We start from the raw sequence: 121,896 nt of genomic DNA on the forward strand, positions 1-121,896 counted from the left end.
GATTATTTTTAAGTTTGTTGCCATGGAAATCAAGTCCATGTCATAATGTAGTGAAGGATTAGATGGTGATGTCAGACATCTGTGTCAAATCCCTCTCCAGCTCATTTCAGCCGTTTGTCATGTTCTTGGATGACAGATGACAGGCTGACACTTGCAGAGGAAGTCAGCACGCTGCAGCTTTATAATGAGTTTCAAACTCCTGTTTATACCCCCTCTTACCCCTATCTTGGCGTCATAGCCTCCTATCCCTTCACCCTGAGGTAATGTGGCCTTTGAGGTAAATACCATTTGTTTTGTGGATTTTCTTATGATGGCTGAATAATGGCTTGAAGTAGGAGGCTAAATGAAAGTCTGAGGCCGGGGATGGGAGTAATCTCGCCTTTCTTTCTGAGCGCTGACACAGGCCAATAGAGATTAATGAGAGTGCCATGGTCTTAACACTTTCACGGCTATAAGACAAACAACATCTGCTTTGTGTTGGTTAGACTTTTACACTCACCACACTCACATTGGCCAGCTCCACATAGTTGCACTATTTTAGCATTAAAACAAAGTTTTGATTAAAAAACCCACCTTATCTAAGATACAAATCAGCTCTTCAACTCTTTATTAAACATTATCTGGTCGTTGGCTAGCACTGAATGCTAAATCTTCAAGAGTAAAATGAATGTGGGGAACTGACAAGTCATTTATTTGCTGTTGGCCTTAAATGTAATGCATTTAAACGCCTGTCTCCTGTTCTTAAAAGCAGTGAAAAAAATAAAGGACATGATCTCATTATTCAAAGTGCATTAAGCTGTTTATGCTACATTGTATTAAAACTGGGTTTTTCTGAAGAGATTTAAGCATCTTATTGCAGTCAAACATATTTTATTGACGTACTTTTTAATTATGTCATCATTTGTGACCTTTTTAAACCAGCCTCTGCTTACAGGTGACAGCACGAGCCGCATCATTTGCGAGCAGCTTCATTCAGCTAATTTGATTTTTATGCACTGCTCATAAAATTAAGGGAACACTCAGTCATCACAGTATAATACAAAGTCAGCTGAGGCTGTGCTGGGAGGCACACAGCAAATTTTCTTGCAACAGCATGTGCGGAAGAGCCGTCCTGGAGGAGCTGGACCACCTGTGAATGTGCTGCAGGTATCGTGTCATGCTACCAGCAGGGTCTCTGAGCTAAAAAGCAAAACTGGAGAAGAATCAGTCAGGAGGCATAAGGTGGGGTAATGGTCTGTGGCTACCACCTGCTAAACCATTTTGGGAGGTTGTCTTGTTGCCTCTCTGGTGCACCTGTTGACACTTTCACTTGTAGGAAAAATGGATTTGAAGTGGTTCATGGGAGGCATGAAGCGGTCTTTGTGGTATGCTGTGGTGATCCAGTGTTCCCTTAATTTCTTTCAGCAGCGTTCTCTTAGTTAAGCTGCTATAGGTCTAGGCTGTTGGGGACTTTCAATGATGCACTGAGGATTTCTTCTTCAGTCACCTCTTTTCACTCTCTGTGTGTTTATACACCTTTCTGCATGTAATTGCTAGCTTTCATTCATCTCTAGGTCTCTTCCACAGTGTGTCTTTTCTCCTTTCTCCCTCCCATCACCCCCAACTGATCGCAGCAGGTGGCTGCCCCTCCCTGAGCCTGGTCATGCTGGAAGTTTCTTCCTGTTAAAAGGGAGTTCTTCTTCTCACTGTCACCAAGTGACATTGTTGGGGTTTTCTGTGTTATTGTATGGTCTTTACTTTACAATATAAAGCACCTTGCTATATAAATAAACCTGAATTTCAATGAATTGAATTGAAAGAACTAAATGGGCAGATTATGAAAGAAAAACATTTGCTAACATACTGATGTAATGCTAAGAGATCACGAGTTCATTTAGTTAATTATTACTTTGTAAATAAAACAGTTTGAAATAATGATATGTTTACTAGTTAACGGTGCAGGATGAGAAGTTAGCCTTTTACTAAAGTTAGAAAACCATTATTTTATTTTTATGTGGACCTTTCAGCTAAATCTACAATTGTTACCCTCCACATCTGTGAATCATCTCTGAATTTCCCCCTCCTGTGCCTCCTGACTTCAGTGGTTCCAACTTTTTCAGCGTTTCCAGCAATTATGGAATCCTGGCACAAGCTTTTTGGCACAGACACTCCATAGGCTGCATTAAAATGCATGAAAACAATTCTAGTTGGCACCAGGCACTGGTGAAAAAGATATATAGTAGAAGTCAGCGAAGTTTTTAGGATGTATTCACTGCAAAAGTTAGAAGTTAGAAGTTAATTGTTTCCACATCAAACGCCGAGAGCTTGGCTAAAAAGTAGCTTGCTTTATTGTTGCTTCATTGAAATAAAAAAAGAGAAGGCTTTCTATCCCACTGGTGTTTTTTGTTGAGATAGGCACTGCACAGAATTGCATTGCAATTATTGCACTGTTATCTGACCCCAGAAGCTGAGTGCTTTAGTGTAGGCCTTCAGTGAAAATATGTGCACAATGTACTAATGTTTTCAGGTCTGGCATGTTTTTAAGCAATCTGTGTGGATATGCTTAGTCCACTGCTGATAATCGCAGAGCAATGGTACCGGGTCAACTGATGTGGATGCAACATGCCCACCATCTGTGTGCAATGTTTAATCTCTGGAAGGATTAATCTGGTACTCCATGGGTGATATGAGCGCTTCCTTACATGCACGACGCACTCAGCTTTGGGAAAATAGTGCCTAATACCCATAAAAACACATCCCGCAGACCTGCGTTGGTTGAGTTAAATATCTCTCCAGAGAAAAGAATTTGATTTAATGAGTGTAGCTGGGAAATGAATGCATTTGGCATTAATATGTGGCTTCCGTTTTGTGGTGCTGCACCTCCCCATCCTTCAAAAACAGATTACCACTGAAAATAGATTGGATTATATTCAAAGAACGCGGCATAGTGAGGATGAATCTTCCTCGCCGTCCATTCTGGATGCCATATGATAGTTACCTCCCAGCTGTGATTTGATCTGATATGAAACTCAGTTTTTTTAATTGCATATATTTGTGAAGATACGCGCCAACAATATTTATTTTTTGTCCCATCAGTTAGACGTCACATGAAGGATTTGTTTGAATTGAACTTGAACCTGCTCCATCGCCTTGGAGTCAAATTGAATTCTCCAACTTAATACTCAGATTATTTCGCTATACACTACCAGCTTTGTAATGTATTCAGAGAAGGGCTTCTCCCTGGGCCCTTGTTAAAAGGCATGAAAGAAATTAACAGCCAACAAAGTCTTTATCGCGCTCGTACACTGAAAAGGGTTACACAGATGGAAAAGTGCTCGGAAGCTATTTGAGGATGTTTTAAAGAGCGACAACACCTCAAGGTATGGTTAGGGCATGAAATTCTAATTGCACATCACTGGGAAAATGTTGGGAGGAATTAAGACAAAGTTTGCCTACTGATTATTTAATAGGCCGACACATTAGCTGAGTGCAGCATATTTTAAGGTACAAAATCAGGTTTAAGGGGACTGTGAAATCTTCCCTTGTGTTTCATAACATCTTGACAAAAGACGAACTCTCTCTCTCTCCCTCCCTCTCTCTCTCTCTCTCTCTCGCTCTCTCTCTCTCTCTCTATATATGTATATATATGTAAAGATATAGATATAGATATATATAAGCGGAGTAAGTCCTTGTCTATTCTCTCATAGCTTCATAACTGTTTACCTGTCCTGCTGTATTCATTCTCTGATATCAAACCTCACAGACAATCAGTGATTATTTTCCAGATTTATGATACGGTGTCCTACAGTATTTTATCCCCTGCAATATTCTCTGCTCTCTTCCTTTGATTTATAATACCCTGTGCTCTGCGGCACACATCATAGCGTGCTGCTTTATGCTGTGGCACAGCAGCGCTGATCAGTAGCCCTTGGAGGTGATTTATGAGCAATGAGATTTCCGGTCAGAACAGCTTAATTGAGCCTGTATATGCTAGCAGAGCAGTCCTTGAGGAAGGGATAAGGTAATGAGGTGGAAAATGACGAGTGGGAGACACTTTGGCTGTAAATCAGCCTCCTTACATCTGCCAAGAGGAAACGTTTTAAAAAAAACAAAACAAAGCATATACACCTGTGCTGATGCTGTGGAGCTTCAAGTTCACTTGACTGACCTTAGAACAATGCAGTGGGGTGGCTTCTTGAATGCACCCTCATTTTTCCTCTCTTTCATCACCCACTTATGTCTCGGATGGATCCCTGGTGAGCCTCTGTATGTAGTTAGCGGGCTCGCTCTTTGCACTTTTACTCTTACTCTGGACCTCTGGATATTATGCATTATTAGGAGCGTTGCACCTGGATTTAAAAACTTGATTTTGTGCAGTGGGAGAGGCAGGAGGGATCCCACAGGGGGTTGGAGGAATATCCAAGAATGTAGCTGAGCACATAATCCAGACACAAGCTGCAATGCTGACAATGGTCGTCTGAGGTGGGCGGGAGGGTGGGGGTAAATTTGTCGAACCTCACTACTGGCGCCAGAGGGGAGAGCTGAGGGAGGAGATAGGGTGCCGAAGAAGTGCAAAAGAAGACTCGCATTGGACTCAGTGACTGCTGAAGTCAGCGGTATTGACTGACACCTGTCTTTGCAGTATTCATTGTGTGTCTATGTGTGTGTGTGCATTAGTGTGTTTGTACCTGCAGTAATGAGAAGAGATTGCAAGGGGATCTAGATCAAGCAGGCTCTTAAGGTTTTGTGCTAGTCAGCAGTAGAAATCTTGGACATGTTAAAACCTGGACACATAAAACTAAAAGTCAAAAATGACTCGGTAACATGGGGCACTTTACTGTGTGTCTTTGCATTTTCAAAATAAAGTGCTTCAAAGTCAAAGAGTGTGTGGGTGTGTATTGTTGTAGCTTGCACGGGGCGATCGTGGCTCAAGAGTTGGCAGTTCATCTTGTAATCGGAAGGTTTCCGGTTCGAGCCCCGGCTTGGACAGTCTCGGTCCTTGGGCAAGACACTTCACCCGTTGCCTACTGGTGGTAGTCAGAGGGCCCGGTAGTGCCAGTGTCCGGCAGCCTTGCCTCTGTCAGTGCGCAACAGGGCAGCTGTGGCTACAATGTAGCTGCCATCACCAGTGTGTGAATGACTGAATGTAGTTGAAGTGCTTTGGGGTCCTTAGGGACTAAGTAAAGCGCTATACAAATACAGGCCATTTAATAATCATTAGCTGTTGGCAATGGTGAAATTGAAGCGAGTTAAAGGAAATGGGAAGCATAAAGATCTAAGGTTTATGTTTGAACCACCGCATGACTTCTCACAGGGAAGTCCTGCCACTCAGGGTGTCACTCCCTTTTTTCTGCTGGGGCTATGGTGATGATATTTATTGTCATCCTGTCACTTTTCCCCCAGAATTCATTGGTAATCTGCTCCGTTGGTATTTCTACACATTGGACTTGGCAGAATCAGGCCAGTTTAAGACCCCAAAAATGCACTCAGAAGCTCTAAATTGGCTCCCATTTCTCCATAGCTACTTCCCCGCAGGCTCTCTATGCATGTGCGAGACAGTATGTAAGTTCAGTGTAATCACAGCTCGCAGCACAATGTGGCATGCAAGGGAAAATCGGCCCCATTTACAGCCATAAAAGACAGTGAAAACTTACATATATCTAGTAATATGACACTGAAGGGAAATCAGGGCTCCAGGGTGGTCTTTCCATTAAACCCCCCCCCAAAAAAACCCAGTATGAGCTGCAAGATTTTTTTTTTTCAGTGCACAATCATTTTATCAAAGGACACTGTGGCGCAATCCTGGGAATACCCTCCTCTGCCATAGCAATGAAGAAAGATGCAAATAAACAAAGATACGTACCTCAGGAGATAAATCCTAACTTGGAAACATTTCCATTCACTTCCTCATAAAACCCAGAGATGTCAGTCATCTAAAATTAGACAAATGAGCAGAAAAACATGTTGGATATTTATGGAAACACAGCGAGACCTCTCCCTTAAGAACTGTTTTTTGTCAGAAGAATGAAAAATTGCATAATTCATCTTTTTATGCCAAGCTTGTCAACAAAAGAGAGCATAGGCTTGTTTATTGTATAGCTGCATACATCTTTCTTGTTGCAACAATGACACCAGTTATCAGGTTGGATTTATAACATAAGGAAGAACAATACAGTCTCATCTAAATCTCACACAATGCAGAGCCTAATCCTCACAGTCCTTGTGTGAAAAAAAATATATGTAATCCCGTTTGCCTGGTTTTACATCATACGTCCATTATTTCTTTTGTGAATAACATCCTTTCTCTGGTCGCCTAATATCTGATAATCAGGGTAATTCTCCCACTCCTGAATCCTCACAGGCTGTGCTGTAATTTTCTAATACGAGGGCTGTAATCACGCTGTCAGACCTGCCTCGTGCTGAAGAAAGCCGCTGCGTGTAATGCAAGGCCTGCAGGCAGCCCTGGCAGATAATTGAGGGCAGTTAGCGGTGGCAGGGATGCTTTTTGAGTGAAGATTTAATGTTAGCTTGCATCCTTGAGGAGGATGTTGGTTATCGACTGTCTATAAAGACTAGAAAGGCCCGGGCCAGGATCTGAGGGTATTGATCTGTAAGGAAAGCAGAGCGATGCCGGCCGTGTTCAGGTGGTTCTGTGGGATATGTCAGCAAGGTCACCTGTGCAGGGCCAGGCTGGGCCGTGCTACACTGTGATGTTGTGCATATTTGATATGCAAAAACAGAATGATTGATTTTCTTTTTTCTTTTTTTTTCTTCCATTGAGGTATTAGGATTCAGATTGTGCGAGGCGAAATGTCATCCAAAGCGGATGTGGTTTTCAAAGTCGGGGAAAGGGACATTGAATTTCAAAGAGATTTCATGCTGCGGTGCTGTTGAATGACGGCTGAGAGGAAGAGATATCAGTGCAGGTGCAGAGTGCAGGAGAGGCGGAAGGACCATGATATCCATGACAAATTCATTATGTCGCCGTCACTGAGTTATTACGGATCTAATGCATATTTTTTTAGTGAGATTCAGAAAGCCCATTTACATCCTCACCCATATCACTTCTTAGTTACAGAGCAGTTAAAAGGACTTTAATAGAGGCTTACAGGCCTGAATTTTTCTCTAACATATGGGTGTAAGCTGATGGTTTTTTGCCCCAGGATTATAGGTTCCAGTTTGCATTTATGCCTTAGCTGACACTGATGGAAGCTCTTGAGAGGTATTCCCCTTCCTCACTTATAATCTGGTTATTATCAAATGCATTTCTGCACACAGAGCAAAAATCACCAAGCCCTATAACAAAGCTTTTTTCCTTGGAACTTGTGTTGGAGGACACTGGCTGCCTCAAGAGAGAAGCAGGTCTTCATCTATCATCGCAGGGGCTGTTTTTGGGTTGCAGTGATACGCTCCCTAAGCCTCGCTCCTTACGGATGCAGTAGGGAACACTGCAGAAATCTGTTTGCTAAAAATAGTGCTCTCTATGCTATGGTTTTCTTCGCCTTTCTTTAAGATCCTCTCGAGAGGATGAGGCAGACATTAAAATGTCAACAAGCAGGGATCTATTTCACTTCTTAAATGAAGCCAGTTTGTGTGGGATGAGCAGGTGATGCAGTGCATCTCAAGGGAGCATGGTTTTGTTTCCAGCGCAGACGAGCTTCTGTATGTGGAAAATCTATAAGGCAACTCTGTGTGGAGGAACACAGGACATGGAAGGCGTATTTACATACTTCATTTTCAGGTGTTGGTGTCAGAAGCAGACTTTGTAAGTGAAAACAACTGCAGACATGATACTGTGCTAAACGTCTGTATCTAAAACTATGTCAGCATCTGCCTTCGATGATCTGTAGTCGACCTATGAATAACAAACAGTACTGTTTATTGTAACAACCCTGATATGGCTGCTTAATAAATATACCTGGATAAGCAGAACAGAGATTACATTTAAAGAAAAATGTTTTCAAACCAGTTTGCAGAAATTTGTACAAAAGGAAACAAGTGTACTGTTTATACGCATCAAATACTAGTCTTATCCTTCTTTCTTCTGTTCCCTTTAGGGGTTGCCACAGCAGATTATCATCCATCTCACCCTGTCCGGATCCATGAGTCTTCCCTGTGGTTTTTGTCTTGTCCTCCAGCGTGACAGCTCCATATTCAGCATGTTTTGTTGAGTATGTCCACCATTCCCATTCTGCACATGTCCAGACCATCTCAGCCTTGCCTCTCTAACTTTGTCTCCAAACCACTCAACCTGAGCTGTGCCTCATTTCTAATCCTGTTCGTCTTCATCATTCTCAATGAAAATCTTAACTTCTTCAACTCTGCCACCTTGAGCTCTGCCTCCTTTCTTTTTGTCAGTGCCACTGTCTCCCATCCATACATCATAGCAGGTCTCACTACCATATTTTAAACTTTCTCTTCCACTTTTGCTCCTATTCTTCCATCACAAATCACCCCTGACACTTATCTCCACCCACTCCACCCTGTCTGCGATGTCTTCTTCACCTCTCTTATGCACTATTCATCACTTTGAATGGTTGACCCCGGGTATTTTAACTCCATCCATCTTCACTACCTGTACTCTTTGCATGTTCTGTCTCGCTTCTACTTTCATTCCTCTTCTCTCCAGAGAATACCTCCACCTCTCCAGGCTCTCTTCCACCTGGTCACTACTCTCAGTACAGATCACAATGTGTCCATCACCACTGGAAACTAATGCTAATAAACAGGAATAGGATTAATAAGTAAAACACAAACAGCTTTGTAAGGGAAATGAAAGCTATACTGAAACAGTGATGTTGCCGAAAAGATAAAAATTTCACACCGTAGTAAGAGTAGTCAAAACGACGATGTGATCATCCTGCCTCAGCAAAGTCTGTTACAGGCAGAGGTTTTATATAATTGTTTCCAGACGTGCTGTCTAACTCTTTCAGGTCTTCACGAGCACAAAGGCCTATGACTGAGTACTAGAAACACAGCGGTCAGCCAAGGACTGAACACAGCAGACATGACACAGGTTAAGCTGACTTTCAAAGCGGTGTCCAGTGCTGCCCATCAGCTCAAAATTGGGATTCTAAAAAATAGGTAGGTACTCTGGACTAATGAACCTTAAAAATATCCACATCTGACTGAAGGTTTTTCTTTGCAGAGGAGTTGGAAAGAAGAAATTTGCGGTGAAACAAGTTACAACCCGCAAATCCGGAGTTCAATTAGTGAAAATAGTCACAGATGTGATCAAATTTGTGGTCTCCAGCACAACAAGGACTCTAATCAAAACAATAAAAAGCTATTTTGCAAAAACAGCGATTAGCCCTACAACAGATGGTATGGATCCCATGAATTGTTGATCTCAACACCATGGCTTACATGAAAAAACTGAAACAGTCTAAGCTCAGCAAGCTGCTTGGAGCAACACACAACAAATGTCAACTAAATACTCAGATGTGGTGTTAATAGAGAAAACTGCCTCTTGTTTTTTAGTATAACATTTGGTTATTGACTAGATTATTGACAAACTGGGTTATTGTTGGCATTTTTTACTGATTCACAGAAATGGGAACAAATTGTTAAGTTTTAGCAACAAGCTGATAGTAGCAAAGATGGTAGTCTGGATGATCATGCAACATAAAAACGTTTTTGCCATCAGAGTCTTGGTGCTTTGAGACAGGACATGATGAGGGAGGAGCAGGTTTAATTGTAAAACTAAGTACACACACACACACCCTGGATAATCCTTCTTTCTGACTCTAATAACCACCATGAGTTACAAAATGAGCTGCTGGCCATTAGAAGGAATGCAGGTTAAAGGTACTGCTGCGTTGGCTTCTCAGACCCAGAAGCTATATCAATCTCTTAAAGCACTCTTAGAAACAAAATAGCGAGTGTAAGTACTGAAGTACACAATTTGAGTTCCAGCAACTCTGGTTAGGGGAGAAGGTCATCATTGGTTAAAAGTTTTAAAAGTTTTGAAGAAGGCTCATTATGAAGGAACAGAATTCTAACTCATTTATTTACTTTTTTTATGCACACATACAATCAAGGATTAGATCAGTATCCATTGGCATTATACACTCTACCTACACAACATCAGCTATCCAACACATAATGACGTCAATGGACAAAAAGTTTCACAAAGGCAAAACATATCTAGGCAGTGCTTTCCTTGGTGAAGTCGGCCTCGGTCCTGACACGCCACTTTTACCTGTCACACGAAACGGTGAATTTAAACTTTGCTTGATATTGCATAATTATGATAAGAGTGAAATGACATGCAGTGATGCTTTCAAATCGTACTATAAGTATATGTTGCGTCGGTGAAGTATAGTGATAATCCGTTGCTAACTCACAGCACCATCTGGGTACATCCATTTAGAAAACAGCTATTGTGGGCTATTGCACATACAGTATGTGGTGAGTTGATGAACTGAAATGATGTTGCCCCTGAGGTTGCTTTGTTGTCAGTGGTAGTGTTTCCTGCCTCTCAGCTCTGCGAAGCGAGAACAGGGTGTGTGTGTGTGTGTGTGATGTCAGCCCCAGCAGGAGAAACCTGATTTACACATGTGCATATCGTACACAACACTGTGCATACCTCACAAATAAATGACTCACACTGCCTCATACTGTGTGTGCTTGGCTAGTCATCCTGGCAGAAAAGTGGCCACAGTTTTGTTTTGTTTTTTTCTAGTACAGTATGTGTCTTAGAGGGTGCAGTGTATTGCCTATGCAGTTTAATGCTCTCCACTGATGGTTAAATGATACTACGGCACCATCTCTCACTCTCTCTTGCCTCTCCTCCACACTTATATTTAGAGATGGTACTTCCTCAGAAGCTCTGATTGCCACATGTACTTCCTTTCCGGAAAGTGATCGGGAATCCTAATGCGCTGGAAGTCTTGGATACATTTCTCCAGCTCCTGCTCGGGAGTCATCTTCTCCTTGTTCGCTTTCCTTTTCGCGGCCTCTCGCTCCCGCACTCCGAAGGTTCTCACGCGTAGCATGTCAGTCTTGCGGCGCATCTCTGCCTGCTGCAGCATGTGAACCGGTCCTTTAGGCACCGGCCGGTCCAGCGTCTGGATGTTGGAGTGCCGGCTCACGGGCCCGCAGATCACGGTTCCTTGAGGGGAACTGGCCTCTGACTGGGTCTCGGAGCAGGATGTGGAAAGGTCGTTGTAGGATGTGCCGCTCTCTCCCTCGCGCTCGCTTTTGTGGCTCTTGCAGCAGCAGTCACAGTGAGAGGACGACCACCGAGAAGGTCCGCCTACAAGACAATGCAAAAAGGTTCGTCAGTGGGGTCCGACCACATGCAGTTTGCAGAAAACCACCGCAAACAGTCTTTACGGAGACAAATCCCCACAGTAATCGACCGAAACAGTTGGAGTGAACAAGCAAATGCTGACAAATGCCTACACAGCAGTTTCGGTGTCCACACGAGTATCTTTCAATTATTCAAAGAAGGCCACAGCTGTAAGAACATGCGAGGTATTGACTTTGACATTTAATTGCTGAATTTCAAAGAGCTGGTGGGCTGTGCATATTGCATCCCCTGATAAGAAGAACCTCGGAGCTCAGTGCAGCTCAGTGCAACTCCCTTAAAGACCTTTTCCCAAGGCGAAGCTTGTCTCGGAGCCAAAGCAATCTGCTCTGCTGTTGCAGCTTCTTATTGGAGCTGTAACCCTGGCTGCCAAGGAGGTGGCGCATGATTTTTGTGTTTTCTGATCACTCAGTCAAATAAGTCTGGGATTATGTTTTACACCTCTGGGGGAGCCACCGGGCCAGAAAAATGTAGGCAAACAAAGCACAATTTATCTCAGCTGGTGTTAGAGTCAGGTCAGTGCATGTTGCAGGATGGGTGGATGTATGTAGACCTCTGATGTGCTGTAATCTCTTATCATGAATTTTGGGAACAGTGACTCACGCTCTGCAGTGAGCAGCAAACAGGTACAAACTAAAGATTTTTTTTTGTAGTCTTTTGTTTTTCTGCCCGTACCTTCTTCTTGTCTCATCTCACATCCTCCTACACGGCTAATTATGGACTGTACAGTACTGCCCGCTGGCTTGTGAAATGTTCAAGTAAAGGCAGCAAACACTGTAGCTGTCTTTCATTTCCAAAAATAGCCACAGTATGTCTCATTTAGGTTGAAATGCGTAAACACCAGCATATGAGGAATAAACTCATGGACACAGAAACATGTTAATGGCTTTCCCCCGCAATGTTATCATACAGACCCAATAGCAGTGATATCTCAGAGGGAGCAATAATTTGTCCATTACTCCCTCCAGTGCACGCGCCAATTTAAACTGAGCATAGTTCAAGGGGGATTTTAACCTCTCTGCGCAGACAGTAATAATGACCTTATCTGTAGCTCGATGATTGCATTGCGCTGATAGTGAGAGAGTCACTAACAGCTTTTTAATGGCTAATCCATGAGTAAAGAGGCCAATCAGCATGCCAATCCCACCCCTCCCCTTTCCACAAGATGAATCCCACTGAATCCGGCAGACAAACAGCACCAGGCAAATGGATGCAGGCTCTTTAGCAAGGAGGATCAAGAGGAGGAGGCTGAGCATTGTTTCGAAATGGATGGATGCTGTAGTCCAGAGGGGGAAACCCGTTTAGGAAACTAGCCAACACCCAATAATAGCAGCATGAAATTTCTGAGCCCATGCAGGGGAATGGATTGTATCAAAGCCACTGATGAGGTTGAGAAGCACCTGTTTTTGCCATTTTATTTTTGTTTTCCATAACAATTCGTGTTGCTGGAGCATGGATACGGAAATGGTCTGTTGCCACGCGGCCAGTAACACAAAGACAAATCTGAGCGTTTGGGGAGAAGTTGTGAGGTTCTTATTTCTGCCATCAGAGCCTAGTCAGTAAACAACTAAGAGACTTTCAGGAAACACAGGTGCATTTAAGCAACTGGGTGGGTGTGATATACTCTGGTATCTTTTCAGGGAAGCCATTGATTGTAATGTGTTTTTTTTTCTCAGATCTATACACCCCGTCTAAGAGCTCATATTCCAACCACATTAACTGACTAGGGCTGGTCCACTGGACTTGGGCTGTGCCTGCACTTCTCATAAATAACACAGAGAGAGGGAGTCGAGCTCTGCACAGAGCACGGGGCGCGAGCAGGACTGTCACACCGGGTATCCTCTCCACATCTGAGGAGAGTGGGAACGCTTGTCCCCCGTGCCTGAAGAGGCCAGGTTTACACGGTTCCAGCGAACTGTGCATTCGCTTATAGGTGTTTAAAGGTTTTAAATGGCAGAAAAGTAGGACATGACTGAAGGCACAGCGATCTGACAAACTCAAATGCAAAATGTCAGAGGAATTCTTGCCAGACACTGGGGGGAGGAGGAGAGGTTGGTTTTAACTGTGCTCCCAAACTGAGTCATCAGAGGTGTCTGATGATGGCAGCTTTAAAGGCAGAGCAGCGGCGTGCTCCAGTCATGCAATCTGAAAGAGACTCTGCAGAATCATGTGGTGAAAGTTGAGAGGCAAAATAATTTTTTTTTAAAAAAGGCAACAAGAAAGAGTCATCGCTCAGCAGTTTCACATTGTTATAGTACAAATCCACAAGGCCAGAATGCAATTTATGTCCCGCTCAGATGTGAGTGACCCAGATCTGCTTTTTAAATGTGAATATGGTGTGAACTGTGCCCTCAATCTACACGGATGAAAGTTTGGAACACACACACACAAAAAGCATTTCGCATCAAAGCTGTTGGAGTCAGGCACAAAGATACGTTAAAAATTCTGAAATAAACACGTCTGCTTCTGTTCGCTTTCATTACTGTCTGTTATTTGTGCAAACACAAGAGAAGCCTGTGAGACCTGAGAGTATGAAGCTTCAGTTGCTGTGTTTTCTCTTATGAAATAATATTTTCAGGCCAAGACTTTGGGCGTGAAGCAAAACAAAAAAAGAAGAAGAAAAAATGTAGAAAATTGGCCCGTTTATTAACTTGGTGTTGGAGGATGAATATGCATATTCATGCATCATACAGCTATTCAGAGAGTAAGCTCATACAACTTTCTCATCTTATATTTTTCAACCTCTATATCCAGTTACGCAAATATATATATATATATATATATATATATATATATATATATATATATATATATATATATATATATATATATATATATATATATATATATCTTCCTGCCTCGGGAAGAGTGTAGTTTACATGCTTGTTAGCTCACAATTTAGGTCAGCATGTCCTTGGAGCAGAAAAATAAAGAATTGTCTTGCAAAGGCAGCGATTGTCCTTACACGGAGAGGGTAATCCATTTCACCAAGATAGTCTTATTTGCCACAGAAGTATCACTTCAGCAGTTTGTGTCAAACCTCCTGCCGTGTATAATAAAGTCTGTAATATTTGCATACATTTGAATTTGTCAATATTAATTACCTCCATGCAGCCACCCTAATGTACTGAAACAACCATTATTAGCAGCAGTGATGAGAAAGAGCTGGGAAGTTGGGGTAACCCGTCCCAAAAAAGCACTACGCGACCTAATTCAAGGACACAAAGCATGGCTTGTTGTTTTTCATTGCTCTGGCTCAAATTATCTCCCTTCCATGAGGACAGTGACAGCATGACTGGCTGATTGTTAATGACAAGCGGGTGCTCTCCCCTCCCGAGTCAGAGGGTGGCTGTCCGCTGAGTGTCTCCCTGACAGGGAGATGAACAAGCATAGCAGGCAGATTGAAATGTCTATATCAGCCTCTCCCTGTAGGCCTGTCCCCTGACCCAGAGCCACACCCCTCTTCTGCACAAGCACTGATGAAGCGAGATGAAGGGAGGACGTGTCCCGAGTAGTTTGCAGTGCTCTATTCATCACTTAAATGATGCCTCAGGAGAACGTGGAGGGTAGGGGTTTGTGGTCCCTCTCCCTGTCAGGTTGGTTTTAGTCAAAGAGGGAAATCTAAGAAAGTACACTGAGCAATGAGTTTGAGTACGAGACTGTGCATACTTTATCAACTACATTCACTGGCCACTTTATTAGGTACACCCGTTCAACTGTTTGTTACCTCCAATATCAAATTAGGCAATCACATGTCAGCAGCTAGGTGTATTTAGACATGTAGACACCGTCTACATGGCATGGCAGCAGATTGGTTATAGCAGCAGAAGACCACAGCAAGTGCAAGTGTCATCAGCTAAGAACAGGAAGCTGAGGCTACAGTTCAAACGGGCTCATCAAAATGGAACAATGGGACTTTTTGGAACTCTTTTGGCCCCTTAGTTCCACATGAGCATTGAGTATAGAGGGTCTTACTCGATATAGTAACAATTTGTGCATATTTGTACGTATTTTTGTACACTATTATACCTATTTCATCTTATTTTTTTATAATATGTTTCTAATTCACTTTTTCTTCCTGACCCTTGTGCTGCTGTAACAAGATTAAATAAAGTCTTTAAAATGTCTTTAAAAAAAGACAGCCTAAAGTATTGTTGCTGACCATGTCCATCACTTTATGACTACAGTGTACCCATCAATGATGGCTGCTTGCAGCAGGATTTTCATGTCACAAAGCTCAAATCATCTCAAACTGCTTCCTTGAACTTGACAAAGGGTTCACTGTACTCAAATGACTTCCACAGTCACCAGATCTCAGTCTATGCCATGAAAAATTAAGGAAGTTCTAAAGGCAAAAGAAAGTTCAACTTAATGAACTGGTTGGTGACTGCAGAATGCCACACACCTTCAAAAAACCTATAACATGCCAGTGACTAATATACAAAGGTCTCCGTCTGCATACCAACACAGGGGCTCCCCTTTTCTTCAGAAAACACTCAGTCCTGCCCATAATGTGAAGACTTTCACATCCGAGCAGCCATTAAGTATCTCTGGAGGGATCGTAAAGGTGTTAAATGTCAGACAGAAAGAGCTGTTATACCTGCTCTCCAGCAGATTCAAAGAGCAGAAATAGCAGAAGCAGAGACTAAAATAATAACTTCTGTGTAAGTGCTGCCTGCACAATTCCATTAACGGGGGAGACTCTTCAGAGAAATATGAGAAAAGGGTTAGATACAATCATAAAACCTCCTTAGCTGATTAACGATTGACGATTATGTCTGAATCTCAGGCAGTGTGCACAAAATGTTTCAGAACAACAATCTATTCTATTGGATGAAGTCAGCTAAAAAAGTTGTGTTTCAGTTTGCTGATATAGACTGTAGGGTCTATACAGAGGGAATTTGGGATTTTATTACTCAATAAAACAGAAAAGAAACTCTCAACAGCTAGAAAAAAATAGATTTTCACCATCTTTTTAGGAACAAAATGTTCTATAAATCAGGCTATGAATGATGTATGAATACAGCCCATCTGTAATGACCTTCGGAATAAAGATGGGAATAAAACTGGAACGGTTTCTTTCTGGCTCAGAGTATGAGAATGAACTTTTTTCAAGTAAACAGCATTTAAGGTTATGCACTGTAGAATTTCACACACTTTATGGCAATTTTTCTAACTAATACATGTAGATATCACCACGAATCTCCTGGCAGTTATTAAAAATGTGATTATTTGGATATATGTTCAGTAAAAAAAGTGATGTGAAGACCTAAATATGTACTCAAACTTTTTTTCAGTTTCTCTGAAGTGAAACATGGTAAAGTAGCAACAAAGCTTAAAATCTGAAGCTTGACCAGTCTTTTCATTTCAGTGTGCAACTTGCTTAAGACTGATTAAAATCCATCATCAATAATAATCTATATTGCATTATTAGTTTGTCACGCACTTGTCTTACAGTATACTTAAACCAGAGGACAATCAGTATGCACAGACAGTCTTAAACATGAACAGTTCCAGCTTGCATGTTGGGTTCTAGCTCTTTGTGTTGTAGTAAAATTAGGTTAAAACTGGGTAGAAATCATAAAAGCTTGTAGAAGGTCAAACATTTAGAAACCATGCGGCAGGGCCGCAAAACAGGCCACAACATAATCTTTCAAAGAACGATTGATTTCAAAGACTCGATTTTCCCTTTGAGATTTTTAATAAACTCATACTTTACTCCCAGGGTGGAGCAGATTGCCTCTGTGAGCTGATGTCACGCACAAAGTTCGGTTACCTTTGGGAGATGGAAAAAAATGGCACATGCACACAAACCTCGCCTTGCTTCCAACCATTTTTCCGCCCAGGTGCTCTTTAAGACGTGTATGAGTTATTCATGGGAACACCATCCATCTCTTGTAGGCGCTGCCAATCCATCCAGACTCCAACCAGGCTCCGTGGGAGCTCAGGGACGGTCCAATCTCTGCCTCCATTACGCCCAAGCAATTGATTACTTTCACTGTCTCTCCCTGCCGCTTTGTGGCCATTGTTCAGGAGCCATTATGGGCAAACATCATCTCTTTCACAGCCTAAATGAAGACTGCACAGTTATATTAACAGACTAGAGGAAGTACAATCATCCTCCATCTTTACTGTACAAATCTCCCATTTTGACAAGGCTCTCTGCGCTGCTCTTTCAAAGTGGGAAAGATGAGCATGTCTCTGGTTTCACCGATGAGCAGGTTAGGGTATTATTTAGTCCAAGATGACAGCTAGTTTTCATTTATGAATTCCCTGAAAGTTCTCCTATGGTGTAATGGTGCCTAGAGTGTCTCTTTAAATAGGTAGTTTGTTTGTTTTTTCATTCCTCGGTGGATGACGGCAGTTGAGGAAATATTTTGGGATCACAGATTGCTTTTTAATTAGCAGCAGCACTCCCCTCTTTCCCCGGAGATAATTAGCAGTGAGGGGACCGGTCCCAAATGCCAGCTGGGAGGTTAGAGTTTTTAATCACTACAACGATAATGTTGTCACTACCAATGGAAAACAGCAAACATGTCTATCATGCTAAACAACCTACGTCTCTGCCTGGGATGTCACTTGACAGAATCACTTATATAAGGCCATTTCTGCAAGTCAAAGGGAGGGGGGTGAAAAGTGTGTAATGATATAATTAAAACGCTCAAAGTAGGTTAATATTTTGATGCACTGAGTCAAATTTCTCTGCACAGGGTGTAATTGAAAATGTCAGCATATGACGACGTCCACATTTAAATTCCTCACTCAAAAATTTATGATCTTTCCCATTTTTTCTGTTTTTTCTCTTCTCATTTTGATTAAGTAAGCTATAATTTTGACTTTTATCAAATATTTTACTTATGATTTAATCATTTTTAGCTTTTAAATTGCACAGTTTTGACTTGGGATTTTAAATAATTGATATTTTTCATCTCATGATGACTTTTTATGTATGACTTCAATCACCTTACTGTCTTGCTATTACGACTAACTTGCAAAGCAAGATCCCGGCTGATCGGATGAGCCTCTAAAAGCAAAGTACTGATCCCGGTCCTGTTTGCTCTGTGTGTTCATTAGCAGTTTCAGTTGTTTATTCAAAAGGTGTCCAAGTCATGCTTGGTTAAATGTGAATCATTCATCATGGCTGCAGCCTCCTGAGGAGATTGCCCTTTTAGATGAAAATATCATTTGTTTTAGTCTGAGGAGAAGCTGGCAGCATATTCTACAGGGCAGGTGAGGATGACAATAACTGAGATAAGAGTGTCTTAACATGATGAGAGGAAAAAGTCCCCTGACTGTTAACAGAAAAGATTATGAATATGTGGAGTCCACACTAATACTGCCAGACAGTGGAGCCAGAAAACAACTGACGCATTTAACAAGAAGAGCAACATGGATGATGCTAAGAAACTGACAGGCTGGAAGGAAGTCCTCCGTTTTTTTTTTTCTTCCATTTTCTTTTTTTTCTTGCCGCGCTGGATTGCTCTTCTTAGAGACTCAACAAACCCATCCTCCCTCTGACCATTTTCCCCTCTATGTGAGTCTCTGTTAGAAGGAGGATATATATATATATATATATATATATATATATATATATATATATATATATATCTTCCTGCCTCGGGAAGAGTGTAGTTTACATGCTTGTTAGCTCACAATTTAGGTCAGCATGTCCTTGGAGCAGAAAAATAAAGAATTGTCTTGCAAAGGCAGCGATTGTCCTTACACGGAGAGGGTAATCCATTTCACCAAGATAGTCTTATTTGCCACAGAAGTATCACTTCAGCAGTTTGTGTCAAACCTCCTGCCGTGTATAATAAAGTCTGTAATATTTGCATACATTTGAATTTGTCAATATTAATTACCTCCATGCAGCCACCCTAATGTACTGAAACAACCATTATTAGCAGCAGTGATGAGAAAGAGCTGGGAAGTTGGGGTAACCCGTCCCAAAAAAGCACTACGCGACCTAATTCAAGGACACAAAGCATGGCTTGTTGTTTTTCATTGCTCTGGCTCAAATTATCTCCCTTCCATGAGGACAGTGACAGCATGACTGGCTGATTGTTAATGACAAGCGGGTGCTCTCCCCTCCCGAGTCAGAGGGTGGCTGTCCGCTGAGTGTCTCCCTGACAGGGAGATGAACAAGCATAGCAGGCAGATTGAAATGTCTATATCAGCCTCTCCCTGTAGGCCTGTCCCCTGACCCAGAGCCACACCCCTCTTCTGCACAAGCACTGATGAAGCGAGATGAAGGGAGGACGTGTCCCGAGTAGTTTGCAGTGCTCTATTCATCACTTAAATGATGCCTCAGGAGAACGTGGAGGGTAGGGGTTTGTGGTCCCTCTCCCTGTCAGGTTGGTTTTAGTCAAAGAGGGAAATCTAAGAAAGTACACTGAGCAATGAGTTTGAGTACGAGACTGTGCATACTTTATCAACTACATTCACTGGCCACTTTATTAGGTACACCCGTTCAACTGTTTGTTACCTCCAATATCAAATTAGGCAATCACATGTCAGCAGCTAGGTGTATTTAGACATGTAGACACCGTCTACATGGCATGGCAGCAGATTGGTTATAGCAGCAGAAGACCACAGCAAGTGCAAGTGTCATCAGCTAAGAACAGGAAGCTGAGGCTACAGTTCAAACGGGCTCATCAAAATGGAACAATGGGACTTTTTGGAACTCTTTTGGCCCCTTAGTTCCACATGAGCATTGAGTATAGAGGGTCTTACTCGATATAGTAACAATTTGTGCATATTTGTACGTATTTTTGTACACTATTATACCTATTTCATCTTATTTTTTTATAATATGTTTCTAATTCACTTTTTCTTCCTGACCCTTGTGCTGCTGTAACAAGATTAAATAAAGTCTTTAAAATGTCTTTAAAAAAAGACAGCCTAAAGTATTGTTGCTGACCATGTCCATCACTTTATGACTACAGTGTACCCATCAATGATGGCTGCTTGCAGCAGGATTTTCATGTCACAAAGCTCAAATCATCTCAAACTGCTTCCTTGAACTTGACAAAGGGTTCACTGTACTCAAATGACTTCCACAGTCACCAGATCTCAGTCTATGCCATGAAAAATTAAGGAAGTTCTAAAGGCAAAAGAAAGTTCAACTTAATGAACTGGTTGGTGACTGCAGAATGCCACACACCTTCAAAAAACCTATAACATGCCAGTGACTAATATACAAAGGTCTCCGTCTGCATACCAACACAGGGGCTCCCCTTTTCTTCAGAAAACACTCAGTCCTGCCCATAATGTGAAGACTTTCACATCCGAGCAGCCATTAAGTATCTCTGGAGGGATCGTAAAGGTGTTAAATGTCAGACAGAAAGAGCTGTTATACCTGCTCTCCAGCAGATTCAAAGAGCAGAAATAGCAGAAGCAGAGACTAAAATAATAACTTCTGTGTAAGTGCTGCCTGCACAATTCCATTAACGGGGGAGACTCTTCAGAGAAATATGAGAAAAGGGTTAGATACAATCATAAAACCTCCTTAGCTGATTAACGATTGACGATTATGTCTGAATCTCAGGCAGTGTGCACAAAATGTTTCAGAACAACAATCTATTCTATTGGATGAAGTCAGCTAAAAAAGTTGTGTTTCAGTTTGCTGATATAGACTGTAGGGTCTATACAGAGGGAATTTGGGATTTTATTACTCAATAAAACAGAAAAGAAACTCTCAACAGCTAGAAAAAAATAGATTTTCACCATCTTTTTAGGAACAAAATGTTCTATAAATCAGGCTATGAATGATGTATGAATACAGCCCATCTGTAATGACCTTCGGAATAAAGATGGGAATAAAACTGGAACGGTTTCTTTCTGGCTCAGAGTATGAGAATGAACTTTTTTCAAGTAAACAGCATTTAAGGTTATGCACTGTAGAATTTCACACACTTTATGGCAATTTTTCTAACTAATACATGTAGATATCACCACGAATCTCCTGGCAGTTATTAAAAATGTGATTATTTGGATATATGTTCAGTAAAAAAAGTGATGTGAAGACCTAAATATGTACTCAAACTTTTTTTCAGTTTCTCTGAAGTGAAACATGGTAAAGTAGCAACAAAGCTTAAAATCTGAAGCTTGACCAGTCTTTTCATTTCAGTGTGCAACTTGCTTAAGACTGATTAAAATCCATCATCAATAATAATCTATATTGCATTATTAGTTTGTCACGCACTTGTCTTACAGTATACTTAAACCAGAGGACAATCAGTATGCACAGACAGTCTTAAACATGAACAGTTCCAGCTTGCATGTTGGGTTCTAGCTCTTTGTGTTGTAGTAAAATTAGGTTAAAACTGGGTAGAAATCATAAAAGCTTGTAGAAGGTCAAACATTTAGAAACCATGCGGCAGGGCCGCAAAACAGGCCACAACATAATCTTTCAAAGAACGATTGATTTCAAAGACTCGATTTTCCCTTTGAGATTTTTAATAAACTCATACTTTACTCCCAGGGTGGAGCAGATTGCCTCTGTGAGCTGATGTCACGCACAAAGTTCGGTTACCTTTGGGAGATGGAAAAAAATGGCACATGCACACAAACCTCGCCTTGCTTCCAACCATTTTTCCGCCCAGGTGCTCTTTAAGACGTGTATGAGTTATTCATGGGAACACCATCCATCTCTTGTAGGCGCTGCCAATCCATCCAGACTCCAACCAGGCTCCGTGGGAGCTCAGGGACGGTCCAATCTCTGCCTCCATTACGCCCAAGCAATTGATTACTTTCACTGTCTCTCCCTGCCGCTTTGTGGCCATTGTTCAGGAGCCATTATGGGCAAACATCATCTCTTTCACAGCCTAAATGAAGACTGCACAGTTATATTAACAGACTAGAGGAAGTACAATCATCCTCCATCTTTACTGTACAAATCTCCCATTTTGACAAGGCTCTCTGCGCTGCTCTTTCAAAGTGGGAAAGATGAGCATGTCTCTGGTTTCACCGATGAGCAGGTTAGGGTATTATTTAGTCCAAGATGACAGCTAGTTTTCATTTATGAATTCCCTGAAAGTTCTCCTATGGTGTAATGGTGCCTAGAGTGTCTCTTTAAATAGGTAGTTTGTTTGTTTTTTCATTCCTCGGTGGATGACGGCAGTTGAGGAAATATTTTGGGATCACAGATTGCTTTTTAATTAGCAGCAGCACTCCCCTCTTTCCCCGGAGATAATTAGCAGTGAGGGGACCGGTCCCAAATGCCAGCTGGGAGGTTAGAGTTTTTAATCACTACAACGATAATGTTGTCACTACCAATGGAAAACAGCAAACATGTCTATCATGCTAAACAACCTACGTCTCTGCCTGGGATGTCACTTGACAGAATCACTTATATAAGGCCATTTCTGCAAGTCAAAGGGAGGGGGGTGAAAAGTGTGTAATGATATAATTAAAACGCTCAAAGTAGGTTAATATTTTGATGCACTGAGTCAAATTTCTCTGCACAGGGTGTAATTGAAAATGTCAGCATATGACGACGTCCACATTTAAATTCCTCACTCAAAAATTTATGATCTTTCCCATTTTTTCTGTTTTTTCTCTTCTCATTTTGATTAAGTAAGCTATAATTTTGACTTTTATCAAATATTTTACTTATGATTTAATCATTTTTAGCTTTTAAATTGCACAGTTTTGACTTGGGATTTTAAATAATTGATATTTTTCATCTCATGATGACTTTTTATGTATGACTTCAATCACCTTACTGTCTTGCTATTACGACTAACTTGCAAAGCAAGATCCCGGCTGATCGGATGAGCCTCTAAAAGCAAAGTACTGATCCCGGTCCTGTTTGCTCTGTGTGTTCATTAGCAGTTTCAGTTGTTTATTCAAAAGGTGTCCAAGTCATGCTTGGTTAAATGTGAATCATTCATCATGGCTGCAGCCTCCTGAGGAGATTGCCCTTTTAGATGAAAATATCATTTGTTTTAGTCTGAGGAGAAGCTGGCAGCATATTCTACAGGGCAGGTGAGGATGACAATAACTGAGATAAGAGTGTCTTAACATGATGAGAGGAAAAAGTCCCCTGACTGTTAACAGAAAAGATTATGAATATGTGGAGTCCACACTAATACTGCCAGACAGTGGAGCCAGAAAACAACTGACGCATTTAACAAGAAGAGCAACATGGATGATGCTAAGAAACTGACAGGCTGGAAGGAAGTCCTCCGTTTTTTTTTTTCTTCCATTTTCTTTTTTTTCTTGCCGCGCTGGATTGCTCTTCTTAGAGACTCAACAAACCCATCCTCCCTCTGACCATTTTCCCCTCTATGTGAGTCTCTGTTAGAAGGAGGAGAGGGTATATAAAAAGAGAGCAGTAAAATGTTCAGCTGAAAACAACAATAAAGCACATCTGTTTTCTGCCATCCCCGAAGGTGCACTTGTCTACATGCATTCTTAGCTTAGGACTACCTGCCCTAGGCCAGCCAGCGTCCCACATTCAGAATCAGGTTACAGTATTAGTTTTGAGAGTGGATGCAGGCCGCTGTGCTGCTGTGAAGAAAGGCCTGTCCCGCCTGTCTACCTTTGATGTGCCTATACATCACACGGATCAGGCCTTTGTCTCCTCATGCGTGTATTAAATGCATATCTATCTATCTATCTATCTATCTATCTATCTATCTATCTATCTATCTATCTATCTATCTATCTATCTATCTATCTATCTATCTATCTATCTATCTATGTCTGTGCATCAATAGTTTTACTATCTCCTCATCTACTGTCTTCTAATGAAAACCCAGCCTGTCTCTCCCTCTGCTTCCATGTTTTACCACCCCTTCCCCGCTCCCACGGCCTCAATGAACTTCCTTGTCTGATCCTTACTTTAATCTATTTTTGCTCCCGCTGCCTCTCTCTTCTTTCTGCCTCAGTTCTTTCTCCCCATGGCCAGGTCTCATGCAACTTTTACTCCCTCATCCCTCCCGCTCAGCAGCTCTCTCCTCCATCTGCCAGCCTCCCCTTTCTTCCCTTCGCTTCAGCTTGCCTTCTTACATTGTGCCTCTCTTATCCCGCTCTTGTTTTCTCCTCTGTCTCTTCCCACCTTCTCATCCACCTCCTGCTGTCCCATGACCCAGAACAGTCTTTCTTAATGGGGAATGGGGTGAACACCTACACCATATGTTGTTGTGCTCCACAATGTTGAATGACTTAGGAAAACCCTGCTAGCTGCCTGGTTGGATGTTTTCTCAGGTCAAGGCAGAGCCCTCTGTGATAATTACCTCGTATTAACAAAGCTATTGGTAAATCATTACCAAACCATATGTCATGTCTTCCTCAGTCCACCGTGCACCTCCAACCCTGACCCACCAACTGGATTTAATTCAGCTCTTCTAAGGGGAGCCGTTCAGAATAATGAACAAAGTGCTTTTTAATTGGCCATATGCTCCAACTCCTCCCTCCGCAACGGGACAAGCCATATTTGCAGCTAATTAGGTTATTTGCTGATGAACAAACTTTGTCTCCAAATAAAAAAAAGAAAAAAAGAAAAGACAAGCTGATTCAAGAGAAGCAGCAGTAGCAGCATCCATGTGATTCCCCCCCCCCCCCCCCCCCCCTTCCCGCCGGTGCTATATTATTCATCGCCCAGCGGCTGGCAAAAATGTGAGCAATAAGACATGTTTACGCATGACGCATGTGTACTTTAAGTGTAGCAGCATTGTGACTCAACTCCTCCGAGGGCCGTAGGCAGGTTTGCCTCTTATCTCGGACCCAGAACACGTTTTAAGTCAGTCACTGTAAGGGATGCAAATATTTAAAAGGATAATGCTGCAATCCGACCGTGCCTCCTGGCGGTGTGAGCAACCCTTGTAAATCTTCAAATCACACTGACTGTCGAGTGGCAAACTAGCAGGATGGTCTTTTCATGTGAAAACACCCTTCCTGATAGGCATTACATGTGGATGTGGATTTATTAGAGGGGGCGAGAGGGGAGGGCATTAGTTCCTGTTTAATCGTTTGTTTTCTTTATTTTTAATTCGTATTTGGGGTTGTTTGTGTTTTACTTTGGTGATGGTTGCCTTATGATTACTCCTAAAGGTCAGAAAGCCTCCAGCTCAGCTTGTAAGCACTTCTAAGAGAACAGAGTGGGAATAAATCTTCACTCACGGTAGAAGATGTACTGTGCGTAATTGGACCAGACCCTGTCATCCGGGTAATGAGCGATCGGGGACGTGGTCAGGGACGAATTGCAGGCCACAATGTGAAAGCCGCTCTCTGACAGCATGTCAAACGCCCTCTCCAGGTGTCTGAACTTGAGGTAAAATCTGCAGGTGTATCGGTCCGGAGGTCTGTCCGTGTCCCTGTTCTCATTCAGGGCGTCTCCAAACACTTCTTTCGCCAAGCCAATTCTGCTGCTAATGAAGATTCTCGGTAACTTTCTGGCCTTGGCATCACTTTGATTTTCTCTGCCTCCCGCTGCGCAAACGCCTTTGAGGGCGACCGTGATGTAGCCGTACCTCCTGTCAAAGGAGTAAGAGGGATAATACCTCTGGTCGCTGCCCTGCGACGCATCGTCCAAATCGCTGTAGTACAAGTCGTCTGCGAATAGTTTTGACTCCTCGGATGACAAAAGTTTGACCAAATCTGGCAGCTGAAAGTATTCCGCCTCCCTTTTCAACCTTCCTCTTTCAGGAAAGTGATCAGGGAGGACGACTTGCTTGTCTCTAAGGTAATCCAGGATATACCGAAACAGAAACCCATCTCTGTCTATAAAATAGCGTCCTCTGAGGTCCCGGGACAAGTCATTCGAGGACCCCTTCTTGTTAGAGAACAGCTTCCCAAGTAGAGAATTTGAAAAGCTTGTCAGTGTACCATAGCGAGTGTAATACACCTGCCCACCCACGTTTAGCTCAATCACATCCGATGGAGGGTTTTGCACCGAGCCTTGCTCCTTTGTGGGTTGCGTTTTGCAGTTTTCGCTTAGTGCCATTTTTGTCCGATCCCGTAAGAAATCCGAATCTCGATCACGCAGCGTAAACGTCCCAGAAGTTTAGGGTGTAGGGTGTAGCTGCATACGGTGCCGATGCGTTTAGAGCTAACACACAGTCTCGATGCAAGCTGCAGCACTCGCATCCAGTATCTCATGACAGAACAATCCCAAGGTGTGTCTACAGTACATCCTTTAACCCCGTGCGTAAACGTGCCTACCCACCACGGTGCATCGTTTTCTTTTTTCTTTTGAATGGAATCGATTATCCTAACCAGCGTCGAGTTACACGCATCCACTCCGTTGATTTGCTAGTTTGATTCCAGATAAATGTAATATACTCACTTCACTCAGAAATTTCACAGCACAAAAAAGTAAAAACATCTCCGCTCAAGTTTCAGTGGAGAGCGTCACTGGTTTGCGTTTGTCCCCCAGTTCAGCCAGATAAACTCAAATAAAGAATGAAAAAACCAAATGTGCATGCACCTCATCGCTCTGCTGCCACGCTCCCGGCTCCTGAGACACTGAAACGCGCGAGGAGGTTTCTCGCACAGATGAGGAGGATGGGATCGGGATTCCTGCGCGCATCCATCTCTCCAAACTGCTGAGTGCGGAAACGTTTGGACCGGCGGCAGGCTCAAGATAACGTTGCTCCAAGCTGTGCAAGAGAGAGAGAGAATGGGAAAAAAATCGTCCCGTGTAGTAATATCTTACATCATCTTAAAGGAAAATGACATTTTCAGCTGATGGACGCAAAGCGGGATGATTGGAGAGAAAGACTGGGGGTGGGGGTGGGGGGTGTCTGTGCAGCTTTTCATGAAATTCTGATCCGGCCACGGGCGACGTGCAGCTGGTGATGAGGTGTGACGCAATTTTAACATCACAGATTAATCCCCTCTCTCATGTCTTCTGCTGGAGCGACCCCCCCTAGTCCAGTACCCCGTCCAGTCCCAATTTACATTTAACACTTTTAGCTGACGTGCTTATCCCGTGAGATGGATGAGGTGGGGTAAGGTGTCGCCGTGTCACTTGAAAGCTCGTCGGGTGTGACAGCTGCGCGTGATCTACACTCTTAACTACACCCTTGTCCGGTGTTACGCTTGAAAACTCGAGCTGAGTGAGCAATCATTAGAATCTGAGCGGCACTCTGACTGAACCTTTGAGCACCAGGGTCAGACATCACGGTGAAACTGATCTCTTTACTAAAGGAACTAATTAAAAAAAATTAAGAAATGCATTAATTAACACTTTTACTTTTTTCTGCACGTGTTATAATGGTAATTGAACATGTAGATCATAACGAAGTCTCCGTTTAGTGCGCTGTCCCTGCGGTTTATGGAGTTCGAACCCTCATTACTGAGTCATTTTATTCTGGATTATATAGCAGCAGAGGGGGGCTGAGGTTTTGGGGACGTGTGATAGTGCTGAAGGCCTGCTCAGTGAATTTGCCGTAGAGTCATCAGCGTACACTGCGCTGAAGCCAAGTTTTCTTGGGGTGGAAAATCGAGTTTGGATGATGTGAGGTGCAAAGCAGAGGTGAAGGATTGACAGCGCATGTCATCATCTCCATGTGCATTTCTATGTAGGTCACAAGCTCCTGTTGTATATATTGTGCATAATATCAGATGTGTGTAGGAGAAATTCTGTAAATGAGGAGAGAGGGCCATTCAAGGGTTCACAATCACCCGAATCTGTGGGACCAAGTTGAAACTTACTTGCCTGTTTGCGTTGTGCGTGAAATATCCCATAAATCTTGCTGCCCACATCACACGGAGCCCCCAGCCACGTTTCACACTGTTTTGTGTCTCTTGTTTGCTTTTCGTGTTGTTTTGGTTTTGGATCCACGATGTAATAAAGCCTCGGCTTTTATTGCTGCAGTGCTGAGAGAAGGCGTTGGTGATGGGAGAGCACCCTTGACTCGTGGTTTTGAGGAGGCAGCGGTCACGCTTTACCCTGTTAATTCGGAGTATATTGTGCTGGAGAGGGGTTGCTAAGCAGCCGCAGGGGACTGAGTGGGATTCAAACAGTGGGGATTTAGAGCTACAGTGAGCATACTGATCTCCTTTTCTGTCATGTGAGGGCTTTGCTGCTTACATTTGAAATTATATCCTGATGTTTTGAGGCTTGTGCGCCCTCAACACTGAAGCGCACGCCACTATAGATAAGGAATAGCATCATAAGGTGTAGTTTACTGTATAAGGCAGGTTGTTTGCAGTTGCACATGTGCAGATAAATAGGGCGATGTTTGACTTGTATAACAGAACGACTTGGAGTTAATTCCCTAAAATGTACTTGGGGATGACTCTCCTCCTGTGTATGCTATAGATCCTATTTCTTATTCATCTCACTCATCCTCCCATTAAAGCCAATTTCCCTGCCTCCTGTCTTCACTTTATTTCCTGTTCGTGCAGAGCTCCCAGGTTAGATTCTATCTTTTGAAAGGGGTTGAATTTCATGCAACTTCGGCATGAATAATGTAAGACAATATGTCTCTCAGCTGAGCGTGAAGTAGAAATCTGTATGAGCTGTAACATTAAATTCTCAGCTGTGGGCTTTGGAAGTTCGTGCATTGTAATCTGTGGTGTGGGCTGATTGGACAAAAGATTTTTTTTGAAGCAGGTCAGCTCGCACTGCATGCACAAAATATGTCTTTTAAATGGTTTAAGACTCGTTTCTAAATCTGAATACACACGTATGCTCGGTGATGAATGTCCCCGTTCACTCGTTAAACGCTGCTCTTTAACTGTGCAAATTTACTGACAGGCATTGAATTTATGCACTCTTGTGCAGCCCTTAGAGGGAAAAATAATATAGGACTGATCCTCTATGCAGCATTATTGTCCCCATGCACAAACAACCTGCCTCACACGATTTCCTCTTCTGCCGCCCACTTTTCATCCACTTGTATTTCCACATAAAAAAGGCAGAAGTGTGAACCGGCTTGTTTTTTAAGGGCCAAAATGTGTTTTGCAGCTTTTTGCATAAGCAGTGCAGCAACTGTCTTTTAGGTTTTTGGTAACTATCTTTTTCTTGCTTCATAATAAATTTCAACATGAATATTTTGTTGATGACACCAATAACAGCTTAAATATTAGCCTACCTAATCAAAACTAACACGCACAGTGCCCTTTTTAGCCCCTAGAGGGCGGTAAACAAATTAAACCAACAAGGAAATTGCATCTCTAGATATGAGTTATTCGTTTATTTAACTACTAAGCCCAAGCATTCCAGCATATTTATAAAAATCTGACGTCAGGTGTAACTTATATTGGATCAGGTTCAATCATTTGGACAAATAAAACTTGGGTTCCATTTAAAAAACAAAAAAGTGAACAGATATTGCAGTAGTACACTAATAAACACAGTGTTTTATCATACCCGAGTTTATACACCATTTAACACTCTTTAAATCTTTGAAACTGAGAGATGTTCTAGCAACCACGAATACCACCCTCCACCAAAAACCACCCACCCACACAAACACAAACACACGCAAAACATAATTAACTGTGCAAGAAAGCAGAACTTTGCTGTAACTGTGGCACTAATTCTGATTCAGTAAATAAAACAAACAAACAAAAAACCCCAAACCTGTCGTTCTGCACCCATTTCCTTATATTTGATCGACTCAGTTTTATAGTTTTTTTTCTGGAAGTTTAATCTGAACTTCAGCTGCAGTTCCCCGGTGCGGCCAGCAGCGGGCAGGGCTGCATGTAGTAAAGCAGGTCAGTCATGGAGCCGCCTCTTTCAGTTCTCCATTTTGTATGTTTTTCTTAGAGGTTAGCGCCTACTTTCCTAAGGGGTAGCTGGCAATCAGTGTAGTTACCAATCTCACCTTTTGCATGCAAATCTACAGCTAGATTGATTTGGACGGCGGAAAAAACGCCGCGGCTGGGTGTGTTGTATCATTTGATGTCGGAATGTAGAGACGATACGCCGCGACAGGAGTAACGTTAGCAGACTCTATCAGGGTGTATCTACCAAAACAATGTTGACAGGCGACCTGTGGACACATATCTGCAACCACTCATTTCAAGGGTAAATACGATACATTATTCACATTTAAGTAGGTACGTTTGTTGTTCGACATAAATTGGGAGTAAGTTGGTTCAGTTAATGCTAAAGCAGCCGTTGTAAGGGCTGCGTTAGCTTGCAGGCTAACGTTAGTGTCAACGACATTAGCCTACTGCTACCTAGCATGTCAACAGTTAGCAAGAAGCTACCGCTGGGAAATCTTAAACTCGTCTTAACTTTACCAGTCTCTGCATCCAGCGTGTAGTCTAATTCGCGTTGTGTGTGCTTGCTTTAATTGCAGTGGATAAGAGGTCGAGATGTGTGCATTCATGTCAATATTGTGCTAATAGCTAGCGTAGTTAGCGGCTGCAGTTCGTTGAGTATCAGGCGCGATCAGGCAACTTTCCTCTGGTCTTGTGCATAACTGCAGTTACCTGCTCTGTGCATGTGTTATTATCGAACTCCGTAGCATTTCTGCACATTTATCTGTGTTTTCACTCTGTATCTTATCGCTGTCTGTCTCCTCTCCCCTCTAAAGATGGATAAAGGTGGAGTGAAGAAGATAGGATACAGAAGAGATGACCATTTAAGCAAACTGGTCTACACTGAAAGCCCCGAGGAGGGAGGTCTGTTGAGAGTAGCTCCTCACAGTGCCATGTCTGTCACCTCTCCCCCCTCTGTCGTTCTTCCATCCAGCCCTTTGATGCAGCCAGGACAGGTGCCCAACGGCCTCAACAACAGCCCCCTTCCTGAGGAGCTCACCTCTGCCTCTGTCACTGCCACCATAGGCTCCTTGATCGACAGTCCACAGCCCCGGGGATTGACCAAAGATCAGAGACCCCAGCACCAGCAGTTACTTCAGACGCAGACGACTTTTGGTCATCAAACCTTATCAGAAAATTTGTCCCAGTTGGATGCCAGTATGGCAGACATCACCCAGTCCTCCATGGATTCGCTAATTGGGGGATCAGATCCCAACTTCTTCCCTTTGAAAACTGAGGATTTTTCCTTGGATAAAGGAGAGCAGGACTCAGCTGACCTTGATAATGCCTTTGAGCCCATTGGGAAAGATATGGACGTGAACCAAAAGTTGTTCAGTGACAACACTCTGGATCTGCTGCAGGACTTTGACCTCACTGGGTCCCCTTCAGATTTTTATGTAGGGGATGATGCTTTTTTGTCTTCTCTTGCAGATGATTCTTTGCTTGGAGTGACATCCGAGAGGGACATAAAACCTGCTGTAGTTGACAGCAGTAACACGACTGGGGCAGTGCCTGTTGCCCTTAATGGCAGCAGTGTGACCAGTCCAGATCTATCCAGCCCTACCATATCCACAACTACTTCACTATCCCCTACAACCACTTTGTCTGCAATGGTGAAAAAAGAAAAAGATGCAAACTTCATCCAGCTCTGCACCCCAGGTGTGGTTAAACAGGAGAAGACCCCTGGAGGACAGAGTTATTGCCAAATTAGCGGCACGGCTTCTGGAGACATGGCTGGGACTAACGCCATCTCAGTCTGTGGGGTCAGCACTTCAGGAGGACAGACCTACCACTTTGGTGTGAACACACTGAGCAGTGATACTCCGCTGCAGAATGAGCAGAAGCCAGTTTCCAGCCTGTTTCTCCCAGTAACGACCATCGGTGGGGTCTGGAACCGAGGCCAGGGTATTATTAACAACTCATTAGTCCAGAGGGCTGGTGATGGGTTCTCAGGTTCCCCCTCCTACCCCACCAGCTTTACCAGGTAACAACTGTCGACATCAGTCAGCTGTGTCCTATCACCCTTCATTTCAGTATGCCTGAATAACCACTATCTTTTATGTTTTAAACCAAAAATCCCTTGTTTTTATCATGTATATCATCTAGAGAAATCTAGTATTCAGTGCTGAAATACCACTGCAGCAGTGTTAGACTGCATTTTAGCAGCAGCTCTGTGGCCTTCAGAAGTCAGCCTGGTCATGAGCTGACTTGCCCACAAATACTCAAGATCCTTTGCTGAAATTCTTGTGTTTTTTTTTTATTGTGGTTTTTTTTTCTTTTTTTTTTCGGTTAGTTGACTAGGAGAGTGTTAGTGGGGGTTTGCATCTCAGATTTGATCTTACTTGCAGAAGCCTTGTGCCCCTTTGGTGGGTATTCATAGTTTGTTTACATTCCATTTATTTCCCCTGCTCACAACCTTGTTTGCAAGAGAATTGTTTCATGATATGGATGATCTTTGATAGCTCAGGTAGCCCGAGTACTGTAAAAGAAAAAGAACAAAAAGGAGATGAGACTTTTTTTCTTACTTTTCTTTTTTTTTTTGTAAATGCTGCTTGTGATTTAGAAAGTTGTGTTTGAAATTCGGTTGCTGTTTTTATTTTCACGTGATTTGATTGTTAGTTTCAGTTGTACTCGTCTTGTTTATGTCTCAACTTTGGTAGACTTTGTTATCTGCTTTCAGATCGGACTTTGGCAACTCTGGTAAACCAGTCTTACAAAAAATGGTTATCAGATGTTGGTGTCAGCCCAGGCTGTTTCACTTTATCACTTTACACAAGCAGCTAGTCACGTCTACCTTCATCAAATAAAATGCTGCGTAATTAAAGCATTTAGTAAACTTTTATTTGTTAAACACATTAGATTGACACTATTGATCCCTGGGAGGAAAATCGGCTTCAGAAAGTAAAGAGTCAGCAAAGTAAAACGCTTACTTTTCAATACCAAGAACAGAAGTAAATGTGTTACAGGTGAAAATAATGCAGTTGTATAGAACTGGATCAGCAATCAAGAAAATATGTGAATTGCTATAGAAAGAGTCGCTGTATTGCGTTTTGACCTGCATCTTTTTCAGTCTGTAATCTTTATTTCTTCCTTGTATTTTAGTTAGTTGCTATTATTTGTGGGTTTTTAGCTAAAAAAAAAAAGGAAAAAAGACTAAATTAAAGTTTTGCTGTTGATGGTGCTATTAGTGTGGGGCATTGATGTTTAGGTGGATGGTGTACGTCAAAGTAGCATGACTGCTGTAGTTTTATTATTGTTCCTGATCAGTACAACTTCCTGCTTTTTTCTTCTTTTTTTTTCGCAGTGATAAGAGACGGTCTATTTTTATACCCATAGTGAGACATTTGAGGAAGTTCTTCTGTATTTCTGCAATTTATTTTAAGCCTTTTTATTTGTCTCTAAATACATAAAAAATCATATTACAACCATATTACAATATGGCACAAATCACAGTCTATCACTCCAGTGTTTGTATTTAAATGAAAATACAGATATGAGAAATAACAATATGATATGTAACATTTACAATGGGTTTTGTTTCTGTTCCCTTATTCTGTAGAATTGGTGACTCATACAATTAGACATTTTTTGTTTGACTTGTTTTGGTTCAGCATGGTTTAACCTCTAAGATAGTTAACCTACTAGTCCTGCTTTGTGAGGCAGACTGATGGTCTCCACAGGACGTGGCTGCACCAGAAGCAGTAAGTGCTGAGATCTAAAGGAAGGATGCACTGTTAAAGGCTCGGGAAATTCCACTTATATTCGAATCAGACAGGCCATCCTTTTGTTTTCCTTGACAAGAGTGTCAGTATGAGTCTCTATAGCTTGTTTCACTTCCACTCTGTGATCAACTGTTTTCTGATTTGTTGTTTTTATGTCCTAATCCCACTATCTCTTTTGCTTTCTATTATAAGAGTAAGGTGTTCATTGAGTCATTTTTGGTAGCTCTTCCAGCTGTTTTGTGCTAAAATAAACCTGTCATTCAACAGTAAGGATCATGGTCTAAACAGATTATTTGAGCCCGTAATGTAGTCAAATTATTTCTGTGTAAGGAGAAGTGAGGGGGGGGGACGACTCCTTCTGTTCTTATGATTTATTTCCAGTGAGCTTTTATTCTGGCTAATAGGAATCACAGTGTTTGCAGTGCACATGGCCCTACAAAGTATCTTTTGTTTTGTAATTACTTTGCTGCCCTGCAGATATTTTATGATTTCAGCTCCGAGGCTGACATGCGAACAGGGGTGTGTCAGAGAGTCTAACTGTCTGCTTTATTTGCATCTCTTTTACATTCACGCCTGTCTGATTCAGTATCTGATATGGGAGTGATAAGCTTAAAACTTGGTACACACAAATGTGTCCTGTCAACACGGCCACTGATGTGGTTGTGTTTGTATTGTGCAAATGATGCATGGTGCCATCTCCACAGCTGTCACACTGCTTGGTGAGCAGGAACAGATGGGTTAAGACATGAGATACACCTCAGCTTCATTTCACTTGAGCCTCTAATCGTCCTGTCTTTGTGAGCAGTAAAGGTGTGTTTAGACATGGGATTATGCCTGTCCATGTGGTGTGAGGCCAAATGATTTTGTGCGCACCTCTGGCTGTTTGATGACTGTCTTATTAGTGTCTGTGTGTGTGTCTGAGTCATTTTTGTGTGGTGTTTGTTTGACTCTGGTTGTGTTACATTTACTGGCTTGAAATGAACTGAGCACTGGGCTGTGTTTTGATTGTGTGGTCACCAGGCAGTTTGCATTAGGTAGAAAACGTCTCACGCTGCAATGCCACTGCTACTTCCTTCTAAAATTGTGGCTCAGAGGGCATTGCGTGACACTGAGTGACTGACCTGAAATAGCACATTTTATAAATAGCACAAACAGTAAATTTTTGCTGGGTTTCTCTGTGCAGGACTCTTAACATGACTCCATTGTCCATTAGTTTCAAACGTCCGCTGTGAATTCCGTGCATCACGTTGCATTATAGTATGATGAACTGACTCATAGATAACCTGTTTGCAGTTAATCAAGAATGCGTCACTTTAAGAAATGTGGAGTTTGTTTAGTTTGGGAAATACACACCCTCATCATGTCACGACTAGTTTTGACCACCAGACGTGATGGATCGAGGGAACTGGTATAAATATATTCCTTCAGTAGATAATAATCCACCTTAGTTTGTCTGAGTGCCTCTTCAGCCTTTTTTGAAACCTTAAAAATATAGATGTAGGGGAAAGAACTGTCTTGAATACAGCTTTGAGAGTTTAAAACTTTATTCATAATAATCTGCAGATATTTGAAGTTTTGGTGGAAGAAGGATGAAATGGAGAGCGATGCTGATGAACCTACAGTTGGAAACCTTATGCCTTCTTAACATGCAAGTTGCAAAGATAACTAAAGACACTGGCATGATTGTGAGATTGTTCTGTGCAAATTCTGGGCATAGGTTTGCAGACAGTTTTCTACTTGTTACAGCTGTCTATACTTTTACCACGGGGCAGTGTCACAGACAGCTGGTCTGTGGGATAGTTGTCTTCATGTTCATGTGGTTATTGGTAGTTTAGCTTAGCTAAAATCAGAGTCAAGTCAGAAACGAGGATTTGTTTTGCTCGATAGCATATGGTAGAGCACTCATTAGCAGTATTCGGTGTACAGCAAATTTCTGTTTGGTTTTGGTTTTTTGCACTTCAGAACATCACCGTTGCTCATTTACAAATAAAGTGTGGTTTTTAGTAAGCCACAAATGCACAACAGCGGTAGTACACATTACAAGTTCTATAGTTTTACTTCTTTTCTACTACTTTACTATTGCTTTCATTTTTGCCAGCGTTAATACCAAAGTTGGGGTTGGTGGAACCGCTCCAACTTTACAAGTAGGAAGTCCAATTTGAGGGGGCGTTCCAGCTGAAAAGTACGACAGGGAACTCAGGATTTCAGACTTCCCTTCAGATGGAACGCAGCTTTATTATACAAAGAACAGGATTGTAGTAAAGTAAAAGAGAATGTTAAAAATGATGGAAACGGTCCACTGCAGTCACTACCTCTGCTTTTCATGGTGTTTTTTTTTTTTTTCTTAATTTGTTTGGCACTTCTCCCTGTATCAGTTGAACTTTCCTCACATGTTCAGAAGAACTTCTTAACCAAGCAGGATTTATCCTTTGTGGAGCGTCATCCCCGTTGGGCTGTGTGCTTTTTTTTTTTTTAATAGGACTACACAGAAGCACATCTGTGTAGAGTTGCATAACCAGTCCTTCACTCCGCATAGCCAAATACCATAAATACCACTTAAGCTGTTACTTATAGTCTTCTGGTCATTTTCCAAACTTGTGCCGCAGTGGTTTCTGGAGATTTACTTTTTGCGGGGTGTATCTCAGCGAGTTTTGAAGTTATTCTAGAGCTTAAAGAACATTCAGACACAAGATCTTTTCAACACGGGTACTTAAAGACATTTGGGATTGTCATTGTTAATCCATCTTTGGTTTTAGGGTAGGCAGTCATCAATTTGAGTAATGGTATTTTCTGTGCTGACACACATGGCAATGGAGGAGAGAAAATGGTGAAAAAGGCTCTCAGACTGCACAGAAGCTAAACAACGGCACATAATTTAAACTATCGTAAAAATAATAATGTAAATATTTTGTATTTAATTAGTTTTCCCCTTTGGCTTATTGGAATCTCAGGGGTTTTCATTGGGTTGGTGTGCTGCTCCCACTAAGGCAAATACACTGGATAATTAATATTTTTGTTAACCAAAACAACAGACGCATCATTAAAATATTGATTTGTACTTTGTGCTTTGACATTATCTTGTCATGGTTGTAGGATAAAGATTAGCTCTAGTTTTTGTAGCATATTCATATTGTCTATCATTATGTTGTTGATGCATGCTGCAGATTAGTATTTGTAGATTTGTGCATTTATTCGAGGAACTTTGTTTGCAGGCGTAATGAAACTGATTCACTGAATAGAGCCGTTGCCACTTAGAGTTGTCTTGTGTAGCTTCAGCATCTGCTTTTCACTTTATGTGTGCATTTGGATGATTTATGAGTTAGGTTTTCACACATATAAAAGGCCTTAAATTCAAGTTTCCGCTCAAGCAATTCCTTTAGCTCAGTTTTTCTGTTTATGAAGTAGATTCTCTGGAAAGTTAAAGCAAATATTTTCATAATGGATGCCTCGTTTAAGTTATTTTTTTGGCCAAAAAAAAAAGCCACACTTTACTTTCCTGGAGCAGCCACGAGGATTGGCTGCATTTTTCTGCATGATACTCTAGTGGAGTCTGAGATTTTCTTTCAAACAAGTGATTTGAGAACACATTTGGTACATTAACTAATTAAAAAGAAATCATTTGTTACAGAGTAACAAATGTGTTGTTATAGTAACAACAAATGTCTTGTTACTGCAACCCAAACATTTGTTACAAAGTCACAAATGTTTGGGTTGGAGGCTTAACCACCTGACTAATGACGCTGCACAGGCAGCATTTAGTGAATCTGACCCTCTGACTCTGAGCTCGTGTGCAGTCAAGATGGGGCCTGGACGAGACGGTGATCTCACTAACGTGGTAACTCTCCAGAGAATTTCACATGTGGGAATACTGAGTCTACTGTGGAAACTGACTATGACTCACAGCTGAATGAAACTCGGGAGAGTAAATCTCTTGAAAATACTTTGATTCAACCCAGGTGCTGCTTTGAAGCAGCTTCTTCTCTTCCACAGAAAATGCCTTTCTTGAATGTTTTATCATGCATTAAAAAGAAACAAACAGCTAAAGCTTCTATGTGAACATTTTAGGCAGTGCTCTTCCGATCAAAATGTTGGTATGATTCATGCCCTCAGGGCTGTGTATCATGACAGCTACAGTGTTTATAAGACACTGCAGAGACCTGTTCAGCTAGTGAGATCCTTATCAAACCGTTGCAGCAGTGGTGGGCCTCAATTTTAAGTTAGAAAGTGTGTTTAAGTTGTATTGGTGAACTAAAAGTCGTTTCGTGAGTGCCATCTGTGGTATCATAGCTGGTTTGATACTTGAGTTATTTGTGGTCAGTCATTCATTTATATATAACTGTGTGTATTTAAATAAAACCTATGTGTATGCCTATACTAACCTCTGTGCCTTAACTCTGTGTTTAGAAAGTAATCTTTGGTCAGAGTCCCGGTTCACTGCACAGTCTTGCCACGGCACACCCCTCTCCTCGCTCAGCCGTCCTCTACCTCTCGCTCCCTCTTTCTCCCTCTGTCCCCTGCTTTTACTTCCTGCAGTCAAGGGCAGAGACCATGACCGTCAGCAGAAGCTTTCAGCTGCTGTGTGCCGCTTCTGCTTGTGTGTGTGTGTGTGTGTGCGTGACATTTGTTTCTGTTGACTATGTGTATTATTCATGAATGTGTAGGTGCGCGCATGTATGTGTGCATGCGGGTGTGTCATGAGCACCGAGGCAGGAAGGCAGACCGCAGAGCACAGCCGTGAAGCTCTCACTCCTCTGACCTACTTTCTCTCCCGCCTCCCCACATCTGGCGCCGAGTGAATGCACCAGATCAAATGCCAGCCATTCCAGTCTCTTTCACATTATTACTGCATTCCCCTGTAACCACAGTGCTGCTTTTTCTATATTTACTCTTTGTTGAGTTTTGATGCTGAATAGGCTTATAGAAATTCCCCATATTGAGGGTAAGAGGATACAGCTAGGCTAATGCTGTGCATTATATGTGTTTTTTTTTTTTTTTCCTTCAGTGAAGTTGTTGAGTCAGCAAGTCAAAGTCAAACTTTTGGGAATGGGATCCTCCCACATCCAGTAATACCCAGTTAAAGGTATTACAGTATCCAATTCATTTTGCAGCCAGGAAGCTACCTCCCACCTACACGTACGAACAGCTTCTATTATGGAAACTTATATGGAAACTCGGATCCTTTGGGGTTGTTTTTCCTATGCTTAGCAGCGAGTTGAGTCTAATTTCCTCTTCTGGTGCTCGAAGCCAAGCAGTAGTTGCTGCTTTGGGCTACAAACTGCCACTGTTATTGAAACAGATTTAGCACGAAGAGGAAGACAGTGGCCCTTTGTGGACAGTGACACAGAGGGACAATCCAGAGTGCCTGTATGATGAAACAAAGCAACAGCCATGAAAAAACTTGATGTAGATGTAAAACTGAAGTAGTATGCTTTTTCACATGTTCACTGTACCTTGACAGCGTGCCTCATGAGTAAAGACGTTGCACCAGTGTATATATAAAGACATACTGTTATTATTGGACACCACACATCATAGATATTTTTAGAAATGTCTAGCCCAGAAAGAAAAAAAAAATCCTGCCACTCACTCATAAAACCTCTTTAATTGTTCTGCATATGAGAACAATTCAGAGTGCACAAACCAGTTCTCCTATATATTTCAGTGGTGTACTTCCTTATACACTTCTACCGGCTCTGCTCCAAACATCTGATGAAGATGAGATGTTTGTGGGATGATGTTAATCCATATTTGTAGCTGCAATTACCAGTAAAATAAACCAACCATCACAAGTGAGGCTGACAAATCCAGGAAAATGATTGGTCATAATCTTTTCAGTGCGATGACTCATTTGCAGTGGTTGGTTATAAAGTAGGTCAAGTAGTTTGATTGAGAAAAATATGTGTAAGAAAAGCTTCAAATGATTTATCATCTGCAAAAGAAGAATAACTGCATTTAAGAAAAATGCTTGAAGGCTGATAATCTGAATGGGCAGACACTGGAGTATAGAGAGTAGGGGGTTGCAAAGTTCCTTGTGATGCACGCAGCTTAAAGGGGATTATGAATTGTTAAGCAGGGCATTGGGACACCTGCGTTAGCACAAGTGTGTTGCCTGCTTAACGCCCAGGCTCATTGATTGCACTCCTAAGCAGCTAACTTTCTCAGCGCTGCTCGTGTTGAAGGCAAGCCCCCACTCAGGGTGTCTCTGCCTTTGTTCTGCGTCTGAGCTTTGACCGAGAGTACACTCAGAGGGAATGCAAGAACTTCCTGTTGATTGTGAGCACGCACTTCAGCAGATGGTTTCAGAAAGAGGAAATTCGGTCTCCCCACATTGCCTTGCAGCTTTGAGTGGTTTGCATCTGACAATCCACAAAGACAGATTTGCAGCTCATATTATGGTGAAGTTCAGTTTCATCAGCTGATTTCACAATGAGATTTTGAGAAGGTCATAGACAGCCGCAACTTCTCTTCAGGGTTACTTCTCATTGTTGTCGTTGTTGCAAACGTTTACCAGCAGCAGTAATTGGATTTGAGCCAGTAGTCCAAAGCCTTCTAGTAAAGCTGCTCTGCTGACACCATCTCAGTGGACCAGTCAAGGACAAACCCTCTGACATCATCATCATCAGTCTGGACTCATTAGCAGCCACCGCCCATCCTGCAGGCCACCACACTCTCATTTGGGGGCTTCGTGGTCTTATTTTATTTTTACCCATCATGCAGTACGATCCAGAGGCCTTATAAGTGATCCAAAATGCTGTGGCACAAACCTCAGACATAGATCCGAATCATGAAACATTGTCTTCAGTGACAAGTACAACAGCGAACTGTGCAGCAGATGGTATTTCCCCCACACAGCCATGACCTCTCAGATCTATTGGCCTCAGTAAAGCTGTAGTTCAGCCTGTGTGGAGGACTGGTGATGCTTTAAAGGCAGAGAGCAGAAAATATTGATTTGATTTTTAGTTTGATATGGAAAAAAAACTGTATATAGCATTGTTGTTCAAAGCATCCTGGCTTTATATTTGGTTCTTTATATTTTTCTACAGTATAGTGTGTTGGTATAGCCACAGTGAAGCATTGTGTTAAACTCTAAGCCTTGGAATAGGCTGTAAATATAATAGCGACGTATTATCACCTAATAACTTTGTTACAGGACACATTTTGGCAAACCGTAGCTTCTTAATACATCCAGCAGGGGTGAAACAATAGCATTGTTATTTGGAGGCATTCTTCTGAATATTTGCATACATATTTATACATCTGTTAAGAGTTTCTGCTTATTGTTTTTGTTTTTTCTTTGTGCTTAGGTTAGAGCTTTTGTTGAAAACAGCCACAAGCTGTTATTACTGAAAAGTGCTAAAGGTTAAACTTTTAAACAATGCACTGGAAAAGGCAGAATGAGTAAAATATTTTGGAAATTGTTGAGGATTAACAATCATTTTCACATTTGATTCAGTGGTAATGTGAAAATATTGTTTACTTAACTATGGTCACCTTAAGTTTGGTAGGCTATGAGTTGTGCTCTGGGTATAAAGTGTAAAAAGATGTGTGGTCATTACAGGATGAATTTTGGGGTTTACAATGTGCACTTGAATGCATCATGAAGTCACATTTTCATTTTATTACATGGTTGGCAAATTGATCTTGTTGTTAAAGTAGAGATGGTGCAACCGTCCCTCTCAGGTGATGTTAGTGTATAAATATAAACCAAAGTTCAGTGAGGTTAAAACCAGTCAAGGTCAAGGACATACCCCGACCTTGGCTTGTTTGTGTCTGTTTGGAAGAACAGCAGAGAGGGCAAAGTGAGCAGCACTAGAAAATAACATAACTTTCTGTCGGCTCACTTTGGCATCCCAAATGAATGCAAAGGTTATTCCACGTCAGTCATCAAGTCCCTCAAATCCAACCATTTAGGATTGAGTTGAGAAAAATTCCAGTGGAGCAATCCACCTTAATAGGATTTCTGCAAAATTTCAGGTCCCACTGTTATTAGTTTTGTTTCTCAAAATAAAGGACAAATCGAAACTAATTGAAAGATTATTTGCAAAGTTTGTTTTGGAAGCAGAGCAGTGTAGTTTTTGCATCCTGACAGTACATCAAGAAGTTATGGTTGAGAAGACATGTTGTGTCCTGGATGTTGTTACAGGACTTTATTGCAAAGAGAGAACTTGCTAATGCCACCTCCAGATCCCGTCTTAAAAATTAAGTACAGTTTTATTGTTTTCATATGAATTAAGACGGTTTGTAGCAGCCAGACGTTGCTAATCAAATGTACTTGTCAAGTGTGACAATCCCTATAAAAGCAGACCTTCAGGCAGTTTGCTGATAAGGAACATTCAGGTGTGCATTAACACAGTGCAGCCATATTCCCAAGAGTGGAAATCCCTGCAAATTCAGCACATGGTCAGACGGTGCAATGCTCAAAGAAACTGCAAAAAACCCAAGAGCTACCATTTTTTTAGCCATCTAGAGCCATTTGGCATATTAAAAGTGGAAGTTCATGACAGTAAAATTATAAAAAGACTGAACATGCATGGCTTGTTTGGAAGGGTTTCAGGAGAAAACTCCTCTTGACAAATGACATGGCTGCACAGCTTAGGTTCACAAAGATGCATCTCGCAAACCATAAGACTTCTGGAGCAGTGTCCTTTGGACCGATCAGACCAAAGTGGAGATGTTTGGTAATATGCAATGTCAAATATGGAAATAGCCTGACACATGATATCAGCACTAACACCTCATTCCTGCTGTCAAGAGTTACTTTAAAATGTTGAAACATTTTGGATCCTCAGTATTTTGGACCCTTGATCTGGAAACCAGTGAATATCAGAATTTATTAAAGTCTTCAGTCTTCAGTGAATATTTTAAATATTTGTATTGGTAGATTAAAAGGGAACATCATCACAACAATACAAATGTATTGCTGCTATGTAAATAGTAATCATGTTGTCCAAAATATAAAAAACTTTATGCAACTATTTTAGTGTCCAAAATGTATATGAATAAAAATCAAAGAAGAATACACTAATAACATGAGAGGGATTACATGATACTGTACAAACAGGTGAAAAATGTAAAGCTTTTTGCAAAGTGGAGCTCCTTTCAGTAATAAACAAACACGAGGTCCAGTGCAAACCGTAAAAGGTCAATTCCTAGACATTTGACAGCAGTTTGGCGTGTGAGGCAGTATTTGAAGAATAACAGGATAATAGTGCCATCTCTAGTACCCTTCAACCAAGGTGTGATGCCTTTGATTTAAAGCATAACTGATCAACACTGAGCAGAACTAGTTTTTCTTGTGAATACTTGAAAAGACGGAGGGATGAGGGAGGCTCTGCTCTCTGTCATCACACACACTGAGCTAAAATATGGGCATGTAGTTTTAATATTTCTTTTAAAGTGCAGCCCACATCAGCCTTAAATCAGTTAAAAAAAATAAACATCTCTAAGCTTGGTAGTCACTTCTTTGGTGTAACTCTGATGGATAATGAGAGTGGGAACATACTGCAAAACCATTACTCCACTGTTTGGTATGTTGAATGTGGATTTGCTGTTAATGTCTTGTTTCCCTTTTCAACTGTTGCAAATGAATGATTGATTGTTTCTTATTTATACAAGTAATGCACCTACTTAGGCTGGGATGCATTGTTTTTTTTTAAGCTGGGATGATAAATCTGGTTTTCAGGGCTTAAAAAACAGTTGTTGTTATTGCACCATGTGCATTTATCATAATGTTCCTTCTGCGTAATCTACCTCAAACATTTTGAAATCCTGCTTGTGTTAATCTTAAAAACATTTGTTTTTAAGTTCAAAATAATCATAAATGCCGGTTTCCTGGCTTACTCATGAATTTAGTGGCTGTGTTCACTCTCTTAAAGCTGCGTTCACCGCTCACAGCCGACCAGAAGGGAGTTGTTTAGGTAACACTCCACTTTGCGGCATCCAGCTCTCCTAAATAAAACAAGATTTGGAAGTAAACACTGGTTTGAATTTGAAGTGTAAGAAAACAGTGCGGTGAAAGACAGAGAAAATGAAAGCTCGGAAACGATCACACAGTTGTACGGATTATAGAAAACTGACGTTTATTGACCGCAGTGTGTTGTCAGGGGAGCTTAGCTTTCACAGATCTCGTGCTTCTTTGGTTTTCTTGCCTTTCTTTTATAACCAGATTTATGAATGTTTCTGGACTTGATGCTTTGATGTTTTACTCAGGTTTTCCGGTCCTGTGTTGTCCATTGAAAGTGCATGAATGCCTGCTTTCATCTTAATACCCTCATGTTGTATAACAAAAAGTGAACTTGAGTCCTCCGCCAATAACCTCAATGAGTGTTTTGTTGTGTGCAGTGATGGTGTTCAGGAGAAGCTGTTGTCAAATACAATAGTTTTCATTGCAGCAGCAGACGTGTAAACATATGGACAGAAACGGTTATTGCACGTCTCAGGCTGGATATCCTCTCAGTGTGGGCGTTGTCATTGCTGTGGCCATTGGGTTAGAAAAGTTCATGAATGCAGCAAAGTCCTCTAGTGGCGTTTTTGAGCAAGTGCATTCTTAACCAGTATTTACCGGGTCTGGAAATGTTTGCGGTTCAATCACAGGAAGAAGGACTGTTTTATGAAAACCACCGGATTTAGGATGTGACCGCAGATGTTGAGATAATTTAGGTTTTAAGGGCTGGGACTAAAGTTTTCTTCACTCAAGACGCTGAGATCAAAGCAGAGTTTACAAAAATAGTCACTAGAGTGTATATATATATATATATGTAAATTGTTTTTTATTTGCTTCAAAGCTTCAGCACAGAGTTATAAATATGAACTACAGTTCAATTCTGGATAGGACAAGGCTGCATAAATAGCACTGTGTAAACACGCAGTTTGTGATTTGTACATGAATTTGATTGTGTTTTGCAGCTGTTTGATTTGAATCAATTTAAACAGTTTTGGCATGCAGTAAAATTACATTAGCGAGATGTCACTGTATGTGAAATTGTGTTTTATTTAAAAAATAAATAAATAAATAAAAATGCTGCTTCTTCCAATTGTATCTCCAGGCAGGAAGGGAGCACCGCTACATCCTCCACACAAGGAAAGAGCGGGACTCATAAAATCTGCCTGGTGTGCTCTGATGAGGCTTCGGGCTGCCACTATGGCGTTCTCACCTGCGGCAGCTGCAAAGTCTTCTTCAAGAGAGCAGTAGAAGGTGCAACACCCTAAAATATCATCATTCGTGTATTTATTGCTTCCAGTTACACAGTAATTACTAGTTTTTGCCTCTCATGTTAACTGAAATACAGGGGTTATAATGTTAAAGTTGATGCCTTAATGTTTTAAAAGACCGTGAAACACCTCATTAGATTTAGCCTGGAGTGTTTGCCTTAACATTTAAGGTAAATAACACATGGATCTTCCCTTCTGTGTGCTGCAGGGCAACATAATTACCTGTGCGCAGGGAGGAATGACTGCATAATAGACAAAATCAGGAGGAAGAACTGCCCAGCCTGCCGATTCCGAAAGTGTCTGATGGCAGGCATGAATCTTGAAGGTATGCAGCACCCGCATGGATATTTCAGATGCTTTGAGTTGTTTTATTTGCACCCGTTCACCCCTGTTTTGTCTCCCGAAGCTCGCAAATTAAAGAAGAATCGGTTAAAGGGCGTCCAGCAGAGCAACCCACCAGAGGTTACACCTTCTCCGCCAGTTGAGACCCGCTCGCTCGTACCCAAGTGCATGCCTCAGCTCGTTCCAACAATGTTATCCCTGCTGAAGGCGATAGAGCCAGACACCATCTACGCTGGCTACGACAGCACCCTGCCCGACAACTCCACCCGCCTCATGACTACCCTCAACAGGCTTGGAGGCCGACAGGTCATCTCTGCCGTCAAGTGGGCCAAGGCTCTGCCAGGTTAGTGGTGCTTGGTGTGATTAAGCTTATGGTGGGGCATTTGTAAAGTATAAATAGTAACAGACGGGTGATAAGTTAAAGGGTCTTAGCAAGGTGTCGTCACCAACGCCTTGAGGCGACTGTTGTGATTTGGCGCTATGTAAATAAAACTGAATTGAAGCAGAACAGCTTCAAGTCTCTGTAATGCTACTCGGGGGATAGATCATCATTTCTCCAAAAATATTCAATTTCTAGGTGTTTCGATGATGGTGGTAGAGATTCTGCCATGTTTGACATGTCGCTACAAAACCTCCCACTGGTGTTCAATCGTAAGTGATGGCAGTCTTGGAGGTTAATTACAGTGAAAAGACACAGTTAGAAGAACATTTTATTAATTTGTGCCCACTAAGGGAACAAATGGAACCAAACCACGACAGCAAAAATGCCCCCAACTACTAAACAGAACCAGCAAATCCCAGAACTGTGGAGTCAAGCATTTAGGTTTGTTCTGTAGGGCTGGCCTCTATGCTCGACAGTCTGATTGTCACCCTGTGGGATCCCACAGAGGAGGTTAAGGGTTAGGGTAGAGGTTAGGATAGTGCGATCCACCCTCCATTAAAGTACAGCGAGTGGCCCACATACACCAAATCAGTATGCAACAAATGAGAGAGAAACACACACATCTATGAGCTTGTTTCTCACTTCAGCATGAAGAGATGTCTACACATCAACATTTCATTTTAGTCTAATTAGTTGAAATAAGTAGATTTATGCTGAACATCATATTAATGATATTTTAATGCATGAAAGGGAAAATGAGCTAAAATGGCCTTGATTGGCGAGCTATCATCAGTCACTTTGACCATCTGCACAACCCTACTGTGCCCTTCTCTTGGCGTGCACAACACGTACGCTCGCCCACCTTCAGAGAATATAGTGACAGATGACTCATCTGACCTTATCACTTTTTCCACATCTCTGCGAACTGTTGTCTTTGTGGTTTTTTGTACTGCCAAACTCTCAAATGTAGATTCTTCTTTGTAACGAGGACTTCATGTTCTGCAACTCTATGTAGTTTATTTCAGTGTAGTTTTCAAAAGACCTGTTTTTGATGACAGTCTCACCATGTCCTTTATTAACATTTTAAGCTATGTTATGAGGAGAAGCTTCTTTGTTTTTACATGCTAATGCAGAAATATCATGTTTGTGGTATTAACCACAGGTTCACTGGTTGCTATTGTTTTTCTGAAGCAAATGTCACTCTGGGTGTTTTCCGTGTTAAGCATAGTCTTGTGTGTTCGCCAACAGTGATCCCTCTTTAAAGTCTGTGCAAACAGTTGTTTAGCATTTTACTTGTAAACCACAGGACCACTTCTGGAAAACGAATGTAATTATATTATATCGTGACTGCTTTGAAACCCAGTTGAGGTATTTCCACGTCCTTCCCCTCAGGTTTCAGGAACCTGCACCTGGATGACCAGATGACTCTGCTGCAGTACTCCTGGCTATTCCTCATGACTTTTAGTTTGGGCTGGAGGTCTTACCAGCAGTGCAACGGCAACATGCTCTGCTTTGCGCCAGACCTCGTCATCAATGAGTAAGTATTGCTAAGCATTCTAAATCGTCTGATACCTAAAGGACGACTAGACCGATGTATATTTAAAATAAGTGAAATAATGTGTCACTGCTGTCGGGATTGTTAAAGTAAAAACACAGATGACCAGGTGACTCAAGCACAAACATCTGCTTGTTGAAGTGTATCAGAGCAGCTCTCTGCTGTGTGTCCCATCTACCAACATTCAAACTGTGTCTGTCTGCTCTTACTAGTAATCTTTGTCTGATCCTTCTTATAGAATCTGAGAGCAGTGAGCCGTTGTCAGAGCTATCATGCTTAGGGCTATAATAGGCCTTTTGCTTTTCATTTTTCTCCCCCTAATCAGAATCTTAAAATTAGCATGATCATAATTAATATCTGACGAGGGTGTGTTTCTATTGTTAGTCAGCTCAAAACAAACTTAATTTGCTGCCTGTCTTTTGTCATAATTTGCCAAAAATAATCTCTTTCAAACATTCGTTTGTTGTCCCGCTATGGGGAACACTGTCTTAGTATTGTCTTCATACCCTCTCGTTCATCTACCCAAACAGTACTGGAGACAAAATCATGCTGCTTCCCTATAAATGAGGATAGCTCAGTATCAGATCTCATTTAAGTTTCTTTTCTTATTTTACCCAGAAGGCCTCTCTCTGCTGACTGTTTAACTGCACCAGTTACACAGACCTAGAGATCTGGTAACCAACGGTAGTAAAGGGGAAAAAAAAGAAGCATATTCCTAAACCAGTGGGGAATTGGTCACTGGAAGTTGCTGGCAGCCATCAGGTGAAGGAGATTTATAGCACTGCACTAAAAACCACGATTTGATTGCCACGGTCACCTGTAGTTTGTATGAAAGATGCAGATTTGTCCGTAAACAGAGCTCCAATATATACAAATGGCTCAATATAAATATCCAAGTATATTACACAAGCCCCTACTACTTAGCTAATAGTTGGCTTTTGTTTGCACACAAGTTGGAATGTACCATGCAAACTGCTGGCGACTGCTTTCAGCCAGAACAATCACAAGGAGGTTTTTGGTGCAGCACCCTCTTTGCAACAAATTTCACCTAGCTACCAACTGTGAACAAGCACTCACCAACTATAGTCGGGTGATACAATTTTTTCCTTTACAACTTGAAGCCTTAACTGTCCAGCTGAATACCTTGATCATCAGATGCCATCATGGCTCCTCTCTGACAGTCACCGTCTAGTCCTCGCCATACAGCCAGGTGGGGGAGCATGTTAACTTAGACATCCAAACCTGTTGGGGTTAATGCTTGTTTTTATGCTCACCATGCCCCCTGTAACACGGCGGTTATGCCGCTAGCACGTTGGTGTGTTGTGTGACTTTCTGGGGAAAAAACCAAAAGACTGTAAAGTCTTTGCTTCTGGTTTAAACTTCTTCCCTTCCTATTTTGGCGCTGATGTGGCGTTATTTTCTGAGTGCGGGCACTTATGATTCGGGAGAGTGCTGTGGTAGCTTCCTTCACCTTGACAGCAGACATAAATAGAAGCAACTGTGTGACGACATTGCAGTGGCGTGCGAAGCATCAAATGTGGGGGGAATACTGGTGCCTTAAGCCTTGCACATGAGGATCAGTTGTTTGCTTCATGGGCTAACCCCATGTTGTCAAGCCTGTTACTAAACAGTGGCTCTCTCACTGGATTATGTAAGTTAACTAGCAAAGGACTGCAGCTACCTGTGTGTCATTGTGCTCATTCCTTTAGGGGAATGACACCTCCTGGGCTCTGTATATACAAGATGAAATTGTATTGAAGTTAATCATTGCAGGGATTTATAGGTTAAGTGTCACTGTACTCCACTGTGAGCTGTCTTACCTTGAGATAAGAGAGAGTAGCAGAGAGGCTCATCTTGAATGATGAGTTATATTGAACTATCCTCATTTTATAGGTAATGCTGTTAGAGCATTCACCATAAACATCAATCATGTTATCAGAGAACCAAGGTTAAAGGACCAGTAACCTCACGTTTGTTTATCAGCGACATGTTGCAAACGTTGCCCAGGTATATTTCACAAAGCTTGGTGTAGAGGTAGCACATGTGTTCGAGAAGGCCCCATTAAACACTGCACAGGAGGATCACTTATCAACTGGAAGTTAGGATGCTAGCCTTAGCAGAGATTACCCCTTTAAAATACTTTCCTTAGAATAATATCTAATAGAAGCAGATAGTTTGTTCTATATCCTATTTTTGAGGTTTTCATGTTTTGGTGTAACTCACAATATAAAATGATCACTGTAATGATCTGTACTAAATGGAAAAATGCATTTTCACCCTTCTACATCATGACCATGGACATTAAATGTACAGAAATATTACAGGAAGCACAACAGGAGAAATATTCTGAAATGTCTCTGTCTGAACCCACCAGGGAGAGGATGAAGCTGCCCTACATGACCGACCAGTTTGAGCAGATGCTGAAGATTTGCAGCGAGTTTGTCCGGCTGCAGGTTTCCCACGATGAGTACCTGTGCATGAAGGTCCTGCTGCTGCTCAGCACAGGTCAGACTTCCACCTGAGAGCAGCTGAACTGATGTTACAAAAGTCATTATCTCAATCCAATACTATAGACAATGTTGATGGATGCACAAGGCACATCTCAGCACTTTCTCAGTTAAACTAATACGTAGTTTTGATTGAGTACAGAAGTTCATAAAACTGCATTGTGGTGTGTGTGATCATTTAGTGCTGCAGAATTAAAGGTGCCAGACTACATTTAATACTTAAACACATTTATATAGTCTACAGAGCTAGATCTCTGCCTTGTAGACTATTTGGATAGTCATTAGGTGCTGTTTGTGTCCTTCACAGCATGGATGTTTTAAATAGTTAATTGTGTTTAAATGCCCTTCCATGATTGCGGTTTAAACCTGGAAGTGTGATGACTGTAGCGTGAGACACGGGCAGTAAAAGTGAGGCACACTGTCCTGATTTTATTTCCAAGATGTTGACATTGAGTGTCCTCCTCTCCCACAGTGCCAAAGGACGGCCTGAAGAGCCAAGCAGTGTTTGACGAGATTCGCATGTCGTATATCAAGGAGCTAGGAAAAGCCATTGTGAAGCGTGAGGAGAACTCCAGCCAGAACTGGCAGCGATTCTATCAGCTCACCAAGTTGCTGGATTCCATGCATGAGGTACAAAGACTGAGCACATGATCCCAAAACCTATCAGTGCCAGCAAGTCGTTATTGACCATCTGCAGTCCCTAAATCCTTAAACAATGGTCTGTTATCTGTGACTAATCAGATTAATCATTTTAAAGTGCAGAGAGATTTGTTTCAGTGATACAAAACAGAAAAGTACAGATTTGATAGTACTTCCTAAAGTGCAGCAAAATTGATCAGAAACTGTCTGTGGAGGGTTTGCTCAGTTGCTTAATGTCAACAATTAAGAGAGTGTGATATATCAAAGACACTGACTGAGGTTCATAATAAACTAGAAACACCTTTTTGTGGGGAACAAACTGGAACTAACCCCCAGTGCAGATGGACCACCACTTAAAGAAAAGATAGGAGAAAATAAACTTTAGATAGTATTACGAAAGGTGTCTGGCTTTTGACTCTCAGCTGGAAAAGTGCATAAAAAGCCAGCAGCCCGAGCCGATCACATCGCCCGTCACTTGTCAGTGATCACCTGCTATGGCACCTCTGCTAACACGGTGCCAAAAGTTAACGAAAGACTCAGAAACCAAATATCCAATCTAGGAGGAACTCAACCTACTTTATCAGATTGCTGAATGTGAACCAGAAGCAGCTGTGTGAAAGGGATATGGCTTTAGAAGCAAGGAGTAAGCTAGTGGAGGGCTAACATACATGCACAAAAATTAAAGTGTGAAAATGAACTGCCTTTGTCTGGGAATGCAGTGAAGACCTTAAAAAATTCAGACTACAAAAAGGCTAATTTAATACTCAAAGTGAAACTGGTGAACCCACCATCAAAGCTACACATTGCTGGTGCAGTTTGTTTTGTAGGTTTGCATGTAGCAATGTCAGCCAGTGTAGAGTACTGTGCACAAGTCTTGATCCATCCCTCATTTCTTTGTTTTGCTTAAAAGAAGATGGACTTTTTTGTAATTTCTAAATTGGTCTTGAGCAGTAATACTACAGGCTTTTCAAAGTTTTTTTTTTGTTTTTTTGGACATTGGCTGCTTTTTCACTCCTTGTACAACTTTCAGAGGAAAGTTAAGAATGTCACTTAACACGGACCTGTGAAACGCGGAATGAATCAGTGTTGTCTACAAATAACACATTTTAAATTGTGTTTTTTTTTAGGCAGTTTGTTACCAGCAGCCTGCTCCAAAAACACATCATTTATTCCCATTTCTTTACTTAAAAGATGTCAAACATAACACAAAACATTATTAATTGTAAAATTATATTTTATTAATAATAGTAACATAGCATTTTTGTACCAACGAGGTGATTTCCAAAGAGCTGTTAGCTGAAATGTTTGCCTTAAAATTTTAAGGTGGATAAGTGGAAGACAAAAAAACACGTCCTAGTCCGAAAGCAAAGTATGTACAGTCAATCAGTGGTGTCTGACACTCATGTCCTTAAGAAATAGGCCACCTGTAAAACACGCTGGACACTTAAAGCTAGTGTTGTTGATGGGATAATAAAAAGCCGAAAAGTATGGTCAGATTTTGATCACACTACTATCTGGAAAGCGTCAGATTGGCACCAGCTTCATCAGATTGGCACCAGTTTTCAGTCTAATCTAAAAACACACTGCCAGTGTAGTAAAAGCATAAAAGATGGTGGTCCATTGTGTTTTTCTATTAGGCATGGATTGGCCTCCCCACAAAGTGGATCAGCATTATTAAAGCAGGGAGGGATCATCTTGACAGAGAACAGAACAAACTACTTAAGAAAATGACAAGAAAGAGTTCAGGCTGTATTTCTGTGTATGTTAATTGAATTAAATGAGAGCAGCAGCTGTACTGTAACTTTGACTTAAATGATGTCAAACCAGTTTTTGTTGCTCTCTGGAAATATTTGTATATCTGATGGACTGTTTAAAATGCCACTCATAGTTTTAAACCATTACTCAGGAAACACTCGCATGTGTTTTATGTTAATCACGTTCTGATGTCTCCTCCTCTTGCGTTCTCTCCAGATGGTCGGCGGTCTGCTGAGTTTCTGCTTCTACACCTTTGTGAATAAATCCCTGAGCGTGGAGTTCCCAGAGATGCTGGCAGAGATCATCAGCAACCAGCTACCAAAATTCAAGGCTGGGAGCGTCAAACCTCTGCTCTTCCACCAGAGATGACTCACCCCCGTAACAGACACAATGCCTTAAAAAAAAAAAGAAAAAAAAAAAAGAAAGAAAAAAAGTCCCACCGCATAATCTCACCTCACCACCCTTCCCAACCGGACTCACCCACCCTTACCCCAACCCCAGAAGACTTGAGGATCCCAGGCGCGGATGATGTATTTTGGGAGCACGTATGCAACTCTTGTGTAGTGGCTCACGGGTCTGATGGGAGAGGGCGGAGATGTTTGTGTAGAAACGGCAAGCACAAGAGGTTTGGTTTTGTTGAACAGTGTAGGATGTAGTGTGTAACAATGATTAGGAATTGTTTGTAAGATAAAAGATAATCACAGAAGAACTAGTCTAACATCAACGTCATCTCAGGTTTCTTACCTTCAAATTCAGAACGTTATCTAAAATAGATTGAACAAATATCTATGTACAGGTTCTGATAGTATTTTCTACATTTTCAAATTATGACAGTTTATACAATTACCCAGGTTGATGTTACCCAAGAGGGTAGCGAAGCTTAACATGCTCGTCAGTAGGCTTTTAGACTGTATGTTCCACTTTTAGTTTTTATAGGAGGTTGTAACAAAATGTTTTATCAGTCACACGGGGGGGGGGGAGTGTGTTTTCTAGTCATTTAAAAAGCGTATTTCGTGGCTTTTCTTTGTTTTTTTTTTGTTTTGTTAATTAACTTTGGAAAATACGAAACAAATCTATGGGACTGTTAAGAGACATCCATCGTTCTAAGGATTATTTCTTTCACAAGCTGACCTCTTCCAGGTTTACACACGTCTTTTATTATAAAAGGGAAAAAAAACGTGCCTTTTTTGCTTCAATGATCACTTAGCCATTTTTCTTCCGACCGTACTCCTCTTTATCCCGTCATGGTCTACCTTCATCGTATGTTGATTGTACTTTTTATACTTCTTTCGAGTTTTCCTATTTGATTTTCCAGTGGCTGTATTTTATCTTTAGAAGTGGCAGCTCAGTCCATCGCTCACGTGTAGAAATGATCCTTATTGTTAAACGACGCTCAGAGCCTGCTTCCTCCTGCACACACACACACAGACACACACATACACGGGAGTCTTTAGGTGCGATTTGAGCACTTTGTACTCTGCTTAAGGCTTTAAAAGGCTGTGAAGAAAGACTGTTTAAATTGTCTTTCCTGTTTGACGTAGATGGAAAGTAGAGCTGCTTTTTTTAGGAAGTAGCCCATTTTGTGCTTCGTTTTAGTCCGCGCTCCTTCACCGGTAGTCCAACAGTTGGATGGATATCTGCGTCTACCAATCACAAGAGAGAGGGCTTATTCTTATTGTGTTTGCAAGTTTATGTCATTTTTGATTAATCAGGAAATTTCTGTGGTTTTTAACGTGGCTCAAAGTGGAAGGAGAAACACCCGTCTTTCACTTTTTAAGCTCTTTTTACAAAGTGTGTTTGGTAAAGATGATGATGTGATACATACAGTATATCTCTGTACTCAATAAGCTTCTGCTTTGGATTTTTTTTTTTTTAAATTTTAATTAAAAGCTCGTGTATTATTGTATTCATTAAAGGAATAGCTGGACATTTTGTGGGAATGCAGCTATCCCGCTGCCATATCTGTACGGTGAATGTGAAGCTGGAGTTTAAAGCTGGTTTGGTATTTCTGGCTTTTTTATTAGTTTTTTGTATAAACTAAACAAACACAAGCTAACTGGTATTAATGAGGTGTTAAAGGTCCTGGCAGTCTTATTTTTTTTAAATGAAACCATGCCAGATGTTCTCCTCTCTACACTCTTTCTGTGCCGGCAGCTTCATATTCATTGTAGGGATATGAGACATTTTACAGAATACTGGTCAAAATGTCAGAGTATTCCTTTGAGAACGAACAGTCTGTATGATAGACGGCTTGTGTATCGAGCACTTCGGCTCAGGCATCGTCCCCTCCCTAGACAACGTGTCCAGCATCTGCTTGTGTTTTTCGTATGTTTGCATGTTTGTTTGTTTGCCATTGTGGTCGAGTCCCGGCATTTAAAAAAATAATAACAGCACGTATCACCGGTCACCTCATAGAGTCCTGTCACAGTCCGAGTGTAGCGTTACTGCTTTGGGGAGGCAGGCAAAATGGATCCTTTTTATTCTCTGGGAACTGTTTCAGTGCCAAACTCCTGTTTTGTCTGTTTTCAGTGATGCTGAAAGTCGGTCAGTATTGTATGAGAAGTGGAAACGAGCCCAAACTTTGAAGCTTATAAATTTGTCTTAAATAGAGGGGAAAAAGTCCTGAGTTATCTGCACTTCAGGAAACTGGATTGTTGTAAGAGATAACTGAGTTTTATATGTAACACAGATGTATAAACACACGTGTGTGTTTGTGGGGTCTAAGTGGGAATTTTCACCAGTCAGCCGGCCGTGTTTCCTAACCCCTTTTTTATGTTTTACATGAATGTGACCCTTGAAAGAGGAATTCATTTATTTCACTTGTGTATTTAAATATGGAAAAACGTAAAATTGTCCAGTGGCCGATCTATCCCCCACGACAAGTCTAAAAAACCTTTCTCCCCCATTCTCAGGTTATTTAAACTGTCTGATTCACACAGCGTTTAGCTGTCTGTGCTCAGTCCTGACACTAAAAACCAAAAACAAGTTTGGATTCCCCAGACGTCTCTTTTGGTGTTTATTTTTCGTTTTATGTTTATTCCTCCCCCCACCCCCCCAAACAAAGATTAAAATTTAATATATGAGAATAATTTAATGACTCTGCTGCCACCAGCATCACTCTCACTGAGGCTCAGACAACAGATGCTTATCATTTTTCTGCGAGGTTTGTTTCAGATATTTGGAAATCATCTTGGGTTACTTTCACATTCAGTGTAGCCAAGTCTCTACTGCTGCTGCTCTTCATTTAAACAGGTATATATACACACACAGATATATATGTATATATATATATATATAGAAAGAGAGAGAGAGAAAATCGCACACTTGCCTCTTCTTGCTCAAAAATGTCTTGTGTGTACATTTTTGAGGAGGACATCTGAATATGCAATAGAAACACCATCATCATAGCATAGCATAACATTACATTACTTCTTGTTTTCCTTCATTTCTTTCCTATATAAGCTATTTACGTACAGGAGACTGACTTTGATCTCTGCAGGCCAGCTTTTCAGGATATTCAGGAAACAATAATCAGTCCACCCAGATTGCACAAAAAACAACAGCCTGTTAGATGTTTGACTACAAGGTGACCAAAGCAAGTGCAGACAGGACAAATGTACAGTTCTTTTTGTTTCTTTTTACTCTAACATGGAGGCTTTGGTCGGATTGTGTAATACTGTGAATAGGATAGGAGTCAGTCTATTTCACACGCAAACTGTTTGTGAAAGTAATCAACCAGCTTGAATCTTAAATAAAAATAAGAAAAGAGAAAAAAAATTTGCACTACCCAAATATTATTTGAAAATCTATTTTGTATAAAAACATATGCAGACATTAACTTTTGAGAATTATCAAGGGCAGATCATCTTTCACTGGTATATGCTTTCTCTAAAGAGCTTTTTTTTTTGCTTCCAACCAGTTTAATATGTACATATAATCCATTGTAAAGAAATAATGTGGTGTATTTGTCTCCAAATAAGAGTTTTTCAGTACCTTCCCCCCCCCCTCCTGTATTATTTCCACTCTGTAGTGTGATCCTGTTGATATTTTTCCTCCATCGATTAAAGTTCGAAACTTTAACGTCTTTGTGTGGTGCTTGTCGAAACGGGGACGTGTATGATGATGTTTGCCATCCGTCGCAGTAAAACTAAACTGTGGAAATGGTAATGCTTGGTGCAAGGCCACTTTTCATGATCACAGCAAGCACGTGTTCATCAAATAAACATGCTTTTCCATTCTGACACCTGGTTTATTGACTGCTCAGATTCACTGGAAGTAAACCTGTGTTTTTGTTCCCTTTCAAAAGCATGTAAAATGTATTTATTTATTGGTCAAGCTGCTCATTTACAAAAACCGACCTTCTACAGTGGCAGTAATGGTGGGATCAGTATAATTAGAAGGGGGGAAGAAAGCCTTTTAAAACCTGAATTTAAGGCAAAGTCAGCAACTTTTAAGGTGAAGTTTCTGTCAGATTTCCCTGGTGACACTTTACAGTGCAGGCGAGCATTTAAATTAAGATAATGGTTCAAAATAACTGCCCCAATAAGTGGTTGTTTTTAAATGGCTGCTGAGAAGCAAACCTTAACACCTTGGAGTAGGGACTAAACTCAGAGAGCCAATAAAGGAGCACATCTAGCTGTGAAAATTAGATGCTTATCCAATCACCACAGATTTTATGAGGTACACTTTGAACCCTATTTTGCCTTCAGAACTTCACAGCGTAGTTTCAACAAGGTGCTGGAAATTCTCACCCTGCCATTCAAATGTCGCAGCAGAAAAGGAGACTCACCAGACCAATATTTTTCAAATCTTTTGTCCACTTTTGGTGGTGTGGTCTTTGCTCCTCCAGGCCGTCTGCTTAAAGGTTAAACGAGTTGTGCATTCAGAGATGCTCTTCTGCATTCCTTGGTTGTAGCAAGTTGTTATTTGAGTTGTTTTTGCCTTTCTGCTAGCTTGAAGCAGTCGGGCCATCCTTCTCTGGTATCAACAAGGTATTTTCACTCCAGAGAACTGACGCTCAGTGGATTTTCACTGTTTCACTCTTTCAGACGATTCCCTGTAAACCCTAGAGATTTTTGTTGGGGAAAATCCCAGTAGATCACCAGTTTCTGAAATAGACCAGGAAAGAGATAATACTTAGATATGCCTGTATCTCTTGTCTTTTTTCCACCCATTCAGAGCCAGATCTTCCTCTGTGCCTTTTGAGAACCAGCACACAATTCGACAGGACTCAACAATCAGACAATGTTCATCAGAGAGTCATTAATGAAGGTCTTGAAACAGTTGTTTTTATTTCATGGAGACTCGTGGAAACCAGTATGTAGGACATTTCTGAACTTAAAAAAAAAATCTTTGTGTCATTGGAAATGTTTATTTACTCAAGAAAATGTATAGTTATTTTTAACTCTTTAACTAAAACTGTCATGTTGTATTATGAATAGCATGTTGCAAAATGTCTCTTTTTCCCCTTATTTCCTATCAGTTAGATTAAAAGTGCTCCAGCCGGGGATGCAAACAACTTTTGTTGTGTTGCTTCCAAACTGCAGTCCCATCTCTGGGATAAAGGTGTGAAGTGCAGCAGCTCCTCCATCGTTAATTACAGCTGCCTCCCAGAAAATTAGAAATATCTTTCTAAAAACTGCAAAAACATGTGAATAAAGGTTGTGTGCTTATGGCACGTGGCTCTGCTCGTTACTGATTACCTGATCAACAAGTAACGAAAGCAGAAAGTAACTCAGGGTCCTCACACTGGCTGTTTAAAAAGTTACTTTGAATTCAAAGTGGGCATTGTTATTTTCACCCCAGTTGGAGGATGCTGCCAGGAATCGGGACCGCGCATGTGGCTGCCTGTGTGGTCTCGCGCTCGTTCACGGCCACATAAACACCTGATCTCTGCAGGGGGACAAATCCGGTGAGAATTTCCGCAGGAAACCGATCCCCTCTCATCGCAGACCCCCCTGCTGTGTTAGAGAGCGAGGTTTCCTCCGAGCAGGATGGCGGATGGAGACACGGTGGAGGATCTAAGTGTGGGGGACAGCGGCACGCTGCAGCTGAGGGACTACCGGAGACTGGCTCGGCTGTACTGCATGAATGGCGGACATCACCTCCAGATCCTCCCCGACGGGACGGTGCAGGGCCAGAGGGAAGAGAGTGACGCTCACAGTAAGATCACTGCGCGCTTTAACATCCAGGTCAGGCCTGCAGCATGACGCGTTCACTTCCTCTGCTGCAGGTGTTCCAGGTTAAAGCGCCATGCGTCCGATAAAAAAAAAAAAAAAAAAAATCATTTTTAAGTGAAATGCGGGAGATCCCACTGCTTTAGTTTGTTGCAAAATGTCTGTGAGTTCAGTTTGAACGTGTTTATGAATGTGGATGGAGTCAGTGGTTGTCTGAGCACGAGAAAACACGCAGAAGTAGAAGGAAAGTTTACCGACAGGAGCAGTGGAATGGCGTGCTGGGAATGATGCCGCAGAGGCTTCTGTGAAAGAAACATTTCTGGCCTTGAAAAGGTGGAAACAGGAAACGACAGCACGAGACATTTCAGTCATCAGATACTTTTCTGTATTGATCAGCCATCAGCAAGCTCTCTTTTTACTCTGTGCTACACCGCAGGTGAACCTATTCTAATCAAGAGGCTGGACAAAACACAGAAACAGATTAAAAAAAAAAGATTGGTGGCTCTCTTTCTGCAGGGATATTTAAAGATTTCTGCTGAAGAATTTGCAGATCGTGAATAATCCAATAAAATAAATGCATCGACAGCTGTTTTTGATGTTTTATACCTGAATCTTATTCAGATGCTGCAGATTTACCTTTACACTGAAGCCTCTGAGCCAACCCATGAAATATTCATTATTTATATATTCAGGTTTTGACAGTTTCTGTGTAATTTCTTGACTTTTATGTAATTTTTGTTATTCTTTCAGCTGTTTTAAAGCTCAAAGCTGTGGACAGAGGCGTCGTGGTCATCCAAGGAACTGAAGCCAGCAGATATTTAGCCATGAGCGATGAAGGCCGTTTGTACAGTTCAGTGAGTATTTAAGGCAAATTTTATTTTTTAAAATAAAGGTTTATGGGAAATATTACAAGAAAAACAAATCAGCCTTGATCTACCCCTCATTTCTTTACATATTTCTTTATAAGAATTTCATGTAAATGTTTCAAAGTGGTTTTAAGCAGTGGGTCTTCAGGCTTTCTGAAGGTCTTTTAAAGTTTCTCTGTGGACACTGGCTGATTTTTCACTCATTTTCAGTCCAGTGAAAAGAATCCAAGAATTATTTGTTGTTGATGTTGTTTGGTAAGTCACTTAACAGACCTACGAATTCACTCCTAAAAAGACACCTAACTCAATGGATAAACCTTTTTTTCACTTTTTAGTTGAAAACCTGACACATCTTGGCATGGTGTGCAGTGTGTTCTAAAAAAACAAGAGAACATTGGATAAAATAGGATAAAAGAAGAGGAGACAAGCCTAAAATCTATCTGCGACAGATGAATAGCATGTGTTTCTTGTGTCCTTTAGAAATGTTTTTTGCATCATATTCATTCTGTATGTTTGTATATTTAAATAAATTTGCAGAACCTATTAAACCTACTAAAGAAAGAAGGAGCTGCTTAAGACCTTTGCACACACTGTACTTTTAATATATTAGTTTTTTGTTCAATACCAAGAAGGCTGAAAAATCTGAGTAACAGAATAAGATTTCAACATCAGGGCATTCCCACAGTGTATTTATCACTGGCCATACTTCTCTGCTGCCCTGCCAGCAAAGCTTAATGTAGGAGGACAGGACATAAACTCTGATTATTGATAGTGCAGGATTTACTGAATCAAAGTGGAACTATAAACTATTATTCCTAACCCTTTAAAATGTTTACATTTTCACCTCAAACTCAAACCTCATGAGATGTTATTTGAAATGTTCTTGCATTTGTCTCTCAGCCCACAGTTACAGATGAATGTTACTTCCTGGAGAGGCTGGAGGAGAACCACTACAACACATACCAACCACAGAAATATCACGACAACAACTGGTACGTAGCTCTGAAAAAGAACGGAAAGCCTAAACTCGGCCCGAGAACCCACATCGGACAGAAAGCCGTCTTCTTTCTCCCCAGGCAGCTGGATGACTGAAGGAGCAAAACACACAGCGATACCTCAACCGCAAAGGACCAGAAACACATAACCTCTAAATCATCAATAGGACTACTTACAGGAGATGGTGGCGTTAAATCAAGAGATAATAAATCTAGATAAAAGGGAAGTGCAAAAGCAGTCTGTTTAGTGCATGGAGAGATCAAATGTCTCTTTATTTTAATAATACATCAAATCTATAGACACTACAAATCTTTGATTTTATTTGGTAGCAGGTCCTCTTAGCTCACAGAATAGACATTTAGAGCAAACATGAACACATTAACCTGCAAATTAACGTGAATTTGTGCTTCTCGGACTAAGGTTTTCTGAGAAGAGTAAATAAATACATTGCCTCTAATTATACCATTAGCTGGCTCATTGCAGGTTAGTCCCGCTGTACTTTAGCTTTTCTGTAATCTGTGTTTTGTTCTAGAAACCTTGAGTGGATAGAAAGTGCTACAGAGCTTAAAGCCTAACAAATTAACCAGTAAAGCTTTCCCAGAAGTGTTGCTGCTCTGTTATACTTCCAACAGTTACACATTGCTGCCACTAGAAGCCGCCACTGTGCACGATGACATCCTCTCCAAAGAATTTTTATTTGCAACACTTAAATTTACCAGCCCCTTATACACCACCGACCTAGGAGTTAGCCCTTTTAATCACACTTATTAACAACTGTTTGTGTGCTCACGGTTTTTCACGGTTTGTCCAATAAGGCTTCATAACCTAAAACAATCATCAGTATGCTCATCTCTACACTTTAAATATCCTGCACTGTTTATTTTACTACGCACACTTAATGAGCCTTCATTTCTGTTCTACTGAGCTCTTGGAGCTATTTTATGTTACACTTTTGTAAATATTTGTTGTATTTTATTGAACTACTTTAATGTTACCATATTTATAGTTCTTCAGTTGTACCCCATTGTAAACCACTTCATTTTGTTAGCTGTTTTCCTGTTGCACATTAATGAAGCATGCAGTGGATATAAAAAGCGTACACGCGCCTGTTAAAGTGCCTGCGGTTATGACGTTACAATAACGAGACCAAGATAATAAAAACTTTTTCCACCTTTAACGTGACCTTAAAACACATCTTTTAGTGGATCAAATTAAAAACATAAAACATTGTGGTTGCACACGCTCCTATAAATGGGAAGGTTACACTTTTTCTATCCACTGCATTCATGTATTCTGAGTAGGTGATGCTTCAGTAACAACCCAGGAAGCTCAGCAGGTGCATTTAAAGTGACATTTATTTAACACTAAACAGTTTCTGTACAGTTTGATAACAACAAAAAACCCCAGGCTGCAGCTCTACATCACATAGAAAGAAGCATAACTGGTCTGTAAATGAAAGCCATGGCATATGAAATATGAACTGTTGATTCAAGCGTCATTATAAAACAACATCCTGCACCACTTGCTTTATGTGTCTGTGACTTAATCTAATGATGGGAACGTCCTTATTGGCTGTTTCTAAAAGTGCACCTGCATTAAACATTCTTTGATAATAATTAATAATACAACAGAGAAAACTTCTTACATAGTATGAAAAATTGAGAAATAACATCAATTAAACCTTGAGGTAAAAACCCACCTGGAAGTAAAATACAAGTTCATTTCTATGTACTGAAATCCTGACAGCTTTTCCTCTGACAGCGAGTGGGACGTGGACTAGAAAGACTCTCTTGAGGAGTCACCAAGAGGTCACGCTGTTACATCGAATTGGTATTTGTGAGGACACAGACCAGAAAATGTGCTCATACGCCCTTAAAAATCATCTCGGTCACTGTCAGTGCCAAAAGAAATTTGGTGTCTCCACAGCTGTCAGCAGAGCAGCTCCGGGTTTTGTTACTTGACATTTGAGGCCATCGAGTTCCTTTTCCATCTTCTAGGATCATCCTGTACATGCAACTTGAATTCTCTTCCCTGGTTGGAGAGTTTTACCTGATTTAATGTACAACAAAAACATTGTAACAGGCAAAAATCATGGATGCCGCTTTGCTGTGTGTGAATCACATCTACTATGACAGTTTCTAAAAGCTGCAGACAACACTGTCCCCTCCTGGCAACACTGCTTAAAGCCAACAGGTGAGTGGAGGATGCGTTCATGTGTACTTCCGTATTTACAGCCTAAAGAAATCTAAAAAGAGCTTAAACCTCGAAGAGCAGATTATTATAAAGTGTGTTGCATGCTATGGCAAGCTTACAGAGTGTTGCGCTAATTAATACCTGTTGGCTTAAAGTGTCGCCAACACGAGACTCTCCCTATTTAATTGACCTTAAGGGCAGATGCATGCTCGTATGCTACCATCAAATGATATAAGGCATTACTTATACATTACAGACAAATGTAAATAGCACTTAACATTCGCCACTAATGAGTACATTGAGGGACTATTACTGTTAACCATTTGTCTTTAATAAAGTTTTGAAACAAAAGAAAACGAGTGATATAATTCCTGATTATTATTTTTTTATTGACTTCAGTCGTCTTCATCTGGAACTCATCTGGCTGATTTCTGGTTAAGTGTCTTCTTTTATTTTAAACTCCTCTTCTTCTTCATATCCAGTTCTTCCAAGTCCTGATTTTGACATAGGAAAATGGAGAAAACTGACATAACGGTGGAAATCAATCCTAATCTCAACCACAAATCTTACTTATCAACCTGACACACTGTATGTAGAGTCAGATAATAACATGGCTGCTCACTGAGCTATTACCACTGGGTTAAATATATATACATGTTTTACAGAAACATGGTTTAATGCTTTTGAAATCATTTGTTGGTACAATTGTGCTCTTAACAGTTCAGTTCATAATAGATCGAGTTGGTCTTTAGTGACATGTTAATGATATGCTGTTTTAACTTTAACCTACAAGGCATATTCGCACAAGATCACGAGAGAGAATCCATCATAAATCAGTCTCTAAACCACAGCTGGTTGACCAATCAGCAGATACCAACATCAGCGTTTCCCCTTCCACTGAGTTGGAAGTCGAGAGGAAATTTTTCACACATGCCCTGCAGGAAATGCTTGTGACAAACCAGACATCTGCAGTCAATCTGAACATAAAGCAGCTGCTGAGTACAAAGGCTGGAGTGGTCCTCGGCCTGTATGCTGCTGCTTAGACGACACCCTCACCTCAACTAAATGCTGTATTTTCAGTACAGTGCACTTTAGACGTTTGAACAGAGAACTTAGAGTAAAACAGATGTGTGTGAAAACAGATACAGGTTCTCTGCTCTGTGTGAAAGATTGGAGGGAGGGGCAGTGTTACTTGAGCTGATGGCAAAGTGTTAAGTTTTTTTTATGGTCAAGCAGAGCGAGCGTGTTGGCTTTCGGCTCCACTCCATGGCCTGCCCGTCTGCCTGCAGTGAGCTCTGTGGTCAGATGGAGGCAGTGTACAAAGTCTTTGCTTACAGCGGGTCAGTGAGCCACCGTTGCTCGTGGTGTTGTCGGTCCGTGACAGACCACACACAGAGCTGTCTGCGCTTTTCATACTTTACTTTTTGGGGTTCTTTTGCAGTTCTCCTGTTCCTGGTAAACTTGGTTCCTTCTCTGTTCCAGCCTACTTGTCAACCAATTAACATTTGGCGGTCGGTTACATCATCAACTTACAGTGACACACAGTCAGGATCTGCACAGCAACGCATTTCACTTGGGTGAAAACCCCTGTGTCCGACTGGAAAGTGGACATGGATGGACATATTTGTGGGACTATAAATCCCACTTAAGTCTAAAGAAGTGACGTCAAACTCTTTGTACATCATGTGCACATACAGCCTACTTTGACTGCAAGTTGGCCAGACCAGCGAAACTCCTCTTTCTGTCAGCATACAGATGTTTAACGACATCTTTTTTTACATTTAATATATAAATAAAAAAGTGCAACTTCAACTGTACATCTCAGTTTTTCTACATGATAAAGAAATGTTGCAGTAAATTAAAAATCTGTCAGCATACCTAAATAAGTAAGTAAAATTTGCTGATAAAGTTCTGGTAGCTCTCTAACATAATTTCCATTCATTCATAGAAATAAGCCATCCAGTGGGCCAGATAGGAGTCTTTCTGGCCCTTGTACTGCATTTTTGACATTCCCGGTCTAATTCAAGTGTAGCACCAAAGATTATCGGACACCGACTGATGGCAGGGAAACTTGTTCAGGTCAAAGCTGCTGCTGCATGAAAGCTACACTGCAGATATGTCGTAACCACACAAAGTGAAACCCTACACCGTAACCGGACAGGTACCTCCCTGAAACTGTAAATACAGATCACATCAATGCAGGTAGCACCTATTCTCATTGGTCTGTTCAGTAGTGTAGATTCCTTCTGTGCATTGCTAGCTATTTTTTCCACCATTTTTTGATTTAATTAATAATCATAACCTCAGTCTAAGCACTTAGATGTCAGCAAATTCCTGGAGGGGGACTGTTGAAACCATGGGAATGGACATGACACTCCTGATGCGACCACTACTGCATGTCATTAACATGCATCTTCTCTCTCATGTTTAACAGCTTCCTGTTAAAAGGGAGGTCTTCCTTCCCACTGTCACCAGTGTTTAGAGCATTTCTAAACTGCAAGAAGTGCAAAGAAAAGCCTTGTAGGCACTTCTCTGCTCTCTCTGTTTTCACTCTTCTCTTGACTGACTTTGGCAAGAACCTGTTTTTCCAACTGGCTGCACTGACAGTAGCCTGTAGCCTGTGATTGGTTAAATTTCACCTGTAATGAACAGACAGTTATTTTTGGCAGGCGCCTGCGTTTTTCCAAAGGACGACATCCCTGCTGGTTCTGTGTCACACACCATCTGGAGCATCAGGTTAGTTTAATCACAGAGACAGGTGTTGACAGTGGTTGTGCTGTGCGCCATGTAGCAGCAAAGTCAGAGGACAGCGGTTACACGGGGAAGTAGCAGGTTTTATGTTTAATCTGCTTAAGCTGAAAAATTGAAGAACTCGTGAACAGCTTATTTTAATCTTTTCAGTAAGTCTCTACATTTTATTTTCACTTGGATGGAGGCACTACGAACTTAGGGTACCATTTGGGGCTTTTTGTTTAATGGCTGATTTCTGTGCTGTTTGTTTAGCTGCCATTCATAAATCAGTCCAACACGGACTTAAAGGTGCTGGCCACTAATGACAACCCTGACAGACAGTAAGTAGAGTTGGATATTTTCTTCATGACCCACACACCTTACCTTTAATAGATGAAGAGTACCCTTGTTCGAGGAAGGGTAGCGTAAGTGGGATCAGCCAGTTTACGCACTCTGGAGTAGTTCACGAAGCCTCTGATAAACAGCATAAAGCCTGGAGTCCAAACAGAAGACAGATTACCAAAGAAATGACCACACAACATGGGTGGGGAGTGTTAATAATATAAAAATACAAGTATACTTATAAAACATTGTCGCTCACTCACCAAGTGCCAAGAACACCCACCACAACCAGTACTGCCCATCAAAGTAACCGGGGAAGTAGGTCGAAAACTGCAGAGATACAAGACGCAAGTTTCAATCAACAGCGCGACTCTGGTGGTCTGTCTTTAAGAAAACAGCACCAAACACCACTTTGTAGAATCACGCGGCACATCTTTGACCAGTCACCCATCCATAACTTAAGTGGCACGAGTAATTTCAAGTGTTTTTGAAAATTAAGTGCCGTTAAATAGATCATTAACCCTGTAACGCCAAATGCATCATATCTGATACACGAGTTTTTGAGAACTTTAATTTATACAATCAGACACATGCAGTGTTCAAATATAAATAAACAGAATTTTCTGTCAATCCTTTTGTTGTTCAGGCTTTACAGGGTTAAGACCAACATTAAATAATTAAAATTTAAACTAAAACAAGAATGCTAAGAGAGCACAACTCCCCCGAAGGGCAAGGCTGTACTAAAACTTTAATGTTTTATGACATTTTTATTGCAACATGCTGTTTTTATTACAACACGCTGCTACCTGACCTCTGACCTTGAAGCATTACATACTAAAATAAATAGTGTTTTTATCATCTTCACTCATTCGACTGGAGCAGATTTGGCTGAAATCTTTGGTTTGTATAAGCTGTAAAAACTTAAGATTTTTAGATATTCATGCAGTGTGAGATTTTGCACAACTTTATGGCGTCATTGTGATGTCATAGGGCGTTTTATTGAAAAGATATAACCTGTGTTTTACGGCTCTCCCCATACCCTTTCATATGATATATTACTTTATATGCTTTCTTAAATTTTTTTTTCCCAAGGTCACTTTGAGCTTGGGCGCCAACAATAAAGGTCGAGATCAAATGATTAGCCAACATGGTTACTGACGTCCCCCCACAGCTTAGTGTAGTGTTGTTACATTTGAAGACAATGCATTAAAAAAAAAAAAAAAAAAAAAAAAAAACTGTGAGTAACATAAAGCTTTTTAATGATTTTCACATTTGGTGTGACCTTGACTTGATCTCACCAAAATGAAATCAGCTCGAGCTGTCACTATCATCGACAATCACACACGATTTGAACCCATCTTGAAAACTACGGACGCTTACAAACAGACAGACAAACAAATTGAACCGATTACATACGCACTCCTTTTGGGGGGAGAATGAACTGTGATATTATGGTTGAATTTTAACCACCCTGTGGAGAGCAGCTGAGCTGGTCTATGCTGTGTGTGGCTCTTACCCTGACAATAAGAACCCATTTGATGAGCGACAGGCCAAAGCCTGAGATGGCCCCGTATCTGCCGGCGGCTGACGTGGTCAAACAGAACGACAAGAAGAAGCCAATCCAGTTGAAGAGGAATGCCACTGGTAGCAGAAAGACAGTAGTTAATTAACAGAAGGATCATTGATTTGTAAAGTCATCATGTTGGCACAGATTTAACAAAAAGAAACTAAACAAAAGTTAAATTAAAGGAGAGTAAATTTTGTCCTTGATCAGTCAACAGAGTTGTACATTTGCATCAAGTCGGTTTATTGTTACTGTTACAAAAGTCTGTTTCTTACTGAAGAAAGTGAGCATGAAGATGCCGTCGTTTCCTATTCGCAGCTGGTCGGCATCATCAAAGTCATCTCTGGCCACAAAGTCTTCCTCCTGCATCATCAAAAAGGGATACGTTATTAATTATAATAACATTAATTAAAATAACTTCAGTTTACCTCTGCCTTGTTTTAGTGTTTTATATGTGACAACACTAAGTCATTAAAAAGAAGTCTAAGAACGAGACGAGTACCGTGACTCTTCCAGCGACCAGCGGGATGGCCGCCTCTGCTTTGCTTCTCTCAGCTTCATCATAGGAGGGCAAAGTGGTGGCAACGCTGTAGGATGGAGGGTTGGGAAATCTTCCTCCATCTTCCTTGTATTCAAAGAAAGCTGTGGGTGTTACAAGCAACAAATAATTACAACTAATTAACAACAAATAAATAACTGTAATAATACCTTCTTCCACACAGCAGAAGACCTACAGAAAATAGTAAATCAAATCCTGTTATCACAGTGTATAAGAGGTGAAATTTCACGCTTCCTACACTTTAATACTACACCAAACACTAGCATTATCAATTAATCAGTAGGTTTATTTCTCCAGTAAACGTGTGGTCTTTAAACTACACAATCACTTTTCTAGAGCCTGTGATGTCTTCAAAAATACAATTGTTATTTTGAAAACAAGAAAACCAAAGACTCTGATTGTTCCTGATTTCCACCTCCCAGCTTTACTTTTTGCTAATCTGAACAACTGAGTGCAAAAAAAAGACGTTTAAAATTTTCTATGTGCTCACTTTGCTGATCTTTCCCATTTTCTTCACGGACCTTCACAGTTCTGTGCTAAATCTCAGTCGATGCTTTAAGGCAAGATTAATTATTAAGGTGTCCCTTGAAAGCAAAGCTAGAGTCTGACAATGGCAGATCCTGATATAAACTCATTGGTCACTTTATTAAGTACACCTTTTCAACTGCTCATTAATGCAGATATCTCATTAGTCCACCACACTGCAGCAACAGAAAATGGTCAAAAGAGGAGAAACTATCCAGTGAAAGACAGTTATCTGGGTGAAAATGTCTTGTTGATGTCAGATGTCAGAGGAGAATGGCCAGACTGCTTCATGGTCATGGGAAAGCAACTGCAACTTGAATCATTGCTTGTTACAACCAATGCATGCAGAAGAGCATTTCTTGAAGCAGATGGGCAAAACCACTGCCTGGTCTGTTGAGTTTCAATTTCTACTGAGACACCGCCCATATGGAAAAGATATATACAAATCAAGTTTGTATCTGTCTTGTGTGAAACTTGTATGAAAAGCATACAAGAGTGAAAACAGATATAAGATCCCTTGAAAAATTATATAAATGAAACTTGTATGTTTTGGATACTTACATTACAATATATGAAAGTAATGAGAAAGTGGCCACTTTCATGAGTAAATCATAAGCCTTATGTGAGTCACTATATGAAGTATGCCACATATTATGCAAGTCTTTTATATGTTTTTTCTATTTCTTTTCCATATGGGCGGAGTTGTAGTGTCAATGAAAGCATGGATCCTTCCTGCCATGTATCAAATGTTCAGGTCTGTCATGGTGGTGTGATGGTGTGGGGGATATTTTCTTTTCATATTTTGGTTCTTTAGCACCAACTTGTTTTGTTTAAGCCTGTTTGAGTATTGTTGCTGATCATTCCATCCTTATATGACCACAGTAATCATCTCAAACTGGTTTCTTGAACACAAGTTCACTGAACTCAAATGGCCTCCACATGCACCAGATCTCAATCCAATAAAGCACCTTTGGGGTGTGGTAAAACAGACAAACTGTTTCATGATGTGCAGCTGACAAATCTGCAGCAACTGTGACACCATTGTGTCAATATGGACCAAAATCTTTAAGGAATATTTCCAGCATGTTGTTAAATCTATGCCACAAAGCATTAATCCAGTTCCAAAAGCAAAACAGACAACCTACTACTACCTGGTGTACCTAATATAGTGTGTATGTTAGTGTTTCATTTTGAGGAGTGCTAAACGCCTTCTGTGGACCAACAATTTATGAAATAGTTTACTGTAAATGTAACTGAACTTTTGTGGGCTGCTGTAAACTGAAGCACAGTTTATAATTTTGGCACACATCTACAAACAGTGAGTGCGACAACTGCCACTTCTTTAGCAACCCTCACTGTGTAACAGACAGAGACAGATGGCTTGAAGCCATCCTCTGAAAGAAGGCAGAGATGTTAATTAAAGCATCAATTTTGAAAGCGAGAAACAAAGAAGCAGAAGGTCAGCGAGTTTTAACACGTCTGACTGCTGACAGACAAAAATCTTCTTTCACTTCCTTCAAAAACGAAAGCTACAGCTGAGCTTTAGAAACCCAAAGCAGGAAGCAATGACTTAGGTAAAACATTAGTACAAGAAAGACAACTGCGATATATTGTATGCAGCCATTACTGTTTGTGCTCTCTACATACAAGCCAAGACCTTTATCTGGGTTGTTTGGCTGCGATCCTGGAATACGCCTCTGCCTCGCTCAAACACTAACAGCACTAAAACAGATCAATGGACTCATCCAGGAAGAGCTATAGCTGCACCCTCTTATGGAACATGCTGACCCTTGCCCTCTTAAGAAGCGACATTGGAAACATGATAACGAGCCTGAGACCTTCCCTGCACATGACTTATTCTGCAATCCTATTTTAGGAAAAAAATTTTTAAACAAACTTCACACAATTATACATGTAAATAAACATACTCATTTCAGTACAAATGATATATGGTGCATCTGGACTGTATTAAAGATTTCTGTGAGAGAAACTAAATATTTATCTGATCTTTAACAAGATGCAAAATAAGCTCACAAAATCTGAAGGAATGCAGGGAAACCTGCTTCAACATCAAAGTGCTTTGTACAAGTCGAAGCAGTGATCACATAGGCAGCAACTTGTCAAATTACAGCTGTTAAAAACAGCCAGTGTTCATAATGTTTCTCTCTTACTGCTTTTAAATTCACTTATAATTGACAATTAGGTCGCAGATGCACAGACACATCTGGAATTAAATTGTGTTTTTAAAAAAAATGAAGTGATTTGACAGCGTGTGACCAAGCTAACCTGCATTTGCTGCAGCAATGCTGCTGTATGGTGGTGGGGCGTCCTGGGCAGGACCCTCCTGGGAAGGCTGGGCGGGCTCTTCCTCATTCACCAGCTGGAGAAACATTAATAGACAACAACACAAACTGGGTCTCGCTTACAGCACATAGTCCTTTCAGATAACTAAGCAGCTGCAATTTAGAAAAGGGAACAATGCTGTCTGCATAGGGGAGGTCAAAATGATAGCATTTACACTGTGTGATAGCAGATATTTGTCTGCCATGTTGTTTATATCATGGCAACTATCCCCAGGGAAGATTTCTGCTTGTACTGGGCCATTATAGACAATTACATGAGTCATTAAACAGGGCCTGCTGTACGGACATACTGGCTATGTCAGCCACTTCCTTCTCCTAAACTCAGACTAGACCATCTGGATTTGATACTTACGGATATTCTCATTTAAATAACATTATCAGACAGTAACCTCTTATCATTACCAACGACACACAAGGCAGGTTGTATTATAAACCGTGGGCTGCTGATTGCAGACATCATTTGCACATCAGTGCTGTGTGGCGATTTAATTTAAGCGAGCATGCAGCAGCTTCACTTCAGCATTTTGACCCTGATCCGTCTCTAAGGTTTCAGTCACTGACAGGAAGGATTGGTCAGTGAGCCAGGACAGCTTTGGATCAAGTCTAGACACCACACAGCACTCCTGTGCAGGCCAGCAACGCCAGCTAACGCTAGGAGTGGCTAATTAGCTGCTAAATAAATATGGCCCATACAGCATTTAAATTATATATGATGAATATATGAGTAAAGCAGTTGCAGTGGAAGAAATTCGGTTTAATAAAAGCATAAAACATGCCACTCAACATCCGGCCCGCCCGTAAACAAATGACAGCTGAGTTCGCTGTTTTGCTCTCAGTGACAGGCTAATGTTGACTGAGCAGCAGCTAGCTGTTAGCCACATTTAAGTGTGACGGCAACCTGTTACCTACCTCCTGATATCTGACGCTGCTGTTCTGTTCTGCCATAGTTGAAGAGGAGCGAAATAACTGTACAGTACTCCCTCTGCTTCTGCTGTGAAACTGTGTAATGTAAAAGGAATCTCGCAGGCGAAGTAGCAAAGACAACGCTGCCTTCTAGTCGGCCATCTCCTTCTTTCTCCGCTCCTGGTAGTGGCAGAGCTGGTGCTGCGTTCAAGTGCAGTCGGAAACGGCATTTTTCCAGTTGTAAGCACGTGAAAGATCGAGGGCAAAAAAAGCACAAATTATAAGCCCATAACTGTCAATGATATATATTTTACGCTGTAAAGGGGAATTGCTACAATGTATAATATAATATATCAAAATTAAATGCACTTATTCAGAAGAAATTACTCATTTAAAGTGTTATAATACATAATATGACTGGTGATGAGCTAATATGATATGCCATCTTCCGAGATTTCTTATTGAACATCTGAAATTAAGCAAATATGAAGTGTGAGGCAGTATTCTAGTTAACAAAAACAGTTGTGAAGATGGATTTTTTTCTTTGCCATTTGCAAGTCAGAAAATTTGGGCTAATAACTACATATCAAGTTTACATATAATAATTATAATACGTCTGCGGGCATTTTCCCCAGTAGTGAAAATAAACTTCCATAGCACTTCCACGCTAAGAAAACCAGTAAAAAAAAAAAAAAAGGAGCACTTGAAGGCAACAGGAGTTCATTCTTGTTTGTCACATGACTGAAAGGACAGACTGAAAACCACAGCATGTCCCAAAACACACACACAAGATGTACAAATTAAATTTGCTTTATTACAAAGAACAAATGAGCAGTTGTATGAAGAATCATCTATACCTGCACTAAATTATCTCTATGAAAAGTAGTTGTGAGAAAATCTTGCTTGAGCTTGAGGAAGAAGGAAAAAAAATCAATGGAATTATTGGAGTGCTGATTTGGTCAAATGCCTCTTGAATCCAGGATATTTGAGAGAGGTCTCCCTCAGTTTTTGTTCGGCTCTGATGGAGGTGACTCTACCAGCTTGTTGTGGACATGCATCATGCCTGTGGACAAAAAACAAGACTCAGTAGTTTTTCTATGACTCATGTCTGCTTTGGAAATATTTTTTTCTTAATCAGCTGGAAATATAAAATGTTTTTCTCCCACTTAGCAACTGCATGAGCTGTGATTCAGTGTCTCACCTTTAAAGTACTTCACAGTTTTGACTCGCAGTTCCAGGGTGGCGTCTTCATCGCACACAAAAATGGTCTGTGGGTGCTGCTGGAAGGCAGACACCGTCCACATGTGATTCACACCTTCCTCTATGGCTTTGTACAAAGCAAACGCCTTGTGTGCTCCGGTGATGAGAATCATGACCTGAGGACAGATTGAAAACAGAGAAATAACTCAGCAAGTTCAGAAGTTAACTGATGACCACTCTTCTTGATATTTAGGCACAGCAGCAAAAACACAAACACCAAGGCACGTGGCTGACACTGATCTAGACTCCCAACCTCTTTGGCATCCATGACAGTGCCCACTCCCACCGTCAGCGCCATGGTGGGGACTTTTGAGAGATCTCCATCAAAGAATCGGGCATTGGCCATGATGGTGTCCTTCGCCAGCGTCTTCACCCTGGTCCTGGATACCAGACTTGAACCAGGCTCATTAAATGCAATGTGGCCATCAGGTCCAATACCTGACACAGAACAGGAAGAGGGGGTTTAATAGCTTTGCAATCATTTATTACAGGGCAGAAGACAAATCTGAAATGTGTGCCCTCCTGACCTCCAACAAACAGCTGAATCCCCCCAGCAGCTGTTATTTTCTTCTCAAAGGCATCACACTCTGCCTGCAGGTCGGCGGCGTTGCCATCGAGGATGTGCGTGTTCTCTGCTTTTATATCTATGTGCTTGAAGAAGTTATTCCACATAAAGGAGTGGTAGCTCTCAGGGTGATCTCTGGGAAGTCCTATAAAAGGAGTTTATGACAGTTTCTTATGCAAGACCAGAGCTTGGAAGCGTCCCTCACTCTGTATGCTTAATGGCACAATAGAGAACAATCAGGACCTACCTACATATTCATCCATGTTGAAAGTCTTCACATACTGGAATGAGACCTCTCCATTTTTGTAGTATTCAATCAGCTTCTTATAACAACCTAAAGGCGTGCTTCCTGAAGACGAACAGAGAAAGCAACAAAGGAGTGAGAGGAGGAAATGTAGGCTGCACATTAAAATCATGCAAATCTAAATACATGTGCTAAATACTACATCACAGGGTTGCACGTTTCTCTTACCTGTAGGGAGCCCCAGAGTGAAGTATTTGTTGGGGCCAGGGCTGAACTGTAAAATCTTGTTTCTAATGTACTTTGCTGCCCATTCGCTCGCCTGGTCGTAGTCGTTCAGGATGATGAGCTTCATGGTCCTGCAAAAGCCAAAACAGTGAGAAATGAACGCGTTGCTTGTCTAAACAACTTCAGATTCTAAGAAGATCGGCTCAAAACACTCAGACTTTAGACTCATCAATAAAAATCAACCGCAAACAGAGCAGTTGGAGCTCCGAGGTTTCCGAGCAAACTCGCAAATCACTCACAGTTTTTACCCACCCGCGCAGTGTCGCCAAAACCTCACATTTACTGACCTAAAAAAAGTCTTTAGTTAATACAGCCAGCTTTACCTTCCACTGTTTCCAGCTTTCAGTCCGAGCACACGGATCTGGATGGATCATGTGACTTTCTGCTGGAGGCGAACAGCGCGCACCGCGGAAGAGACGAAGACTGAACTTCAAGTCCAAGAGCTGAGAAAACAAAAGGCACCGGGCTGCTCCACAGCGCCCTTTAATGACCAAAACAAGGCTTTGTCCCAAAGGCCAGTCCTTTTTTTTTACTTTTACGCGAGAGATTTGAACGATTTTTGTGAGTTTTTAACAAAAAGAATGAGTCTGCTGTTGCACAAACGCCCTTCCCAGGATCTAAAAGTCTAAACAGTAGCATCTGCACATTATGTCCACTCCAACCTTTCATCATTATTTAAAATGCATTCCCGACCAAACAACAGCGGCCTATGGGTGAAAGAAGCTTCTGTGATATTAGCAAAACTAAGACTGTTTGCATTTTTAAAATAACCAATTACGTTTTTGATATTAATGTTAAAATAATAAGCTCTGCGTCTTTATGGTGAGGGCTCCCTTTAAGGCTCAGACACTCATTAAATTAATCTTATAAATTCTCATGTATAAAAAGTGCTGCTAAAACGTATCATTGGTCAAAAAAGTTTAAAATGATTTTAGAATTACCAGTACCTTCTACTAATCCATTGTTGTTTTACCATTCACCATAATCACAGATCCAATCTACCTACTCAGTAAGGTGTATTGGTGTAAAGAAACACAGGAGCAAGATCAAAAGTATTGGTCTCTTTAATTTTTGAAACCTTTTTTGAACTTTTTGAATCCATTCCAGGCCTTTTATTTGTCCTTAAACATCCTTAAAGACCATTGAAACGAGCTACATTTAGACAGGACTGTTAATTTTGAGCTTACTTATATGTTCAGCAGGTGCTGTGCTCTCTGCAGCTTTGCAAGTATAAGTGGGTGTAGATGTTGGATTGGACTGACTTTTACACAGACACACTGTTGGGTATTCCCATATTTCAGTAAACTGGGTATAGAAACACACTCAGAGTGTGTGCTGGTCACGTGTCCTGTGTGGTATGGCTGCATCCATGGGCTCAGAATAAGATAGGAGATAGGCATGAACTCGTCCATCACCAGGCAGGATGACAATAGAGAAGCTCAGTAACATTGTTTACTTTGTGTATAATTCCTATTAATCTTAATGAGCTTTTATAAACCTCTCTGTCTTTTTTGCCCTTCTGTCTCCATGTTTGTCTTCATCCTCTTGTTTCTTTGCAGGGTGATCAGTACAGACATCTGTTTTCTCTGTGGCGGTCTAAATGTTTGTGAGGAGCTGGGCTTCTGTGCTTAGGCTCCTGAAAGAAGTGGAAGAAAATACATTCATGATGTGTTGATTTGTTTTTATGTTAGAATTTAACGTTCATTGACAGAGTTGATATGAATTGTAGAACACCCTGCATTGCTCATAATGCACTTCACATTGCATCACACTCTTCTTCTTCTACAGAGCAATGTTCATAATGCACAATAAGAGGTGCCACATAGTTAAGCAGCATTTAAAGTCTGATTCATTATTTTAGAATGTGATTAATGGTTTAAAATGACACAGATGAATAAGAATAGGCAGAAGACCAACAGCTCACAGCTCCTCTCAGCAACCACTGACCCACTGTTACCAGGAGAGGGCAGCAGTGCCAAGGAAGAACAGGACAGTAACGACAAAAGACTGAGCTGAGAGATGACAGTGATGAAGGAACAAGTTGTGTTGCAAAGAGAATATCTTCATTTCTAAGTGTGACAGAGTCATTTATTGTGACACTAATATGGAGGAATTATACACACAGATGTCTGTCTACACATCTGTAGCTTTCTTCTTTTTATTTTAAATTTTTCTGTTTTTGTAATTGTCTATGATTAAGGTCAGTATACAGGAAATAATTGAAATTTGATTTGAGATATATATATATACACACACAGTGGGGCAAAAAAGTATTTAGTCAGCCACCGATTGTGCAAGTGCCCCCACCTAAAATGATGACAGAGGCCAGTAATTTGCACCAGAGGTACACGTCAACTGTGAGAGACAGAATGTGAAAAAAAAAAAATCCATGAATACACATGGTAGGATTTGTAAAGAATTTATCCGTAAATCAGGGTGGCAAATAAGTATTTGGTCAATAACAAAAATACAACTCAATACTTTGTAACATAACCTTTGTTGGCAATAACAGAGGTCAAACGTCTACTATAGGTCTTTACCAGGTTTGCACACACAGTAGCTGGTATTTTGGCCCATTCCTCCATGCAGATCTTCTCCAGAGCAGTGATGTTTTGGGGCTGTCACCGAGCAACACGGACTTTCAACTCCCGCAACAGATTTTCTATGGGGTTGAGGTCTGGAGACTGGCTAGGCCACTCCAGGACTTTCAAATGCTTCTTACGGAGCCACTCCTTTGTTGCCCGGGCGGTGTGTTTTGGATCATTGTCATATTGGAAGACCCAGCCGCGTTTCATCTTCAAAGTTCTCACTGATGGAAGGAGGTTTTGGCTCAAAATCTCACGATACATGGCCCCATTCATTCTGTCCTTAACACGGATCAGTCGTCCTGTCCCCTTGGCAGAAAAACAGCCCCATAGCATGATGTTTCCACCCCCATGCTTCACAGTAGGTATGGTGTTCTTGGGATGCAACTCAGTATTCTTCGTCCTCCAAACACGACGAGTTGAGTTTATACCAAAAAGTTCTACTTTGGTTTCATCTGACCACATGACATTCTCCCAATCCTCTGCTGTATCATCCATGTGCTCTCTGGCAAACTTCAGACGGGCCTGGACATGCACTGGCTTCAGCAGCGGAACACTTCTGGCACTGCGGGATCTGATTCCCTGCCGTTTTAGTGTGTTACTGATGGTGACCTTTGTTACTTTGGTCCCAGCTCTCTGCAGGTCATTCACCAGGTCCCCCCGTGTGGTTCTGGGATCTTTGCTCACCGTTCTCATGATCTTTTTGACCCCACGGGATGAGATCTTGCGTGGAGCCCCAGATCGTGGGAGATTATCAGTGGTCTTGTATGTCTTCCATTTTCTGATGATTGCTCCCACAGTTGATTTTTTCACACCAAGCTGCTTGCCTATTGTAGATTCACTCTTCCCAGCCTGGTGCAGGTCTACAATACTTTTCCTGGTGTCCTTCGAGAGCTCTTTGGTCTTGGCCATGGCGGAGTTTGGAGTCTGACTGTTTGAGGCTGTGGACAGGTGTCTTTTATACAGATGATGAGTTCGAACAGGTGCCATTCATACAGGTAACGAGTGGGGGACAGAAAAGCGTCTTACAGAAGACGTTACAGGTCTGTGGGAGCCAGGGATTGTCCATGTTTGAGGTGACCAAATACTTATTTGCCACCCTGATTTACGGATAAATTCTTTACAAATCCTACCATGTGTATTCATGGATTTTTTTTTCACATTCTGTCTCTCACAGTTGACGTGTACCTCTGGTGCAAATTACTGGCCTCTGTCATCATTTTAGGTGGGGGCACTAGCACAATCGGTGGCTGACTAAATACTTTTTTGCCCCACTGTATATACACACACACATATATATACACACACATATATACACATATATATACACACACACATATATACATATATATATACACACACACATATATACATATATATATACACACACACATATATATATATATATATATATAGAGAGAGAGAGAGAGAGAGAGAGAGAGAGGGAGAGAGAGAGAGAGAGAGATCATATTGTGCTTTTATTGTGATAATTTTGTGGAAAATAAACGGTGGAGCGACACAATGGTTTTACTGTCATTGTTGCACAAACCAACGCATAAAACAGTCTCTTGTCCATCCAGAGTGTGATTATTTAGATATAAGAAAAGGAGAGAACACTAAGAAGAAGAAATTAAGATAACCATTAGATTAAGTAAAACCATCCTGCTCCAGAGCGAGACGATTACATCACCACAAGGCCATACAAAGTTGGATACCACAAGTCAGTTAAGTGTGCAGAGCTGTGTGCATGAAGAATCTAAGAAGAAAAGAAATAAGCTTCCATGGATAACGTTTTGGACTATGATATGCTGCCAAGCTACAAAATTGAACATGCCAAAATTGAACAATAACGATACTAAACTTCTTACAAATAAGACAACAAATAAGACAGAGTGTTTTGGTCTTAAGAAAGATGACACTACGAAAGCCTCGGCTTTGTGTCACAGACCATTTGTTTCATGAACACTTGTTGGATAAGAAGTTGTGTAAAAGGAGCAAAGTTGGCAGATGAAGACCTGCAAGATCCCAGGTCCAGGGCACAGAGCTGCAGTAATGGGACTGGCCACAAGAGGACACAAAAGTATACCCAAAGAGGTTTAGAAGAACAGCTTAGCAGGCACATAAACACAAGAAGGTCCACCAAGCTGTCACAATTAAGTTCGAAAATGAATAAAATTAGCGGATCAATGAAAGAGAATAAAAGTCTTGAGAATAAAAGTCTACTGATGAACATTTACATAACTTTTCAAAGTTACATGAAGAATTCTTCCAAGCAAATGTTGATGTACTGCTACTGTTGCCAGAAGATGAAAGAGCCAAAGGTACACGGTGAACACGGTGGGCAGTCAAAGGTAAATTGGTCATGATGTAAAACAAGATGATGACATACACCAAACTGATGCCAGTGTTATTCCAATGAATCTGTGTGAAGTCATGTTGAAACAAAACGATATCACTGAGATGTTAGTCAAACAACATAGACTGTTACATTTGCTCCAAAGAGACAATCCCATCTTTAGTGGTGATCCACTTGAGTTCATTCCATTTATAAGAGCCTTTGACCACACAATTCATGACAAGACTGACAATGACCAGTTGAGAGAAATGAGACCAAATGAGAGAAATGTGGAGGGTTTCTGCCTTTGACATTCAAGAAACAAGTGGAAGGAGAACAAAGTTCTCAGATCTGGTCAGATTCATAAACAGAGAGGCAAAAATAGCTACAAATCCTTTGTTTGGTGACATTATCTTTATCTTCAGGATGCCGAAGATAAAGCAAAGTCATCTGCAAATGTGAGAATGAACAGATCATCCAGGCAAAGGAGAAGCACATTTGCTACAAGTGTAACACAAGCCGCAATTGAAAGGTCTCCTGAAATCAATAAAAGTGCTTCTTGTCACACTAGCAATGCCTTCCAGAAGCCATGCATATACTGTGAAAAACTGCATACACTGGCAAAATGTCAAACGGTCAGAAACAAGCCTTATAAAGAAAGACTAGAGTTCCTTAAAGCAAAGGGTCTGTGCTTTGCATGTCTGACACAAGGTCATTTGAGTAAAGACTGTAAGAAAAGGTCATTGTGTGAATACTGCTCTAAGAACCATCCAAGCATGCTTCATTGGACAAGGGAGGACATTAAGGTAAGAAAACAAAATTCATGCTTCGCACAATGGGGCAGGAAAAGTTGGTGACAAGCTACCACCTATCAGGATTAGAAGTGTGTGGTTTGAATGAGAACACTTATATAGATCCTGACATTTACACTCATGCAGACATTTCAGTGTCTAAAGAGAACATCCCTACACAGGATAACTTTAAAAGGTAGCCACATCTTCAGCAAATCAAGTTCCCACATTTAGATGCAGACATCGGACTTTTGATAGGGTGTGATGTGCACAAGGCTATGGAATCATGGGAGTTTATTCATAGTGAAGATAATGGTCCATATGCTGTTCAAACAGTCCTGGGTCGGGTTATCAATGGCCTTCTCAAGAGAGATTCTTGCTCTACTCCTTCTGACAGAGAGCTGAGTGTTTCAGTAAATCGCATCTCTGTCACTAATGTCAAGAAGAAGAAGAATACAAAATGATGGCGCACTTGTTTGGGGCTAAAACCTCCCCAAACTCTGCAAACTCTGCACTGAAGAAAGCAGCAGAAGATGTTCAAGAAAAAAGGCCACTAGCGGTAGTTAACGCTGTTCTGAACAACTTTTATGTAGATAATTGTCTTCTGTCACTTTCAGATGAAACAGAGGCATGTACTATGGTCAGGGACCTGAGAGCATTGTGTGAGAGTGGAGGATTGCACTTAACAAAGTGGATGAGCAACAGCAGAGTTGTTCTTGCTTCCATTCCTGAAAAGGAAAGAGCAAAAGAGATTAAAGATCTGGATTTGAGACATGATGCACTACCTGATGAAAGAGTCTTAGGAGTGAACTGGTGCACAGAGACAAATGTATTTAAGATCAGGATAAATGAAAAACTTATGGCAAAGACAAAGCAAGGCATCCTCTCATTTGTAAGTGCAATATTGGCGTTGGGGTTTCTATCTCCCGTCATTCTGCCAGCAAAAATCATCCTGCGAGAGCTATGTGGCAGGAATATCTCTTGGGATAAGGAAATCCCAGCTGAACTGGCTCAAATGTCACAATTTGGCATTTAGAGCTTTCAAAACTTCATGGGTTTACCATCAACAGGTGTTTAAAACGTGCTGGATTTGGAGCGGTCATATCTGCACAATTGCACCACTTCGCTGATGCCAGTGAGAGGGGCTATGGAGTCGTTACTTACCTCCGTATCACAAACCAGAAAAGAGAAACTCACTGCTCATTCATCATTGGCAAGTCCAGATTGTCTCCTCTAAACCAAAAAACAATTCCACATCTCGAACTTACAGCAGTTGCAGTTGCTGTAAAAATGGACAGGCTCATGAGAAAGGAGCTGCAAATGCCACAAGAAGATTCTGTGTTTTGGTCTGACAGTACAACTGTTTTAAAGTACATTTCCAGTGAGAACATCATGTTTAAGACATTTGTAGCAAATAGAGTGTCAGACAACACAAAACCAAGTCAGTGGATGTATGTAAATTCTGAATTAAACCCTGCTGATCACACTTCAAGAGGAATGAACACAAACACATTTATGATGTTTCCAAACTGGATTGCTGGGCCACAGTTTTTGACAATAGACAAAAAAACTGGCCAATTCCACCAAACATTAAAGAAATACAAAAAATTATTTTGAAGTCAAGGAGGTAATGCATGTGGATGTTACAGAAGTACATGAAAATCCACTAAACAAGCTGATCTCTCACTATTCAGACTGGCACCGTCTAAAGAAGGCAGTTTCCTGGATAGTCATGTTTAAGCAGCTGCTTCACAGGCTAAGAGCACATTGGAAGCTTCTCATGTCACAAGTAAGTGGCTATGAAAGCAGCCAAAGGAAAGCTGGAAAGGTTGCAGATCAAATGCAACAGTTCAAATCATGTATTAAGGGATCTTCACTCATTACTGCAGATGCTGCAATAGGAGAAACTGAGATTGTTACATTTTGTCAACTTCAAAGCTTCGCAGATGAACTTGCAAGTCTTCATAAAGGTGACAAGTTTAAAAGGAGCAGTCACATTGCAAAGCTGGATCCTTTTGTCCAGGATGGAATTTTAAGGGTTGGCAGTAGTTTGCATGAGTCAGCACTACCAGCTGATGTTAAGCATCCAGTGATCCTTCCTAAAAGTCATCATGTTTCTACTTTGATTCTGAGACACATTCACCAAGAAATAGGTAATGGAGGAAGGAATTACACATTATCCAGGCTGAGAGAAACATTCTGGATTGCACAGGCAGATTCAGCAATAAGAAAGATCCTGTCAAAGTGTGTAACATATAGAAGGACATCTGCAAAACCTGGTGAACAAAGAATGGCAAACTTGCCACAGGATCGCCTGATGCCTGACAAACCTCCATTCACAAATGTGGGCATAGACTATTTTGGACCTTTTGAGGTCAAATAAGTGCGTAGCAGAGTTAAGTGATATGGTGTATTGTTTACATGTCTTACTGTTAGAGCAATACACATAGAAGTTGCCCATTCACTTGAGACTGATTCCTGCATAAATGCATTCAGGAGGTTTATTGCAAGACGAGGTCAGGTGTCTGTCATGAGATCAGACAATGGCACTAACCTTGTGGGTGCACAAAAGGATGCGTGAAGCAATCAAGGGATGGAATCACTCCAAAATCTCAGAAATGCTCATGCAAAAAGGCATCACTTGGATATTTGACCCTCCAGCAGGATCACATTTTGGAGGAATCTGGGAGAGGCAAATACGCTCAGTTAGGAGAATTCTTAACCAGATTCTAAAGCAGCAACCTCTGGATGATGAATGCTTGCTGACATTGCTATGTGAAGTTGAGGCAATTGTCAATGGCAGGCCAATAACAAGAGTGTCTAATGACCCCAATGATTTAGAGGCACTTACACCCAATCATCTACTTCTTCTTAAAGGGCAGCCAGTACCACCACCTGGATTGTTCCAAAGAGAAGACTTGCATGCCAAAAAAGGTGGAGACAGGTGCAGTACCTGTCTGACAATTTTTGGAAACATTAGACTAAAGAGTATTTGCCACTTTTACAAGAAAGACAGAAGTGGTTAGTGACTAGGAGAAATCTGAGACCAGGAGAGGTTGTTCTCATAGTTGATGACAGTGCACCAAGAAGTTCCTGGATAATGGGAAAGGTTGAGAGAGCAGTTCCTGACTCACATGGACTAATTGTTATAACAATTAGCAGTAACAATTAGGGGCCGGAATTTAAGGGCCATTTATAGTTATTTCACGTGTTATTTTGAAAAGCCTCAAAAGGATATTGTGCTTTTATTGTGAAACGTTTGTGGAAAATAAACAAGCGGGTGGCGGCGTGACACAGTGGTTTTGCTGTTGTTGTTACAGAAACCGATGTGTAAAACAGACTCTTGTCCATCCAGAGTGTGATTATGTAGATATAAGAAAAGGAGAGAACACTAAGAAGAAGAAATTAAGATAGCCATTACACCCCGAATTCCTTGTGTTGTGTCTGGTCACCCTGGATTCTATGTTTGCGTATTTCCTGTTTTACTTCGACAGTCCTGTGTTAGTGCATTCTGTTTTTCTTCCTCCCTGTGTCTTGTGTGTGATTAGTTCCAGCTGTGTTCCCTCCTGTTCCTCATTCCCTCATTACCCTCTTGTGTATTTAGTCCTCTGTCTTCCTTTGTCTGTGGTTGGTTTATCTGAGTTTCCTATATCTGTTTTTCCAGGTTCCAAGTTTCATGCAGTGTTTTGTTTATTTGTTTTATTTTCATTTTTCCAGTATAGGTTTTGTTTGTTCTATTCTAGTTCTTTGCTTTTTGTTTGTGCCTTTTTCCAGCCAAATAAAAGGCTCGCTTTTTGTTAACATCCATCTCAGCTCCATGTCTGCTTTTGGGTCCGTGTTCACCTCACTCCCTGTCGTCTGTCTCCGCAGACGTGACACTTATTCCACATATGTTCAACGTTAAAACAATGGCTGATCTCTCTGTGAAAGACTTGTCTCCAAAAGTGAGATTTACTAATTACTCAGGTAAAAGTAGAGCCCATACTGCACCTTTTTAACACTTAATTACAGTGAATACAATTGTGGCCAAAAGTACTGGCAGTAGCACCACTGTTAAAACAATTTGTAAAATGTATTTGCTAATAAAAGGTTTTGAAACTTATGAATTTCCCATGTTTTTTCATCAGAACTTCATGAATAAGTTGCCCTAACTTAAGTGAGCTTTACTTTGTAAATGAGTTTGAATATTTTGTTTAAGTTTTAGGAACTAATTAGATTTTACAGTGTAGAAAGGTGTAAAGAAAACAACAACTAAAACAAACTTTGTGTGACCAAAAACCTTTGTTCACAGTTGTACAGATTTGTTGGAAACAGCTGTTCACTTCATCCTAGGCTGTGTATGAATGAGCTCATCAGTAAGCTGAAACTTAAGTCACATGGTTTCTGGGAAATCATGTGGTGTAGCCATTCTACTTTGACTTTCATTTTTATATCACTCATTTGAAACTAATGTTTGATCCTGATACGTCTTATATGGCATCTCAATTATTGGCAGCAGCTGGGAGGAGTTTGGGAGGAGCAGAGCAACAAAACTTCTTTGTTGCAAAGTCTGTGTGTTTGTAGTGACGTGGAAGGAGTGTTCTCACACTGGCCTGATTGAAGTACCCAACTTTCACTCAGAAGCAGTTACTGTTTGTGTTGGAGCCATTGACTGTAGAAAAGTAGTTTTCTACAGTCAATGGTTGGAGCTAAAACAACTTGCTTATGCAGAGATCTAAAGCTCCTTATGGTATTATATGACATCCATTTCTTGAGAGCAGCTGGGAGGAGTTTATGAGGGGCAGACCTATCATTAAATATTACTGATCTCTATATAAAGATCAGTGTCTTGTAGGATTCATAAGAAGGCATCTGGATCTACACAAAACAGAGGTGAGTTGATCATTATTTAATAATATTTCTCTTGTAGAATAGCTCTTTATTGTCACTGTTATAAAAACAAACACAGTTATGTCTGCGTGTGTGTGTAAAGACCTGGTAAAATCTGTGCAGGCATGAGTATTAAAGGAAAAACGTAACTTTTGACCCCTACAGTGAGGGTCTGGGTGATTGGTTTGGCTCCATTTACACTTTTAGAGGGAACCATAATTTTAAACCAGTTGTAAGTTTTTTGTTTGTTTTTTTTCTGATCGATCACCTCTTCAAGCTAAATTTAACATTTACCTTGAAGAGGTTAAAAATTATGTAAGGAATAAGCTATAGTCTTTATAGCCCTGAGAACTCAGTACATTTAAGCACCAATGAGAAAATGATGTTTCAGCACTAATGATACATGTTGAATGAACGTTTTAGACGTTGATCTCTAGCTTCACTGTCAAGGAGCACTGAAGTTGTTATGCCAGCACATGTGTTGCAGTATTTAACTAGGGCACATCCTGTTGGTTTTTCCCTATCTGTTTGTTTGTTGTACCATTACACACCCTTACCCATTAAATGTTTGTTTGTTATTAGTTTAACCACTAAATGACAATGAGGAGTGATGAGGAATTGTTTACATTAGATGATTTATGAAAATACCAACTATATTTACCTAGAGTTGGATGTCTCGAGACCGGTGTTTACGTGGTCTTGGTCTCGCTGTTTCGGTCTTGCGTTCTCAAATCGACATAGTGTTCGGGAGATTTGGAGTCAACCATCAGCGGAGCGGGGGGGTGGCTTACTGGGCTTAAGCCCAGGTCATTTTTTCAGAAGCATGGGGTCTTTTGGAGTGTAATTTGTTAGTTAGATGCCTGACTGACAACTGTATAAAACAAAAACAACACACGAAGCACATAGCGCACCGTCGTAAATTCCCCCTAATTTTGGTATGATCCGAGCTCAGGCACTAGGGACTGAGCACAGAACAGAATGTGAGCGAGGGGGGAGAAGCTGCTGCCTGCGAGTTTGCTGCAGACAGAGGAGAGCTTAAGTTTGACCAGGTACCAAAGCAAATCATTCATACTGTACAAATAATGTAAATATGACGGTGTATCACAAAAGATTGATATCAAACTGATCACTTGGTTGCGTTACTTGCTCTTCGAGTGAATCAACAAATGGATAAATAAAAAGCCGAACAACAATGCTGTTTTTTTTTTTAGAGAGTCTGCAGACGATTCCATTCTGAGCTTAAGAAGCTTCTGATAGGTTAGTAGAGTCCATGTGAGTAAATTGGTGGCACACCTGTGGATGCATATAAGGCACCCCCAACACACAGAGCCTGTTTCTTTGACATGGGAAAATTCAAGAGATATCAACCAAAACACCAGGAAAAGAATTGTGAACCTCCATAAGTGTGGCTCAATTTTGAATACAATTTGGTGCCATTTGCAATTAAGAAATACAGATAGTTTCTCTCTTTACTCTTAAATTTAACAAATATGTTTTTATATTTATCAATCTAAAAAAAATAAACATTTAGTCTGATTTGATGTTACAATTAAAAAAGTGTTTGTGTTTTTATCTGAAGAGTATGTAAATGTCTGGTTTCAACTGTATATTTGATGATGTTGGTGTTTGGCTTGATTGTCAGCACAAAGAGGGAGAGAGAGGAACAGAGAGGGAGAGACTTGGTCGACTTGGTCTCGGTCTTGGTTTCGTCTCAACTTGGTCTTGGTCTTGGTCTTGTCTTGGTCTCGGATTAGGCGGTCTTGACTACAAGTCTATATTTACCACAATACAATACACATAAACTGTACAATTTAAATGCATTAAAAATTATATTTTTAAAGTTTCAAAATTAAAAGTACTCATTCAACAGAAACAAACACCATTTTTATTCTGGATTATCATGGGAGATATTTAATGTTGAGCTCAGCTGAAATAATTTTTGTTAATCCAACTCATTAAGTGTCAGCCTCATAAAACAGCCACTACAAACATATGGTTTCATAGAATATGATGAACAGGAAACATTTTTCTAATCTTCCGTTGTCCAGTTTTGGTGAGCCTGTTTAACCTGCAGCCTCAGTTTCCTGTTCTTAGCTGAAAGGAGTGGCACCTGGTGCGGTCTTCTGCTGCTGTAAGCCCATCTGCGTCACAGTTGGAAGTGTTGTGCATTCAGAGACGTTTTTTTTGCATATATTTGATGTAACGAATGGTTGAGTTGAATGGTTTGAGTTGAGCCTTCCTATCAGCTTGAAGCAGTCTACCCATTTGTCTCTGACATCAGCAATCATAGAAAATCCCAGTAGAGCATGCCGCATTCGAAATCAAATAATTTACTTTTCTTATCAATTCTGATGCTTATTTTGAACTTCAGCTACAGTAGCTGAACGTGTGCACCTGATAAAAAGTTCTATCTTTTTGTACTTTCATCTTTGATAAACTGAATGCATATGTGATACACAGACCTGCAGTAAAATGAGAAGCTGATGAGATGGATGATCAAGATATTGCAGCGGCAGAGCAAAACAACGACAGCACAGGAGGAGAGTCTGAAAACACGTCTGAAACTCCTCCCATCAATGAGAGAGGTAATGTGATCATATTATAGTGTTATAGTCAGACCTATTTAGAGTATGCATCTGATTTGAGTTTAAACACAGCGAAGCATTTACCTCTTTAATTATTTAAATTTAATTTATTCTTTATTCTTATTATTTAGTTACTGTTCAGTAAAATCACAAAGTAATCGTTCACTGTGGTTTTAGTGATGTCTGTATTGTAACATGCTGTAACATGTTGTTCTTTTTCTTCAGTGGCTCCTGATCTCACACTTGTACTAATTGGTGACCCAGCTTCCACTGAGATCGGACCAAAGAACATTTTCCTTGACCATGAAGTGCAAACAAATGTGGAACAGTTTTCCTCCAATCTGTATAATCTGTGTGGTCGACACGTCTGTGTCATTAACATGCTCGGCCTACAAACAAAGAGAATCCCTTTAAATCAGGGAGTTCATGCCTTTGTCTTACTATTACCCAACACTCTGCATAGCAGCCAGTACAGCTCAGGAGTGCAGTGGTTAGAGAAAGTTTTTGGGAGAGGAGCACTTTCTTATTTAATCACAGTGGTGACTCATGAACCAGGTGAAACATGTGAAAGTGCATTAAAGGAGCTGAAAACTAACACAGATTTCAATGAAAAAAGGTTCCACACATGTAACAGAAGTATGATGGATGAAAAAGAGGTAGCAGATTTGTTAGAAAAAATAAACATCATGGTCTCTGAAAATGATCCCCAAAGCTACACTGGACTGGTGTGTGCTGAAAACAGAGAACAGGAGAGACACCTGGACGACAAATCCCACAAAGAAGAAAGGAAAGACTCTGAGTTAAAGACAAATAAAACAGGTACCTGCCTGTCTGTGTTTTAGGCATTTTTCCAACACTGTTGCAATTCTTAAAACAAACTCTCACAGTCAGCATGTTACGACCCCTCTGCTAGGGGACAGGGAGGAGTAACATACATAAGCCCTCACACAGGAAACTAAATGAAAAAAAAGGGGGTTTATTGCAGAAATTCAAACAGAAAACTGACAGGGCTGCATTTTGCAGGCCACTGGGCAAATAATCAGTACACCATTGATTAGTACACAAGAGAGTGAAAAACTGAAGCTAGCCTCACGGGCAATAACGCCAACAACCACCTACTCAAGCTAAGTTCAACCATAACCCGGGGTTAACAAAGTTCAACACCATGAACAGAGTTGTGCGAGCAAAGTTCAAAGAGGGAGGCAAGAAGGGCAAACTGCATGTTCAGTCCTAAGCAGCAGCCACTGAGTGAAGGATATATAGCCTTTTGTAGCCACAGATGAGTACAATCAACCACTCATTGCTTCCTGGAGCACCACAGTATCCCAGGCAGCCAATTGTCTGTGAGGGTTGACATACTGCAATCTGCATTCAGGAGGGCACGAGTCTCCAGCTTTTATTTTTAGCAGTCTCTTTTTCTTTTTTTTTCTGCAAAATGATAACCAAGTTAGCCTTTTCTGTTGATACAACATACCTCCTTTGGTTGGAATCGGTGCTTAAACAATGGGAAACACAAACTTTATACTAAAACCTCTCATGTTTATCTGTTTTTTTTTTGTAAAAAGATAACAATGTTAGCCTTTTCTGCAGCTATAGGCATATATGGTATCATTCTATCAAATAAGAACATGTGAGTGAAGTTGCCCCCCCCCCCCCTTCTTCAAATCCAACAAAAGTGGTATCAAACGTTTGTGCTGCAAAAATTTTCGTTTGTGCTGCTTTCATTTTAATGATATTAATAAAAATTTCTAGAGGTCATCAAAGGTCAACCAGCCCCCCCACATTACCCAAATCCAACAAAAGTCTTATCAAACGTTTGTGCTGGTTTGTGCTGCAAAAATCTTTGTTTGTGCCGCTATCATTTTAAAGATATTAACAAAAAATTCTAGAGGTCAACAGAGGTCAACCAGCCCCCCCACATTAATGGAATCAAACAAAATTGATGTCAAACGTTTGTGCTGGTTTGTGCTGCAAAATTTTTTGTTTGTGCTGCTATCATTTTAAAAGTCTTGATGCATGCTTAATTATCCAGGTAAGTAAATCCCAAAAGGTTGATTATATTCAACTGGACATTTTCAGTTGGAGAAACGTTTCGTCACTCATCCAAGTGACTTCTTCACTCTCAGCTGACTGCAGGTTTCCCCAACCTTATAAACAGTACATTTGCATAGTGAAGGAAACTAGCACCACTGAATGAACAATGTGCTGGGGGGTTAGTTCCATGATTGTTAGTATGCAAAATCTTATGACCATTGAGTGGAGTCACCTGTAATGGAGAGGACCTTCCAGATGAGGCAGGTGCAGCTGCTCTCACTACCCGTTGTCATTTTTTCCTGCAGAACCCAGTGCAGTAAGGGGCAGTTGAAATTCCATCATCGGTTGAGCGTTTTGACCGATATGCGAACTCAAATGGATCCAGGTTGGGGGAAAGCGATCATTTGATTTGATGCATGACTAACCGTTCAAAGCACTTCATAATGATGGAGGTGAGTTTGACAGGACGGTAGTCCTTAAAGCAGGAGGTCGATGACTTCTTGGGTACAGTAATGATGGTGGAGGCTTTGAGGCATGTGGGAACAGTGGTACTGATTTTGGCAAGGGATCTCCACACACTGTCTGGGGATTTGTTCACCACGGTCTGCAGAGTGGGCTTGTAGTCTGTGATGGTTTGTATTCCTTGCCACTGCCTCCAAGTATCTCTGCTGTTGCTGAAGTTTTGCTGTAGCTGATGCCACGTGACAGGTTTGACCTTGCTGTTCTTAGGCTCACCTAATTCCCAGCTCTGAAGGCTTGCATTTTTCAACCTTAGGAGCATTTAAACCTGACCTGTGAGCCATGGTTTCTGATTGGCCCGGACAGTGATAGTCCTGGTCTCTGTGACATCAACGATGCATTTTGGGATGTAGGCAATGACAGTTTCTGTATATTCCTGAAAGTCTGTGGTGTTGTCGTGTGTGGTAGCCTGTGGTGGAAAAGCAGTCTTGCAGTGCCTCTGAGGACCCTTCTGGCCACACCTGTACCTGCTTACGAACTGGTTTGGCGACTTTGACCCATGGCACACCTAGGTTTCTGCCTGTAGTACTGACCCTTATGCAAAATAGGTGGAATTAAGACACAGTTCCAAAAGCAAACAACTGATCAGTGCTGAGAGTGGTTCTGTTGCTGAGGTTGGGGTGATCCTGTAATCTCTTAAGAACTACCTCCAACGCTTCTATGACTGGGATGCAAGTGAAGACAGATGTAACATCTCTCTCTCACTGTACATGTACTGTTTATAAAATTAGGGAAACATAACCTGCACAAACAAAATAATATGCAGGACAAATGTTTGACATCAGTTTTGTTCGATTTGAAGAAGGTAGGGGGACCAACTTCACTCACATGTGTTTATAAGGTTGGGGAAACCTGCAGTCAGCTGAGAATGAAGAAGTCACTTGGATGAGTGATGAAACGTTTCTCCAACTGAAAATGTCCAGATGAACAGAATCAACCTTTTGGGATTTACTTACCTGGATGATTAAGCACGCATCAAGACGTTATTTTATTAAGATTTTTAAAATGATAGCAGCACAAACAAAAATTTTTGCAGCACAAACCAGCACAAACGTTTGACATCAATTTTGTTTGATTCCATTAATGTGTGTGTGTGTGTGTGGGGGGGGCTGGTTGACCTCTGTTGACCTCTAGAAATTTGTGTTAATATCTTTAAAATGATAGTGGCACAAACAAAAATTTTTGCAGAACAAACCAGCACAATGGTAGCACAAACGTTTAACATCAATTTTGTTTGATTTGGGTAATGTGGGGGGGCTGGTTGACCATTTGACCTTTACATTTTCATTAATACCTTTAAAACAGAAGCAGCACAAATGACAATTTTAGCAGCACAAACCAGCACAAACATAGCACAAACGTTTGATACCACTTTTGTTGGATTTGAAGAAGGTGGGGGGGCCAACTTCACTCACATCTACCATGTAACCTGAGCGCTGCATTGCGATGAGGTGTGCAAGCCAGCAGGTGCAGGTGGAGTGGCTAATTTCGGAACAAACAGTGATGGAGCTTCTCCTTCGCACTTCACACAGACACATTTACTCTGCTGGAGAATATTCAGGCAGAGCAGGATGTGCTGCCACTTTTTAAAACATAATTTGCTCGACCAGAGTTCTGCTGAGCAAACACGCAGCTCATTTAAACACACCTGAATTATCCTGATGTTTCAGCCCTCTGCTGGGGTCCAATTAAAGGTAATAAATTAGAAAACGTTCTCTTCAGTGTCCGCTGTTCTCACTTTATGGCTATTAAACATCAAAAATAGTTTAATTATATATTTTTTTTCTTAAATGCCTACTCACTTTCTACAGAATTTATTATCACCACACTGTGAGACCTGGATTTAATAAATATGGGAAGGACACCAGGTTTTATGCATGTAGTGTACCAAATGCCTACTACCTGAAATCTAAATCTTTGGCTGTGTCTGTCCATCCAGTGTTCTCCTTGCTTCAGTCAGAAGTTAGAGCACACATCACCGGCTTCTGCTGTCCAAATTTGTTTGGTTGTGTGCCGGTTTTTCGCAGAGGGGCCAGCGTCAGTGCATCACTACATGCTGCATTTCGGTTTGCTGGCTAGTAGCAGCAGCAGCTACGCTCAGATGATCAAGCTAAATTTCTGACACTGTCACAGTTTTATTCCACACCACACACTGTGATGCAGGACCAGGACTGAATTATAGGAACTGAGGTGAGATGACAAAGCTTTGAGAGCAGCTCCATGAAAATATAAAAATATCAGTGTTATCCTTCAGCCTCTTAGTAGCTTGCACATATAGAATAAATTTCAAAACCCTGCATCACCTCAGTCTCAAGTGACAAGACTTGGCATCAGACCTTGAGGTCAAGGTCACGAAGATGCAAACTTTTTCGAGACTTGTACTAGATGTATCTATGGTATCAATTTGAAAATACAACATTGCTTTCGTTTTCAAGTTATTGTATTTGCAAACCTGGGCGTCCATGGCACGCAGGCAGGTGGCAAGGTCAAGGTGGGATCCTTGACCTTTAAACAGGAAACAAACAGAAGATAACTGACTGAAGATGAGCTCGAGCATGATCACAGACAGTGAAGCACAGAAGACAGAAGCACATGAAGGGATATAAATCTGTCTAATTAAGAAGCAGAAACCACTGTGAGTCTATTTCAACCTCGTTAGTTTAATATTAAAGCGACAGCAGGTGCAAAATTACAAAACTCTGAAGCAGGGAATGGCTTGGCAGACCGTTGTTCTCTCCTGATCCCTCCTGATGGATTTTTGTCTACCTCTGATTTTCTTTGTGTCCATCCCACCAATTCCGGTGGTCTCGGGCAAATACCAGTTCAATAAAGTGAGAAATTTCAGAGATGAATTCTTCTGCGTCTCTTTCCGTTATACGTGTGATGTCTTATCCTTCATATTTTGTTCTGACATGTGTTTGTAAGCCACCATGGCATTTTCTGGCCACACGCTGAGTTTGTTTCCTCAATTTGGCTCTTATCAAATTTGCAAGGCGATAAAACTAAACTGAGACTAAAGTTACACTGAAATAACAATGCTTCTCTTTACTCTGTGTTGCCTCTGAAGTATAAAACCCAGTGGGAAACATAATCAGGTTCGTCTGCAACAATCCATCATCACTCAGCGTGAAACTAAAGGTGACTGTCTTAAAAACAAGAACCAGATTTTTTTTTGCTTTCCAGGAGTTCTGTTAACCTCGCTTATTGTGGATGCAAAGACCTGATACAGCCGTTTGTAAGACAACACATTTATGGTTATTCCTGACATACAAAGTGTGCAACAGACACATTACATAGTTATCTATGATGTGCAGTAATGAGGAAAAGGACAGAATTTCTTCTGAATTTCCACTTTCATTGATTTCCACCTGTGATATTTCATTTCCCAACATTTTCACATGGAACAGTTTAACAAACCCATAATACTATCATATAAACTGCAATATTGAATAAAACAAGGAGTCAAACGGAAAAACAAACAAACCAAAAATGGTTTTAAATCCTGATTTGTATCAGCTACCTGTTAACCTATATTAGTTCCTTTCAGATTAATGAAAGTTTCCTTTAGTTGTTGTTCTAACTCTCTGATCAATACAATCGATAGAACTCCACTCAGTTCTATCGATTGAATTTAACCTGATTCAGTCCACCCAATGCTTTTACTCACTGTATGCGCAAACTGTCTAGTTATGATACCCAGTAACACTTCAACGAGTTACCAATACAACTCAGACACAATGAATTTGTCTTGAAAGGTGCTATATAAATAAAACTGTACTTTTATTTACTTTCTTTACTCACTTTTTATGTTATTGCAATAATACTTTTTACACTTTTTTTTAACACAAAAGAATTATCCTCATTCAAAAGTCATGTAAGAACCTCATTGGCTTACGGAATGTTGATGTTATTTAAAAAATTCATACAAAAACATGACCTCATTCAAAAATGTCATGTGACAACCTCATTGGCTTATGGAATTCTGATGTCACAGGCTTCTAAAGCGTTGATCCTTTGAAGCTTTGATCCTCAAATCCTTAAATAGGGGTGAGGATGTACAACTTTTAGTCCGTTATTTGCAGCACTTATGTTAGCAGCATTCAAACGTTCACCAGTAAATCATTTCGAAACATTTGGATCCTTTTCGTACTCACGGTATACAGACTCCAACATGTCTCAGAAAGAGCAAGAAAGACAAGAAGCTGACCCCAGCTCTATTCCATGGTATGAGTCCCTAGACCCTTATATCAGCTCTCTTCCTTGGGATGAACAGGTGGAATTAGAGGAAAAGCGATTGGAAGAAATGGAGAATGAAAATCTCATGAACAGAGAAAAGATTAAGATCCTGACAGAAGAAAATGAGAGAAAGAGCGCTGAATTAGAAAAATTATCCTACCAGCTTCAGGAAAGGGAAAGTATTATTGAGGAGAAACAATTGGCTCTCCAAGATAAGAAGAATCACGAGCTCCAAGAAAAGCTTGATGGAGCTCTGGAAAAAATTAAAGATCTGCTCCAAAAGGAGGAAAAAGAGAGCATTAAAGGGGATAAAATGCTCAAGAAGAATGAGGAGCTCCAAGAAAAGCTTGATGGAGCTCTGAAAAAAAATAAAGATCTGCTCCAAAAGGAGAAAAAAGAGAGCATAAAACAGGAAAACATGGTCAAGAAGAATCAGGAGCTCCAAGAGAAGCTTGACGAAGCTCTGGAAAAACTGAAAGAAATCCACCAAGAAGAGAAGCAACAGTCCACGCAGCAGAGAGACCTGCAGAGCAAACTCCAAGCCATGGAGGAAAAATACAAAGCTCTGCAGGTGAAACATGATAAAACTCTGCACAAAAGTCAACAGTTGCTTCAAGACAAGAAGCAAATGGAAATGAAACAGAAAGAAATGGACTCCAAGCTTGACGAGATGGAGGAAAAACACAGATTGCTCCAAATCAAGCTTGAGAAAACAGTGCACAGAAACAAAGAGTTCATTCAAGAGAGAGAGCAACAAGAAATGCTAGAGAAAGAAACAGACTCCAAGCTTGAAGTCTTGGAGGAAAAACTGAAAATGCTGCAAATAACTCTTGAGGAAACACTGCTCAAAAATAAAGAGATGCTTCACGAGAAAGACCAACAGAAAATACATCAGGAAGAAATGGATTGCAAGCTGAGGAACACCGAGAAACAAAATGAAGGCTTGCAAGTAATGCTTAAAGAAGCTCTGGAGAGAAATAAAGTGTTTCTTCACGAGAAAGACCAACAGAAATTACAAAAGGAAGAAATGGATTGCAAGCTGAGGCACATCAAGAAACAGAATGAAGGCTTGCAAGTAATGCTTGATGAAGCTCTGGAGAGGAATAAAGTGTTGCTTCACGAGAAAGACCAACAGAAAATACAAAAGGAAGAAATGGATTGCAAGCTGAGGAACATCGAGAAACAAAATGAAGGCTTGAAAGTAATGCTTGATGAAGCTCTGGAGAGAAATAAGGAGATCCTCCAAGACAAGAAACAAGAGCCCGTAGAGCAGAGAGACCTGCAGAGCAAACTCCAAGCCATGGAGGAAAAATACAAAGCTCTGCAGGTGAAACATGATAAAACTCTGCACAAAAGTCAACAGTTGCTTCAAGACAAGAAGCAAATGGAAATGAAACAGAAGGAAATGGACTCCAAGCTTGACGAGATGGAGGAAAAACACAGATTGCTTCAAATCAAGCTGGATAAAAAAGTGCACAGAAATAAAGAGTTCATCCAAGAGAGAGAGCAAGAAGGAATGCTCGAGAAAGAAACGGACCGCAAGTTTGAAGTCTTGGAGGAAAAATGCAAAATGCTCCAAATAACTCTTGAGGAAACACTGCTCAAAAATAAAGAGTTGCTTCACGAGAAAGACCAACAGAAAATACAAAAGGAAGAAATGGATTGCAAGCTGAGGAACATCGAGAAACAAAATGAAGGCTTGCAAGTAATACTCGATGAAGCTCTGGAGAAAAATAAAGAGATCCACCAAGACAAGAAACAAGAGCCCGTAGAGCAGAGAGACCTGCAGAGCAACCTCCAAGCCATGGAGGAAAAATACAAAGCTCTGCAGGTGAAGCATGACAAAACTCTGCACAAAAGTCAACAGTTGCTTCAAGACAAGAAGAAAATGGAAATGAAACAGAAGGAAATGGACTCCAAGCTTGACGAGATGGAGGAAAAACACAGATTGCTTCAAGTCAGGCTCGATAAAAAAGTGCACAGAAATAAAGAGTTCATTCAAGAGAGAGAGCAAGAAGGAATGCTCCAGAAAGAAACGGACCACAAGTTTGAAGTCTTGGAGGAAAAATGCAAAATGCTCCAAATAACTCTTGAGGAAACACTGCTCAAAAATAAAGAGTTGCTTCACGAGAAAGACCAACAGAAAATACAAAAGGAAGAAATGGATTGCAAGCTGAGGAACATCGAGAAACAAAATGAAGGCTTGCAAGTAATACTCGATGAAGCTCTGGAGAAAAATAAAGAGATCCACCAAGACAAGAAACAAGAGCCCGTAGAGCAGAGAGACCTGCAGAGCAAACTCCAAGCCATGGAGGAAAAATACAAAGCTCTGCAGGTGAAGCATGACAAAACTCTGCACAAAAGTCAACAGTTGCTTCAAGACAAGAAGCAAATGGAAACGAAACAGAAGGAAATGGACTCCAAGCTTGACGAGATGGAGGAAAAACACAGATTGCTCCAAATCAGGCTTGATAAAAAAGTGCACGGAAATAAAGAGGTGCTTCAAGAAAAAGACCAACAGAAAATACAACAGGAAGAAGAAAAACTTAATCTCCAGAGGAAAAATCAAGCACTCCAAGAATTGTATAACGAAACGAAGTACAAAACAACTGTACTGGAAGGAGAAAAGAAAAAACTGGAAAAACAATGCTCAGCGATACAGAGTAGCATCAATGAGATGCTGAGCAAAAATACCGAACTTGAGGAACTTTCTAAGACCTTGAAGTACAAAAACACTGAAATCCAGGCGCAAAAGCAAGAACAACAGAAAACACATAAAGACCTCCAGTGTAGACTTCAAGAAATCCAGAAGAGAAACCAGCAGCTGGAAGACATGCACACAGATGTGCACAAGGCAAAGCGAATAGAGGAGGCAACAGTTAAAGAACTGAAAGACAAGCTTAAAGAAAAACAAGAACAATTAGAAGACATGGTGAAAAGATGCAGCAAACTTGAGAAAGAAAACACAGAAACAATGGATGAGCTGAAAACCCTCATCATTGAGAAAAAAGTGCTCGTGGAACAGTGTCTGAAAAAGAAGAAAAAACGCTTCCACTGGTTCTGGAGGAGGGACACTGCTGCTTCTCACCTCATGTAACCTCGTCTTCCTCCACCTCTATTCCATCTTCATTTCCCCCCTTCCCCTCCCTCCTTTTTCTTTTTTCACCCTCACCCCCCGACCAGTCCCGGCAGTTGATTGCCCCCTCCTGAGCCTGGTTCTGCCATAGGTTTCTCCTTTAGGTTTCTTTCACTTTAAAAGGAGTTTTTCCTATCCACTGTCGCCTGGTGCTTGCTCAGAGGGGATTGTTGGGGTTTTCTCTCCTCTCTCTCTTTCATTCTTTCTATCCCCCCCCCCTTCTACCTTTTCCTTTACCCAATAAACACAATTGTCCACATTTTACATGTGTTTGAAAAATGTCTTCATTCAACAATAATTCATCTTAGGTATAAAAACAAGAAATAGGTAATAGCTGCATGTGTGTTTGTGTGTGTGCATAATATACATACTTGTATTCCAGAAAGAATTAATACTAGATGGATAGAGACAGGTTTTAAAGACTAGAAATGAAAACATGTGAGTCCTGTCTTTAAATAAAAATATATAAATCCCTATATTCCTATCTATTCCAAACAACGGTAGTAAGTAACAAAGTTTCAAATTTGTCTTTCACTTTTACTCTTAATTTACTAACCATGAACAAGAGGTCAGAGGTCAAATGTGGCACGATACCTTAAATCTTTCTATGATACTTTCTGTATGTGGACCAGAGATGGGCAACACCGCATAGTGTGATTACTTTTTTCAAGTAACGAGTAAAGTAAGGGATTACTATTGCAAAAAAGGTAATTAGATTACTGTTACTTTCCCGTAAGCAGGCTACATTACTGCGTTACTAATCCTCATCATTTTCTTCGTGAGAGTGTCTCATGACAATGATGTACGAGCGTGCGACGTCCGTGGCAGCAACAGACGTGTGTAGATCAACAAAGGATAATATGGAGTGCAGGAGAGAGTACGACCATGCAGGGTTTAAAGCTTACTTTGAGTTTGATTCCGTAAAAAGAGACAAAAACATTGAAAACATACAGTAGTGAAGTTCTTAGCTCCCTGTTTTAGTTTTGTTGTCGTCCTCCCCGGTGTTCCCCTGACTCTCTTGGTATTTGATGCATGAATGCTTCCTCGGCTCAGCTCCCGTCCCCCTTTTTTAAATACTTCCATCACACCAACAGGCACTTTAGAATCACCAATTGACAAGCATGTCTTTGGACAGGCTCAAACCGGAGAGGTGCTCAATGGACCACAGCGCTGCACACCCCTGGCAACTTTGGGGGTAAAGCCACTGGTTTGTGGTGGTTGCCAGGTGAAATCAGGGTCTGCTGCACCAAAAACATAATTGTGATTGCTTTGGTTGCAATCAGATTGCCATAGTCATCTGCAGTTTGCATGTTGGATGCCAACTACTCACAAAGCAGTGGGAAAAGTTTGGTTTGGTTTAGTTTGGCTTTCATCTTTACTTTTGCGTCCTTTCTAAAAACACTGACATATAGGTCTGGTCTACCTGGACTGGCAGCATGCTCGAGGTATCCCAGGCTCGTCTGTTTAGTGACGCGGTAGATGAGCTCGCCCGGCTCGCTGTCCTGGTCGCTGGCTGACAGCTGCAGCGTGGTCAGCTTCTGAAAAATTACATTTTCTTATGTTGCAAGTCTCAAATCTTGATTGCCTGGATCCATTTAGTGTTTTATCATATGTGCTTTAAGCAGTAAATCTCAGGTAAAATGAACTGTTCTATCTACCGGGAAGGATACAAACACAGACCCAAGATAAACAAAGACTGGATACAGTCTTTATATTATCTGCATATCGTTTGAAATCTACAAGACATGCTGACTCCATGTCTGTGTAGGTTCCTAGTCAATCAGGTCATGGTTGTCTTAAGAGAGGCAGCTGGACTCCTTTAAAACATTTTACTTCTCATCCAAGAGGTTTGTTCAGCTTGAAAAACAAAAAGGTGGAGAGTCCCAGCTATTTAAACCCTAGTGGAGGTTGTTCTCTATGGAGGTGGTAGCTGACCTACCTACTATTAATCATGAGCTAAGGTTTGAAAAACCGCATGTGTCATTACCAACAGGGGTTCCAAGTAAAACCACTGGCATCATGGGAGAGTGTCTGCGTCTAAATTTCATTCATGGATGCCAGCATATGCTTATCAAATAAAGCCTGATTTTAGTTTAGTTTTCCTTCTATAAATAGAGATATTTCTAAACTGGAAATGTTCAAACTTCAAACTGGCGCAGAAAAACAATTCAAAGGGTATTAAGTGTCTGATGGTTCAAATTACCTTGAAGAACGATCATTGCAGTATACTGTAAAATGAAACACTGCATGTACATATTATACTAGAGAGTACCTGTGTGTAGTATGAATAACATAACCACTGCACCAGAGGTGTAAGCACCTTTTGCAAGGCACTCAAGGAAACCAATGAACAGCCTCAAAAATAAATGAACAGGTGGAGATGCAGACTGTATTTGCAGATTACAGCTCCACCACAAATCAAACTTCCATATTACAGCGAGACAGCTCAGCAAGGAAAAATAGTCAATCTCAGTAAGACTGAATGAAGACAGACTAAAAATTAATTGCATTTGCTCACACATTACTCAGCTGTAAGGTTTTCTAAGTACTCAGATGCAACACTGTTGAGGAAAACCCAAAGAAATGGCAAACAGAAGTTCATTCTAATAAATTGGAAATGTGGGTCAAATCCGTCAAATGGAGAAAGAAACTTGTCTCAGTGAAGACAAAAAAAGAATGTACAAAAGTCAAAACATTTTAATTAAATCATTAATAAAACAGATAAAAATATTAAGAAGACTCCGTGTAATAAACATCTTCACGTGAGCAGACAATGCAAACCAGCTTGCTCGAGCTCTCTCCTTGTCCATCTATTGACAATGGAGAAAGTTTTTTTCAAATCCAAGCAATGACATGTAAATAATGCGCAGTGTGTGTGTGTGTGTGTGTGTGTGTGTGTGTGTGTGTGTGTGTGTGTGTGTGTGTGTGTGTGTGTGTGTGTGTAAAGACCTGGTAAAATCTGTGAGTCTTCAGTATTAAAGGAAAAATGTAACTTTTGATGCCTAAAGTGAGGATCTGGGTGCTTGACTTTATCCTTTTAGAGGGAACCATCATTTTAATGTAGTGTACGTTTTTTTTTTTCTGATCAGTCACCTCTTCAAGGTGAATTTAACATTTACAACGAAGAGGGTGAAAATAATGTAAGATGACAGTGCCACTGCTGGCACTGACATCTCATGTGAGGCCCACTTTAGTGTTTAAGTAGTACAAGTGTAACAGTGTTTGTTGCTGTTATTTTATTGTACATTATAAATTGTAATATTGCTGCAGTAATCGCGGCCAGTCTGCCGTAGCCATACTAGAGTGTGCTGTGCGGAGTGGTGTGTGGCGAGCCTGTGCACTGATAAAACACCGTTGTTTCCATTCAGGAAATAAAGTGGCAACGATCGATCAGAGACTCTTTGTCTTCTTAAAAACACAACACAACACAGAGTCGAGGAGTCTGTTTGGGCCGAACTGTTGCAGCGGGATGAAGCAGAAACCGGTTACACAAGAAACAAACAAACAAGGAAACATCCACAAATATTTCTGAAAATGTAGTGGGGTTTTTTTTTTTAATTTCAAATATTGTATAGCAAGAAAAAGCTGCAAATGTGAACACATTTTTTTCTCACTCTTAACTAACTGAAGCCTGTCATTGACTACCAAAAAAACAAATTGGTACTCTCTTTATGGCCAGACACATGCCAGCACTTTTAATTTTGCTTCTACTTAACAAAATAAAAATGCAGACATAAGTGTACACATTAGTTTTTGACTGCTATTGAAAATTGTTTTCTTTACAAATAACTCTCTCACTGAGCTAACACAGCCAATCCCTCGACACTGTTGTGCTCTCTGCTCATATTGCCTTTGTATTAAATAATTTTTTTTGCTTTTTAACCCTTTAAGACTACCATAGAACCAAGTCCACCAGAGCTTATATTATATTTTTACATGTTGTAGTGCCATGTTGATGTTGATATACATGAATACAGCCATTACAGCCCAAATTTTAATAATATGTATGCATAAAGTGCATAGTAATTACATAAATTGCAAAAAAGTGCAATAAACTACAAAAAAATTGAAAATCGTTTTTGTTTTTTTAACATATATTTCTAGTTAGAGAAGTTTAAGAGGCTTATCCCTCAAAACTGTACATACAAAAAAGTTGCACAAACTAGTTTCCCACCACAGGAAATTTGTTTTAAGTGTCTTCATAGTTTTATTTTTGAAATACACCAATTTTCATATACTGCAGGAAAAACAAAAATAAATATTATAATGCAAATTTGCAAAATAACAGCATATGCATCAAAATAAACTATTCCCAGCAGTGCAATATGAGTCCTAAGCATCCCAGAAACGACACATAAAGTCATAAAGTCATAAAGTGGAGATATTTGTACGGGGCAACGGACAACTACAGCAGCAGTAGCAGTAGCGATGGCTACAAGTGATGGACGCGATTATTTTAAGAGAGCACGTCTCTTCTGGATGGTCACCCTGTCAGTGGCGCTGATATATTTCGCTTGCACAGTGTTTGCACCAGATGTAGTCCCATTTGAGCTTCTTGGTCCATTTGGCACCTTCTCCAAAAACCTTGCGTATAACCATCATGATCTACTGTACAAAGGGTGGTGGTTGACCTGTGCTATTCATATTTGTGAGGCCCTGGTTGCACTGAAGTTGTGCAGCAACAAAGGCATCAAGGACAAGACCACTCAGTGCCTGTGGTTTATCCAGACCTTTCTGTTCGGCTTCGCCTCCCTCCGCCTGCTAATTAAGTATGACCCAGAGCGTTCCAAGCAGGACTGACCTTACCAGGAGAAGCCTACAGAACAACACATCTGAGTCTAGAGACCCCTTCTTGGGGCCTCAACTTCTTCCACTGTTCACTTTGATTATAAGATCCTGCTGGAGAGCATGAAATGGAGCAATACTCTTGAGCCATTTCTTTAATTGTGTTTCTTTTAATATAATTCTGAAGACATATCTTTGATAGAAACGCTAGAAATTTTCTTACATAGTTTACAAGATCTTTAATTCCTGTAATAGATCTGTTTCATTCCATATTTTCTAGAGCTGAGGGAGTACGGTGCTACCTTTTCAGAAATAATATATTTTAAGGTTTGTCTTGATGCTGATGACTAGGGATAAGGGTTATTTAAATATGAGTGTTCTCTTGATGAATTTGAGTGCAGTACATAGAACAAAATTTAGAACAGATTACCTAAAGGTGTTTACATTCAGCCTACATGGTGCAGTACAGGTGGGTTGGTTTTGGGGGATTTTCCCTTTTTTCTCAGCTGCTTGGATGAACTGACAGGTTTGCTACAGATGGTATTTTGCCATCATCCTCAAAAGTGCTCTTGGATTAAATAAAGAGGGGAGCTGCTGTCAAATTTGCCTTTCTCAGATTAAAGTCCTGTGATTCATAGTCTTAATGTTGACACTACAAAATAAAGGATGAGTGAACTGAAAAAAAAAAAAAAAAGGCCCCGATGGTAAAAAAAATAAAACAAACAAACAAAAAACTACATCTCCGCAAAATGACGTCACTTCCGGTTTCGGGCAGGTCATGGCGGACATGCGATAGTTCACGCTGATGGACGTAGGGAGTGTTATGAACAGCTGATCGGATCGGCAAAGCGTGTTTCTGGAATATTATGTTTTTATTGCTGCAAGTGCTTTTTATGCAGTTTTTGCAAAGCTATATGTGGAAGGAAACTGTGACCTAGGGCAAGCTGCGCGGCGGCGCGGCAGTAGCACGCAGCGGCCGCTCCGGAGCCAAAATGGTGCTACATTGTTTACGTTTTGTGTGTAACGTGTCTATTTTACTCTATGTATGAATATCGTCGAAACTGGTGTCCGTACATACAACAGACAGACACTTTTCAACCTAAATAACCCGGTTAACAACATCCAAGATGGGCTGCGGGAAACGCTACGTGAACTCGGCTTGCTCCGCGAACCAGGCCTCGAAGCCTCGGCGTTGCCTGGTGCCGGCGGCCGGAGGAGGGGACATCGGAAGCGGTGCGCGAGGAAGCGGAAGCGCGGCAAGCGGGCGGGAGTCCGTGCTAGGCTAAAAACAAACCCTAGCCGGCCGGCTCTCCCGTCCATCATCTTATCCAACGTCTGCTCCCTGGATAATGAACTGGATTACATCCGACTCCAGCAGGCTACACAGCGTGAGGTTAGAGACTGCTGTGTCTTTGTTTTCACGGAGACATGGCTCAGCGACAGAGTACCGGACCCCTCTATTCAGCTAAACGGGTTGGCCTCGTTTCGCGCCGACAGAAATGCAGCCCTGTGCGGTAAGACTCGCGGTGGCGGCTTGTGTGTTTACATCAACACGAAATGGTGCAAGAACTCTGTGCTAGTTTCTAGTTATTGCTCATCGCTGGTGGAGTTTGTGACTGTTAGATGCAGACCTTTTTATTTACCACGGGAATTCACCACTGTTTTCATTATCGGAGTGTACATTCCACCTGGCGCTAATGCTGAGGAAGCGCTATGGGAACTGTATACAAAGATCAGTGATCTGCAAAATACACACCCGTACGGACTGTTTATTGTTGCTGGAGATTTCAACCATGCAAATCTCAAGTCAGTGCTTCCTAGATTCCATCATTATGTGGACTTTGCAACGAGAGGGGAAAACACGCTGGATCTTGTTTACACAAACATCCCCGGCGCATATCGGGCAGAGCCCCGCCCACACCTCGCCTACTCAGACCACATCTCTGTTATGCTAATTCCAGCATACAGACCACTCGTCAGGCGATCAAAACCGGTTCTGAAGCAGGTGAAAACCTGGCCAGCAGGAGCCATCTCTGCTCTTCAGGACTGTTTCGAGAGCACTGACTGGAACATGTTTAGGGAGGCTGCAACTCACGGTGACTTCACTGACTTGGAGGAGTACACGTCATCAGTGTCCAGCTACATCAACAAGTGCACCGATGACGTCACTGTCTCCAAGACCATCATCTCACGACCCAACCAGAAACCGTGGATTACTGCGGAAGTGCGTGCACTTCTGAGGACCCGAGACTCTGCCTTCAAAGCGGGAGATAAGGTGGCGCTTAGAAGAGCTAGGGCCGAACTTTCTCGGGCCATCAGAGAGGCGAAGCGCGCACATGCCCAGAGAATCCACAACCACTTCAAGGACAGCGGCGTCAACCCACGTAAAGCTGCTGGACCTGACAACATCCCAGGCAGAGTGCTCAGAGAATGTGCTGAACAGCTGGCAGATGTTCTCACCGACATCTTCAACATCTCTCTGAGCAGTGCCGTCGTTCCCACATGCTTCAAGGCCACCACCATCGTCCCCGTGCCCAAGAAGTCTTCTGTGTCCGGTCTCAACGACTACCGTCCTGTTGCACTTACACCCACCATCATGAAGTGCTTCGAGCGGCTCGTCATGAAACACATCAAGACCCTGCTGCCCCCTCACTGGACCCACTGCAATTTGCGTACCGCCATAACCGCTCAACGGACAACGCCATCTCCACTGCACTCCACCTTGCCCTCACACACTTGGACAAGAAGGACACACACGTTCGAATGCTATACATAGATTTCAGCTCAGCATTCAACACGATCATCCCCCAACAACTGATCGGAAAGCTGAGCCTGTTGGGCCTGAACACCTCCCTCTGCAACTGGATCCTGGACTTTCTGACCGGTAGGCCTCAGTCAGTACGGATCGGGAACTGCACCTCCAGCACCACCACACTGAGCACTGGGGTCCCACAAGGCTGTGTGCTCAGTCCTCTGCTGTTCACACTGCTGACTCATGACTGTGTAGCAACACACAGTTCAAATCACATCATTAAGTTCGCTGATGACACGACCGTGGTGGGTCTCATTAGCAAGAACGACGAGTCAGCGTACAGAGAGGAAGTGCAGAGGCTAACGGACTGGTGTAAAGACAACAACCTGTCTCTGAATGTTGACAAGACAAAAGAGATGGTTGTTGACTTTAGGAGGACACGAGGCAACCATTCACCGCTGAGCATCAATGGCTCCTCTGTGGAGATCGTCGACAGCACCAAATTCCTGGGCGTCCACCTGGAGAAGGACCTCGGCTGGTCCCTCAACACCAGCTCCCTGCACAAGAAAGCCCAACAGCGTCTCTTCTTTTTGAGAGGACTGAGAAAGGCCCAGCTTCCACCACCGATCCTGACCACCTTCTATAGAGGAACTATCGAGAGCATCCTGAGCGGCTGCATCACTGTCTGGTTTGGGAACTGTGCCACATCAGACCGCAAGACCCTACAGCGGATAGTGGGAACAGCAGAGAAGATCATCGGGGTCTCTCTCCCCTCTATTGAGGACATCTACACCACACGCTGTATTCGCAAAGCCACCAGCATTGTGGCTGATCGGACACACCCCTCTCACACACTCTTCACACTCCTGCCATCTGGAAAAAGGTACCGAAGCATTCGGGCACACACATCCAGACTGTGCAACAGCTTTTTTCCACAAGCCATCCGTCTCCTCAACAAAAAGGGACTGGTCTGATAAACACACACACATGCGCGCGCGCGCACACACACACACACACATTATCACTCAGCTTAACTCAACTACCTCAAAACATTGATAAAACTGGTGTTGCTCTTTTGCAAAATATTATTACTGGACTTTTTTGCACTAACTTCTTTACCTCCTAATTATTGCTGCTACACTAAGGAATGTTTACGGTTCCTCCACTATGTTTACTGTTCCTCCACTACCTCAACTCATCACCACAAAACCTTGTTATTATGTTACGTTGTTGTCACACTGTCACTTGTTGCTCTTGTTTGCACATTTGCATGTACACTTTGTCTGCTGTCTGCTAACAAAAAAAAAGAAAAAAAGTCTTCCTTAGAATAGTTAGATAGTTTTGTTTTTTGTTTTTTTTGTTAATTTATGTTGTAATTTATGTTAGGTCAGTCTGTCTTGTCTCTGCTAGCCAGCTAACTTGGCCTCTTAGTTAGCTAGTTTAGTGTTTTCTGTTAATTTATGTTGTAAATTTATGTTGCATGTAGCACCTTGGTCCTGGAGGAACGTTGTTTCGTTTCACTGTGTACTACCTGTATATGGTTGAAGTGACAATAAAGCCGACTTGACTTGACTTGACTTGAAGCTGATGGCATAAGATGTAAGTACAACTCCTCCGGGATTTAAAAATAGTTACGCAAAATGAAGCGTGTCCGCTCCGACCGGCTTTAAAGGGTTAAAGAACTTATTTTAACATTGCACTGAACAATAAAAAATCCTCCCTAACAAAGAAAAGTAACTTCAAGGGCCAAAGTGCATTATATTTCTTCACGTCAATATACGGGCTGCAAATAGGGGTGATGTGGGCCGGAAGTGGCCCCCAGACCGTGAGTTTAAGACCCCGGTTTGACTACTCGGTCGGATCTCTAGCTGTCCGTGTTTGTAGCAGAGAATAATCAAGACTCAAACAACGGACACAGAGACGAATCAGTGGGTCAGCTGCTATGAGGGACAGCTTCCCCCGAGTTTGTGTCGGTCTTGTGTGCGGTGGTTTTTGATGCCGTTAGTCTTTAACGGGTTGGGCAAGGGTAAGTCAAATACCGAGATCTCGTTTAGAGCGCAGGAAAACTTTTTAAAGATTAAACGAAAGCTCTTTAAAAAAAAAAAAAAGTACCCTTCGTACTTTACTGCTGAGTTGAAAGTTTTTTATAAATTATTATATAAAGCAGTGAGGATTCATTTCCATCACTATTGATTAGTAGGCATGTGTGGTCCACAAAATTATTTGCGCATGTGTCAATTGTCTGTCTGTTTCGATCTGTGCTGAGAGTTGTGTGGGTCTATTTAGATCTCACTCCCGCTCTGTCCCTTTCCGTGTGTTTGTGTACTTGTGATTATTTGTAAATGTGTAAAGAAAGCTTTAAGCGTGCATAAGTATTAATGACTGAAAATGATTAAGGTTTTGCTCAAAGTACTGAAAATACACACGTCATCAGTTGCAACCAATTTTAACTTGGTTAATGCAACATTTTGTAGGCATATTATTTGAAATAGCTTCCTGCCTACTTCTGTGATTACTTTAAACTTGTTCAACGGTTGTTGTTTTTTTTGTTTCTTTTAATAAATGAATAATAATACTAATTCAGTTGAATTTTATATTGTACCATATATATTGGGTACAATATATATGGTACCCAACAATCAGACGATCCATTATGAGCAAGTACTTGGCGGCATGGAATAGAAGAATCACTACTAATAACGTCACTTATACATAAACAGTAGGGGTGCAACAATACTCGTATCGATATTGAACCGTTCGATACAGTGCTTTCGGTTCGGTACGCATATGTATCGAACAATACAAAATTTTTAATGTATTTTATCAACTTTTCCTCTGACGATGCTGTCTGTGTTGAGAGCTCAGTGGATCTGCGTTCGACTTATCCGCCTAGGCTGCACTGTCGAGCGCAGATCCACTGAGCGCAGGGCAAGCTAGCGAGACAGAAGTTAAAGTCGTTGCAACATGGCAAATTGAACCTCCCCCACCCTCATTTAGATCTGGCGTTTGGAACTATTTTGGTCTTCATGTGAAATATGACCCTGAAGGTAAGCGCGTCATGGACAAAAGTAAAACAGTATGTGGGATGTGCCACGCAATGCTCAGTTACATTGGTGGGAAATAGTGCGTTAGTGCAGTTAACGTGTTGACGCCGTCCAGCCCCACGCACGGGGCGATCCGCGGTAACTCGTTAACGGAGATTTGCCGTGTCGTGGCGTTAACGTCATTTCAACGAGATTAACGCTGACAGCACTAGTGGGAACACAACGAATATGACTGCACATTTACTCCGACATCATCCTAGTGCAAAGACAAGTGGAAGCAGACAAAAACAACAAGCACGCATGCTACAAACTTTACCCGAGTCATTTAGACAGCCGTTAGCACATGATTCTCCTTATGGGGACCTGATATGTTTAATATGCTGCTGAGAATATACCCCAGAAGAAGCTATAGTATAGCTTTTATTTTGGAAAGAGCCATTTCTCTGTAAGAAACCCTCTTTTCCAAAGATGAGTGATTTCTCGATCAGATAGATTTATTTTTTTATTACTTTGTTTCAGCAACATTAAATTTAAAAACTGTACTTTTGAGTTAAAATATATATTTATAATTTTAATAAATGACAAATTAAAAAAGCATGAACATTTTTTTGTATCAAAAAAATATCGAACCGTGACACCAAAGTATCAAACCGAACCGTAAATTTTGTGTATCGTTGCACCCCTAATAAACAGTTTAAATTGTAATCATATCATAGCAAAATACACCACATTTGTGTTCATTGTATCTTGTAGCTCTGTTTTTATTTTCAACATATTTAAATGTAGCATTCGGAAATTACGTTGATCCTAAAACATAGTATTATATCATTGACTTCTTTATTAGCAGATATCCATATTCTTGTTTCAGCATGCACCAATGACAGTTTTCAACTTGTTTAATTGAAGCATAATTTTAAAATAAGTGGATTCTAAAGTTTTTAGGTTAATTGGTGACTCTCAATAGGACACTGGTTTTAGAAGTGAGCATGAATGGCTGCTTGTGTCTGTGTTAGCTCTGTACTGGACTGGCAACCTGGACCCTTCACGTCACCCTGAAGTGGATAAGTGGAATAAAATGGATGGATGAAAGTGTGTTGTGTGTACTGAGGTTTTGTGTGGCTACAATTTGGCACAATGTAGTGGTCCTCAGCAATGTTCCCTCTAAGCTGCGCACGTGCGCAATTGCGCACTGCTGGCACGGTCTCTGTGCACAGAAAATCTGCGTTGCGCACAAAAAAAATCTAACCTGAATTGAAATTAAAATTAATACTTTAACAATTCTGTTTTGCAGTGTTAGTCAGTGAGTGACTGGCTGCTCCCATATGGGATTAGAACGATGCCACCTTATCCCATAGTTCAGCCAATAATGCGTATATACGCAGCCAATCAACGTCGTTGACAGGCTATGACAGCGTCCTTATGTGCCGACACCGGTGTTTGAGCTGGCAAAGCGGCGTGGCTGATGTGGAGTGAAGCCACGTTAATGACAACTTGTACAACCATTGGATATGTGAGCAGGACAGACGGAACAATTGACGGAAAAAGTGTGGACTTTATACCAGTTTTTAAATTGTGTTTGTTGGCCACGTAAAACCAGAGTTATGATAAAAAAAATATGCAACGTTTGGTTTTCTTCCTGAATACTATCGTTGTTTATATTTACTGCCGGAAGAAACGGTAAAAACGGCGTTTTATAAGAAAAAAGGCTCGAAAGCACTCTCCGCCTGTGAGGAAACACAAAACAAAAAAACCCCACCCTTTCCTATTGGTGGAAAAAAGTACCATGTCGACCAATCAAAAAATGATATGGCAACGTGGCATCTAGTTGTTAAGAAACGGGGGGAAGTTTTAGGAGTGACGGCGGTGTTTTGAGATGTGAGAGATTTGAGACGTTTAGCGCAAATGTTGTGTAGTTAGTGTGTAGTCAGTAGTTTTGTTGTGTGTGTCAGAACAATGAGGCGACTGCTGAATGTTACAGGTGTTACAGGAGTGATACATCTCCTGTTGTCAGGCCTGCAGGTAACATGCTGTTGTTCTCCTTTATCTCATAGTGGACAGAAATTATTTATTGGAGTGGCACAAATAATTTGTGTGGCATCAGACTTGATGCAGAACAGCTGATTGTTCTGTAAATAGTTTGAAATGTTTATTTAAAAATGCCTTGGCTGCATTTAAAAAAATAGCTGCAAAAAACTTTGTTGTTTGCCAAACTGAGTTACTTTTTTGAAGAAGTAACTATATAATTAATTGCCCAGCATTGGTCATTATATACTGTATTTTGCAGACAGAGAGTTACAGGACTCTCTCCCAGACCACAGACTCATACTCATAATACAAGTCAGAGCTTTATAAAAAAAAAATAAAAAAAAAAGAAAGTTGTGTTTTCGAAATTGGATTTCAAGTTATTTTTATTTCCAATAGTGTTAACATACTACACAGGTCAATGACTAGATTTTTTTTTTTTTTTCATTGTAAGTGGGCTAAAGCAGTTAATTAAAAGTAGTCTAACATAAATGTAAATGCTGTAATTTGATTATTTTAATAAACCATGTAACTTGGATGGATTAGATGCCGGTGTGACCACAGTGCACACGTCTGATGTCGCTCACAGTGGTCCAAGGGATCGCTCAGGGAGTTTGTGTGTTCGCTCAGACACATGAAAAATTAGAGGGAACATTGGTCCTCAGTCAGTTAATCAGTTGCTGTGCTGTGGAGGTCATGCATGTGGGGTGTAGATTGAGGAGGAAGAAAGTACAAAAACAAAAAAAATAAGGTGAATGAATTTGCCTTCTTAACGGCAGTGAGGTAAGAGTTTATCGATGCTCAACAAAATTTAACTTGAATCCTTTCTTAATCCTTCTTAAGAGATAAAAGTAGTGGGATGTAGAGCATGAACGTTTTTATGGGTTTCTTGTTTTGTTTTTTGTTTTCATGGCCTCCGAAGTAGAACACATGTCAGAAATGGTTTTAGAGCCAATGGTGTATTTTGTTATTAAAGTGGTCACCAACTGGGATCTGGAAGCACTACAGCACTTTGTCAGCTGCAAACTAGTCTGTTATGAGAAAACAGCTGCATACAACCTTTTGTTGCCAAGTTTGAAAACTGAGCTGTTGTTTGAAAACAGCAGAAGCCTAAGGGAGACTGTGACAGGCTGTTTGTCAGGTACAGTCCCTGGTTTCTTCAGTCCACATGCTGATTTATGCTCAGGGCTTCATGTATGAAGTTGTTTGAGTAGTCAGTAAGATTAGGAGAGCATCATATGAATAAAGGTTTAGAGCAGGTCACACTGACAAAAAGACAGGGGGCAGAGTCTAAGATGGTTTTTAAAGGGGTGATTATAGAATAGTATTTGGTGGATATACTGGACAAAGGATGTTAAAGATGGCCAGGCAGGAGTAAAAGTGGAAGATCACAGAGAAGAATCATGGATGTAGTTAAGGAGGAGGATGCTAGAGATAGCATGCGATGGAGGCAGGTTGTCTTCTGTATTGCAGCGGAAGGAATAAGGAACCCTTTTAACGACAGTTTCAATGTATATGAAAAATCCCATGTTAAAAATCCAGTTACTTCTTATCAGAACAGTAGAGTGTTGTTAATTCAAATACAATTTCATCATTAAGCAGAGCAAAGAAAAAGCGGTTAAATAAACCTAGTCCTATCTCTGGACAGATCAGCTCACAGCTCACCTACGGCCAATTTAGAATGTGTTTTAAATTACTTAAAATTGTGAGGATATTCTGTATCTAAAGAGACGATAGCCAGACAAATTTCAGAAAAAAGTAAACTATTTCAATATGTTTTGAGTGAAATTACATAAGTCTGCTACCTAGCCTGTGAGACTATTATCTAGTATTTATAAAATAAATGTAATTCCAATTTATTTGTTTTAGTTGTGACAAAAAAGTGAACACTTGGATTTCATTAAAAAAGAGAAAAAAACTACTCCAAATAATAAAACTGCAGTTTTTGAACTCTACTTTATTGCTCTAATTATAAATACAAATTATTGCAGGTTTTCCCCAAACAACTTAGCTTTTAATTTACCCAGTATTGAAGATGATTTTCTGGCTGTTTCAGGTCTTTTTTTTTTTCTTTTTTTTTATTTAACCTTTATTTAACCAGGAATGTCCCATTGAGATTAAAAACCTCTTTTTCAAGGGAGTCCTGGCCAAGAGGCAGCACATTTCCAAACACATACAAACAAACAAGATTAAAAATTACACAAAACAATTACACATTATTGAGGCAGTCTGTAAGCCTTTGAGTTTAGTTTTAAAAACATTTAAAGACAACAATTCAGTCAGTTTCCAGTCTTTCTGTAACAGGTTCCACGAAAAAGGCGCAGAGTGGACAAAGGCTTTCTTACCCAACTCTGTGCGGACAAGGGGAACAGACAGCAGCAACTGATCATTTGAACGCAAGGAGTAAGAACCACTATTTGTCCTTGTGACCAAAGTACAAATATAAGGAGGCAACAATCCAAGCATAGCTTTGTAAATAAAAGTGTACCAATGCCCCTGTCTTCTAATGGCCAAAGAAGGCCAATTTACTCTTAAGTACAAGTCACAATGATGGGTCAGATATCTACAATTGGTGATAAACCTCAAGGAAGCATGATACATCGTGTCCAACATTAGAAGACATGAGGAAGAAGCGTTCATATACAGAATGTCACCATAATCTAACACAGATAAAAAGGTTGCAGTGACAAGACGTTTTTTTACTGCAAAAGAAAAACACTGTTTATTACGGAAAAAAAAACGAAGTTTCAGCCTCAGTTTCTTTACAAGTCTTTCTATATGTGGTTTAAAGGTAAAGGAGTCATCTATCCAGACACCAAGGTATTTATATTCATGAACTATCTCTATGGCATTTCCTTCAAGGGTGGACACCACTGGAATAGGCTCTGGGACCTTCTTTGACTTAGAAAACAACATTAGCTTAGTCTTGTCAGCATTGAGAACTAATTTTAGCTGGATAAGTGAATGCTGGAAAGCAACAAAGGCTTTCTGTAAGGTTTCAATGGCCTGAGTAAGAGATGATCCATAGCAGTAAATAACTGTATCGTCAGCATAAAAATGCAAATTTGTGTCTGAGACATTTTGACCCAAGTCATTGATATATAAAAGAAACAGAAGGGGACCCAAAACTGAGCCCTGTGGCACCCCCTTGTGGACAGCAACAAATTTAGAACAAAGACCTTCAAGTTTAATGCACTGGGTTCTATTATTCAGATAATTTGAGAACCACGCTATTGCATGTTCTGACAATCCAAGGCTGAGCAGTCTGTTTTTTAGGACAGCATGATCAACAGTGTCAAAAGCTTTTGAGAGGTCAATAAAGAGTGACGCACAGTACAATTTCTTATCAAGTGCCATAATAATATCATTTATCACTTTCATAGTGGCAGTGTTAGTACTGTGTTTTTTCCTGAAGCCTGACTGAAATTTAGAGACAATATCATTAGAGTACAAAAACTCCTTCAACTGGTCACAAACTAGAGATTCCATGATTTTGGATAAAACACACAAATTTGATATTGGCCTATAATTAGTCAACACCGATGGATCACCTCCTTTCAATAAAGGCAGGACAAAAGCTGATTTCCAAACCGATGGAATTTCTTTGGTTTTAATTGAAAAATTAAATAGAATTGAAAGTGGTTCTGCAATATAATCCGCTGCCAGCTTCAAAAAATAAGGTTCCATCAAGTCTGGACCAGGAGGTTTTCTGTGATCCAAAGCCTTTAAAGCTTTATGCACTTCATAAACACTAAAAGGTACAAAGTTAAAACGGTCTCCAGAAAACATAGAGAATTCTGGGCAAGAATTTGTTAAAAAAGTTTCTGCAGAATCAAACAAGGAACCCACTGATAAAAAGTGCTCATTAAAGCAATTCAAAATTTCAGTTTTATCATTAATTGAGACTGAATCTTTTACAACAAATTTAGGAAAGGTTTGAGTCATTTTATTGGCAGAAAAGGACTTGATTACTTTCCAAAATTTCTGTGGATCATTGAGATTCTCAGTGGTGACAGACAAAAAGTATTCGGATTTGGCCTTTTTAATAAGAGAAGTGCATTTATTTCTAAGCTGTTTGAAAACAGACCAATCAGTAGAAGTATCTGTTTGCCTCGCCTTGTCCCATGCTCTATTACGCTTGTGTATGTTATCTGCGAGTGTCTGCGAAAACCAGGGATTTTCTCGACCTTTAATTCTAACTTTCCGTAAGGGGGCATGTTTATTAACAATTTCCATAAAGCTTTCCTTAAAATATGTCCAGGCTAACTCTACATCTGGTAATAGTCCGATTTTTTCCCAATTAACTACTGACAAATCATGATGAAAAGCCTGTTCAGTGAATTGTTTAAGATTCCTTTTACACACTATGCGCGGCTTACATTTTGGAATTTTAGCATTTCTACAAACAGCAACAACACAGTGATCACTTAGGTCATTACAGAAGACACCAAGCGAAGAGAATTTATGAGGTACATTTGTTAAAACCAAATCAATTAATGTGGACTTTTCAGGGCATTTAAGATTTGGCCTGGTAGGAAGATAGACTAGCTGGGTAAGATTAATTGAATTGCAAAATTCTTTAAATTCACCAGAAGTTGCATTTAGCCAGTCCCAGTTCAAATCTCCAGCCATTAGTAGTTCAGTGTAATTTAATTTAGCCAAAAGGTGCTTTAGTGAAGATAATGCCTCTTTTGAAGCAGATGGGGGCCTGTAACACCCAACAATGGTTATCGAAAGAGTATTAGCAATATCTACATTCAAAGCCAAAAACTCCATTTGTTTACATATCGATTGGGACAGAACAATCGAGGCATTAAATCTTGATTTGACATAAATAGCTACACCGCCTCCTTTTTTTGGCCTATCAGTACGATATACATTGTACCCATATATGTTAATGTCTTCATTAGTAATAGATTTAGTTAACCACGTTTCAGAAATTATAACAACATCTGCATCTGTAGATTTAACCCAAATTTTGACCATGTCCATCTTCGGTAGTAGGCTGCGCACATTAAGATGAATATATTTGACACCAGACATTATTTTAAAATCAGAAGGAGTCTGGGAATATTGCAGTTCAGGGCCAGGATTTGGTTGCACATTTCCTGACAAAAATAGGAGCAAGACAATCAACAACCTCTGTTTCACCTTTGATTTGGGTTCAGAACTTTGATATGTTGAACCCGAGCTGAAGCCTCCATTAAATGGGCAAATGAAATAAGTATGCAAGACCAGAGTAGACTGAAGTTTAGGGAAGTCTCTGGGCAAAACAGGCATGAAATTAATGTCATGATCCAACTGAGCTGGTAGCTGCTCTATTTTTTGCAACATTATAGAGGTCTTATTGTTTTATGAGAGTTTTGCTGTTTTAATTGACTATGTTCAGTCATGCAAAACGTTTTAGATTTAGATTACATAAGTAGATAGGAGAATTGTTATTTAATGTTAAAAAAGATAATGTTTTACTATTTTGTGCCTGCCCTAACTTTGATGGTGACAACTAAGAGTGTTTCTTTATTAGGAGGATAGTTTTGGTTGTTTTTGTGAACAGACAAGTTGTTTCACAATTTTCTACATTTCTGCACAGAGAATAGTTTATAATGTAAACTGAAAAGACCAAAAAAAGACCTCTGTTGTCCTGTCATGCACACAGCTGTCCAACATAAAAATCAACTTTTGTGTAGTTGGTTTTCAGCTTTTAGGATGCTTTTATCTTGTATTACATCATTGTCCAAAATTCTGCTGTTATTATGATTAAAATCATCTCAGATTCATGTCTAGATTTCAAAGTAATGACTCAGGGTTTCCAGAATGACTCCAGATATTTTTTTTTATCTTGCAGGTTCTTCAGTTGAGGACATGAGTGTAAACATGGAGAAGGTAGGAAAGTCTAAATTTATGTCACAAGATCTTATAGGCATTCTATGCACATATTATTTCTTAACATACAGTTTGTTTTTATTTGCTTGTGTACTGCAGTCTGGGGAGTTTTCAGAAGACATAAAAAAGAAGAACCTATGTCAAAGAAAAACTGAGGAACAAATTTCAACAGAAGTTGTCACCAGCAGATTTTCTTCAAATACATCCACCTGTGAAACGGCACCATGTGACATCTGAGAAAGATCTAGCTCAAACCTTTCTCCACAGGCTGATGATGTTAGACTACAGGGCCAGATATATTCCTCTAAAAGCAAACGGGTCTTTGGGGACACATCTAAAGCTTGCTCCAGAGGTCAATATTACTGGGAAAGATCACAGTGATTGGGATGTTTTTTAAACACGACTTTAGACACAGATCACACAGAACAGACTCATGTGCATCCAATGGACGTTCAGATGGCAGTATTTCACTGCTCAGACAGCTTCCTTAAACAGATGATGATTACAAAGCTCTCTCAGTGTCAGTATGCCTTACCATTGCTTGTTCTTGACCCAGTCACTATGGAGATCGAGTGTCCTCTGTGGACTTTCAGACAAATAACAAAGACCTGGAAGGTAACTGACATGAAAAATGGCTCAAACATTATGAAGAGTGTCCCAGTCTGCAAAGCTCGGACACACTTGGTGTCATTTTTCCGCCTGGGTTCTCTGTCAGTGTCTAAATCTCAGCTGATGAACACTTTGATCAACGACCGTCACAGCACCTTCTTCCACAGAAACTGTCCAGGAAGCACCAAGTCTCGCTATCTGATGGATGGTGTGGCAGAGATTGCCTGGTACTGTCCTGCTGGAAAACCCAATGATGCCTTCAATGACTGCATTGCCTTTTGTAATCTTCGTGGTGATGCTCTGTTGATTGAAAAACAGCGTGACATACTGATTGAAAAATCATCCATCAATATTTTTCTTGTTGCATCTCTGCAAGAACATGAAGAAAGCCAATCATTTATATCAGCTCTTTTTAAATCTCACAAACCGCTCGTTTGTCTCTGTGTTGATGACCGCTGTGGTGGTGTTAAGACAAAAAAGGGAAAATACAAAATGGGTCTCAAAGACAGAAGCCAGTCAGATATATCTGAAGAACTGAAACAGATCATTAGTGACATTTTATTTTCTCTAGATGGTTCCAGGTTGAACCCATCCTTCCAGCTTGAAACCATGGCTGAGCTCTCGGAAATCAAAGTGGATGAAAGTGACCCATTTTGTCAAATAGGGAAATCTGCTGCTATGAAAATAATGGATCTGCTTACAGCAGATAATATGGATGTCTCCCACACATTTCTGCCATGTCAAGGCCATCTGTGGCATCGGTGGAGCAAAATACACAAAGAACTGTATCATCTCAGAGGAGACATTGAAAAGGAGAAAAGTAAAAAGCAACAAGAACTGATGAAAATACGCCAGAAACAATGTGCTGTTTCCTGCAGTAAACTGATACAGTTGTTCATTGAAAGTCTGTCATCATTGCCACCAAAAGATAAAGAATATTTTCTGAAATTGATTCAAATCTTAATGGATGCCCTGTCCACAGATGAGCTTCCTGTTATTCTCAAAAGCTATGATGAAAAGTGGTCTGAGGTCTTGGCTTTGAAGAACAAACACATGAAATCAGATCTGTTAATAAAAAAACAAACTGAGCTTGAAGAAATATCCAAAAAACTGCAGTCTGCAACTTTTGGTTTGGAGCACATCTTCAGAGAAATGGGACAGATCTATGAAGCTCATGGAGCAATAGAAAGAGACAGCAGACACACTGACTGGTCTAAATACCCTGAGGTGGCTGCACAGCTGATGATATCAGGACACCCGATGGAGCTGATAGATGGTGATGCAGGTCACGTGTCTTTAACATGGATCTCCAGTCTTTTAGAGGAAGTCATCAAGAAACTGGGGGACCAGAGAGTTTTTGTGTTGTCAGTTTTGGGCATAAAAAGCAGTGGAAAATCAACAATGCTGAACACCATGTTTGGATTGCAGTTTGCAGTGAGTGCAGGCAGGTGCACCAAAGGTGCCTTCATGCAGCTGCTCAAAGTATCAGAGGAGATGAAGAAAGACTTGAAGTTTGACTATCTTCTAGTGGTGGACACTGAAGGACTGCGCGCTCTTGAGCTGGAAGGTAACATCACTCTTCACCATAACAACGAACTGGCAACATTTGTTGTTGGTCTGGGAAACCTGACACTGATCAACATCTTTGGAGAGAATCCATCTGAGATGCAAGACATCCTGCAGATTGTTGTTCAGGCTTTCATGAGGATGAAGAAAGTTCAACTTTCTCCCAGTTGTGTGTTTGTTCACCAGAATGTTACAGATGTTGCAGCAGTAGAGAAAAACATGGATGGAAGGAGACGCCTGCAAGAAAAACTGGACCAGATGGCCAAACTAGCAGCTGAAGAGGAGGTTTGCAGTGCAGAGTGCTTCAGTGATGTCATTGAGTTTGATGTCCAAAAAGATGTGAAATACTGTGCCCAGCTGTGGGAGGGCAGTCCACCCATGGCTCCTCCTAATCCAGGTTACAGTGAGAGCATCCAAGAAGTGAAGAACACCATCCTCTCTGGGATCACTCTCTTACAGTTTAAAAACAAAATTCAGGACCTGTGGAGTGCCCTCCTCACTGAAAACTTTGTTTTCAGTTTTAAAAACACACTTGAAATTGCAGCGTACAGAAAACTGGAGGCCCAGTACGGAAACTGGACCTGGGCCCTGAGGAGCAACATGTTGGCCATTGAAAACCAACTTCATAACAGAATTGAAAATGGAAATCTTGACAAGGTGGACCTGAGTGACCTTAAAAAGGAATCAGACAAAACATATGAAACTATAGCAAAAGAAATGACAACATACTTTGAGGAGGACAAAGAGAAAGAAATGTTGGCTCAGTGGAGAGGCCGATTTGAAACCAAAATCAAAGAGTTTCATGATGAACAGGTGAGCACGGTGAAAAGAAAACTGGATGAAGTTATTCAGCAGAAGAAGACTCGTGAAAAGCTGGATGATAAGAAGAAAGAGTTTGAGGACAAGCTGCTACAGAAGAGCAAAGAGCTCGCTCAGCAGCTGAAGGATAAGGCCAAAGATGAAGAAGAGCTTAACAAACAGTTCAGCTCTGTTTGGAGAGACTTGGTTACTGAATTAACAGCTGATATAAAACCTGTTGAAGATATCGACCTGAAAGAAGATCAGTTTATTATCCTTCAAGAACTTGGTTTTGAAGAGACTCTCATAAATGAACGCAAAGGAAATGGCAGATACAAGAAACTATCACATTTGGGAGATTATTCGGATTATGTAAAACAAACAAAAGTTCTGGGAATTAAATGGCCATTAAATGCATTATCATATGAAAACCAACAACAGATCATATCACTTATTGAAAGAGCTGAAATTGAGTCACTTGATGCAATCAAAAGCAAGCCTGTAGCTACAAGAGGCTACAAACTAGCTTATTTGCAAGAAACAGCCAAACAGGTAAAACAAGAAGTTGACAGTTTTCAGAAGGAGGGGAAATGTGCTTTGAAGAAGGAGTTCACAGTCGATCTCATACTGTATGTGTTCTCAAAATCAGAGAGTTGGATCCTAGACTCCCTGAAAACATTAAAATCAAACAATGATATAGTCACTTATTTAGAAAGCACGAAAACACAGTATTACAATGTTTTTAGAAGCTTTTGTAAAGGAAGCTCATCTGCTGTTGTGCTCGCAGAACTGATCTGCGAAAAGCTGAAAGCTTCCACTCTTGAGGCTGTCTGTAACAAGACTGCCATTGGTCTGGCTGGAGAGATGAGGTGTAATTTCCCAGCATTCAATGGGAACAGGCTGAACTTGGAGAAACATGTGCTGAAGTCACTCGCTGAGTTTGAAAACTTTGATGATTTCATCACCTACATCAGAAATCCAAGGAGACAAACAGAAGCTTTTATAAAAGCACAAGTAAAGAAATACATCTTCACAGGTCACAAAGATGAAACTGTGAATGTACTCAAGAATAATGTTGATGATGTCAACTCACTTGTGAGTCGAGCTTTATCTACAGCAACACAGAAAGTCCAAACTCAGACAGGAGACATAAACATGTGGCTGAAGGAATTTTCTAGTTTGCTAAAAGATGAGTTAACTCTTGATACCATTTCTTCTCAAAACTTCAGTGACATCAATAATTTTGATTTCTTTATGGAAGCAATAAAGAAAGAATTTACATGCATAATTCATGAGATGAGCAGCCTCTCATTGGAAAAACTGAAGGAATCCAGGCTGAAGCCTGATGAAATCCTCATTGATCAGCTGTGTAATTGTTGCTGGGTAACATGTCCCTTCTGTGCAGCTGTTTGTACTAACACCATTGGGGATCACAGTGATGCTGACCACAGCGTCCCTTTTCATCGACCTGAAGGAATCAAAGGATGGCACTATAGAGACACAGTGGAATTCAGCATCAATTTCTGCACAACAAACGTTGCAAGTGATGGCAAATTTTATCCTCGTCATGATTCAGAGGAAACTGTTCCCTATAAACTGTACAGAACTGCTGGTCCAGAGTATGCTGACTGGAGAATCACCTATGATGAGTCTAAACTGGTGTACTGGAAATGGTTTGTGTGTCGATTTCAAAAGAAACTGGAAGAGCACTACAATTATAAGTTCCAGGGCAGAGGAGAGATTCTCAGTGAGTGGAAAACAATCTCTAAATGCAAAGCCATTAGAAGTCTGGACGAAATGTGCGAATGAGTCAAAGAAACAACGTTCTTCGGTTTATATATCTTACATAATGACGGAAAGAAAGATTTAGAGATTCAAGTAAAATAGCAGAATCTTTTTAGAAATGACAGGATTATTACAACATAGTTACACATAGTTCTAACAATTAAAGAGAATCACAGCATGTGAGATTAGACTCTTACTATGTAATAATGATTGAACATTTAAAAGTAACTCTTATTGAAATGTAGCTTTTGTAATAAAACCTTTTTGTGTGTATTTTGCGCTTACATTGAACAAATACATTCATTTTACTTTATCTTTCTTTTGCTGAAAGTTGTTGGAGATAAAGTTAAATTAGAATTATTTAATCAACTGTGTCCAGTAATATAATCTGAATTATCTGAATTTGTCTCATGTGTTAATATTCTGTATATTTTGTAGTTTTATTTTAGTCTTCTGTTGAACAACTTCCAGTTTATCACCTTTGTATATTAATCAAGTTTTCTAATTACAGTTTAGAGGAAATTAGAGAGATGAAACATGAATATCCACTGACAGATTTAGGGTTCATGAGATTTGTTTACTTGGTTACAATAAATTTAGAAAAATTTAGATTTTTTGTTTTGAAAATTGTCTAACTTTTGTTTTCATGATGATATCTTTTTAGACCATTTATTTAGTAACAAAATAAAAAAAATATTTGAGATGAAGATTGCTGTTATCAATGTGCAAAGGTATTTTTATAAAATAAATATATGGTGACTACTATAACCTCAGTTCTTTGAAAAGCATAACTATTGGGAGTCCCCTTTGGCGTAAAAGACAGATCAGTCACTCCAGTCTGCAGCTTTACTTCCTCAGCGCTCCTGCTCAGGCCAGGGCCAGGTACCAGTTACAGCTTTCCTTTCAAAAACCATTTCTAATAATAACTGTACCCAAGAGGACACCAACAATGAACACTTTGTCTCTCCCGTGACAGAAAGCAAGCAGTTAAAGAATGTTGCAGCAGCAGAGAATGGAGAACACCATCTTGTCCAAAAACCTTTTATGTTTTTATTTTTAGCAGTCTCTTTTTTTTTTTTTTCTGCAAAATGATAACCAAGTTAGCCTTTTCTGTTGATACAACATACCTCCTTTGGTTGGAATCGGTGCTTAAACAATGGGAAACACAAACTTTATACTAAAACCTCTCATGTTTATCTGTTTTTTTTTGTAAAAAGATAACAATGTTAGCCTTTTCTGCAGCTATAGGCATATATGGTATCATTCTATCAAATAAGAACATGTGAGTGAAGTTGCCCCCCCCCCTTCTTCAAATCCAACAAAAGTGGTATCAAACGTTTGTGCTGGTTTGTGCTGCAAAAATTTTCGTTTGTGCTGCTATCATTTTAATGATATTAATAAAAATTTCTAGAGGTCATCAGAGGTCAACCAGCCCCCCCCCCCCCCCCCCCCCCCCCCACATTAATGAAATCAAACAAAATGGGTGTCAATCAACTGTGCTACGTTTGTGCTGGTTTGTGCTGCAAAAATTTTCATTTGTGCTGCTTTCATTTTAATGATATTAATAAAAATTTCTAGAGGTCATCAGAGGTCAACCAGCCCCCCCCACATTAATTAAATCAAACAAAATGGGTGTCAATCAACTGTGCTACGTTTGTGCTGGTTTGTGCTGCTAAGATTGTTGTTTGTGCTGCTTCTGTTTTAAAGATATTATTGAAAATGTAAAGGCCAAACGGTTACCCAAATCCAGCAAAAGTGGTATCAAACGTTTGTGCTGGTTTGTGCTGCAAAAATTTTCGTTTGTGCTGCTTTCATTTTAATGATATTAATAAAAATTTCTAGAGGTCATCAAAGGTCAACCAGCC

General features: G+C 40.7%; 8 protein-coding genes across 11 annotated transcripts; 5 read left to right on the forward strand and 3 right to left on the reverse strand.

The window, feature by feature from the left end:
• Positions 1-9,975: 9,975 nt before the first annotated feature.
• On the reverse strand, positions 9,976-27,000 carry LOC134640245 (BTB/POZ domain-containing protein KCTD16-like). Its single transcript, XM_063491896.1, has 2 exons — positions 25,418-27,000; positions 9,976-11,236 (listed from the first exon to the last, which is right to left on the reverse strand). The coding sequence occupies exons 1-2, from the start codon at positions 26,238-26,240 to the stop codon at positions 10,785-10,787; spliced, it is 1,275 nt and encodes a 424-aa protein (XP_063347966.1). The 5' UTR covers positions 26,241-27,000; the 3' UTR covers positions 9,976-10,784.
• Positions 27,001-29,970: 2,970 nt separating this feature from the next.
• nr3c1 (nuclear receptor subfamily 3, group C, member 1 (glucocorticoid receptor)) lies at positions 29,971-56,206 on the forward strand. The gene is made up of 9 exons (XM_063491909.1): positions 29,971-30,275; positions 30,790-31,997; positions 44,781-44,929; positions 45,155-45,271; positions 45,353-45,631; positions 47,063-47,207; positions 49,600-49,730; positions 50,205-50,362; positions 52,343-56,206. The coding sequence occupies exons 2-9, from the start codon at positions 30,790-30,792 to the stop codon at positions 52,493-52,495; spliced, it is 2,340 nt and encodes a 779-aa protein (XP_063347979.1). The 5' UTR covers positions 29,971-30,275; the 3' UTR covers positions 52,496-56,206.
• A 1,758-nt stretch (positions 56,207-57,964) lies between these two features.
• Positions 57,965-61,382, forward strand: fgf1a (fibroblast growth factor 1a). Of its 2 annotated transcripts, XM_063491946.1 has the most exons (4): positions 57,965-58,288; positions 59,053-59,156; positions 60,069-60,160; positions 60,245-61,382. In XM_063491946.1, exons 1-4 carry the CDS (start codon positions 58,120-58,122, stop codon positions 60,258-60,260), a joined length of 381 nt encoding a protein of 126 aa, XP_063348016.1. In that variant the 5' UTR covers positions 57,965-58,119; the 3' UTR covers positions 60,261-61,382. The 2 variants fall into 2 exon arrangements, with proteins under 2 accessions (XP_063348016.1, XP_063348008.1); XM_063491938.1 differs by having other exon boundaries at positions 57,967-58,288; positions 60,069-61,382.
• A 119-nt stretch (positions 61,383-61,501) lies between these two features.
• Positions 61,502-71,546, reverse strand: LOC134640261 (NEDD4 family-interacting protein 1-like). Its single transcript, XM_063491922.1, has 8 exons — positions 71,350-71,546; positions 70,364-70,457; positions 67,496-67,635; positions 67,269-67,356; positions 66,946-67,070; positions 65,693-65,759; positions 65,472-65,580; positions 61,502-62,851 (listed from the first exon to the last, which is right to left on the reverse strand). Exons 1-7 carry the CDS (start codon positions 71,383-71,385, stop codon positions 65,474-65,476), a joined length of 657 nt encoding a protein of 218 aa, XP_063347992.1. The 5' UTR covers positions 71,386-71,546; the 3' UTR covers positions 61,502-62,851; positions 65,472-65,473.
• A 591-nt stretch (positions 71,547-72,137) lies between these two features.
• On the reverse strand, positions 72,138-74,126 carry gnpda1 (glucosamine-6-phosphate deaminase 1). 3 transcript variants are annotated; one of them, XM_063484557.1, is made up of 7 exons: positions 74,021-74,126; positions 73,641-73,768; positions 73,416-73,517; positions 73,131-73,313; positions 72,857-73,041; positions 72,545-72,719; positions 72,138-72,406 (listed from the first exon to the last, which is right to left on the reverse strand). In XM_063484557.1, the coding sequence occupies exons 2-7, from the start codon at positions 73,762-73,764 to the stop codon at positions 72,345-72,347; spliced, it is 831 nt and encodes a 276-aa protein (XP_063340627.1). In that variant the 5' UTR covers positions 73,765-73,768; positions 74,021-74,126; the 3' UTR covers positions 72,138-72,344. The 3 variants fall into 3 exon arrangements, with proteins under 3 accessions (XP_063340627.1, XP_063340620.1, XP_063340633.1); XM_063484550.1 differs by having other exon boundaries at positions 73,950-74,047; XM_063484563.1 differs by lacking the exon at positions 74,021-74,126 and adding an exon at positions 73,937-74,020.
• Positions 74,127-93,586: 19,460 nt separating this feature from the next.
• LOC135932415 (trichohyalin-like) lies at positions 93,587-96,748 on the forward strand. Its single transcript, XM_065469903.1, has one exon. The coding sequence runs from the start codon at positions 93,587-93,589 to the stop codon at positions 96,746-96,748; it is 3,162 nt and encodes a 1,053-aa protein (XP_065325975.1).
• Positions 96,749-101,185: 4,437 nt separating this feature from the next.
• On the forward strand, positions 101,186-101,869 carry LOC134640275 (transmembrane protein 254-like). The gene has a single exon (XM_063491957.1). It carries the CDS (start codon positions 101,216-101,218, stop codon positions 101,585-101,587), a length of 372 nt encoding a protein of 123 aa, XP_063348027.1. The 5' UTR covers positions 101,186-101,215; the 3' UTR covers positions 101,588-101,869.
• A 748-nt stretch (positions 101,870-102,617) lies between these two features.
• Positions 102,618-120,534, forward strand: LOC134638217 (interferon-induced very large GTPase 1-like). Its single transcript, XM_063488727.1, has 4 exons — positions 102,618-104,244; positions 104,349-105,207; positions 115,406-115,587; positions 115,680-120,534. The coding sequence occupies exons 1-4, from the start codon at positions 102,618-102,620 to the stop codon at positions 120,053-120,055; spliced, it is 7,044 nt and encodes a 2,347-aa protein (XP_063344797.1). The 3' UTR covers positions 120,056-120,534.
• The last annotated feature ends 1,362 nt before the right edge of the window (positions 120,535-121,896 follow it).

The sequence above is a fragment of the Pelmatolapia mariae genome, linkage group LG2, assembly GCF_036321145.2.
Source record: "Pelmatolapia mariae isolate MD_Pm_ZW linkage group LG2, Pm_UMD_F_2, whole genome shotgun sequence".
NCBI lineage: Eukaryota > Metazoa > Chordata > Actinopteri > Cichliformes > Cichlidae > Pelmatolapia > Pelmatolapia mariae.

Coding starts and splice junctions, on each gene's coding strand:
- LOC134640245 (XM_063491896.1), bottom strand. CDS start 26,240: ATGGCACTAAGCGAAAACTGCAAAACGCAACCCACAAAGGAGCAAGGC. Junction 11,237..25,417: donor CGCACAGTACATCTTCTACC/GTGAGTGAAGAT, acceptor ATTGTCTTGTAG/GCGGACCTTCTCGGTGGTCG.
- nr3c1 (XM_063491909.1), top strand. CDS start 30,790: ATGGATAAAGGTGGAGTGAAGAAGATAGGATACAGAAGAGATGACCAT. Junction 45,272..45,352: donor GGCAGGCATGAATCTTGAAG/GTATGCAGCACC, acceptor TGTCTCCCGAAG/CTCGCAAATTAAAGAAGAAT. Junction 50,363..52,342: donor TGCTGGATTCCATGCATGAG/GTACAAAGACTG, acceptor CGTTCTCTCCAG/ATGGTCGGCGGTCTGCTGAG.
- fgf1a (XM_063491938.1), top strand. CDS start 58,120: ATGGCGGATGGAGACACGGTGGAGGATCTAAGTGTGGGGGACAGCGGC. Junction 58,289..59,052: donor GGAAGAGAGTGACGCTCACA/GTAAGATCACTG, acceptor TTATTCTTTCAG/CTGTTTTAAAGCTCAAAGCT. Junction 59,157..60,068: donor AAGGCCGTTTGTACAGTTCA/GTGAGTATTTAA, acceptor TTTGTCTCTCAG/CCCACAGTTACAGATGAATG.
- LOC134640261 (XM_063491922.1), bottom strand. CDS start 71,385: ATGGCAGAACAGAACAGCAGCGTCAGATATCAGGAG. Junction 67,357..67,495: donor TGGTCGCTGGAAGAGTCACG/GTACTCGTCTCG, acceptor TTGATGATGCAG/GAGGAAGACTTTGTGGCCAG. Junction 67,071..67,268: donor CTTCATGCTCACTTTCTTCA/GTAAGAAACAGA, acceptor TTCTGCTACCAG/TGGCATTCCTCTTCAACTGG.
- gnpda1 (XM_063484557.1), bottom strand. CDS start 73,764: ATGAAGCTCATCATCCTGAACGACTACGACCAGGCGAGCGAATGGGCA. Junction 73,314..73,415: donor CAACATGGATGAATATGTAG/GTAGGTCCTGAT, acceptor CTCCTTTTATAG/GACTTCCCAGAGATCACCCT. Junction 72,407..72,544: donor AACTGTGAAGTACTTTAAAG/GTGAGACACTGA, acceptor TTTTGTCCACAG/GCATGATGCATGTCCACAAC.
- LOC135932415 (XM_065469903.1), top strand. CDS start 93,587: ATGTCTCAGAAAGAGCAAGAAAGACAAGAAGCTGACCCCAGCTCTATT.
- LOC134640275 (XM_063491957.1), top strand. CDS start 101,216: ATGGCTACAAGTGATGGACGCGATTATTTTAAGAGAGCACGTCTCTTC.
- LOC134638217 (XM_063488727.1), top strand. CDS start 102,618: ATGAATATCGTCGAAACTGGTGTCCGTACATACAACAGACAGACACTT. Junction 104,245..104,348: donor CTGGACCCACTGCAATTTGC/GTACCGCCATAA, acceptor TGCTATACATAG/ATTTCAGCTCAGCATTCAAC. Junction 105,208..115,405: donor CTCCTGCCATCTGGAAAAAG/GTACCGAAGCAT, acceptor ATAAAAAAGAAG/AACCTATGTCAAAGAAAAAC.